The 144,179-nt window shown below is 42.5% G+C and overlaps 3 protein-coding genes across 3 annotated transcripts; 1 reads left to right on the top strand and 2 right to left on the bottom strand.

Moving 5' to 3' along the window:
• Nucleotides 1-23,865: 23,865 nt before the first annotated feature.
• On the bottom strand, nucleotides 23,866-28,861 carry LOC124124511. Its single transcript, XM_046487697.2, has 4 exons — nucleotides 27,477-28,861; nucleotides 26,368-26,533; nucleotides 25,257-25,377; nucleotides 23,866-24,743 (listed from the first exon to the last, which is right to left on the bottom strand). The coding sequence occupies exons 1-4, from the start codon at nucleotides 28,859-28,861 to the stop codon at nucleotides 23,866-23,868; spliced, it is 2,550 nt and encodes an 849-aa protein (XP_046343653.2).
• Nucleotides 28,862-51,520: 22,659 nt separating this feature from the next.
• Nucleotides 51,521-130,131, top strand: LOC124124508. Its single transcript, XM_048389683.1, has 9 exons — nucleotides 51,521-51,677; nucleotides 68,480-68,672; nucleotides 81,247-81,379; nucleotides 81,730-81,837; nucleotides 89,988-90,164; nucleotides 119,681-119,841; nucleotides 120,500-120,743; nucleotides 123,369-123,465; nucleotides 128,771-130,131. The coding sequence occupies exons 1-9, from the start codon at nucleotides 51,649-51,651 to the stop codon at nucleotides 129,681-129,683; spliced, it is 2,055 nt and encodes a 684-aa protein (XP_048245640.1). The 5' UTR covers nucleotides 51,521-51,648; the 3' UTR covers nucleotides 129,684-130,131.
• On the bottom strand, nucleotides 92,171-112,178 carry LOC124124515 (carbohydrate sulfotransferase 11-like). Its single transcript, XM_046487698.2, has 2 exons — nucleotides 111,826-112,178; nucleotides 92,171-93,310 (listed from the first exon to the last, which is right to left on the bottom strand). Exon 2 carries the CDS (start codon nucleotides 93,182-93,184, stop codon nucleotides 92,243-92,245), a length of 942 nt encoding a protein of 313 aa, XP_046343654.1. The 5' UTR covers nucleotides 93,185-93,310; nucleotides 111,826-112,178; the 3' UTR covers nucleotides 92,171-92,242.
• Nucleotides 130,132-144,179: the final 14,048 nt, after the last annotated feature.

Here is a 144,179-nt window from a genome sequence, read left to right as displayed (position 1 = left end):
ACCCCCGCCGTGATATTGCTGGAGTATTGCTAAAAGCGGCATAAACCCAAACTCACTCACTCATTCATTAATGCTTGCAGCAAAGTCGGTGAAGAACATGTTCCCTTCAAACAAACACAGGTATATTTTAATAAATGAAATATCTTCGTGTGCATAAATGGAATCCCAAATGTCTACTTCGTTTGCAGAAAACGTTCAAGATAACAATACTCTCTGTCAATGCGTTCCACATGTACATACATTTCATACATTATGTATTGACATGGTCCCAGCTGGCAAACAAGAGTTCTAAGAGCTCACTGTTTCGGCATAACTTCATCTATTCATCTGAGGGAACAACTAATTTTTGCAAACAATTGCGTCAACACTGATTTTCAGTGATCCATTATTATTTTTTACCGCTATTGTCAATGTATACGTCAAAATAAATTAGTTTTGTTGGAAAATCGAAATTGGTTATTCTCCGGCATTGATGTTACACATTTCTATGGTTGTTTACGACATGATTATTGACTGATAACAACATCTGGTGTCACATGACACGAAATAATATGTGTATGCCTGAAGTAGATAATATTTTATTCAGGAAATAATAGCTAGAATGGGTTTCCCGAACAGACTAAATGGTTATATTTCCCTTTAATATAACAGTGTTTCAACACACAAAAATGTTAAACAAACACACGTTTGTGTTTACCGTTATACTTGCCCATGTAGCCGTCGTATACATGTAAAATATATAAATGCTGTGTACAGCCATGTGTGGAATTGAATACAATACTGAAATAAGGAACGTGTTCATGAGGCGAGACATTTCAAAACAGTTTACAATCTAAAGCGTTGAAGATCATCTTTGGTTAACTACAAACTACAATTTTTACACGTCCACATACCTTAGGTACATCATAAATTATATATATTTCACATTATTTTGTTATCTTTAAATACCCACATCTAAAATCAACCAACATCCCAGCAATACAATTGTCGTAGTTAAAATTATAAATCTACTCAACAGAATACAAATGGATCCCAGAACAATGCTTGATTTCAGGAACAGAACTAGGCAATCTAGACTTGTCAAATCATTCTTTACTTGGAGTCCGTTTCAAATATATTCTCTAGGATCCAAGGACAGATAGAGTAACAGTAGGCAATGAAAACATTTCTTTAAAATATATTCGAAAGAATCTTTCCCCTTCTTCCGTTTTGGAATCAACTTAACTAGACTTGGTTACTTTGATCTAGATTTGCCTAGGATTTTAGTAAAACAGAATACCTAAAAAATATAAATTTCACAGTCATGGCGCAGGACCAAGGGACAGACTAGGTGTGAGTATCCCATGGAGAATTGACGGGATCCCGCTAGGGTCAGCCTGGGCCAGTGTAATTGGATATGTTGATAGGTCTCGAGTTTGGACTGTTGGCATACTAGAACAAGCTCTGGCACAGTGGTGCAATAAAGGGGTTAGTTTTCTTCCGGAATTGTTAATGTAGATATTAAAGCATTACCAACGCACAATTCGTCCGTTTTAAAAAGAAAATGTGTTATTGTGATTTCATATTCATAATAATGCTACGCTACACAATGGCGACACCAAATTGTACCAGCACCACATACATGAATATTACTTGCTTGTATTGGAGGTACATTGATAACGTGCAAGTTATGTCATTCGTAACTCGTGGTAGTGGCTATTAAAAGGCAAGTATAAGCCAATAATGTGTCATTCAATTGTCAACATTTTTCAAGTTCCAAAATGCCGAGACTCAGTGCTGCCAATCGGAACATCGCTAAAGGATGTATCTAAAGAGGGGAATCGCAGTCTCCACCACAGCACCATTTGCCGCCTTTTAGACCGATACACGCAGTTCAGTTCCACTGCAGACACCGATAAACGGCCGACCATGAGTTACCGCCCCTGCACAAGATCGCTACATTCGACTGTCCTACCCATGTCGTCGCAATGCCACAGCTATGGAGACTGCAGGACGCCTTCTTGGTTTGAGCAGGATATCGGACCAGACTGTCAGGAACCATCTTCGCGAGGCTGGAATCCGATCCCGAAGACCAGTTATCGTCCCTGTTTTGCAACAGATCCATCAACAGCGACGCTTGCGTTGGTGCCATGCCTTACAGCCTTGGAATGTGAGAAACTTGGGACGAGTGTGGTTAAGCGATGAATCACGATTTCTTCTTCACGGACAAGATGAAAGACGACGTGTTTATCGTCGTCGAAATGAGCGTTTGCACCACATTGTGTACATGAATTCGTCAATTTCGGTGGCGGTAGTGCCACAACTGGCCAACGCGTTACAAGCAGAATGGCGCAGAATTCCGCAGGACAGATTTCGTACGCTTAACCAGTCAGTGCCGAGGAGATGCAGAACCGTGATTGCTGCCCCGGGCGGTCACAAGGGATACTGAGTTTAGTGCAACCTTGTTGCGTTATGTCACATGACAATAAACAGTTTTCAATGGATTTGTACAACGACAGCATGTGATTCTTGAGGTCCAAAATTCATATTTGTATCTATGATATTGAATTAAATATATCGACTGTGAGACAACTTGTTGAATTGTTGCAATGTGGCTTGAAGCGATGTCCGTATCGAGTTATGTGGCGATCTGTGGAAACAGGGGAACACAGATATAGGTGAATCTTTAGATGCGGAGTACACAGGTGAAGATATGATATCATTGAAAAGTAACTACAGAGCCGTTGGTTATCAAAGAACAAAAAGAACATTTCAGCTTGATCTGGAGCTGGGTTTGAATGTAAATATCATACTATTTTTGGTTGGAAAGGCTTCCAGACATTGTACACATTTTGGAATCGAGTTATTATCCAACGAGGCAGACACGGTTGACCTAGTTTTTGTGCTATTGTTTTCCCGGTCTGTGTATGGTCAGGTACGGCTCATGGAGTGTTTGAGGTGAGGTGAGGTGAGGTGAGGTGAGGTGAGGTGAGGTGAGGTGAGGTGAGGTGAGGTGAATGGGGTTTAACGTCGCGTCCAAGATTATTGCACTTATATAGCGACGTGCATGCACGTGTGTGTGTGTGGCTGCTTGTACTAGTTCGGACTAATGCCGATTTATAGTGCTAGCCCACTGAGATACCATGCCACAGTTTATCATGAATACCCCACTCAGACACAGTATACTGACTCCGAGCCGACCAGTCCTTGTTTTAGCCCCTTAATGCCAAGCGCCAGACAGGGTAACAACAAGTACCATCTTTTAACGTCTTTTGGTATGACGCGGTCGGGGATCGAACCCCGGACCTTCCGCTCTCCGGGCGGACGCTCTACCACTAGACCACGGAGGCGGTCGTGTTTGAGCAGTATGACAATAGGTTGAAAACACCTGGTGTTTCCTCATACAACAGTAGAAGGGACGTTGCCATGTTGTTGTATTATATGCCTGTCTTATTCTGGTGTGATGGGGCTATAATACGATCACTGACTTGTCGTGTTGTCGCCCTTTGTTAAAAAAAACAACCCGAAACAAAAACAATCGTGACAACGCGAAAACTGGTCGAAATGTCGCATTTTCATGATGTCGCGTTTTGGTGAATTTTGTCATTCTTTGAGGCGACAATGACCCTTCGTGTATTCCATACTTTCTTGCGAACGCGCAATAGAAGTAGGAGATACATTGAGATTATATCAAAGTTAAAATATATGACTTGTGTCTGAATGGCTGATGCAAATTGTCAAATAGTGTGTCAAATAAAGATACTCTTCAAATGAATATTTCATATATTTCATTAGAATTTGCATAATGTTTGGCAAATTTGGTGAATACGGTGAATTTATTGGTGTTATACCCATTCTTCCGAATCCCAAATGGTTAGCCCCCAACCAATCATATATCCTAACTCCCTATCAGTTGAGTTTTTGTCGGAGGAATGTGAGTGAGTGAGTATGGTTTTACGCCGCTTTTAGCAATATTCCAGCAATATCACGGCGGGAGACACCAGAAATGGGCTTCACACATTGTACCCATGTCGGGAATCGAACCCGGGTGTTCGGCATGACGAGCGGACGCTTTAACCACTAGGCTACCCGACCGCCCCGGGAGGAATGTGAATTAATGTATATGTTTTTATATGATATTTGTTTATTTGTTGTTTTACGCCACACTTAGCAACCTGTCAAATATATAAGGGCGACCTGTAGACAAACCAGTGATTGATATCATGAGCAGCGTCAGACGCCGTCGGGGTATGTTGACACGCAATCAACCAGGTCACTGGCCTGACCACCCATTCCATCAAATCGTCTGGTAAGACCAACATATGTTGATTGGGACCTATTCTAACCCCGAATCGTCATAAAAATATTAACCACTTACCGGTCTATCTGTGGCGTTATCGTTTGCTCTGGAAATGATGGCTATATCCCCTCGGTCCAAAGAACACGTGCTGTGGAAGCCATGGTTATCCCTGCCAGGACTCCCCTTGGTTGTCTCATGTACCTGCTTTCGAGGAGATCTGGTTTTCATTGAAGATCGTTTGAAACCACAGTCATCTTCCTTGTATTTTCTGTGTTGCATTGTGCCTCGAGCACTTGATACGGCAGTTGTTGCTTGGCGTTGACAGAAGAGGCGATAGGCAACTCGACGGTAGGACGCGAAGGCAATAAGAAACAAGGGGAGCTTGATGACAAGATACACATAGTTCAGGTACGATAGGATGGTTCCAATAAGGAAGAAAAGAATGTCATTGTCAGTTTGGAAAAGATTTGCAAAGTAGCCGAACACGAACAGTGGGATAAATGTTGTTATGTACAAGATAAAAACTAGAAGGATGCCCTTTGTTTGACGAACATACATTTTGGTGAGAGATAGGGATGCGGTGGAAATGTTCTCGTTCTTGCGCAAATGGAGGCATACGCGTGTGTAGGACACGATGACCAAAGCGAGGGGCAGAATGATAACAACGAAAAGGGGAATCCATACAAACCAGGCATTCTGTTCACTAACATTCATCAGAATAATGATAGAATCACGTTTCAGAATGAAGAAGTTGTCCGCTGCAAACGCCAAACACCAGGATCCGATTGCCACGAGCCAGGATACAACCATGAATATGGTGACTGTTTTCAGGTCCTTGTAGACTTTGTAGAGAATCGGATTGCAGATGGCTATGTGGAGGGCGAAGAGTGTCATGGCCAGTGACAGTCCGGACTCACAATGCAAGATGACCACTATGACCCGCTGGACAAGGATGATTGTCTGCAGTATATCTCTGTGAGGGTTGGTGTACATGATCCCATATAGAACAAGCCAGGAGAGTCCAATTCCTCCGTCAGCCACAGCCTGGTTAATGAGTAGGCGCCCAGAAACTTCCATCTTTGTCGTGGCCTTGTAGATCAGTAGCATCAAGACAGCATTACCAAGTACGTTGACAGAATCGAAACACGTGAAAGTGATTTCTGTTATGAGCAGAATGGTTTCAAGCAACTCATTAGTTTTGTTAGCGTAATAATCATCGCATCCAACAGACATGTTAGTAACATTGCATTCTGTGACCAGTTCCAAAGTAGATGAAATGTCCGAGAGATTAAAGCCTACTACTGATACGTTGTTCATGTTGGAATACTGTCCAATCCACATTTGAAGTGGCACACACATGTGAACACACGTCTTATATGTGCATGCTTATGAGTGCTACTGATCAATGTATGGTCAGTAATCAATAACTGGCCAATGATAGGCTGGCTCGAGTAATGCTGTCAGGGTAACCCGGATGGATTCAAATATTCCCAAGGAAGCATAGAGAAGATTTAGTTCAGTCATGTCGACATGTGTTAAATGGCATTTATTGGACTGTTAATTACAACAAATCAGGATATTTTTCTGGTCGAACGGTTCACATCCAAGTATGTGTTTGTACGTTATCGATGCAAAAAATCTCACTTAACCCCTCAACTCCAATAGCAAACATATATTCAGAAATGCCAGTAAGCAAACGAATATAGGAAGGGATATAACTATCTGCTAAGGCTTTCAATGTAGCTAACAATAGCACCACTGTTTTAAGTATTTCACAGTAGCGACAATGCTTACAATCATGTTTCTCTTGGCGATTTTAGTTTGATTTCGCCCACAGATTCTATGGCTGTGAACATACTTTCGTAAACCAAGGTATAAAGCAGGGCAAGGAGTCTGTCAAGAGCGTTCATTCATTAGACACGTTAAGCTATTTAGTTATCTTTATGTTTGTTATGATCAATCAAATGTTTTGAAAAATAACTTTACTTATCTATCACCCTGTGAAGATCCGGGTTAGAATTGATCTTCAGCAACCCAGCAGTATTCAGCAGTATTCCAGCCATGTGACGACGGTTTGTAAATAACCGAGTCTGTTAACAACGAACAATATACCATCAACTCCACCTCTGGTGTCTACATTTCCCGTTCACAACGAACAATATACCATCAACTCCACCTCTGGTGTCTACATTTCCTGTTCACAAAGAACAATATACCATCAACTCCACCTCTGGTGTCTACATTTCCCGTTCACAACGAACAATATACTATCAACTCCACCTCTGGTGTCTACATTTCCTGTTCACAAAGAACAATATACCATCAACTCCACCTCTGGTGTCTACGTTTCCCGTTCACAAAGAACAATATACTATCAACTCCACCTCTGGTGTCTACATTTCCTGTTCACAAAGAACAATATACCATCAACTCCACCTCTGGTGTCTACATTTCCTGTTCACAAAGAACAATATACCATCAACTCCACCTCTGGTGTCTACATTTCCCGTTCACAACGAACAATATACTATCAACTCCACCTCTGGTGTCTACATTTCCTGTTCACAAAGAACAATATACCATCAACTCCACCTCTGGTGTCTACGTTTCCCGTTCACAAAGAACAATATACTATCAACTCCACCTCTGGTGTCTACATTTCCTGTTCACAAAGAACAATATACCATCAACTCCACCTCTGGTGTCTACGTTTCCCGTTCACGTCGAACAATATACCATCAACTCAATCTCTGGTGTCTACATTTCCTGTTCACAAAGAACAATATACCATCAACTCCACCTCTGGTGTCTACATTTCCTGTTAACAAAGAACAATATACCATCAACTCCACCTCTGGTGTCTACGTTTCCCGTTCACAAAGAACAATATACTATCAACTCCACCTCTGGTGTCTACATTTCCTGTTCACAAAGAACAATATACCATCAACTCCACCTCTGGTGTCTACGTTTCCCGTTCACGTCGAACAATATACCATCAACTCCACATCTGGTGTCTACGTTTCCCGTTCACGTCGAACAATATACCATCAACTCAATCTCTGGTGTCTACATTTACATTTTATGATATTCTGGGATATTGTCTTAGTGTCTGTTAGTGTTAGTGTGTTAGTGTGAGTGTTAGTGTATTAGTGTGTGTGTAAGTGTGTGTGGCAGTGTGTGTGTTAGTGTTAGTGTGTGTTAGTGTGTGTTAGTGTTAGTGTGTGTGTGTTTGTGTTTGTGTGCGTGCGTGCGTGCGTGCGTGTGTGTGTGAGGGAGGGGGAGTTTTTGTATCGAGATAAGATGTCCCAAGCTACAACTGCCAAAACAGATTTATTTAAAACTATAAGCCAAAATTTGGTTATAAAAACGATGGGCACCAAAGGCTGCAGTACTTCCTTGATAGTATGAAGGGTAATGGTTAATTTGGCGGGACATTTGCTTGACCCAGCAATACATCTTTCTTTGTGTGATATTTTTATGGAGCTTTGGAATCCAGGAATAGACATGTCTTCAGATTTCTGAGTCAAGTCAATTAGTGGTTGAAGTCTACCATCAGGAATTATAGAAAAACAACAGCCATGTCGGAGAATGTCGTCAAAAGAGATGCTAGCATTCGAATGTCTCTCCGTATGTGTTGAACAAAGAATTAGGAATGGATAGATACACTGAAAACGATATAGGGAAAAGCATTCCGAGATTACCAGAGGCATCGGCCCTCTTGCAATTATTGTTAAATACAGATAAAAATAATTAACGCAGCAAGGGGGGTTAGGCTCATCATCGGCTCAGACTTCTCCCAGGAACTGCTGCCAAGACGAATCCTCTCAGAACTTGAGAATGTGAAGACTCCCCAACACTGCAGCCTTCTGCGCTACCCTGATTGTCAGAAGGGCTGTATTCCTGGCAGCACACCCGGACACTCTCCCAATGTCAGATTCTGAGGCGAAAAGGACTTCTCCCAGGAATCACTGCCAAGACGAATCCTCTCAGAACTTGAGAATGTGAAGACTCCCCAACACTGCAGCCTTCTGCGCTACCCTGATTGTCAGAAGGGCTGTATTCCTGGCAGCACACCCGGACACTCTCCCAATGTCAGATTCTGAGGCGAAAAGGACTTCTCCCAGGAATCGCTGCCAAGACGAATCCTCTCAGAACTTGAGAATGTGAAGACTCCCCAACACTGCAGCCTTCTGCGCTACCCTGATTGTCAGAAGGGCTGTATTCCTGGCAGCACACCCGGACACTCTCCCAATGTCAGATTCTGAGGCGAAAAGGACTTCTCCCAGGAATCGCTGCCAAGACGAATCCTCTCAGAACTTGAGAATGTGAAGACTCCCCAACACTGCAGCCTTCTGCGCTACCCTGATTGTCAGAAGGGCTGTATTCCTGGCAGCACACCCGGACACTCTCCCAATGTCAGATTCTGAGGTACCAAACCTAAGGCACCGAGAAGATGGGGAGTCGGACAACTTGGTACTTGGGATTAAAAGAGGTTCGCATATTTGCCATGTTTTTCCTGAATTATTTTATCACATTAGTGTCAAAAGGAACAGACAATTATATGATATAAATAATTTAATTAAATTTTAGTGGCTGTAGACGTGTCTATTTCAAAGTATTTCGTATTTATCATTTTGCCATGAGCCATCTACATATTCTCGGTCTTACGATGGATGGACCTCTGTGTCAAAACCACAAGCATTGCAAAGACGGTTATAAAATGATCGAGCCACTCCATCACGTCACTTAAGATGCTGTGTTTGTGCCAAAGCTGGGCATCTACTGACAATGTGTTGGACAGTCTAATTAAATTCGTTGCATAATCAACATTTCATATTTTCAATTTGATGCAAAATCACACGTTGACGGTTTCGAGTAGGAAGTGACTGGTCCTGAGCATTAACAAAATCAACATTGACATTGAGACTTTGTCCCACATTATTGATTCGTTTAAGAAAACCGTGGAATGCCTTGTTTTCATCATGAGTCTTGGCCTGCTTCACAAGAGGGTCATCAGACAAATAAATGTGTGCAAAAAGCACCATACAATTCTAATCAAACTACTCCCTCCCATAATGCTTGGTACATATAAGCGATTGAGGGAAGAGCGAGGGTGGTGGGATCTATTGTCTGACATGATTCTTCGTGTGAGTTTGTCAATACCCTAAATTTCTTGTTTCGTCCAATCAACAACACCAAAAGAATATGAAAGGACGAGTGCAGCGTAGGTATTTTTAGCTTTAACTTTCTTGCGAGCGTTCAGCTCTGAACTCCAGATTTTCTTATTTGTATTCTGCAAGTTTGTCTTTGATATGGGCATTCTGGAGAAAGTCTCTAACCTGCATCCCTAAGTACGTATAGGCCTGATGTTCCACGAGATGGTCAATAACTTCTCCTCCAAGTAAACTGACCGATCTTGTCTCTCCTACCTTGCCACGTGTGCCGAATGATGCATTTGTCCAGCAATTAATATTATTATGATCTACAGTGACAGTAGAGCCCACACTAATTAATATCACCAATACGCCGTTCTCCTGTTGCATGCTGACTAACCCTACACTTATATCTTACAAAGGAAAATACCAGCCTGACTCGACTCTGTTGATCTCGCAGTAAACAGTAATCACAGGCAATGAGTATCGAGCCGTCGGCTCTCAACTTGGGCTGAAATATGGGAAGCTGGAGTCAGTGTGTGCAGATTGTGAAACAATTCTCATCAAATACAATGTCCAATCGTCCATTTCAGCTATCACAAGTTGCTCACACAAAGTTGGCACAGAAAGAACAATCCCCAATTTTCCCCAATTTGCCTTCCGTGTCATTGTAAATAAAGCGACAAAACCCGTTCCATATCCAGTAGAAATCTCTGCATAAAACAGAGTCGATTGTACGATTCCGACTATATCATGAACATGTTTTTATGAATCACTATCAAATAGTAATGATACCAGGTGTTCGCGAAAAGGTGGGCGTGTCCTGCCCCACCGGTGGCACCCGTCATCGTGGAGTAAATATACCCCGTTGGGGAGTCCAGGTTTGAATTGGTCCCCAGCAACGTTTGCTGGTCGTAAGAGGCGACCGAGTTGATCGGGTGGTCAGGTTCGGTGATTTGGTTGATTGCGTGTCATTGTACCCCTACGCCGTGGATCGTTGTTCACAATATTGTGTGGATTGTGTGATCCAGACACCATTATTTACATGCCGCCGTCATATACATATAGCTGGAATATTGCTGAGTGCAAAACTTTGGTCTGAGATCATTTACTGGTATTGCTTATTGATTATTTGGTATCTAACTGTATTCTTCATTATGCCTTATAGAAAACACCACTCGTACAAAATTATTTTTTCACTGAAAAGGAAAGAAAGATTTTAAAGAAAAAGTTTTTTTAGTTTTTTAAAAAATAATTATATATTTTTATTATTTTTTTTTTATTATTTTTTTTTTTGGGGGTGGGGTGGGGGGTGGAGGGGGTGGGGAAGGAGGGGGGCAATGTTCTAAATTTTAGCCCTGGGATATCTACTGTCGGGTTGAGACGGTTATGATTGAGACTCAAGTATAATAAGTATAATATAATTTTCTTGATTAGTGTTTACTGACACATGATGGTGTACGGTGGTCCAGTGGTTAGAGGCACCGCGATCTGTTGTGCAGAGTCGCGGTCCTTTGGCTTGCAAGAAACCTATCACTCACTCACTCACTCACTCACTCACTCACTCACTCACTCACGCGATAGTTCGTCTCATCATACACTACAATGAGAGAGAGAGAGAGAGAGTGAGAGAGAGAGATAGATAGATAGATAGAGAGAGAGAGAGAGAGAGAGAGAGAGAGAGAGAGAGAGAGAGAGAGATAGATAGAGAGAGAGAGAGAGAGAGAGAGAGAGAGAGTCTGTTTGGGCTTGTCACATATGTGCTCTTACATGGACGCATCCTGGCACAATAGTTTGCCTCCGCGGTGGGAAGGATGAATTGCCAGTCTACTTCTGCATTAGTGATGATGCAAGGGAGGATGAGCTCACCAATATACGTCACATCAATCTGTCATTGCAAGGTCACTCTTCAAGTGGAACGTTATCGTTCACCTACTGAATTTTTCTAGACACCCCCTGTTATCAAAACATATGTTAGCCCTTTAAGGATGCTGCAGTTTGCTCTGGTGAGACTTGCTGTGTTGTTCTAAAAGTCGAAAGGTCGCTATCGTGAGACGTCCCCGAAACTACACGTGTTAATTAAGAAATAAACGATAAGTGGGATTACGTCCATTAAAAAAGTGGGGTAGGGGTGGCAGGAGGGTGGGGAGGGGGATGGGGGTTAAGTGTTTGGGTGTTGGTGGAGTAGCCTAGTGGTTTAAACGTTCGCTCGTCACGACGAAGACCCGGGTTCGACTCCGACATGAGTACAACGTGTGAAGCCCATTTCTGGTGTTCCAAACCGTGATGTTGCTGGAATATTGCTAAAAGCGGCTTAAAACCGCGGCGTAAAACCGTATCCACTCACTCACACACTCCATTACAGTGAAGTGTTCTTTATTTTCAAAACACACAATATGGTCCCTATAATGAGAACTTAGTTTGTACAGGATTGTACAGGCGAGCCTAAACACTAAAACATCACAGGTGTAACATGAAAGTGTTTACATCTATAGACTAGTATTATATCTACCTACATTCCACTGAATAATGTCAATGTATTGAGAAAATGTGAAGCACTTTTATTGTATTTTCTCAAGAACATCTGTCACAAGTGTTTGGTCCAACTTGGCTTGAACAAAACCAGCTTAAACGTCATAAAGGTATCCGAAAATCCGTTTATATCTGTAGAATATTATTACATCTACGTAAATATTACAGTACTTTATAACACGACAGTACACCGGATTTAGAGAAAACATGTCCCTTTAGGGAAATTCTATTTCCTTTCACATTATCAACATAATCTGTAGTCTGTGTTCGGTCCGACTTGGCCCGGTCGGTTAAAAGCAACTGATACATCACATATGTATGATCAATTGTATCTATATCTACATAATAGTATAATATGCACCTAAACACCTCTTTATGTCCAAGATCGATCGTTCTATTCAAGGCAAAGTGAAGCCTCTTTTCCAATCTTCTCAACATAATCTCATTCAGCAAACGCGTTTTTGGTTTGGGACTTTTCATTAATGTCATGACGAAAGTTTATATGTATGTACGCGTTTATTTGTTGATCCAGGTGGATTGTTTAGAGACATGGCGTGATAATAGTGAGTGAGTGAGTGAGTTGGGTTTAACGCCACTTTTAACAGTATTCAAGTTATATCGCGGCATGTCAGCTTAATATGGGAGGAAAACCCGAAATGATGCAGGCTCTCAGACGTTTACCACTTCGCTGAAACCCACGAGAACGGGTATGGTGCTGACAAACCTAGAAACATAATCGGGACGAACCGGGATTCGAACCCACAACCATAGGTTTCTGGCGTGCCCAAGGGATGCAACTCTGCTGATAATAGTAATTGCCCGGGGGTGCAATGGGGTGCTAGGAAAACATTCTACCACGGGTATCGTAGCGTCTTTCCCCTTTTTTGAATAGAACACCCACGGTATTTTCATTTGAAAGGCTGAACCGTTTAGGTATGGCACCATTGATAAACTCCGTCCAGGGCTGACTCGATCTTTTTAGGATTTATGATAAATCTGTGTGGCTACATATGTTAAACCTATGTTGATGATCTAGTACCAGTGGGTCTTGATGCATTTTGGGGACAAGTTAAAATGTATATTTCCTCATGTGTACCGCGCTCTGTGAAGACAAAAGCATCAACTACATGAAAATCATAGACGAATTTGTTTGTTTGTTGTTTAACGCCGCACTCAGCAGTATCCCAGCTATATGACGGTCCTGTAGATAATCAAGTCTGGACCAGACAATCCTGTTACTGACATCATGAGTATCGATCCCCGCAATTGGGATACGATGACATGCATCAACCAAGTCAGCGAGCCTGACCACCCGATCCCGTTAGTTGACAGCATGGGTTGCTGAAGACCTATTATCCCCGGATCTTCACGGGTCGAAGTTATTGGTAATGTTGTCGGTCTTAATATGATCATGATAATTACAGGTGACTATAATATTGATTACCTTGGAAATAAGACGGTATCAGGAAAGATGACTAATGACCGTATATGAAGAGGCATACCTGATCCTGATGATTAAGTGTGTGCAGTGATGTAACCTCAGCGTCCACAGAAGCCCTCTAACTACTCGTACACCATGACACGATCACATATAATCTTATAAACGATAATTCTCATCACGGCGTAAAATGAAATCTCTGTACCTGTTCAATTATCACATCATATAGCTAACAATCTTGTCCCCGATGACAAAGACGTAGCATTTGGCGTCAAGGTCGTCAATGTAACTTCAGTACACAAGAACAATACCACATCGCCACGAACACCAACAACATTACTAAAACGTTACGAACAAAGACGTACATATTTGCACAATATGTCATATATCTCCACACGAAATTGCCCTGTTGACTTCCAAGTAAATGTTCATATGATCAAGAGAACATCATATTTAATACCAACTGGTTGAAGAGACAGCTGACTACATCACCAACTAATGTGAGTACCTTCCCACAAGCACACGTCCACCTCCCCACATGTACACGTCCACCTTCCCACAAGTACACGTCCACCTCCCACAAGCACACGTCCACCTCCCCACATGTACACGTCCACCTTCCCACAAGTACACGTCCACCTTCCCACAAGTACCATCCACCTCCCACATGTACACGTCCATCTCCCCACATGTACACGTCCAACTTCCCACATGTACATGTCCACCTCCCCACAAGTACACGTCCACCTCCAACAAGTACACGTCCACCTTCCCACAAGTACACGTCCACCTCCCCACATGTACACGTCCACCTCCCCACATGTACACGTCCACCTTCCCACATGTACACGTCCACCTTCCCACAAGTACACGTCCACCTTCCCACAAGTACATGTCCACCTCCCCACATGTACCATTCACCTCCCACATGTACACGTCCATCTCCCCACATGTACACGTCCAACTTCCCACATGTACATGTCCACCTCCCCACAAGTACACGTCCACCTCCAACAAGTACACGTCCACCTTCCCACAAGTACATGACCACCTCCCCACATGTACACGTCCACCTTCCCACAAGTACATGTCCACCTCCCCACATGTACCATCCACCTCCCACATGTTCACGTCCACCTCCCCACATGTTCACGTCCACCTCCCCACATGTACACGTCCACCTTCCCACATGTACATGTCCACCTCCCAACAAGTACACGTCCACCTCCCCACATGTACACGTCCACCTCCCCACAAGTACACGTCCACCTCCCACAAGTACATGTCCACCTCCTCACAAGTACACGTCCACCTCCCCACAAGTACACGTCCACCTCCCACAAGTACACGTCCACCTCCCCACAAGAAAACGTCCACCTCCCACAAGTACATGTCCACCTCCTCACAAGTACACGTCCACCTCCCCACAAGTACACGTCCACCTTCCCACAACTACATGTCCACCTCCCACAAGTACATGTCCACCTCCCCACAAGTACACGTCCACCTCCCCACATGTACACGTCCACCTCCACACAAGTACACGTCCACCTCCCCACATGTACACGTCCACCTCCCCACAAGTACACGTCCACCTCCCCACAAGAAAACGTCCACCTCCCACAACTACATGTCCACCTCCCACAAGTACATGTCCACCTCCCCACAAGTACACGTCCACCTCCCCACATGTACACGTCCACCTCCACACAGGTACATGTCCACCTCCCCACATGTACACGTCCACCTCCCCACAAGTACATGTCCACCTCCCCACATGTACACGTCCACCTCCCCACAAGTACATGTCCACCTCCCCACAAGTACACGTCCACCTCCACACAGGTACATGTCCACCTCCCCACATGTACACGTCCACCTCCCCACATGTACATGTCCACCTCCACACAAGTACACGTCCACCTCCCCACATGTACACGTCCACCTCCCAACAAGTACACGTCCACCTTCCCACAACTACATGTCCACCTCCCACAAGTACATGTCCACCTTCCCACAAGTACACGTCCACCTCCCACAAGTACATGTCCACCTTCCCACAAGTACACGTCCACCTTCCACAAGTACATGTCCACCTCCCCACAAGAAAACGTCCACCTCCCACAAGTACATGTCCACCTTCCCACAAGTACACGTCCACCTTCCACAAGTACATGTCCACCTCCCCACAAGTACACGTCCACCTCCCACAAGTACATGTCCACCTTCCCACAAGTACACGTCCACCTTCCACAAGTACATGTCCACCTCCCCACAAGTACATGTCCACCTCCCACAAGTACATGTCCACCTCCCCACAAGTACATGTCCACCTCCCCACAAGTACACGTCCACCTCCACACAAGTACATGTCCACCTCCCCACAAGTACACGTCCACCTCCCCACATGTACACGTCCACCTCCAAACAAGTACACGTCCACCTCCCACAAGTACATGTCCACCTCCCACAAGTACATGTCCACCTCCCCACAAGTACACGTCCACCTCCCCACAAGTACATGTCCACCTCCCCACAAGTACACGTCCACCTCCCCACAAGTACATGTCCACCTCCCACAAGTACATGTCCACCTCCCCACAAGTACATATCCACCTCCCACAAGTACATGTCCACCTCCCCACAGGTACACGTCCACCTCCCACAAGTACACGTCCACCTCCCACAAGTACATGTCCACCTCCCCACAAGTACATGTCCGCCTCCCACAAGTACACGTCCACCTCCCCACAAGTACATGTCCACCTCCCCACAAGTACATGTCCACCTCCCCACGTGTACATGTCCACCTCCCACAAGTACATGTCCACCTCCCACATGTACACGTCGACCTCCCTACAAGTACATGTCCACCTCCCCACAAGTACACGTCCACCTCCCCACAAGTACATGTCCACCTCCCACAAGTACATGTCCACCTCCCACATGTACACGTCGACCTCCCTACAAGTACATGTCCACCTCCCCACAAGTACACGTCCACCTCCCCACAAGTACACGTCCACCTCCCACATGTACACGTCGACCTCCCTACAAGTACACGTCCACCTCCCCACAAGTACACGTCCACCTCCCCACAAGTACACGTCGACCTCCCCACAAGTACATGTCCACCTCCCCACAAGTACACGTCGACCTCCCCACAAGTACATGTCCACCTCCCACAAGTACATGTCCACCTCCCACAAGTACACGTCCACCTCCCACAAGTACACGTCGACCTCCCCACAAGTACATGTCCACCTCCCCACATGTACACGTCCACCTCCAAACAAGTACACGTCCACCTCCCCACAAGTACATGTCCACCTCCCCACAAGTACATGTCCACCTCCCACAAGTACATGTCCACCTCCCCACAAGTACACGTCCACCTCCCCACAAGTACACGTCGACCTCCCCACAAGTACATGTCCACCTCCCCACAAGTACACGTCGACCTCCCCACAAGTACATGTCCACCTCCCACAAGTACATGTCCACCTCCCACAAGTACACGTCCACCTCCCCACAAGTACACGTCGACCTCCCCACAAGTACATGTCCACCTCCCCACATGTACACGTCCACCTCCAAACAAGTACACGTCCACCTCCCCACAAGTACATGTCCACCTCCCCACAAGTACATGTCCACCTCCCACATGTACACGTCCACCTCCCCACATGTACACGTCCACCTCCCCACATGTACACGTCCACCTCCCCACAGGTACACGTCCACCTACCCATAAGCACACGTCCACCTCCCCACATGTACACGTCCACCTTCCCACAAGTACACGTCCACCTCCCCACAAGTACACGTCCACCTCCCACAAGTACATGTCCACCTCCTCACAAGTACACGTCCACCTCCCCACAAGTACACGTCCACCTCCCACAAGTACATGTCCACCTCCCCACATGTACACGTCCACCTCCCCACAAGTACATGTCCACCTCCCCACAAGTACATGTCCACCTCCCACAAGTACATGTCCACCTCCTCACAAGTACACGTCCACCTCCCCACAAGTGCACGTCCACCTTCCAACAACTACATGTCCACCTCCCACAAGTACATGTCCACCTCCCCACAAGTACACGTCCACCTCCCCACATGTACACGTCCACCTCCACACAAGTACACGTCCACCTCCCCACATGTACACGTCCACCTCCCCACAAGTACACGTCCACCTCCCCACAAGAAAACGTCCACCTCCCACAACTACATGTCCACCTCCCACAAGTACATGTCCACCTCCCCACAAGTACACGTCCACCTCCCCACATGTACACGTCCACCTCCCCACAAGTACACGTCCACCTCCCCACAAGAAAACGTCCACCTCCCACAACTACATGTCCACCTCCCACATGTACACGTCCACCTCCACACAGGTACATGTCCACCTCCCCACATGTACACGTCCACCTCCCCACAAGTACATGTCCACCTCCCCACATGTACACGTCCACCTCCCCACAAGTACATGTCCACCTCCCCACAAGTACACGTCCACCTCCACACAGGTACATGTCCACCTCCCCACATGTACACGTCCACCTCCCCACATGTACATGTCCACCTCCACACAAGTACACGTCCACCTCCCCACATGTACACGTCCACCTCCCAACAAGTACACGTCCACCTTCCCACAACTACATGTCCACCTCCCACAAGTACATGTCCACCTTCCCACAAGTACACGTCCACCTCCCACAAGTACATGTCCACCTTCCCACAAGTACACGTCCACCTTCCACAAGTACATGTCCACCTCCCCACAAGAAAACGTCCACCTCCCACAAGTACATGTCCACCTTCCCACAAGTACACGTCCACCTTCCACAAGTACATGTCCACCTCCCCACAAGTACACGTCCACCTCCCACAAGTACATGTCCACCTTCCCACAAGTACACGTCCACCTTCCACAAGTACATGTCCACCTCCCCACAAGTACATGTCCACCTCCCACAAGTACATGTCCACCTCCCCACATGTACATGTCCACCTCCCCACAAGTACACGTCCACCTCCACACAAGTACATGTCCACCTCCCCACAAGTACACGTCCACCTCCCCACATGTACACGTCCACCTCCAAACAAGTACACGTCCACCTCCCACAAGTACATGTCCACCTCCCACAAGTACATGTCCACCTCCCCACAAGTACACGTCCACCTCCCCACAAGTACATGTCCACCTCCCCACAAGTACACGTCCACCTCCCCACAAGTACATGTCCACCTCCCACAAGTACATGTCCACCTCCCCACAAGTACATATCCACCTCCCACAAGTACATGTCCACCTCCCCACAGGTACACGTCCACCTCCCACAAGTACACGTCCACCTCCCACAAGTACATGTCCACCTCCCCACAAGTACATGTCCGCCTCCCACAAGTACACGTCCACCTCCCCACAAGTACATGTCCACCTCCCCACAAGTACATGTCCACCTCCCCACGTGTACATGTCCACCTCCCACAAGTACATGTCCACCTCCCACATGTACACGTCGACCTCCCTACAAACACATGTCCACCTCCCCACAAGTACACGTCCACCTCCCCACAAGTACATGTCCACCTCCCACAAGTACATGTCCACCTCCCACATGTACACGTCGACCTCCCTACAAGTACATGTCCACCTCCCCACAAGTACACGTCCACCTCCCCACAAGTACACGTCCACCTCCCACATGTACACGTCGACCTCCCTACAAGTACACGTCCACCTCCCCACAAGTACACGTCCACCTCCCCACAAGTACACGTCCACCTCCCCACAAGTACATGTCCACCTCCCCACAAGTACACGTCGACCTCCCCACAAGTACATGTCCACCTCCCACAAGTACATGTCCACCTCCCACAAGTACACGTCCACCTCCCACAAGTACACGTCGACCTCCCCACAAGTACATGTCCACCTCCCCACAAGTACACGTCCACCTCCAAACAAGTACACGTCCACCTCCCCACAAGTACATGTCCACCTCCCCACAAGTACATGTCCACCTCCCACAAGTACATGTCCACCTCCCCACAAGTACACGTCCACCTCCCCACAAGTACACGTCGACCTCCCCACAAGTACATGTCCACCTCCCCACAAGTACACGTCGACCTCCCCACAAGTACATGTCCACCTCCCACAAGTACATGTCCACCTCCCACAAGTACACGTCCATCTCCCCACAAGTACACGTCGACCTCCCCACAAGTACATGTCCACCTCCCCACATGTACACGTCGACCTCCAAACAAGTACACGTCCACCTCCCCACAAGTACATGTCCACCTTCCCACAAGTACATGTCCACCTCCCACATGTACACGTCCACCTCCCCACATGTACACGTCCACCTCCCCACATGTACACGTCCACCTCCCCACAGGTACACGTCCACCTACCCATAAGCACACGTCCACCTCCCCACATGTACACGTCCACCTTCCCACAAGTACACGTCCACCTCCCCACAAGTACATGTACACGTCCACCTTCCAAAAAGGACACATCCACCTCCCCACATGTACATGTCCACCTTCCCACATGTACATGTCCACCTCCCCACAAGTACACGTCCACCTTCCCACAAGTACACGTCCACCTCCCCACAAGTACACGTCCACCTTCCCACATGTACACGTCCACCTCCCCACATGTACATGTCCACCTTCCCACATGTACATGTCCACCTCCCCACAAGTACACGTCCACCTTCCCACATGTACACGTCCACCTCCCCACATGTACATGTCCACCTTCCCACATGTACATGTCCACCTCCCCACAAGTACACGTCCACCTCCCCACAAGTACATGTCCACCTTCCCACATGTACATGTCCACCTCCCCACAAGTACATGTCCACCTCCCCACATGTACACGTCCACCTCCCCACATGTACACGTCCATCTCCCACAAGTCCACGTCCACCTCCCCACATGTACACGTCCACCTCCCCACAAGTACATGTCCACCTCCCTACAAGTACTCGTCCACCTCCCACATGTACATGCACGCACGCACGCACGCACGAACTATTGTATAAGACCTGTTTCTATTGCCTGTCGCAATGAACCACATCTAAATGTTGCAATTATCTTTCTCGTGTGTCCGGACATTGTACACTGTAAATATTTCTTTGCCATGCTGTCTTGCTTGGAGTTCTGAGTGTATTGCCATGCGTTAAATTCCTGCCATTGCATACTTTTTGAAGCCACAACTGGCTGGCTGTCACAGAACGATGCGTTCATAAAATCAACATTCAAATCGAGTTTGGACGCAGGGGAGATAACTTTGGAAATCCAAGATATTTTTCTTCGTTTGGACCATTCTAAGACAAATGTTAAGTAGAGTTCTATTCTTTGTTGACAATGTTGAGTAAAATATAAATATTTCACCCCCTTTTTTGAGAAACTCTTCCAACCCATTTCACCTCTCAGACACTTCTAGGAAGAATCCGCAGGCTCTATTTTGTATGGCATTGATGCAGCAATCTTCCCTCAGATCAGTGTCAGTGTCAGTGAGTTTGATTTTACGCCGCTTATAGCAATATTCCAGCAATATCACGGCGGGGGCCACCACAAATGGGCTTCACACATTGTACCCATGTCGGGAATCGAACCCGGGTCTTCGGCGTGACGAGCGAACGCTTTAACCACTAGGCTACCCGACCGCCCCTCCCTAAGATCCCAGATAGCTGATCCATAGAGCAGAATAGGTTAGACAAGTGCTTCATAAAGTCTTCTGAAACTTTCCCCCTGCCTCGATACACTTTTCCTGAACTTTTGACAAGCTGCTCCGTACACATTTTCATCACGTAAAGACCAGCTCTCATGTGAGGATCGCTCATCACCCAAGACTCATTGCCTAACCCGCCACGGAAGCTGTCGCCGCTCGCTGAATGTATATTATTATCACTGACTTTTGCTATTTCCAATGTATTTTGCATTTGATCTGAGTGAGTGAGTGAGTTGAGTTTAACGCTGCTTTTAACATGCATTTGATCTGACTGCCATCATATTATTTTTTGCCATATTGTACAACCAGTCAATTGCTGTGCAGTCATTTGTATTGATGTGTTCACATTGTACTAAAAGAACAATGTCATCTGCAAATATATAGCAGCGACAGGGAAATATTATCCACAATTATACCAGAGCTGAGAGAGTTAATGTCATCTGCTAGATCATTAATGTACAAGCAGAACATAGCTGGAGAGATAGGCCATCCCTGTGTTACACCGCTGTTGATGTTGAAAGGCGAGGTCATGTACTTATTGACATTTGAACACTGGACGTCATGAGCATTGGATATATTTGGCCAGAACCAACGGCCCTTCTCACGATGTGGTTGAAAATATATATACAATATACATCTCAATTCCTTCCGACCTGGAAATCAGCTGCTGAATAAACTCCAAAGGGTCATACTACAAGTACGTAAAGCATCAACCTTCATTTGAGAAGGGGGCACGGGTGGCCCAGTCGCCTAAGGCGCCGCGATTCGCTGTGCAGAGTTGCGTCCCTTGGGCACGCCAGAAACCTATGATTCTGGGTTCGAATCCCGGTTCGCCCCGATTATGTTTCTAGGTTTGTCAGCACCATACCCGTGCTCGTGGGTTTCACCGAAGTGGTAAACGTCTGAGACCTGCATCACTTCGGGCTTTCCTCCCACATTAAGCTGACACGCCGCGATATAACTGGAATACTGTTAAAAGCGGCGTTAAACCAAACTCACTCACTCACTCACTCATTTGAGAAATATGTTTTCTCTCAAAATCAATATTTCTCCCTGTATTTAAATTCAGAACTACTAATCAGAGATGACCCGTTGAAACTGGTCGATGGCCTGAACATTCCCTGGGGAGACCGCCAGTGTCAAGTGTCAAGTAGGAGATGAGTTTCAATATTAATTTAGATGTGAAGCTTTACCCTAACAGCGATATAAACTCGTAAATGTACAATATCTTAAGTTTACAAACCTGTCCCAACGTAAGAAACGTATGACCACTAACAGTGTAAGAGATCTAAAAGGCCTATCTAAATTCCTTTTCAATGTGTATAATAAAATTGGTAAATTGTATTAATATCAACGTATCCTATTTTAATTATTCGCGTTAAATGCTGTTATTTTGTAAATATAAAATATTGTATATAATTGTATCTCATGTACCACCGTAGGTGACTGTTCTGGGAATAAATAAACTGATCCGAGTTGAAATTTGCAAACGTAGTGTAATGGAAATAGTCCTTGTATAAATAAGTCCAACTCAAAGGGCAAGTCTCATGGGTATATATACTACTTTGCAGATTTGGATAGATCGTCACATCGTTAATGCACATATCGTATTCAAAACACAGAAAAGCGGGTTTATTTGCACTTTCGTCCTGTCTATCAGTTTCAAAGGCTGAAACGGAAATACAGCGGAGGCGGAGCCTTTATATACAGAAGCTCCATATATGGTCTTGTTAAAGGACGTTACCTTATAAGGACGCGAAGTCGGCCCCTCCGTTTGCACTCTTGGTTCGTTCACGTCGGCTGCACACGTTCTCCGCACATCTGACCTATGTTTAATTGGGCTTAACGTCGCGTCAAAGATTATTGCACTAATATAGCGACGTGCACGCACCTGTGTGTGTATGATCCAGTTTAGAATAGGTCTTCAGCAACCCATTCTTGTCGTAAGAGGCGACTAACGGGATCGGGTGGTTGGTTGATGTATGTCATCGTATGCGTTGATCTATGCTGATGATGTCAATCACTGGACATACTCAATTATTGAAAGTCTGCTGTAAGTTCGGCGTTTAACAACAAACAAACAAAACAAACAAACAAAAATGTTATCTTCATGGACAGGTTATGTTTCTCAGAACAACATTGCTCGTACAGTAAAGGGTGCTTTAGGATATTGTGTGCATGTCCATATAATATTGATTGATTTACTGTTTATGAAATTATGAACAAACTACTCAAGAGTAGGTAATTTTACGCATTGAAGTGGAAATTAGTTGCTGCTACATTTATTAGGTGTGAGAAATGTAGTTGGAAATGTCCTTTTCCGTTGTATCATATCAATAGTATTAGTGATGGCTAGAAGGTTAATATTTGGTCAGTTTATCAACAGCAGTCGAAGAACATCCTATGAGTGGATGTTTAAATCTTGCAGCAAACATGAAAACTGTTGTTTCGAGTCAAGACGTCTTCATAAATGACCAAGTTCAATGGTTTGTGACCAGGTGTTAACCAAGCTCGAACGGGTATAAGGCTTGTGAATTAGATCTGTAGTCAATAAAACCATCCCCAGACATACACAGCAGCAGAAGACCTTCACAAGCCTTATCATACACCTTTCCAAACCTCAACACCTTCACCTCATGAGATAGAGAATAATGAAGTCATTGTTGTTGAAGTCCATCTACAGTCAGTCACCTCCTCCACATCCCCCTCCGCCTCCACATCCTCCTCCTCCACATCCCCCACCACCGCCGCATCCACCTCCTCCTCCACATCCCCCACCACCGCCGCATCCTCCACCACCTCCACATCCACCACCACCGCTGCATCCACCACCATCGCACGATGAGCTGCCTATATAGTCACTCCCGCCACCGTAGTCACACCCTCCTCCGCCATATTCATTTGCCCCTGAATCTCCACCATCATCATAGCTTTCACTACAGTCGACAATAAAACTATCCATCCCCATCATACAAGGTTCTTCAAAGTCGTCATCATGGCCCGCATCAAACAGATTCACGTCGACATTACTTGTTGATTCTTCACCTCCATCATGCTCCTCCTCCTCTTCTTCACCCTCTCCACTCTCGCTGTCAGCATGTTGTCTGCTTTTCTTTTGTCCATTCTTGAGCAATGCATACCTTGCCTTCCTGTCGTCTCTGTAGGAGTTCACCAAATAATGGTTAGACGGACATTCCTGAAGAACCCCAGCTGCAGATAGGAACAGGACATTCTCACAAGGAGCTGCAGAAACACCACGATCTAGCTTCCTGCCATAGTTCGGGGACAATCCAGTTTTCCATGCTTTCGATCTTGGCTGACATAGAACATGCAGGATGCTGATGGAGAAGGCCAGGGCAACACGTTCAGCAGCTTCGTGGTATTTATCCATGAACGTGACACACGTTCTTCTGCACTCCATTCCGTCAAGTTTAAAGTCGAACCCTCCGTCAAGGTACTGCGTCATACTCTTCTTTATCATGGTCTTGGTTGAGAACTTGTAAAAGTTGATATCAAGATATCCACAAAGCACCTGAGTCCCTCGCAGAGTCCTCGAATAGCCTATAGATTAAAAATAAATATCACTTGCTTTAGGAGATCAACCATGCTAATTTATTTATACTTGCTCTAAACAGGCACCCGGACACGTCACACCAAAAGACGTTAAAATATGGTACTTGTTGTTGCCCTGTCTGGCGCTCGGTATTAAGGGTCTAAAATAAATCGGCATCAGTCCGGAGTAGTACAAGCAGCCACACACACGTAGCATGCACATCGCTATATAAGTGCAATAATCTTGGACGCGGCGTTTATCACAATTTCAACTCACCTCACCTGAACGGTGACTAATAAAGTAAACATATGACTTCCTCTCACATCAAGCTGACATGCCGTTATATAACTGAAATACTCTTTAATGCGGGTTTAAACCAAACACACTTCACTTGTTTTATTATAATAACATGAAAACATTCTTTGACCCCACCTAGTATATAGGTTATCTTCATTAACTAAGGAAAAAATGAAACAATTGCAGTACAAGAACACCACATGCATATTGAAGAAGTGACATACTTGAAATTGGAACAGATCTTGTGGAGCGAACCCAGTTGCCAGTAACCAAACCCCAGTCTCCTTGATTGTTCTTTATCAACATCGCTCGTTGCCCTAACTTTGGATTTAAAGATGGCAGGTCCTGAAAATATAACACATGTGAAACGATTTATCATGAACACACTGGAATATATGTCCTTGTGGGTCGGTGTGGGTTTCACCATGTCAAAATAACTGCAATGGAAATTCGAAAATAAGCATTTCTAAAACTCCTTAATATCAAATGGCACATGTTCAGTATGTACTTTATAAATGGACATGCAATGTTTGGCAAGGAAATATTTAACAATTTATTTGTTATACTCCATAAGTGAACCCACCCTATATCAAAACTTAAATCCAACTTGTTGCCATGGAAACGTAAAAAATAAAAATTCCTAAATAGCAAAAGGCACCAGTTCAGCAGGAGTCTGAGAGACATGCAAAGTTTTGTAAGAAAGTTTTGAAGGGGTTTTGAGTTATGCTCCGGAAACGAACTCCACCCTATAGAACCCAAGTCCAACTGGTTGCCATGGAAGCGTAAAAAATAAATTTAAAATAAAATCCTAAATAGCAAAAGGCACCAGTTCAGTATGTGCCTGGTAGACATGCAAAGTTTTGTAAGAAAGTATTTAACAGTTTTTGAGTTATGCTCCGGAAACGAACACCACCCTTATAGAAGTCCCAACTTGTTACCATGGAAACGTAAAAAATATAAATTTCAAAAATCCTTAAATAGCAATAGGCACAACTTCAGTATGTGACTGATGGATTTGCCAAGTTTCGATCAAATACACTGAATTATTTTCGCGTTCTGCCCCAGAAAAGGAAATGATATATTATGGACGGATAGACGGACAGACAGACGGACAGACGGATGGACAGACAGACTGGCTGATCGCTATATCCCACCGCATTATATGCCGGGGGGATAACAAGTGATAATACCAGTTCGTGAAAAATCACACCCAGGAACATATGATATACCGCAAAATAGTGAATTGAAACAGGCTTTCGTCACTGATAAGTCAAACTTGAAAATGTTCTCAACGTTTTGAAAGCTTCACTAAGGCCTTGAGTAGTGTTAACTTACGGATGATGAATCGACTGCTTCTGGTGAAGGAAGTTGGTCAGCACCAATGAGATAAGCAAAGGAGACCAGTCTTTGCTGGTGATACACAAGAACTGCTGACATCAGCAGATCCGTGGAGTGGACGACTCTGCATACAAACTCTGCATTGCAACCAGCCGCCGTAAGTCTGGAACGAGGGAACAACTGTCTACATTCCGTATAAAGCGTGCATGTTGCTCACAAACCTAGAAACATGGAGGCAAACTGAGATTCTAACCCACGACTATACGTTTCTGGCGTGCTCAAGCGACGCAACTCTACACAGCGAAATGTGGCGTCATCCGTGGCCCCACGTGCAAGTACAAGAGGAAGCTCATAGAGTTCAAACTGTATCATTAGTAATGGTAGATACCAGTACTTATTCATATTTATTTACCAGCACAATATATTTCAATTACAGGGATCACGACTGTGTCAGTTGCCTGGGGAATCTAAGTAGCGTCCACCAAGCCTGGAGGAATCCAATGACATGGGGTTCAAATACCAGACAAACCCTGATTATGATTCTTGGTCTGTCAACAACGTAGTACTGTTCGTTCTATATCACTTCCTCCCAATTCAAGCTGACATCGACACTGTTCAAACGGTGAACCAAACACACTCCATTAATGTTTTGGATTACAACAAAAATCAACTGGAGTTTTGATGAAGCGAAACAAGTTTGGTGGTCGTCTTGTGTTCTTGTTGAGATTATACTTGTATTTAAGAGTCCCTCCAGGCACAAGAGTTGGGTCTAAATTTTCAACATTGTGTATGTTTCATTTTTCAGTTTTGGGATGGGTTCGATAACAACTCCCAGGGTTAAACGTTACTACGTGTGTCCCTCTAAATCAAACAATTTGTTGGCCAAACAATTTGGGTGTCACAATGATAGCACCTGCATGCATGCTGTAGAAGGAAAATGCTTTCAGAGAATTTATAGCCAAGGAATTCTAAAAGACAATGATCAATACTACACGATTATTTAATTACAGCAACTTATGTAGATCTCACTGTTGGTATTCTATTGGGCATTTATTGGAGCAAGTCAAATATGCAGGATTAATATTCCTTTAACAAGAATCACTTACTTGTGTATTGCCATGAAGAACTTTTCTGAAACACCTTCTACAGGACGTGGTATTGGCACAGGACCCCATACTTCCTCTCTCGACGACATTATACCCTTCATATCCGTCGTCCACGGCCCATTTTGCAATTCCAAGGTTAATTTAGGACGAACCATTTTTCCTTTACATTTCAGGATTATAGGCGATGGTTCCAGCGTTTTTTCAGTAGAAATTGCATATGTATAACTTTCAAATGTCTCAATTGACGACAGGCAGTCAAAGGTTGCTTCTCCTAATACTATCTCCTTTTTGAAGATCGCATACCCTGATTTTCCAATTAACTTGAAGCGGATGAAATCGCATTTGTTTGTCCACATCTCTCCTAGATAGAGATGAACCCTCTCCCAAGTCATAGAATCTTTATGAGTCCAGTTCTTTGAACTCAGTATTCTCTTACTTAGCACCGTTCCTTCGTCTCGTAAAACAACCACCTCTAACTTTGCTGAACGCGCCCATGTTGGAAGTCTGTCAATTCTAAGGTACGTCAGTTCTACAAGTACTCCTGTCGCACATAAAGCCTCTGTTTCTCCCTCTGTCAGCCGATACAATTGTCCCTTTTGGCTTTCACCTCTGTACATGGCACCAGGGAAGGAAAAGCTGTCATCAAATACATTTTTCCACAGAGATGATGTCAGCTTCGTGGCATTGGTAAGCTTGGAGTTTTGTGATCTGTCGTTGACACTGTCATCATGACTCAGGATCTTACCGAGGAGTCGTTCAGTATCAGATACATAGGCGACAGGATCCAACTGATGGGTATGCCATACCAGATCAATGTCAAAGGTGGGGGCAAGGAAAGAGTTTGGGTTGCCTTTCAGGAGGAACAGAAACTGTTTATATCTCCTCATGGCAGTTTGCAGGTACGTCTTGTTCCTGTAATGAGGTAGGGATACTTGATAGAAAAACTGCTTTTGCCTCGCTGAAGCTGAGACAATATCATAACTGATACTGGATACAAAGTCCTGTTCACCCGTTGATCCTTCAGTTCCTGCTTGAAAAGGTGTTTCTGGATACTCCTTATTCCAAAATATCTCGGACTCAGATAGGTACTTTTGCCTTTCGTCAGAGTCTAGCAGTTTGTGGGGAACCACCACACCGACCATGGACAAGCAGTCTTTCTGATATGACATTGGAGACAACATATGACAGTGCCAGACCCACTCAATGTCCAAAGGAGCTGTCAGAACTTCATTTGTGTGTTTGGATGCTAGGGGCAGCCAGTAATGTTCATAACGGCCTATTGCTCTCAGGAGAACGGGCCCTTCGTAAAGATGGCCGTGATTGTCCACTTGTTCCAGAAAGTTGAGATGGTTCTGGACTGTCGCTGGAGCAACATCTACATCCATGTCAGCAACGGAATCCACTGGGGAAGAAAGCAGGACCTCTTACAATCAGTTATTGATTGACAATGTGAAATTTTTGGAGGGCCGAGGATTTAAAAGAAATAATGTCTTCCAAAAGATAATGAAACAATGCATATGGATACTGAAAATGTCACCTTTGTTCAATGTCAAAAGACACAATTTCATCAAGCTGCATTTTTCATTTTCATTGTGTATATATCCAATCTCTTGAAAATCAGATCTTTTAGGCCAAATCGGTACCTTACAAACCCTGAACCAGATCTCAGGCAGTTGAACTAATTAATCGGCCATTCATCGTGGATGCCTCTTAATGCCTAATACGAGTGAGGGAGGCATTTGGAGAAACATTAGGCGGTAGGGTAGTACAGAAGCAAAGTTTCGTTTCACAGAAGGCCCAGGTTCGATTACCATATGGTAATAACATGTGAAGCCCTTGTCATAATATTGCTTGAATATTTCTAAAGTGGCTAAAAACCCTACTCACTCGTTCGGAGCATCATATCCGACTTCTTTATTTCCAAAACGAACACAAACGGCCAGCTCCAAATGGAAATCAAGTGTAACCGAGCTTTGTTGTTGATTCTTTACGCCCTGTCGTAATTATTCAACTTTGAAGTCAACGAGTGCCTTAGATTTTACATTCATTCTCAGCTAAATGGTAAATTACACAATTGTGCTGTCCCCTGCGGAAAACCTGGTTAATATCTTAGCTGAAAATATATTTTCTGTTACAAATCATATAATGCAAGCTGAACGGCTAAATGAATACACATGTTGATGTACTTCGTTCAGATTGTATCTGCACCAGTCTATAGTGTTGCTTATAAAGTCGTCCCCAGCCTTGTCCCCGTGCTCAGTGTGTGACTTTTCCACTGAATAATTAAATATTCTGCACATTTTTACTGCATTTTACTCTTTTATTTCATGCGTATTGATCATATATCATCATTACCAGCAGTTTTCAAGCAATGGTTCTGATAAAATATCTTTGGCTAGCAATATTCTACTGTCCCCGATTTTACCATCAGATACGTTGGTCACTTTTGTGTGAAGAAGTCACACACCAACTAAACAAACATTATAACACAATGTGTCAGATATGATTTGTTCAAGCATAGTCTTAACACTTTTTATCATCAATTTCTTAAAAAACTTAAAGAAAAATCATGAATCACAAAATCACAAAATTATACCAGCTGGGTACGATACTTTTCATCAGATACGTTAGTATGATTTATTGCCGCACACGCCTGATAAACTACAATATATGATGTTGTGTTTGTTACTTTCATAAAACAACGTGTCACCTATGAGAAATGTCCATCCCAAACCTTGACATGAGTATACTTTCGAAATTTCTGACCAATTCGCAAAGTTGTCATCAGATACAATTTTGTCAGATACGTTAGATAACACCAGCGACATCGGAAGATGGTCATCGAAATTCAGTAATCTCGATAAGTTGAATCTTATCAATGCACATGCGTGCCGTGCCACCTCTCTACTTCCGATTTTCAGCCAAGAACGTCCTGCAACCTGGTTTCGGTTCTCAACAATCCATCACAAATTGGTAAGTAATCTTTGCCATCTTAGTAAATGGGTCATCTGAATTGAAAGCCACCCCATAGGTGATAATTATTTGATAAAATAGATTCTGTTCATTAGGATGGAAAAAATGAATCCCTTTCTGTATATTAGCAATTCCCAAAGAGCATGTTTTCCAACCTAACGTATCTGATGCCAACCTAACGTAGTTTACGAATGTAATTTAATGATTAGATATGTTTCTGAAGTGAAGACCACAACATTCTACTGATGTTTTCTGTCGGTATGCATTTCATTGATAGGAAAAGTACTATATTTTACTCAAGCTCCTGTCTAAACACCTAAATACCAACTAACGTATGTGATGATTTTTATAACGTATCTGATGAAATTAGCATATTTCACAAAGAATAAAGTATGAACATTTTTAAAGGGTGGCTATTTCATAGTGCAAACATCTCTTTCACTTCGACGACTGTTTCAGCATGTTTTTGTCTATGCTTGATTTTAGAAAATGGCGAAAACAGACGCAGAAAACCAAAAGGTGTATCGGGAAAGAAAGAAACGAAATGACAGTCAATATCTAGCCAAAGAACGTGCTCGAGTCAAAGGGTACAGAATACCAATTGATCAAATGCAAACAAAGAAAAAAAAGGCAGTTCGTGAAAGGAATAAACTCTATAGTAAAGCATACCGGGATCGAAAGAAAACACAGAAACAAGCACAAGGTGCCAGCATAGTTGAGGTCACAGATGTGGTCGTTGATGCAGAAACTGACCAGGTCGACACAGTATCAAGCAGTACTGATGCATCTCGGCAGTCAAGGTCACGCCCAGGTCCTTTCTTGGTCAAAATGACTTTTCCAAATAAACAGAGAAAACCAAAACGCTCGTGTGCACTGAAAAGAGCAAATACAAAAGTAAAAGAGTTGACTGAACAACTCTCTAGCTACAAAAAGAAGCAACAGAAATGGAAGAAACGATATCAGAGGATGAAGGCGAAGTATGGGACATCCAAACAGACTAGCCGCAACAATACTGAAAATAGCTCGGATCAGACGACAGGCAGTCTTCAACAACAGTCTGAAGCAACACCTTAAAAAAAAACCAGACATGATCTCCGGGAAAACGGTGTGAGTCCCAGTCACTTGCCAGCTACTGTTGTTAGACAATTAACAATGGCTAATGTACTTTTTGGAGAAATTAAAGAAAGTGTCACAGCCAACAAAAAGCAAAGCAAAATGAATGTGATGACATCTCTTGTTGGAGGGAAAGTACTTAAGAAGTACAGATGTGTGTCGGGTTTGAACAAGGCTACAGGTTTGTCACGAAGAAGTTTATCTCGGACCACCTCTAAGGTAATAGAGATTCGAGGAAGAGCCCGTCTCACTCTCGTAAGAGAGCAGATTAAGAGACTAATTGTCTCATTCATGGAGAGAGATGATATCAGCGTATGTATGCCAGGCAAAGCAGATTCCAAGAGCCTAAATGGTGTCAAACATCAAACAAGAATAATGAATGATTATCTGTCTGAGGTGTATGCTAAGTTCAAGATTGAAAACCAGAATATGAAACTGTCTTTTGCATCATTCTGTAGGCTACGGCCCAGATACATCTTGCTCACATCACACATTTCAAGAAACACTTGCTTATGCAACAAACATCAGAATATGGCCATGAAACTCAAATGTCTGAGAAGTGTTGGATTACAAGTTCCAAAATCACCGGATATGGCGTATGACAGTGTATCCGTGGACGCAATGGATCAGATGCTGGAAACTATTCAGGATGACGTTGAATATGATGAGTGGAGGCGTGTGGATGTTGAGGGGAAAAAGAAAATGAAGGTGGTGAAGATAATAAAGAATGCCACTGACTTCAAGAAGTATATGCTACTTGAATTTGCTGAGTTCCGTGACCACGTTGGAAGAGTAAAGTCGCAATATGCAGCTATCCATGAGTTGAAGGATACACTCCCAGATGGCCATATCATCATACAGATGGACTTTGCTGAGAACTTTACATGTTCCAGCATGGATGAAATCCAAAGTGCATACTGGAACCCAACAAATGTCACGCTTCACCCTGTAGTGGTCTACTACAAGTTGGACAAACTGGTACACAAAAACTTTATCTATGTGTCTGACGTCAATCAGCACAACTCGACTGCGGTACTTACAATCCTAAAACGGATGTTACCAGAACTGAAAACCACTTTCCCTGATGCAACGCATGTTCACTATTGGACTGATAGCCCGTCATCACAGTACAGAAATCGGTACATGTTTGATGTCATTCTGAAGCATAAGGAGCTGTTTGGGCTTGAGGCACGTTGGAACTATTTTGAGTGTGGACACGGGAAAGGTCCATGTGATGGACTAGGAGGTGCATGTAATCGCCAGGCATCTGATGCAGTAAAACAAGGCAAAGCGACAATTCAAGATGCCCACGATTTTTATGAGTGGGCGAGACACAATCAAAAATCAATCCAATACAGATTCTACTCTACTGCTGAAGTAGAGAAGGCTGCACAGGACATAGCTACCTCTAACGCAAAGGTTGTACATGGCACAATGAAGTTGCACGCAGTCATGCAGCAGAATGGGGTTCTTTTTTCAAGAACTGTATCATGCTACTGTACAGGTTGTCTGAGCGGCAATGACTTATGTGTTGGTTGGCGCCGTCACCATGTTGACCAAACCATATCCCAGGAAACGCATGTACTGCAGCCCACACAGGCTTCTGTATCCCCTGTACCTGCTGCACCACATGTACCTGCTGTCCCAGTTGTTGGCAGATTTCTGGCTGCCATATATGATGGTAACTGGTTCATCGGGAAGGTTCTCGAAGTTGACATAGATGATGGCGATACCAAAATAACTTTCATGGAGAAAACACAAGACAAAGGCAAGACCTACAAGTGGCCATCTCGTCCTGATGAAATTTGGATAGAATTTGACGATGTGCTCTGCTTTATTGATGAACCGGTCGCTATTGGCAAAACAAGGCGCCAGTACAACGTAGCTGCACGTGACGTCGCCCGTATTGAGAAGGCATTCAAATGAACATTCACTTTGTATTTTTTACGAATTGCCAAGATTTCAACCACAATGCCTCAAAAAGCATCAGATACGTTATGTTAGAGTTTGTGCTAAGTGTCATATGGAGAAAATATAAACCTCATCTTTCATATAAATGTTTAAACTTCAGACGTTTTTAAGCCAACTTGTGTTGTTGATTCAGGTTGACATCAGATACGTCAGTTTTTGCAGTTGAAGATTATTGCTGTGTTCTCAGTAGACTAATTCTTGAAGGCCAGGGACTTGGCATGTAGTTTGTTCGATATTTGTACCAATGTTTGTTATCAAGTTATTTTTGCAAAATGAACAAACTTTCATAGCTAATACGTGTCTGTTATTATTTGCTAATATCTGTAGAAAATGTGTTTCTTGAACAGGTGTCCGCGACACTGTCCTATTTGGAGACAAATGATCCTTAGGCAATGACTTCGTTTGAAAATGATATAATATGTGGTCCTATGCAAATGACAATAGCACTTTTTGCAAGTTAATTAATGCTGTGCAATATATTTTGATTGCAATGATAACATGCAGTCTAACGTATCTGACTACAGGACATTTGACATATGTTATTTCCGTTATCATTAGAAACAACTCTGATGTCATTTGAGTCCCCCAATGATTGATTCTGAAAGCCTGAATACTGTTTTTACTGAAAATAAGTTAAGTTTTTCAATATCAAGAAATATATTTTTTAACATTTGATATGTGAAATAGACCATTTAGCTGAGAATCAGTGTTTAGCGCCGCATTGAACATTATTTCAGATATATTGTGTGGGTGATGGAGTAGTAAATTGCTGCAGGTATTAGACGTTTATGACTTTGGTGAAACCCACGATCATTGCATGGTTTGGTGAAGACAAACCTAGAAACATAATCGTGGGCTTATTGCGCAAATATGATTCGAAATCACAATCACAGGTTTCAATCCCAGTGAACTGCGGCGTCGACGACACGACGAGTTCTTTCAACTTGTGGGTGATCGTTGACTACACTTACATATTATTGAAGGCAGTGCACTAAATACTTACTTTTCAGAGATGTTCAGTGATGTTTACTATTGGTCCACTCTCGTTTCAAGAGTACTTTTGGTCTGCCTACCACAATCTGGGGATAAATCAGGTGTCCGTATGTTTCATCATCATCTACATCCTCCTCCTCCTCCTCCTCCTCCTCCTCCTCCTCCTCCTCCTCCTCCTCCTCCTCATCATCATCATCATCATTGTTTTGAATCAAGAGCTTAGCTTCTATATATGTGTTGTTTGTTTGTTGCTTGACGCCACTCTAAGTAATATTCAAATCGGCGTACGTCGGGATTACGCTGACATCAACCAAGCCACCTACCCTAAACACCCGATCCCGTTAGTCGCATCTTACGACAAAAATAGTCGCCTCTTATGGCAAGCACGGGTTGGTAGGACACTATTTTAACCGGGAATACCTACCAGTTCCCTATTCAAAGTCGCCACTTACGACAAGCAAAGAGGTGCCAGAGACACTTTCAATCTCTACAAAATCGCAATCATATAGAAATATAAAAATCAAAGTCGCCCATCTAACTCTTACTTGACAACTGTATAGGGATCTTTACCGAAACGTCGCCTTTACAGTTTTGAAGAAGTTGTTATCCATAAATAGTGTCTACTATGTTACGCCCTGATGGATATAATTTAATAAGAACAAAGTCATTTAAGACCTGGGCCAGTGCAAACAGTGGTTGATAACATGAGCATATCATCGGGCATGATGACACACCATCAATCATACGGTCCCAGATGGTGTCAGTTCGATCCTCATTACATCTCTGAAAGGGGACAATTCACAGGGAAAGGATGTTGCCAATCAATCAATCAATCAATGTTTTATTCCAACAAACCACCATAGGTGGTACAGGAACAATACAAATAAAGTTATAACATAAACAATAAATTGTAGTTATCACTTGGTAAGTTGTAGATTATAGTGTTGTACTCATCTTCTGACAGCATTATTAATAATTCTTTTAAATCTGGAGATATTTTTCACGATTAAGCAATTATTGGAGGTAAACAAAACCTTGAGCTTTGCGAGATTCGGCCATTTACAAAGATAAATTGGAATATAATGTGATCTCATGGTATCAAAAAAGCAGCATTTAAATAAATAATGAAACTCGTCGGCTATCGCCGGTGAGCTACATAGGTTACAATTTCTATTGATTCTGGGTATATTTTTCCAGCGGCCTGTTTCTACAGGTAAATAATGATTCGATGTCCGAAATGACATAATAGGTCAAGAGAAATAATCAGGTAACAGGAGGTATTTTTCAAACGACGGTAAATCTTTGAACAATTTATAGTAATTACCTTTTGAACTTTTATCTATATCATCCCTCCATTGTTGTATAAAATGATCTTTAAGTACTGTTTCTACCATAGAGAAAAGCCACTGTTTACAAACGCAACCAGGATTATCAAATACATATGTCAAGCCACAACTGTTTAAAATACTTTTTATGTGAGATATCCATACGTTACTATTACTAATATTGAGGGTGTGATCTAATTTGAACAGTTTAAGGATGCGTGATGACAACTTTAAAGGAGAAGATATGGTTTCTAAGTTATACCAAAATGAGATCATTCTTTTAGCAATTGTAATGTTCACAGGAAAACGTCCAAGTTCACCGTAAACCATAAAGTTAGGAGTTGATGATCGCAACCCAGTAGCAAACTTTAGAAATTTAAGGTGAAATTTTTCAATGTTTATAACATTTTCACAACCCCATATTTCACATCCATACAAGGCTATAGGTAGTATTAAGATATCAAACAATTGGATTACAGTATCAAGTGCTAGATTGAGGTTTCTTCATTTTTTCAGGAGTGCAAACATGGCCTTTTTAGAGCTAGACAGTAAATCGTTTATTGCGGTATTAAATCTTCTATTGCGATGAAAGTTGATACCTAGATACGTATAATTATCTACAATTTCAATTGGTTTAGAATCAAATTGAAAAGATAATTTAGATGTTTTACCCACGCCTCCTCCAAATATAATAATCTTAGTTTTGGCAATGTTAACATTGAGTTTCCACACATCGCAGTATTGTTTGAACACATCAAGAGAATTTTGGAGATCTTTCTGGGATTCACCTAAAAGTATCGCATCATCTGCGTACAACAAAATAAAGAATTTAATACACATATACACATAATCATCATGAACACAAGTGATGTCAACGCCCCTACAAACTTTGCTCTCAAGATATACATCTAAATCATTGAAAAAATCGAAAATAATAATGGAGAGAGATTTTCTCCTTGTCGAACCCCGGAATAACTATAAAAGAAGTTAGAAATTTGGTATTTTATATTACTGTAAATGTTTTTCACTAACTTGAAGAATCTCCCCTCTATATTGTATGATAACATCTTGTACCATAGGCCTACTCTCCAAATACTGTCGAACGCTTTTGTGAAATCGATAAAAGCACAAAAAAAATTTCGTTTTGATTTTTTGAAATACTGATTTAGCATATTTAAGATGAATATATTATCAAGTGTTGACATATTTTCTCGAAAGCCAGCCTGCGATGAGCTAAGGATTTTATTTGATTCTAGGTAACTATTTAATCTGGAATTCAAAAGACAAGTAAATAACTTTCCTAAACAGCTCAGAATGGTAATGGGCCTGTAAGAGATCGGGTCAAGAGAGTCACCTTTTTTCTTATATATTGGGCGAATCACTCCCGTCAACCAAGAGTCAGGGATAAAACCAGTGGATAAAATCAAATTAAAAAACGAAACGTAAAAGCCACCCAGTATATCAATTGAATCAATCAAATAATCATTTTCAATTAAGTCAAGGCCTGAGGATTTATTTACGCTTCAGTCGCGAGATAGCTGAGCGTATTTCTTCTAAAGTGATATCTCTGTTGAGAGTCGAGTTATCATATGAACAGGGGTTGAGATCTTCTTCTATAACATCATTGTCGCCGAGGTATTAGGCATTAATCGATTTGAAAAAATTATGAAATACTTCTATGTTCGGTGTTAGTGAATTATTATCATTCACCGGTGAATTAAGTGTTTTCCAGAACTCTTTGGGCGAGTGTTAAAATTTATTACGTAACATTATACTTGTTTCATATTTATGATCCCTTATATGCTTATTTAAGCATTTGTTATACAACTTGCCATGATGGCGATACATTGAATAATTTACTTGAATACGAACTTTTTTTGAAACGACGTTTCGATTTACGGTAAAGCCGTCTAATGTCCCGACATTCCTTACTGAACCAGGGCTTATTCGTCTTGACGGCATCGACCAGCACGTGCGTTATGTCCTTAGCTAACCTATTGACCTCACTATCAACATCAACATCAAAACTGTCATAACAAACAGCATCACTTCTATCTCGCAACTGCCTTATAACTTCTACATCAATGTTATTACTAGCCCTATCAATATTGTAGCGTCTAGGCCTGTTTCCGGTATTCGTTTTTTGAAGAATTTAAAGTCTCAGAGACAGATTCATCTCTCTTTTTAACCTTACTCGCCAGCGATAGGGTAACAGGGCAGTGTACATCTGATAGCACAGGTGAGAAATCAAGAACATCAAAATCATTAATCAAAGGCATACAAGCAGCAGAGACAATGACGTAATCAATTAAACTCTTATCATTACAGGTGGTTCTTCCAATATTGAGATCATTACCTATTCGGCCATTGCATATGTATAAATTAAGGCTCCTACACAAGTCAATAAGCTGTTTACCATAATTGTTAATTTTACCCATGTCCATACTATGTTTTGGCATACCAGCGTTTTCCAATACTACATCTGGATCAAGGTCATTACTAATTTCATCAGAGTCTAAACCAAATTCCTTTAAAACAAAATTATCAATAACAGTATAATCATTCATAGTTGAGGTTCTCGCATTAAAGTCACCGAGTAACATGACATAATCTGTGTGTGTCAGGGCCTGCAAAACCGACTGTTCTACCTGATAAAACACATCATCTGGAGCATATTTCGATCCTTCAGGTGGGATATAAACTACCCCAGCTTCCATATCCTGTGGGATGTTGAGCAGAGTCTTTGAGATTCTGAACCAGAGAATGTTGTCATGTTCAGCGTGTAATAACGTTATATATTGCACAACAGTATTTCTTACTGCAAGCGCAATGCCACCAGAACGTCTCTTTGCTTTAGAACGATGTTGCAAAAATATTTTATAACCATTCAACCTGAATTCATCAAATGAGTCAGTTTTTGTTTCCTGAAAACATAAAATATCATTATTTTCAATTAAATCAATAAACTCGGGGTACTCGAGTCTTTTTCGTAAACCACAACAATTCAAACTAACTAAACGTACACCTTCCTGAGATAACGTATTAAAGTCATGTTGATCATTTATTACACTCTCACTATGTGAGCTGGAGTCAGAGTCAGAGTCAGTGTGTGCGGTGTCCTGTCCACCGGCGTGTCCCTAGTGCTTGTCCTGTGTGCGGCTGTTCGTGGTCCTCGCTGCACTGCTTGCTGGGGCTCTGTATGGGGGAGGCACGGGCACGGGCTGGAGACGGTTATCAACGTAGAGCTTATCTACAACGATGTGAGCTCTCTTTTTCTCAGCTCTTGCAACTTTCATCAGGGGCATAAGAACATTTCTCCTATAATCTGAAAATTCCCCTGGGAACTGTTCTGAGATTACATATGGTGTACCGGCCAGCATTTTACCCCATCTCTTCACTGCGTCTCGTTCCTTTGTTAACAAGAATTTGGCGATAATCGGCCGAGGTTTGACTCCACCCGTGTATTGAGGGGTACGTCTCCTACCTATTCTATGAGCTCGCTGAAACTGTAAGTTCTCACTGTCAAATTTAAGCTGTTTTTCAATAAAGTCTCTCAGAACCTTCTCTGTGTCCTCAGTTTCAAAGCGTTGATCATTTTGCCCTCGTACCGGGGATGGACTTTCAGGGATATTGGAAAAGATCAGGTTATCGCGCATCGATCGGCACTGTTGATCGATAAGGGATTCTTTCAAAGAAAGATTATGTAATTTCAGATCATCTAGAGCACTGGTCTTTTGTTTAAATACAGAAATGTCACTCTTCATGTTTTCAATGTCAACCTTCCACTCGTCGAATTTATCGCTTATGTACTTTGTACTAGCTTCTAGACCCCTCACGTCATCTTGCAACTTATCCAAAGCTTGAACTTTAATTTCGAGCCTTGCAACATCTGTCTTGATGCCATCAATATTCTTTTCAATAATATCAAGTCGTGACACATACTTTTCGATATTTGACAGTTTTTCAAGTATGATGTCATGTGGAGAGGGGACGTGCGGTGCATGTGACGGTGACTGCATGTACATGTAGCCCACCTGTGGGTAGCCTCCGCCCACTCGCGTGGAGTTATCCACGTGTGTGTGGAAGACACCTTGCGTTGGCGTGGAGGTCACATTTTCTTGCACAATATTTTGTTGCATGGCGGAGGATATAACATCATGTGTTTGATCAGATGGTGTAGAAGAAACAGACCTGACAGTGTCCAGTGACTCTCTTATGAAACTACCTGTGTCTGACGACATCGGAGGTGAAGTGGATGACGCCATGTTTGTTTTTGACATGAAGGCTGAGCTGTCCAAGTCAGACGAAGTGTTTGAAGATACTTGCCGTTTCTTCTTGCTTGGTCGCTGTCTTGGCATGGTTTAAGACAAGAGGATCATGTAAATCCGCCTCTCGCCTTATTTTGAGGACCGCCTCCGTGGTCTTGTGGTAGAGCGTCCGCCCGGAGAGCGGAAGGTCCAGGGTTCGATCCCGGGCCGCGTCATACAAAAAGACGTTAAAAAATTGTACTGGTTGTTACCCTGTCTGGCGCTCGGCATTAAGGGGCTAAAACAAGGACTGGTCGTCTCGGAGTCAGTATACTGTGTCTGAGTGGGGTATTCATGTTAAACTGCGGCATGGTATCTCAGTGAGCTAGCACTATCAATCGGCATCAGTCGCCGCTTTTAGCAATATTCCAGCAATATCACGGCGGGGAACACCAGAAATGGGCTTCACACATTGTACCCATGTCGGGAATCGAACCCGGGTTTTCGGCGTGACGAGTGAACGCTTTAACCACTAGGCTACCCGACCGCCCTAATCGTACAATGAATACTGCAGTGTTTTCTTGTATGATTAATAACGACTATGAGTCGTATATTTCCATATGAAATATCGACTTAATGTACAGCCTCTTTAAGGGATAATGACCAATATTTATGCGTATTTAATAATGATGACTCACTGAATAGAATCCGACCTCGGCAATGTCCATTTTGTGGACAGGTGGGTTACGTTTGGTTTTTCCTGCATATTTTCACAATCATCACCTCGATTATCTGTGCCTTTTCTCCCAATATCTATTCACTTTGGGATGCGACCGTTTGGACACTGTGTTTATCTGTGTTGCCTGGCTACATCAATGTGGAAGAACTCACTAGACACTTCCCTCTCAAAAATGACGTCGTCTAATATACGACGTCATCAGGTTGATGGCGCATTTTCAAATCTCCTGAAATGACGTCATGATAAAACAATGTTTATTGCGAAATAAACCACGCTTCGTTATTCATTGTTCTTTGCAATAGCAAGCTTTTTGTTGTCCTCTAAAACGTTTCTATCGTATGTTCTGCATGAAATGTATTGCCACACATGCATTTTGTAGCCTATAACTTTACATATAATTATTTTAAAATGCCTACCGACAATGACTGTAAAAGGAATACTATTCTAAACATATTAGCTACCGCGGTCATGCGGCCGTCAAATCTGCTGGTCCATTCAAAAACGGTTTATTGTGATTTAATAATATAGTAATTTCCAAATTAATGATAGAATGTCGTTTAATAGGGGAACTACGCTCCATAGCTCTGATTCAGTTATTGTGTAGCGCCGCACTCCCTTATACCGGCGATCTGTAAATAATCGATACTGGACCAAACAATCCAGTGATTGCCATCATGATCAGCGATCTACGCATTTAGAATACGGAGTCTATATTAAATCTATAAATGTTGTTTAACGCCGCACTATAAAATATTTCAGCCATATGACGGCGGCCAAATAATCGAGTCTGGACCAGACAATTCTGTGATCAATACTGGGAGCACTGGAGCACCTGTCATGCCATCCGCTGGAACACGTCACCGAGCTCGACTACCCGATCAATTTGGTCGCCCTTTACAACCAGCACAGGCTGATGGGGACCTTTTGTTACCCGGAAGAAATAATTGATTTCCTGTACTGCTGCGACTCGAGCAGACAAATGAGATTAAACAAAGATGCAACAAACAACGTATCATGACTTGTTTGTTGCGAGTTGACCTTTCATGCTTCCGGTATATAGTTGACCTTTCATGCTTCAGGTATATTGAGTACAAAGTAATATTCAGCGGGCCGACAGGAAGTGCAGATAATATTGATTTGAACCAACAATAATTCAGGCAAAAACACTTTTGTCATATGAAACGTGTAAACAATAATCTAACTCCATGATGGGACAACCACGAGGGTTGCCAACAGTTGGTCGGTCGGTCCAAGGAATTAGTTCTGACAGAATGCTCGGGTGAGCTCCAAATGCTGTCGGAGAGATTTTATTACCCACGTGGTGAAGATACAGGCGGTAAGATACTAAATCCGTCACACGTGTGTCGTACTAGGTTGACCTCGTTTTATTCGTTTTGATTGGATAACCGTGACCTCTGTCACACCCGAACTACTTTTTTCATTCATAAAAAATAGCAAGACGTCATCCATTTTGCAACTACAAGGCAAAACTAAAGCTATCTCATGAGAGCCAGAGATGTTTACAAACACTTTATTAAACCAAACAAGATATTCACGCGCATCAAATTCGGTTTGCATTATATATAAGTTATGCATAGAGCTTCTACAGACATTATATAATCGAGTTATATACATTTACAATGTACGACTACCGATCAATAGATCGAGGGTCCCCATGAGCGTGACGCACCCGACCACCTTCGCAACTTCCAATTTGATTTAACGATAAGCGAGGTGAAATGAAGTCAGTTTAAACTATCTTGACAGATATCTAGACTTACTTGGGATGATCCGGTTGTGCCACCAGTGTCCCCTTCGAAGCGTATTTTGTGGCGCTGTTACGGGAGGTGTTGTTCATGAATGAACGTACACGACTGCACGACCAAGATCATTAAAAGTGAACAGTTCTGATACAAATAATTCGAAAACTACGTGGAAGTGTGCCTGACTTCTGATTTTGTGGCCCAAAACATCCCAAATGTGAACAATAACATTCCCTATTTCTAACTAAAACGCTGTGAGTAGGCCTAGATCACGGATGTCTTTTCTTATTCCGGTGGTGACCTTGCCCTTCGATCGTTCGAAGCTGTCACTGACATGCAAGCAGACTTGAGTTTGTTGATTTTCACGTCTTCAGTGCAGTTAAAATGAATGTCTTAGGCGAACACTCGGATTTCCCTCTTCCAAAATGGTACATGATATAAATTCAGCTAATAGATCATGGAAACCGAACCATTTTGATTGCACAGACGGGACACCGGCAGTGCGAGTGACCGACTGTTAATCCGATATTCATATCGCGGCGCTAATGTGACTTTTCAAATTTTCATATAGGTGTCCTTCGTACTAGCAACATGGCCCTTGAATTACCGTAGTTGAAGAATGTCTTCCAAAAGGATCTTGAGCGTCGGTGTTGTTTTGTGGCGCTGTTTCGGGAGTTGTTTGTTTATGATTATGTGGCCCAAAATATCTCAAATGTGAACAAAAACATTCCATATCCCCAGCGTAAAACGAGTAGAGCACGGGTGTCTTTTCGTTCGAAGCTGTCACTGACACGCAAGCAGAGTTGAGTTTGAGACATTTTCATGTCTTCAGTATAGGTTGGTAAGTTAACACGAATGTCTTTGACGAACACCCTGATTTCCCTCTTCAAAATGGTACGAACATGATATAAGTTCAGCTGATAGATCAAGAAAACCGAACCGTTTTGATTGCACCGCCGGGACCCCGGCGGTGCGAGTGACCGACTGATGGTCCGATATGACTTTTCAAATTTTCTTAAAGGCATCCTGCGTAGAAACAACATGGCGCTTGAATTATCACATTTTGTTTACAAACACAGATGCATGAACATGTTGTTAATGCTTATGCCTAGAAATGTCAACAATGCCCATATTTAGGCATATATCAATATTCATGCGCGCAATAGTTTGAGTTATCTCCCCAGGTTGGTTACAAACATGACAGTCTTGATCGTTCGAGACGTTTCGTTGATGGGACAGTGTCTCGAAGGCTGAATGTACCTACATAAAAGGGACAAAAGGGCGAGTCGAGGCCAAAGAGTGAGTGAGTGAGTTTGGTTTAACGCCGCTTTTAACAGTATTACAGTTTTTCACGGCGTGTCAGCTTAATGTGGGAGACAAGCCCGAAGTGATGCAGGTCTGAGACCGAGGCCAAAGCATTCAAGAACAAAGACATGCCTGTTCCACGTGCCGTGCTGACCGTTTACGTGCCATAGGCATGTTGAAGGTGTGCACACGTCAGAATATTGTTGCCCAAGTGCTGCATGTCTCTCAATCTGTGACCCGCAAACTGTGGGCCCGATACCAACAAACGCAAAACGTCGATGATCGACGCCGCTCTTGACGCCAAGGGACTCCAGCCTATGACAGTTTAGTCAGAACGATGCCAACGGGTGTAAGAGTACATGCCCAGACGGTGCGAAATCGTCTGCACAAAGGACGTCCACGTGTCATCCCACAACATACTTTGAATCAGAGGCGTCAGCGGTGTAGGGGACGTCAGCACTGGATAATCGACGTTGGGCTAATGTTTTCTGACGAATTGGGGTTCACTCTCGACTTTGGATCGAGTTTGAGGATGTCCTCATGAGCGTTTTTATGGACGTTAACGTCGTACAGCACGATCGTTTTGCGGGTTGGTCCATAATGGTATGGATGGAATACAGATGACTCGCAGAACAGCGCTCACGATCTCCATAGTGGCCCAAAGGCGCCGCGATTCGCTGTTACGTCCCTTAGCACGCCAGAAACCTATTATTGTGAGTTCGATTCCCGGTTCGCCCCGATTATGTTTCTAGGTTTGACAGCACCATACCAGTGCCCGTGGGTTTTACCGAAGTGGTAAACGTCTGAGACCTGCATCACTTCGGGCTTTCCTCCCACATTAAGCTGACACGCCGTGATATAACTGGAATAATGTTAAAAGCGGCGTTAAACCAAACTCACTCACTCACTCTTCGGCAGAGCCACAGATGAATACTCTCCGGACAGCATCATTGCATCACCCATGGTGCCATTGGTGGGCGACGTTTCATCTTCGAAGATGATGATCATGCACGTGCTAACCGTGCCAGGATTGTTTCCCTATTCCTCCCATATATCTATTTCATGCCGTGGCCAGCACCCAGTCTTGACCTACTCCCCGCTGAACACGTCTGGGACGTCATTGTCAACGTCAAAATCCATCCACAACTCTCAATGAACTCGGTGGTGCTCTCACTGATGAGTGGAACAACATGAGTCAAGCTGACATTGGTCGACTCATCAGAAGCATGCCTCGCATGTCTGGCCAAACCGATATTAGTTACGTTGGCTATATATTTCGACCTCCGACCTCTTTAACGACCTGGTGCTCCACTCCAACCTTTGTTGATGTAGTCGCCTACACCCAAGCAGATATGATTATATCATTTCCATTTGCCGATACCACATAGATCAGAGGATGTGTCTATTTGGCAGCGTATATTATTAATAATTCACACACAAACACATGCAGTAAATGCGCGACAGACACTATAGTGACTAGGTGTTTATTTACTGTGTGTATTTCATGGACCAACACTCCGGAAAAAAATAATTATTGACATCACGAAATGAATTTACTTTTCATCTTTGTGTTATCTAAACATTTGTTCATTGATGTCTAAAACCAGAATTTTTACATCAATAAATTAATTGAATTAATAATAATTTAAAAATATAATTTGTTTTGGTATCTTTAATAAAAAAAGGTCTAGATCGTAAAACGGTCTTGCCAAGCTAGAGATCTAACTCGCTGCGCATCGGTCAAAGATGCCCACGTTATGTTTTGTTTGGTATTGTTCCGGTAAACAGGCCAGCGGTCAGCGAGCTACAGTAGGGAATGAAAAATTATCAATAATTACATCTCTCATCAAAGCCACTTGAGGTATATTAAAACAATAATTTGATAGTACGAAACATTATTAACTAAAGCTAAAACCCTTTTGAAACACAAATAGAGAGGCAATGATAACAAAAAGTAATGTTTTAATCAAAAACAAAGTTATTGACTTAGTTCGACAGGTTATTGGTTTCGAATGGAAAACGGGCGATCGGGACGAAACCGGACGTGTCGAGTTCATCGTTCAAATACAGAGTCGACGCGCTGTTTACATCTAACAATATGTTGCTCAGTATTGGAATTAGAGTAAACTGTACTTTCTCTACAACTGCTGCAGGATCAAAGCAGAGGTGAGTTCTCCAGATGGATGCAGAATATTGATGCAGACATTCGGTCACATACGGGTCACACATGGATGTGGAAGAGGAGCATCGCTGCTGTTCAGTATGATAACGATTGTTCCAGCTATATGACGGCGGTCTGTAAATAATCGAGTCTGGAACAGACAATCCAGTGATTGATATCATCAGCATCGATCCGCGCAGTTGGGATCTATGACATGCATCAACCAAGTCAGCGAGCCTGACTACCCGATCCCGTTAGTCGCCTCTTACGACAAGCATAGTAGCCTTTTACAAGCATGGGTTGCTGAAGACCTATTTTACCCTGGATCTTCACGGGTCATATTTTAACTGTGAATAATAATTGCATTTAGATCAAGCGTCGAGGTTGTGATGCCAATATTGAAAGAAACAGTCATAAAATGTATGTTTGAAGATAACACTACATGATGAGTCGCAACCAATGTTTGTTTGTCCAAGAAGCAAACAAGGTTACAAAATTAGTAGATCAATTCCATTAATCAATGTATAAAACCATGTCAACGCGAGCAATTAATCCTAGTCCTAAACGTGCTAATACAGTCAAACACCGTTGTGTCAAACTTTGATGTGTCGAAATTACGTGTGTCTCGATGTAAGAGCTTGGTCCTTGCGTGTTCCTTCTGTATTCATATTTATTCGGTTGTGTCGAACCTCGGATTATTCGAAGTATTAACGTAGGTCCCTTGAACTACGACACAGCGGTGTTTGACTGTACTTGTTTTGACGCAAGTCACATCTCAAACCCGAGCTCAAGCTGTTACTACAGCTGCCAGTAAGGATCGATCATTGTATGATCGGGTATGTCTCGAAGCAGTGTCGGATAGATAGTCCACAGCTTAACACGACAACAAAACGACACGCTTAACTTATCAGCATGACACACAGGTGCATGCACGTCGCGATGTAAGTACAATAATCTTGAACGCGACGTACACCCCATTGAGGGGAAATCTAGGACACTGAGTGTATCAACGTAGTGTCCGATATCACATCATCTTTACCATTCCATACCACGGGTGGCCCAGTCGCCTAAGGCGCAGCGATTCGCTGGGCAGAGTTGTGATTGTGGGTTCGAATCCCGGTTCGCCCCGATTATGTTTCTAGGCTTGTCAGCACCATACCCGTGCTCGTGGGTTTCACCGAAGTGGTAAACGTCTGAGACCTGCATTACTTCAGACTTTCCTCCCACATTAAGCTGACACGCCGTGATATAACTGGAATAATGTTAAAAGCGCCGTTAAACCCAACGCACTCACTCATTCAATCATTGTTATTGTTCACCAAACTTTCTACATGCCATCGTCTAATCTTGAATATTTAGCTAGTAATGCGGCTTTCTAATGTCAATGAAACATGTGTTTCAACGTTGCCAAAACCCTCTGTCATATGCTATCCTCGCCATCGCACATTAATATAGTGATTGAAATGTATATCTAGTGCATTATAGACTTGAAGAAGTTTATACATGCATATTTAAACCGACAATTTTAACGTTCACGTGGAGAAAGGTTTAGTTTCATGCTGTTTATATTGGTTCTCTGGCTATGTACATTTGTACAGGGGATATAGTCGGAATCGTACACTCGACCAGCTTTATGCAGAGATTTCTATTGGAAATGGAAAGGGTTTTGTCTCTTTATTTAGCTGTCAATAACATAGATGTACCTAAGGTTAGATTTAAAAAAACTCTCTCTGTTTGTCTACCCGAATTAAAACAATAACGCAGCTTATACCTTGCCCTTCAACTCAATAGATATAATGTACTTTCCTTATCTAAGTCTTAACCATGTTCGGTTTTACTAGAACTTCAATTTACGCGTATTTACACCGAGCGTGCACGCCGGATTGTACGTTTATACGTCCATTATCGCAAAAGAAATTGCAGTCAATTCTTATAAAAAAAATAGGACAACAATAACTTCACAGATTGCTCATTTAATCATTGACACAAAAAGCTGGAGACAACCGTCCGAAATGAATGACATCGTTCAGCGCAATAATGCAGCACAAGCGACAAGACAAATGGCAATCAGTTCAATGTCAAGTTCAACCTCGCCCACCCTATTATCAGCCAATTAAAAAACAGGAAACTAGAACAAGGTCATGGTCAAGACCATGATGGTTGTTTTCCACTGATCGTTGGCGCCGGGTGCACACTTGAATACACAGTTGTTACGACTGGAATGTGAGAGAAAGCCTGATGACGTCTCCCTTGTAGATGCAACGGTGTTCAATTGACAAAGCATATGTCAAGAAGGAACCAAGACCTGGTCAACTGATGGCGCAGCGGGAGACGAAGACTGGCAGAAACCAGGGAGAATAAGACATGGCTGGTGTCTGATGTCTAGGTCGTCGAGCAATGGCGATTATAACTTCTCACGGAGCTTTCATTTTTGTGGCCAATCATGAAATGATTTGCCGCAGCTCAAAGCGAGCATCATTCATTGTCTGAATCCTTGTGCTCGGAGACAGAGTGCAGTGTACGTTTTTTTAACAACCTGCATTGCGCAAGATTTCATCCATGAATCGAATTGAAAAATTGATAGGACTTACATTGTTTGTGAGAGTATCAAGACTTGGTGTTTTCAAGATTTGGTGTTGCAGTTGCCTCTTTTTAACAGTGGTTAAACAGTGGTTTGGCAGAAGGATCTGTTTTGTTGACAATAAGGTGCAGGGACTGAAAGGGGCAAGCATTACCATCCCCTTATCAGATGCCGCTTCATCACTCAGGAGACTATAATTGTTCTTCTTCGTCCCCTGAGTCAGTGTGACATATTCGTCACCATTCTCGTCGACTCTGAAGATGAATTAGTTGTTTGTGAAGCGCTGTGCCCCAGTGATGCCAGTTCGTACCATAAGAGTTGTGGTTGAATGAAAGTATGTGGAAATGTGTTGTAAATCTGTCCGTTGAACTATATCGTTATGTTCCATTGGTCGCGAAAGCCCATTGAATTTTAGTTTCCCATCGGTAAGACCATTGGCTGGTCTAAACTATTTGTCTAACAATATCAATGATGTTTTATTTCCCGGTCTCACATTTCTTTGAGAGATGTTCTTTGGTTGAGCTTCAACGTAAAATTGTCTTAATTTCATGCACAGTTCTTCAGGCGTATTAGCTTAAGCCTGTTGATGTGGCCACTGCTACCTTTATCCGCCCAATCTGGAATTGATACAAATTAGCGTGTGAATTATGCCTTGCTAAAATTATTTTTGTGTTATTTCGTCCGTAAACAAAACTATACAAAATGAACACCAACAAACCACGATGTGCATATGTGCCTATTTGATATAGGCCATTGATCCGGTGACCTAACAAATAACTTGGAGTTATCGCCCGTGGACCACAGAACGTTTCGGTGAATGTTTTAATGTTAGGGAATGACAGCTCGGCCTGGCAGACAAGATCTTGATAATAAACTACATTTTCCTATATATATACGAGCATGTTTAGCAATTGCAAATTGGCGTTTCTTTTTATTTTAGCCACAGAAATCTGTCCCAGCGTTACAGTACCTCGGAACATTTTATCACCAGTTAGGTGTTTTTGTGGTAGCTTTAGATTGACAGACAGACAGACAGACAGACAGACAGACATGTTTATTCAGTAAAAGGCCAATGTCCAAAGATACAGACATGTGAGCATGACATTTACAGGGCACAGAATTTATCATTAATTCTTTTGTGAGCATAATATAAGAATTTACAAACTAGAAATAATGTTTGCTCATTATAATTACTAAGAATAGTTATTACATGATAATTACTGTAATGAGTAGGCATAGGAAGAAAAACAAGGTATTTTTGTCTTAGGGCAGAATATAAATTTACAATTAAAGAGTACATGGAATTCATCCTCAATGACATTAACTCCCTTACTACTACAATAGTTACAGAATCTGAGTGAACGGTCTGTTTTACTATATGTGCCAGTTTCTAAAGATTTAGATTGACGACAGTTCTCTGAATCTTTTAGATCAGTTTCAGACGGTTTTTTAAATCTTTTCCTGGGTAGGAGTTGTAGTGTTGGAGGTTCATGTTCGACTTCTGAGGCTCTGGAAAACTCGAGGGTAGCTTCTGTCGTAAATGTGCTCGACGTCTCGGCGCCCGACATTGTCTCCAGATCGAAATCTTCGTCAAGAAAATCAATATTCCCTAAACTCACAATATCATTTAAAACATCGGAATTCATGTCGAAAATAGTCTCAATTCTTCCTAGATGAAAATCGCGTCGATGTTACTTGCATCGGCCATTACTACGCTGTAGCAGAAGACAGACGCTGTAATCGTGCAAATATGTTTAGTTGTGAAAATACAACTCTTGTTGTGCGTAAATTATATTTTAAACGATCAAAATCTTAGTTTATTGCTTGTGCGTTGTTTGATGCCGCACTTTCAAACAAAACCAACAATGAACTAAGGAGCACCGTGCGACTCTTTCATTTTTGTCACTGATGCGTCATTTTTAGTAATGTCGTCCTGATGTCTACCATGTCTACCATTAAACATTATCGTCACTGATGCGTCATTTTTGGTAATGTCGTCCTGATGTCTACCATGTCTACCATTAAACATTTTTGTCACTGATGCGTCATTTTTGGTAATGTCGTCCTAATGTCTACCATGTCTACCATTAAACATTTTTGTCACTGATGCGTCATTTTTGGTGATGTCGTCCTAATGTCTACCATTAAACATTTTTGTCACTGATGCGTCATTTTTGGTGATGTCGTCCTGATGTCTACCATGTCTACCATTAAACATTTTTGTCACTGATGCGTCATTTTTGGTAATGTCGTCCTAATGTCTACCATTAAACATTTTTGTCACTGATGCGTCATTTTTGGTAATGTCGTCCTGATGTCTACCATGTCTGCCATTAAACATTTTTGTCACTGATGCGTCATTTTTGGTAATGTCGTCCTAATGTCTACCATGTCTACCATTAAACATTTTTGTCACTGATGCGTCATATTTGGTAATGTCGTCCTAATGTCTACTATGTCTACCATTAAACATTTTTGTCACTGATGCGTCATTTTTGGTAATGTCGTCCTAATGTCTACTATGTCTACCATTAAACATTTTTGTCACAGATGCGTCATATTTGGTGATGTCGTCCTAATGTCTACCATGTCTACCATTAAACATTTTTGTCACTGATGCGTCATTTTTGGTAATGTCGTCCTAATGTCTACCATGTCTACCATTAAACATTTTTGTCACTGATGCGTCATTTTTGGTAATGTCGTCCTAATGTCTACCATGTCTACCATTAAATATTTTTTGTCACTGATGCGTCCTACGAGACCGCGCAGCTAGTCATTGTTCCCTCTGATTGTGAGCATGAGATCTAGAACGCGGAAAGTAAACTACATGGCCCTGAGGTGTATCTTGCATACCTGAGTCGTATTCATATTACGCATATTCAGCAGAGCGTGTTATGTGCCGTAACCCACTAACGTCTCCCAGTGTGACACAGCACCTTTCTGTACCTGCAGTACTACCTTTGGTCATCACAACCGGTCGAGGTGCATCGTCTGCAGCATGTTGGGCGTCGCTGTCATCTCGTCCAGGTAGGTTCCGATTGACGTGCGTTACCCTTACTGTTTTACTGTAAAAACAAAGGGTAACTAGGTTAAACTTGTACAGTGATAGTGACAGTGGCCCATCGCGACAGGGCTGTTTTTAACTTGGTGCGTTCTGTAAATATATCACTGTGGGTTCATGAAGCACATACGCTATAGCCCGTCGCGGCTTATTAATAATCAACTCGTTTCTATGGTAACTCCTTCTTACTTAAGACGACATCTGACAAACCACACTTACTACATGTATGGTAGGGGCCCTAGCTCCCCTTGGTTTTGAAGGGCAAAAGAATAACCACATTTTATACATTGTGAAACCTCGCCATTGATATGGGTAGCGATTAAAATAAAAAATAACCATCTGTAACAAGCATACTATTACTTACTTCAATCCTGTTTAGTTCAACGAACAGTGACTACCCAAGTGTCCAGCAACTGGTCAAGGCATCACCATCGTGCTTGTTTATGTTGGGGGTCAGATCCAACACTGTATGGTACCGGGGGATGTTTGAAACACACGATAACGATTGGCGACACAGAAATACAGAATTGAATCATATTTCCTTCACATCTCAATTTTCTATCATTCACAGTCCAAGTATAAGTGAAACAGTATTATGACAATCAATCCTCTTCTTCGGTAGCATCAGTACTATCCTGCTTAATCTGCAGTATCCCTAATTAATTTGTACAGATTTGTTGAGTAAGTGAGTGAATATGGTTTTACGCCGCTTTTAGCAATATTCCAGCAATATCACGGCGGGGGACACCAGAAATGGGCTTCGCACATTGTGACGGGCCCTCTTAGGATTGGGAATAAACCGCAACTCAAACTGCGCATTTGCCACAGTGGAATACTGTGATACGCCGGTTGACATTGCCTAGCGCGTCAAACAACGGGAACCCGTTTTAATCCAAGTAAGAGGATTTATCGCAGTTGCGGAAGTGTACGTTCGGGGGACGACTTTGCCGGTCATTTTTCTCGTCAGTTTTACGCTATTTCTGTGTTTTAAAAAAAAATTAATCGTGGTTATTCATTTATGATTTAGTACGCCCTAAAGTATAAATCTGCAAGACAGCTATGCTGACTTTACTTGCCCTTTAAACTTTGAAGGTGTTCAGGGTACAAACCTTCAACAGTGTGGCCATGATCCCCATTCTTTTGATCGTTAGTACAGTTATACTATTAACACCTGTGGGATGTGGGATTCCGGGTGGGATTCCGGGTGGGATTCCGGGTGGGAATGAAGATGCCCAGTCCGTGTCCAGCTGTTTGTGGAACATAAGCTCCGATCACAACAAACTCGAATGCATGCTAAGAATATATTCTTTATGGTAGGAACACACACTGCCAGGAGTTTCAGAAACCAAATCAAACCTACAGGTGGTTGGGTTGCATAGTGGTTAAAGCGTTCGCTCGTCACGCCGAAGACCCGGGATTAATTCCCACATGGCCATGGGAAAACTGTATGAAGCCCATTTCGGGTGTCCCTCCGCCGTGATATTGCTGGAATATTGCTAAGAGCTGCAGAAAACCTGACTCACTCATTAATCAACCCTGCCTGGAGTTTGTCATGTCCGACAGTTTTTGGACATATAAGTTAAAAAACCCAACTGCGGCCATATTCATACACTCACCTTCGACCTGTAACGTTTTTATCGCATACTTAGACCCCTGTCAATTCAGTGATTGAGTTAGAATGGTTTTGCGTTGATTTTAAGGACATTCATGCAATATGACGTTGAGGGAGACAAGAAATGGACTTCACACATTTTGCCCATGTTGGGAAATCGAACACGACTCTTTGGCGCGACGAGCGAACGCTTTAACCGCTAGGCTACCCCACCGCCCCCTCGGTCAATGAAAATGATAACCATTAAAAAAGAAGTCGTGTCTTTGATTATGTTTAAAAAATAACCTTTGGTTTGTTTTCACCATAACATTGACAACTGTCATGCTGGGTTTATCAAGTGTGGTCTTGAAAATCTGATGAATTTTGAAATACACCTGTACTTAAATCAACGCCACACTTTGCACCATCTGACTTGGCAATCGTACAGCAAGTGTTACCACGACACTGTATGTGTATGTCGTCCTCGGCTGGGATACCACAGCCGCCCGACGGCTGTCTTGCACGGTTGAGCACATCTCTTTGTCCGCATTTCACAACAACGCTGCATGAGTCATAATCATACAGGTTTCTTGCGTGACTTCGTTCCGCCCCGTGAAGCTACACAACGGGTCTGTCATCAGATCCGTACTGAACATGGTAACATGAACACCGGATGGAAATTGTATGCATCTCTTATTTGTTTGTGTGTTTTTTAACGCCGTATCAGCAATATTTCAAGCTACATGACGGCGGTCTGTAAATAATCGAGTCTGGACGAGAATGTGTCTGAAACTCAGCAGAATAAATTGAGAAACTTTAGGGCCAGCACATGTCAAAAACTGTAGGCCCGGTGGAAACAATTGTAGTCCGAAACATAGCTGCAGCAGGGAGATATACTCTTGTAATATTAATTACAAAACGACAGTCAACTAGAAGCTTTACTGCTTTGTTGTTTGTTCGCTTTTTGTTGTCGTTACATGTACATATATATGCTCTCTGCCTCATGGCATTCATTCACCTGATGAAGGAGTAAGCATATACTCCGAAACGTTGTGTTCCTCATAATAAAGAAGTTGACATCTATATATTCTCTTCCTTATGTGAATCACTTCTAAATACCTTTGAAAGACTTCACAGATGCTGGTCATGTGGGTACCTACGTCTTTCCTAAATGCCTGAGTAAAAGGCGACTTCGTTTGTCGTAAGAGGCGACTAACGGGATCGGGTGGTCAGACTCGCTGACTTGGTTGATGCATGCCATCGATTTCAATTGCGTGGATCGATGCTCATGAGATTATTCATTGGATTGTCTGGTCCAGACTCAATTATTTACAGACCGCCTTCATATAGCTTGGATTTTGCTGAGTGCGGCGTTAAACAACAAACCAACGAACCAACCAACCTAAATGTCTGACCCGTGAACATCCGGGGTAGAATAGGTCTTCAGCAACCCATGCTTGCCGTAGAAGGCGACTGCTTGTCGTAAGAGACGACTAACGGGATCGGGTTGTCAGACTCGCTGACTTGGTTGATACATGTTATCGTATGCCAATTGCGTGGATCAATGCCCCTGGTCCACACTCGATTATTTACAGACCGCATCATGTAGCTGGAATATTGCTGAGTGCAGCATTAAACAACAAACAAACAAACGACGTTACAGAACACAGTTGCACAGTGTTACCGACGAACCTAAAATAGTCCCTCCTGCTCGTGATGTCATTACACATGAGAACAGGTCGAAGTGTAGGCCAAGGCTGTCATCTCGTACAGGAAGGCTCCGACTGATATGTCTCCACGCAGGTTCATGATGTCGTGATGAAGTAGGAGTATGTCGAAATAAACAGACAAACAGACAGACAGACTTGTACTGATATGATTATATAAACATACACTACAATAGGAACTATTGTCATTCTTCGGTTACATTACAGGGATTTTATTTTGTCACATGAAAGGGTATACCAGGACATTATCTTCCAATGATATACGTAATATTTAGGGCCTTGCGGATAACAAAGGCGGTAAAGTTACCGGCCGATTTTCACGATACGCCTTATGTGAGTGAGATTGCTGCTTTTAAAGAATGCTTGGTATTCGTTGTTTCAAACCAACTCGGTGTATGCTGATTCCCATGTTTAACAATCGGATATCATCCAATACATGTACCACCTCTCTTTATATGGGATATGTTATTGTGATTTGAAATCTCTTTTGGAGAATTGCGAGTTATGTATTCTTTCGTCATGGTAGCATATATATTTTCTATGTTGCTTTTTGAATTATCCACAAATAATGATAACTACAATTTAAACCTCTCTTTGGAGATATACAATAATATTACTGAAGGGCATATCTGAAAAATGGGACTTATCGACAAATATTTCTTTCTTAAATACTACCCGTTACAGGCATTCTGATCATTATTGTACAGTTTAAAAGTCAGATAATGGCAAATTGTGTATCTTCCTACATTTTGAATCAATTATAATTTCTGCAATAAAACCTTAGCATCAGATAGTGATATAAACGAATATGATCCATACTGTGATAAATGAATTATCAATTTCGTATTATGAATTAGATAAACAGAAATATGATACTAAAACAAATTATTTTAATCTGTTCGTGTGGGTAGGTAACGAGAGAGCTAGGCAACTCACTAACGTAGCCATTTGTGAAAAATGAAATATTAAAAGTTTTGCGGGTTGAACATGTACATTGAATGACAGGGAAGAAAGCAACGCAATAATTAAATTATGAATCAAATTATGTTATAAATATAACAGAATATATAGAAATATAAGTTTAATTTCTCAATGTTGGAAGGTGTTTAATAATAGATTTTGTTTGTTGTTTAACGCTATCTTTAAGGAGGTATATCTATATCATCCAAATGTCCATACATATATGTCCACATATATATGTATAAAGCAAGTCGTCCTGCACTCTTCCTTAATAGTAGTTTTTGTTTGATTGTTAAACGCCGCACTCAACAATATACAAGCTATATGACGGCGGTTTGTAAATAATCCAGTCTGGGCCAGACAATCCAGTTATTGACATCAAGAGCACCGATCTACACAATTGGGATACGATGACATGCATCAACCAAGTCAGCGAGACTGACCACCCGATTACGTTAGTCGCCTTAGTACAAGCATGGGTTGTTGAAGGCCTATTTTAACCCGGATCTTCACGGGTAATGTTTTTTAATAATAAGGTACAATGAAATTCTGTATATGTCCATAATAGGTGTGTATAAGTAAATGGATTATATATCCATACACGCCAATTAAATGGCTGCATATGGTTCTTTGATGAACTCTTTTACAAGACTATATTTCAAGACATGTATTTGATATTCATAATAACTCCACAATAGCTACACAATGGCGACAAAACGGTACCAGCATCACAGATATCTATATAATTACTTTAAAGTTAAATAATGTATCTAAATAGAAAATTAGAAGGATTAAAAATATACACTTCCGCCTTTTTTTTTGTTTGTTTTCGTTTGGAGAGAGAAGTAGTGACAGTAGTGACTGGTATCGGATGGGTGCAAACAGGTGTCGAGTGGCTGTCTCAGATGGCTCTAATTTCGTAGCTCTTAAGATCACGACGGCGATACAGACCCCAAATGAAACAAAGCCTAGATGTTCAACGGGTTCAGGCTGAAATTTCCGTCTCACTTGGGCTCCTTTTGGATTTAAATAAAGTTTCTCGTTTTAACCAAAATAATGTATTTTCAGAGACTAAGCGTTTGTCTAACCGTGAATACAACTATCCAAAAGATCCCATGCATGTCTATATTTCTTCAGACAGATTCTCCATGTTCCTATCTATATGTATCAAAAGACAAATGAATTAAATATTACAACACTGGTGAATAGGTTATATGCGCATGTAAGCGTCGATCTACAATATCCTTTGCGCAAAATACATATATACTGATGAATTAACGTATTAATACAACGCAAATATATGCCCAGATGTATACATAAGTTTCATCTCGTGATCTTTATTCGTGCTTTTAGCTATTTTTCTAAATTAGATTATGGGGTGTTACATCACACCAGAAAGCCAGGTCCAAATTCAAGTCATAATTTCATGGTCCGTCTTGTATGTTGGAAACCAATATCGCAACTGCAACAGGGCTGAATATTGCTAAACGTGGTATTTACCCGATTACTCACATAATTATTCCATTTTCTTCGTGCACGTTCTACAATCATCTACGATCACTATCTATATGGAGGTATATCTATATTCATCCAAATGTACATACATATATGTCCACATACATATGTATTTAGCAAGTCCCACATTCTTCCTTAAAAGATAAATGCTAAGCATTTCCCCTGTATGTATTTACATATGTAAAAATCGTTTTTATGTCAACGCTGATGCAGTGAACGTACCACAGACCTGATGCTAGAATAACATCTAATTATAATCTCTGAAATGATCATATTTTACAGAAAAAAACCCAGTTGTTAAACAATAGTTATAAAATATTGGGCTGTATTGGACATATTTGTTTTGGGGTCTGTATGACAGACACACCTAATTCTTTAAAGTATAAAGATAAGTACATGTAAGTATATATGTGGTATATATTCAAATATGTTTGTGATTAACCCGACCTTGAAAAATATTGAAGGGTGAGTGGTAACTATTTATGTTATTATTTCGAATTAAAATGATAGCACATCAGAAAAGCATGACAGTTTAATATACGTATCTTGTTAGCCCAATAGTGTTTTAAGTAAGAGCGACATGTATATCGAGAGTATAGATTTGGTGCGTGACTTACCCCACATTACTGTCAGAAAGTGTGCATGCTCTGTTTATCGGGAACAAATGACATAAGGCGATTCATGCGGGTAAATACGATTTACTTCAGAACTAGTTTAGATTATTTTAGGTTAGGAGAAAATGTATGTAATTAACAGAAATTTTGATTTCGGCAAGCTTCGTGCTCAGGGGGTTGTTTGGGCGGGTTTAAAGTATTCGGGTCCTGGCTTGGTCTTTGTGTTGGACGTGTAGGTGGCATTTCCAGGTTTGACGTATCAATGACCAACATGATGTCTAATGCAATTCTATATTTTGACTTGTACCGTGTGTTTCCGTGCCTTTTCGGCTGAACAATTGGCTTGCCTTTGCATGTGTTTGTAGCGGGTGCAACTTGTGGATCAGGATGAACTCGCCTTTTTGCGATCACCCAGTGTCATCATTTTATAAGGTGAATAATTAAACATGCATGCTCCTGGTGTTGTCGGAATGGTGCAGTTGGCGCTACTTTTGGCAAGGGTTTCTTGTGATGATGGAACGGTTTATGTCGTTTTTGTCAACTGATATAATCAACTGTGATATAATGTCAGTGTATATGGTCATGTAATTAAGAAACAAACCGCGAGTGGGAGTTTTTTATTTTACGATAAACAACGACCACGACTCGTTTATTTCTTATATGAGATATCAACATTACGTACGACCGCGGCAATGCCAGATAAATGAACAGGAGGGTTTGAATTTGGTCTTTCCCGCATATTCTCACAATTTTCTCGTCTGCACTTTTTCTCCCAATACCGATCGTCATATCGCTCTCTATTTATGTTATTATTTCGAATTAAAATGATAGCACATCAGAAAAGCATGACAGTTTAATATACGTATCTTGTTAGCCCAATAGTGTTTTAAGTAAGAGCGACATGTATATCGAGAGTATAGATTTGGTGCGTGACTTACCCCACATTACTGTCAGAAAGTGTGCATGCTCTGTTTATCGGGAACAAATGACATAAGGCGATTCATGCGGGTAAATACGATTTACTTCAGAACTAGTTTAGATTATTTTAGGTTAGGAGAAAATGTATGTAATTAACAGAAATTTTGATTTCGGCAAGCTTCGTGCTCAGGGGGTTGTTTGGGCGGGTTTAAAGTATTCGGGTCCTGGCTTGGTCTTTGTGTTGGACGTGTAGGTGGCATTTCCAGGTTTGACGTATCAATGACCAACATGATGTCTAATGCAATTCTATATTTTGACTTGTACCGTGTGTTTCCGTGCCTTTTCGGCTGAACAATTGGCTTGCCTTTGCATGTGTTTGTAGCGGGTGCAACTTGTGGATCGGGATGAACTCGCCTTTTTGCGATCACCCAGTGTCATCATTTTATAAGGTGAATAATTAAACATGCATGCTCCTGGTGTTGTCGGAATGGTGCAGTTGGCGCTACTTTTGGCAAGGGTTTCTTGTGATGATGGAACGGTTTATGTCGTTTTTGTCAACTGATATAATCAACTGTGATATAATGTCAGTGTATATGGTCATGTAATTAAGAAACAAACCGCGAGTGGGAGTTTTTTATTTTACGATAAACAACGACCACGACTCGTTTATTTCTTATATGAGATATCAACATTACGTACGACCGCGGCAATGCCAGATAAATGAACAGGAGGGTTTGAATTTGGTCTTTCCCGCATATTCTCACAATTTTCTCGTCTGCACTTTTTCTCCCAATACCGATCGTCATATCGCTCTCACTTTCGGATGCGATTGTTCCAGCATTGAATTTATCTACCTTCCCCAGCTACGTCTATTGGGAACAACACACTGGACACTTCCCTCTCACAAATAACGTCAAATCTACGACGTCCTCAAGTTGCGAGTGCATGTTCGAATCTCCATAAATGACGTCATGATAAAACAAGGTTTTATCGTGACATAAATATCGCTTCCTTCTTCTTTGTTCTTTGCGATTTATCGCGTAGCTGTGTTATATCAAATGTCAATTTCTCATTGCTTTATCATGACGTATCCATGTCATAACAAATCATGTAGCAATAGCAAACACTTAGAATAGAATAGTGTCATGATATATAATTATCCTTTGGTGTGCAATATTTCCGGTTGATAAATCTAACATATGCTTACTTTTAAGAATAGCGACTATAATTTTTTATATAACTTTATCATGTGTCTGTAACATTTGCAAAATAAAACAAATTTAATAATACAACTGAACTTAAATGTATGTTGTATAACCTTAAGTTGCTGAGAGCGGCATTAGACCATAAACAAAACATAATATCTTTAAGAATTATGTTAATAATGTCGATGCTAAAAATAATCTCTACAATATCCATACCTCTGTCTCTATGTTTAATGTGAAACATAATAACTCTTTTTAATGATCTGAAGGAATAATAATGACAATAATATCAAAATAATATCATCATCATTTATGTTACTTATCCTCAACTGAAGTAGTCCTCAACACTATACGTTCAGTGAAGAAACCCATGAACATATTATCAATGTAACATACATTAATGGAAATTAGATGAACAGTTGAAATGATATTATTCGGTCGAACATCTATCAGCCAATACTACATTATTAAATTGTGAGACTACAGTGATTTTTGCAAGGCTACTCTCATAAATGTCATGACGCATTTGAGGCCAGGGTTCTTCTATACTCGCATTAATGTGCTGACTTATTATTGCGTTAATTTCATGATTTACAGTATTCATGAAGAACATTTCACGTGGGACCAACAGAGGGAAATATAACTATCGACTATTTTTTATTATTTTTAACTAGCTCGAACGATCTTTTGGTTTGATTTATTTTTATGGTATCCACAAAATAAGTTGGATCCGTTTTTCCGTTTTTGTTGTTCTTTGTGTAACGCCGCACGTAGCAATATTCCAGTTATATGACGGTTGTCTGTAAATAATCGAGTCTGGACCAGACAATCCAGTGATTGATATCACGACCACCGATCCACGCAATGATACAATGACATGCATTAACCAAGTCAGCGAGCCTGACCACCCGATCCCTTTAGTCGCCTCTTACGACAAGCATAGTCGCCTATGACGGCAAGCATGGGTTGCTGTAAATCTATTCTTAACCGGATCTTCAAAGGTCAATCGGGATTCAACTGATATGTTAAGATGAAATAAAACTGAATTATATGTGCTGTTTACATATCAAAGTTTGCCAAATTGTTACAAAATGTTTGGCCACAGCAAGACTACGTATTCACAACTTATTGTGGTAGGCACAGTATAACTCATGAGTCCTCCTTGTGGGTCACCTGCTTGGTAATATGGGACGGGAAAACTGCAGGTGGTGAGGGCAGTGAAGTTGATGGTACAGACAGATAACAGAGATCATTTTACAAAAGTGAAACCTCATTCCACAAAGGAAGAGGCGAAAGCTGAAACTTGGTGAGATTTACAGAACAAAGGCAGTTATTTCTAGTTTCTTACTGATTCTCGAGGATACATTTAATAAAAATTCGTGTGTGCGACACGGCCACCAGTCACTAAATTTTGGTCACAATCATTCTGTCTTCTTTCATTAGTCATCTGAAATACCATCCCTTCGTGCACTTGTGCTTCCTACTCAAGTTACCAAACACATCCTGTTTACATACACGTGCAAGATATATATTACGCCGAGGAGAATTTACGATTATACGTTGATACGTCTAACTGCTGGCCTGGTACGCAATGTCATATTTCTTATCGCCAGGGATCACAGGTGTGATACCAGTCTCCCTCAAGGAGACGTCTGATTAAACTCTTCGCTTCGTCAATGCTTCGTCTAACCCAAACCGGTAACTGGTACCACTAGCAACGATACAATGGCGTACAAAGACTTACAATGAGTCAAGCATCCGTCACTCGATTTCCATTTTGATTGATTGTTTGATTGATAGATTGATAGATTGTGAGTGAGTGAGTGAGTGAGTGAGTGAGTGAGTGTTCCACTGGTATGTCCGGATCTGGGTACGGGTCACCGGCTTAGCGTCACCGATCCAGATATATCTATGCAGAAATAGGTCATCCATGCGGATAGCGTAATCTCGATTAATGTATTCAGGAACCTTTCGTGAACAACATTTATTGAAAATGAGAACGGGGGGATAGATGATGAATTTAACAACAAGTAAGGTCATCTTGAGCGGGACGGTTTTTGTATGCAATAGATGGATTAGCATTATGAACTATGATTCTCTTTAGGTAGAAAAAGATCCACGATGTTGACCTGGTAGAAGTGTGTAATCAAACCGCACAGCATTGGTCTTTGATTGATTGTGGCGTCAAAACAAACTCATTCATGTATTTGATCTGAATGTTCATCTTAATTGTTATGGATGGTCACGGAGCCGTGATCCAGGGAACAGGGTGCCATTAGATAAAAATGAAGTAATAATAGGATTACCAGAAAAACGGGGTATAACACCCAAGCCAATAACCTCCCCTCAGGAACATCAGAGTAAGTCAGTACAAGATTGAAAACTGCCCCATAAGTATGTATGACAGGCTAGTCGGGTATTGTTACTTGTATATGTGAAAACAAAGTTATTAAAATTAATAGCAAAACTGATGAAAGTCAGCAATAAACGTGTTTAAGTGTTACATCGTCACTGCCAAAATAATGAGTGTTGTCTTTAGTATTAACATTCAAATACGTGATATCTATATTAGCGATATTGTCTACGTTCCGCCGGTGAGTAAGCGTTAGGCTTACTATCTCGTAGTATAAATGTTGCAAGAAATTGTATTTCTGAAGACATCACGATACAGTTTTTTACGATGCATCACGTCTGCACCAGCGCTTGATAACAGCCTTGTGTTTGGGTATTTCAGTAGTTTAAATTGCTGTTCTTGATGTTGTTGAATAAACTTTGATACTATGAACAATATAAGGTTATATGAGAGTATGACTTTAGAATGGTAACATGCGTTAATGTATATCTGAATAGATATCACCAGTTTGGAATTTGAGACTAATCTGTTTACAGTAACAGAACACTGTTTAAGTGTCATGTACAAATGAGAAAGTGGAATCCCGTCAATTAGGCGGACGAACCTTAAAACTATTAATAAACATTAAAATAAGCAATATCGGGAAAATGTATATGCATATAAACACCAATATCACCTTCTACAAAAATAAGTTTTAAAAGCCGGTTGATATTCTTTTGCGTATTTGACGATTATATAACTTTCGAAAGTATCAATCCTTTTCCTATACTCAGACGTTCCTGAGCCTTGCGCTTTCCTAATTATTTTGACTCAAATTGTTACCGTTATCATTGTATTTGTTAATGGGAAATACGCGCCGATCAAGTACGTGACAATAATTAAAGCGACATTGTACGATTCCGAACTCATCACGAGACTGTGTTTATGAATCGCTGTTAAATAGTGGTGACATATAGTGGAAACAATACGCGAAATCGCGCATGCACAGAACGGAAAATTTGGACAAGCAATCCGCATGCGTAGAACGATTGATTTCAGTACTTCCTCTAAGCGCTTCGAGTACAGCGTCAAACTCGGGCCTGTAATCTAACACGCGAGAACTGACCAATGAAATCTGAGAAGTAGAAATACCGGTAGACTCTGTTGCTTGATTGACAATGCCGATCAAGAAAGGGAGGAGCTCGATGATATTGTTTTCTCCCAGTAAATTCCGATGTCAAATAACGACGTTATTTGGACGGAAAAACGATGGTTTGAAAGCGTCCAAATAACGTCGTTTTTCTGTCCAATGACCATATACCGAAAAAAAGGACGTTTTCGTGTTTGCAGTGATTAGACCCCTGTCAATTCAGTGATTGAGTTAGAATGGTTTTGCGTTGATTTTAAGGACATTCATGCAATATGACGTTGAGGGAGACAAGAAATGGACTTCACACATTTTGCCCATGTTGGGAAATCGAACACGACTCTTTGGCGCGACGAGCGAACGCTTTAACCGCTAGGCTACCCCACCGCCCCCTCGGCCAATGAAAATGATAACCATTAAAAAAGAAGTCGTGTCTTTGATTATGTTTAAAAAATAACCTTTGGTTTGTTTTCACCATAACATTGACAACTGTCATGCTGGGTTTATCAAGTGTGGTCTTGAAAATCTGATGAATTTTGAAATACACCTGTACTTAAATCAACGCCACACTTTGCACCATCTGACTTGGCAATCGTACAGCAAGTGTTACCACGACACTGTATGTGTATGTCGTCCTCGGCTGTGATACCACAGCCGCCCGACGGCTGTCTTGCACGGTTGAGCACATCTCTTTGTCCGCATTTCACAACAACGCTGCATGAGTCATAATCATACAGGTTTCTTGCGTGACTTCGTTCCGCCCCGTGAAGCTACATAACGGGTCTGTCATCAGATCCGTACTGAACATGGTAACATGAACACCGGATGGAAATTGTATGCATCTCTTATTTGTTTGTGTGTTTTTTAAAGGGCAAGTTCACACGGAAATGAACCTATTTTTCTTGTACTTTTTCCACATTAAAAGTGTTAACCTAGTAGTGTCATAGACAAAAAATATAAAAATTACCCAATTAATTAACATATTTTTTGTATTAAATCGATTTATATTTTTCACATTTACCAAGTGTTCTATTTCCAGAACAAAAAACACCATGGCTTATGCCCCTTGCAACATGACGTCATTGGTTCCAATTGATAAACATTATGACGTCATCATGCTTTGTTAGAGCCGCTTCACGTGGTGTAGGTACAGGTGTGTGATTCTAGCGTCTCAGATGCCAGCCAGCATAGTGTTATGCTGAGTCACCACTGCGCCGGAGTGTGTCATAGGCCATGTTGTTTTACCGCAAACCGGTACTTGATATCTTTTGCGTTAAGAATAGACAGGGACCCAGTTGAATTGGCACCAATGACGTCATATTCTAGGGGGGATAACTCAGGCCTGTTTAGCTCGAAAAACGAAGGCCTCATAACGACATAGCATTTTCACACTATTGTGAGCTTCCTACTTTCACTGTGAAAAAAATGAGTTTATATTTTCAAACACAGATACTAACTAATTCTAAAATTGCGTTTTGTTTAGAAAAAGAAAGAAAGTGATTTTTGCGTGTACACTTCCCCTTTAACGCCGTATCCAGCAATATTCCAGCTACATGACGGCGGTCTGTAAATAATCGAGTCTGGACTAGAATGTGTCTGAAACTCAGCAGAATAAATTGAGAAACTTAAGGGTCAGCACATGTCAAAAACTGTAGGCCCGGTGGAAACAATTGTAGTCCCAAACATAGCTGCAGCAAGGAGACATACTCTTGTAATATTAATTACAAAACGACAGTCAACTAGAAGCTTTACTGCTTTGTTGTTTGTTCGCTTTTTGTTGTCGTTACATGTACAGTAAACCTCGGTTATAACGAACTCAAAGGGACTTCTAATTTTAGTTCGTTATAACCGTAGTTCGTTATAAGCATATATACAGCATAACTACAGCAAATAGTCGGGACCAAAAAGTAAGTTCGTTATATCCGTCAGTTCGTTATAAGCGAGTTCGTTATAACCGTAGTTGACTGTACATATATATATGCTCTCTGCCTCATGGCATTCCTTCACCTGTTGAAGGAGTAAGCATATACTCCGAAACGTTGTGTTCCTCATAATAAAGAAGTTGACATCCATATATTCTCTTCCTTATGTGTATCACTTCTAAATGCCTTTGAAAGACTTCACAGATGCTGGTCATGTGGGTACCTACGTCTTTCCTAAATGCCTGAGTAAAAGGCGACTTCGTTTGTCGTAAGAGGCGACTAACGGGATCGGGTGGTCAGACTCGCTGACTTGGTTGATGCATGCCATCGATTTGCGTGGATCGATGCTCATGAGATTAATCATTGGATTGTCTGGTCCAGACTCAATTATTTACATACCGGCTTCATATAGCTGGGATATTGCTGAGTGCGGCGTTAACAAACCAACGAACCAACCAACCTAAATGTCTGACCCGTGAACATCCGGGGTAGAATAGGTCTTCAGCAACCCATGCTTGCCGTAAAAGGCGACGATGCTTGTCGTAAGAAGCGACTAACGGGATCGGGTGGTCAGACTCGCTGACTTGGTTGATACATGTTATCGTATGCCAATTGCGTGGATCAATGCCCCTGGTCCACACTCGATTATTTACAGACCGCATCATGTAGCTGGAATATTGCTGAGTGCAGCATTAAACAACAAACAAACAAACGACGTTACAGAACACAGTTGCACAGTGTTACCGACGAACCTAAAATAGTCCCTCCTGCTCGTGATGTCAATACACATGAGAACAGGTCGAAGTGTAGGCCAAGGCTGTCATCTCGTACAGGAAGGCTCCGACTGATATGTCTCCACACAGGTTCATGATGTCGTGATGAAGTAGGAGTATGTCGAAATAAACAGACAAACAGACAGACAGACTTGTACTGATATGATTACATAAACATACACTACAATAGGTACTATTGTCATTCTTCGGTTACATTACAGGGATTTTATCTTGTCACATGAAAGGGTATACCAGGACATTATCTTCCAATGATATACATAATATTTAGGGCCTAGCGGCTAACAAAGGTGGTAAAATTACTGGCCGATTTTCACGAGACGCGTTATGTGAGTGAGACTGCTGCTTTTAAAGAATGCTTGGTATTCGTTGTTTCAAACCATCTCGGTGTATGTTGATTCCCTTTTTTAACAGTATGATATCAGACAAAAAAACCTCTATATGTCTGTACGTTAGGCCATTGTCCTCTATATTGAATAAATTGTCTTGTCTTGTCTAAAATCACTGGACGAAAAGCCGGCCGGATTTTACACCTGTGACACAATTGCAACTACTGTAGGGAAATGCACGCAATGACCAGATTTCCGAACTATTTACAATATCAGCACTCATACTCAAACCTCTCTCTATCACGGATCTCCCCCTCTCTATCACAGATGTCTCCCTCTCTATCACAGATCTCTCCCTCTCTATCACAGATCTCTCCCTCGCTATCTCAGATCTCTCTCTCTCTATCACGGATCTCTCCCTCGCTATCTCAGATCTCTCGCTCTCTATAACAGATCTCTCCCTCTCTATCACAGATCTCTCCCTCTCTATCACGGATCTCTCCCTCTCTATAACAGATCTCTCCCTCGCTATCTCAGATCTCTCCCTCTCTATAACAGATCTCTCCCTCTCTATCACAGATCTCTCCCTCTCTATCACGGATCTCTCCCTCTCTATAACAGATCTCTCCCTCTCTATAACAGATCTCTCCCTATCTATCACAGATCTCTCCCTCTCTATCACGGATCTCTCCCTCTCTATCACAGATCTCTCCCTCTCTATCACAGATCTCTCCCTCTCTATCACGGATCTCTCCCTCTCTATAACAGATCTCTCCCTCTCTATCACAGATCTCTCCCTCTCTATCACGGATCTCTCCCTCTCTATAACAGATCTCTCCCTCTCTATAACAGATCTCTCCCTATCTATCACAGATCTCTCCCTCTCTATCACGGATCTCTCCCTCTCTATCAAAGATCTCTCCCTCTCTATCACAGATCTCTCCCTCTCTATCACGGATCTCTCCCTCTCTATAACAGATCTCTCCCTCTCTATCACAGATCTCTCCCTCTCTATCACGGATCTCTCCCTCTCTATAACAGATCTCTCCCTCTCTATAACAGATCTCTCCCTATCTATCACAGATCTCTCCCTCTCTATCACGGATCTCTCCCTCTCTATAACAGATCTCTCCCTCTGTATCACAGATCTCTCCCTCTCAATCACAGATCTCTCCCTCTCTATCCCGGATCTCTCCCTCTCTATCACGGATCTCTCCCTCTCTATAACAGATCTCTCCCTCTGAATCACAGATCTCTCCCTCTCTATCACAGATCTCTCCCTCTCTATCCCGGATCTCTCCCTCTCTATCACGGATCTCTCCCTCTCTATAACAGATCTCTCCCTCTGAATCACAGATCTCTCCCTCTCTATCACAGATCCCCCCTCTGTATCACGGATCTCTCTCTCTCTCTCTCTCTCACACAGATGTCTCTCTCTCTATCACGGATCTCTCCCTTTCTTACACTGAGCTCTGGATATCACAGCACAGATGTCTCCTTCTATATCACAGATCTCTCCCTCCCTCTCTCTCTCTCTCTCTCTGTCACAGATGTCTCTCTCTCTATAACGGATCTGTCACTCTATATCACGGACCTCTCCCTATCACCCATCATCTGCTTCGTAGACATGCGCTGTACACTCATTAAAGTTGCGCAATAGATGTCCCATGTCTGACGCACCAAGCTGTACTTGAAGTATTATGTTTCCTGTTTGCAGATGGGCACTATTCTTCGTGACGCTGCTGCACACGGGCTCAGGGTACGCTCACAACCGAGATAAAATACCCAACGGTCACAATGTCCCCAGCCCCTGCAAGCCCGGGGAGACGTGGGCAGGGGTGGGGCACAAGCTGATGGCGGGGGGCGGGGTCAGGAACACCTTCGGACAGGATTTTGCAGACAACGGCAGTGTGAGTGCAAGTTGTACAACAATAAGTATTGTTACGAGTTACAATTTGAAACAATATGTTAACCCATAAATCTGTAGGTACGAGAAATTAGTGTGAACCAACAGGTGGTATACAATCAAGTGTAGAACAAAATTCCCCAGGTTTGCAAATCAAGACAAATTTATGCACAGCAGTTACAATGACAGTAGACAATAGAATGGTAGTTCAATATTCAATGGCTATATATAATATGATGGCAGTGGTCAATATCGAGTACAAAAAACCCCAGTGGTGATAGCAAAAGTCAGTGATAATAATATGTATTCACCCAGTGGCGACAGTGGTCAAGCGTCCGGGATTGGCTAGGCAGGGAATCAAGAATGATGAGCGATCCTCACATAAAAGCTGGTTCCGAAGCGATGAAAGATACGAAAACACACTATTGTCCCCTTGTATACAACCTAAAATACTTTGACTCATCAAATAGAACATTACAGAAATTTCGGTAACATATTATCACAGTCATCAGTTTACCGGACCGGATGTTTACCCACCACAGTAGCATTTAAATATAGTAAATTCCTGAAGACTGATCACTGTCCAAATACAATGCAATGAGCGTCTATCGAATCTCAACAGAAACAAAGCAACACAGTCACAATCATTGTTAAACAATGAAATACACTGCCATATAACGGTATGAAGACCGACCACTTGAAATTGAGAGTAGGGGAGGTGGGTGGTGAACGGTGGTGTTGCCGTGGGTACGTATGTGTTTGTATGTGTTAATACGAGTGGATCCATTATATAGTTTCCATTCATAACAAGGAGAGATCACACAACAATTTAAAAAATAATTTCATTCTGGCAGTCAAATCAAACATCATATTACACACAAACAGCAAGAGCAAGTATCAATAATCACAATAAGAAAGTCTTACTTCATGCAGAAATATTTATTATATCCCAACAGAATCCAGTGAATGTTCACATATTCCATTGTACTTCATTTGTTGAACAACGTTCACATATCGCAGATAGGGCAGATCATTTCACACACAATCCTAGCCTGGGAACTGACCACTTGTATTGATGAGTGAGTGAGTGAGTGAGTTGGGTTTAACGCCGTTGTTAACAGTATTCCAGTCATATCACGTCGTGTCAGCTTAATGTGGGAGGAAAGCCCGAAGTGATGCAGGTCTCAGACGTTTACCACTTCGGTGAAACCCACGAGCACGGGCATGGTGCTGACAAACCTAGAAACATAATCGGGGCGAACCGGGATTCGAACCCACAATCATAGGTTTCTGGCTTGCCCAAGGGACGCAACTCTGCACAGCGAATCACGGCGCCTTAGACGACTGGGCCACCCGTGCCCCCTGTATTGATGAAGCTTGAAATGACAAAATAGGCAAGATACAATACTATAACATCAGACTTTCCTAGGCTGAGGGATGAATATTTCAAAGTTTCATCGCTCAAGGATCTTTTATATCAGATAAGTTCTCATTTAATTCTTGCTTTTTTAAAAGAAATTGACTTAATTCATAAATTTTGATTGATATGTTTTGTAAATAAATAAATTCATTTTATAATTGGTTGAATAAATCAATAACTGAGATTGTTAGTGGCTATATCCTCGAAGGGGGTTAAAGTAGTGTAAAATTATTGTCCGCTTGAGAGGATATGTAAGACCACGTCTATCAAAGTATATTTATTTCAGCCACTTTTTTAATCGCAGTATATATGTTCCTTTAAATGTTGGCTAAATTTGTCAGTAATCGCCAACAGCTGAGGGGATGATGTAAATCCGGCTGGGGTCCAGGCAGGTAGCAACAGTACTGTATATTGTAATGTTTTATGACTATTTAGTGATATGTTTTTATTGTTGTATGCTAGTTTAAAACATTAAATCTGTGATATTCTAGTAGTTTTACTGTCCATTGCTGACAGGTTCTTATTTGGTTTAAATATATGGATAAATACTGTATAAGTTCTCGTCACGATATGGCTGAAATATTGCCGATGTGACGTAAAGCACTCACTCACTCACTCAGTCACTCACTCAGTCACTCACTCAGTCACTCAGTCACTCACTCAGTCACTCACTCAGTCACTCACTCAGTCACTCTCTCAGTCACTCACTCAGTCACTCACTCAGTCACTCACTCACTAACTCACTCACTCACTCACTCACTCACTCACTCACTCCTTGGCTGAAAGCTCACCGGGGCTTACATACAGACACTGTGAAGGTGTGTAATATTTGGCAGAGTTAATCACTGCCACTCTTGACACAAGCAACACAATATATTAAAAGGTATGAATATACAGTTCATGAAAACTAAATTTATTTGATGAGTGAGTGAGTTGGGTTTTACGCCGTTTTTAACAGTATTCCAGTCATATCACGGCGTGTCAGCTTAATGTGGGAGGAAAGCCCGAAGTGATGCAGGTCTCAGACGTTTACCACTTCGGTGAAACCCACAAGCACGGGTATGGTGCTGACAAACCTAGAAACATAATCGGGGTGAACCGGGATTCGAAACCACAACCATAACACAATCTAAACAGCGAATTGTGGCGCCTTAGACGATTGGGCCAACCGTGCCCCCTGAATATGTTTAATATATTCTTCATGAAAAGAAAATATATCTATATAAAGAATTCTCATAAGAGTGTGATGTGTGATTTATAATAATCACCAACATGCCACAAAATCCGGTGAAATACCCCTAGTGACATACAGATTGTTTTATGTATTGGAGAAAACACGCTTACGAGGTTTTGGTAGACAGCGCGGTTTTTCCCGACCCCCAGGGCATGCCCTGTCTACCAAAACCTAGGGAAAGTGTTTTTCCATACGAATAACTTAAAACAACATTTATCAACATTTTTATGTTTCGAACATACTTTCCATGAACCTTAGGAAACGCGCGTAAAATATCTGTTGCTGGCGTACGGATCTTGAAAGGGGCATTCTAAAAACCAGTGTGGCTTATCAACACCTCTGTAGCCTCGTGGTACACTCACTCACTCACTGGGCTACAGATATGAAGGTTGCGAGTTCGATCCTCGGGAATATAAAGAAAACATTTGTCATTTGACTTTACATTTCATTACATGTTACAATCAGAACGGAAGTTACATTAACAAAATACCCAGGACATTATATAAAATCCCTGGGATGTTATAGCAAATATGACTTTAATATCCTATAAAATTCACGGGAAATTACAACGTCCCTGTTTATGAGATTTAACCCGACTGGAAAGTAAAACCTCACAATAGGTTTTAATGCCTATGGAGAGAAGACTCTTACTTAACAGCAATCCCAATGAATAGGTTTATAAGATGCAGCCATTGTCAGATGCAACCGAAAGGCCGAGGGTGAAAGATGCACTTTCTCAGCATCCTGCAATTCATCTGACATCCCACGTTAACGTTTTGTTGAAGGCGATTGTTATATTTTTGGTGTATTCAATAATTAACAGTTGTATGCAATTCACCATTGTCAGGATTGTGTAGTCGACCAGGGGTTATAGTGGGTAAAAATATATATTTAATAACGTTATGGGTGGGTTAGTATAAGGGTGAGTTGAACGGCTGACGTAGTACCTATCTTTGTAGTCCTTGAGTAATGGCTTATGCCCACGCGGGCGTAGTGGCTGGGAAGACGTGACGATGGCACGCTCCTTGCATGCTCGGCTAGGCGGAAGCCATGATTGAGAGAGCCGAGATGTAAGGAGCGTGTTCATTGGTTGTGTCCGTTTTCCTGGTCACATGGTCCGCGTGTTGGCTTTATAAGCCTACCCTGGGTAGGGAATCGTCAGTCGTCTCTCACCAGTATCTGGTAAGCACGGTCGACTCCCGCGTCCTGAATCAGGATCATTCATTATTATTTTTTAGGGCTTTCATTGAGGAGATAGATTAAGATGTATGGGTGGGGGAAAAATAGAGTAATGATTGAATAGGTTTGTTTATAGACGTTTTACTTTTGGGAGTTAAGTTAGACGGGTGGTTAATAGTACAAGTTTAGTTATACGGGGGAATAGGTTTAAGTAGGTAAGGAAGGGGGAAAATTATGTAGGGAATAGGTAAGGTTAGGATTTGGCCCCTTTTTGTTTTGTTTGTTAAATAAACTTTAAACCTAACTCCGTTCTTTGTGTTTTCTTTGTGATTAGAATTGATAAACCCTACCAGGAGCCTACTAGAATATAGAGACCTAAGACTACTGCCAGAGAGAAGAAGAAACACAACGCAAAATACGGCAGCATATAACATCTGACCTTTGGTCGAATATAGCTATATTTCTACTGTCACTGGGCGCCTTTTACAGGCTTTAGAGGGCGCCTATTACAGATTTGGTGCCGAGACCAGGATAGGGTTATATTTTTCAATTTCTAGTTATAGTCTGTTTCTGTAAAGAAAAAAACCAACAAACATTCAAGTGTTAATATGACTGAAGGTTTAGGGTTAGATTGGTCAGTTCTGTCTGAGCCCGATGATGATCGTTTTCTTGATAGTGCCGGTGTTAATGCACAGGAACCACTTATCGATTTGACAAGTGAGTTACCACCCCCTCAACACAATACGTATCCTACCTCTACACCGTACACACTTCTACCGTTAGTAAGAGGTGGTGTCGATTTAAGGAGTGGCAGGGATACCTTTTTGGGGTCAAGCTATAACGCACCTACACCTCGGAACGCTGATTATCCGTTGTTGGGTCACTCTTTTCCAGACGGCATCATGACGGGTGGCCGTTCTGTTCATTTCAGTACACCAGGAATGTCACAGGATAGGTCAAGGGTTGATTTTCCGAGACCCAGAGGTTATGATAGTGCAAGGTCATTAAATACAGCGGGCACTGTTTTGTCAGAATTTGAGAAGACTAGAGTTTCTCATCGGGAAGTTAGACCTGACAAATTTGACGGGACGTCATGTGATTGGCAAGATTATATTGTTCATTTTGAACAAGTTGCTTCATGGAATGGGTGGACCGAGTATGAAAAGGCGCAACAACTTAGTATGTGTTTGAGAGGCGCAGCACAAAAACTTTTGAGTAATCTTACGTTAGGACAACTCAATAGTTATCAGGCGGTCAAAAATGCATTGAGTCAGCGTTTCAACCCAGTAGAACGTAATGTAGCCTATAGAAGTGAATTCCGAAATCGTCGACAAGGTCATGACGAAACAGTTTCGGATTATGGGTATCAGCTCCGGAGATTAGCAAATTTAGCTTACCCTACCAGCACTTATTCATCACTAGAGGTACATTTAATTGATCAGTTCTTAACTGGCCTGCATAGCTTTGACATGAGGAAACATGTCACTTTTGCACATCCCCAAACACTTGAAAATGCTATTTCATACGCCATGGAGTTTGAAGCTGTCGATGGTAGCAGGAGAAAGAAACCTGAAACATTAGACAGAGTAGCAGGAGTCAATCAAACTGTTCAACCAGTTGGTAGTACTGGGGTGACCCTTGAGGCAGTTGCCAAGTTGATCGATGATCGTCTGGAAAGTTTTCAACGTAGCTTACGTAGGGTTAGGCCCAATACCTGCTATGTCTGCAATCAACCAGGTCATTTTCGTGATAGGTGTCCTTACTTATCAAAGCTGGGTTTACCGGATCAGTCTGTTACCAATAAACCTGAATCGGGAAACTAGATGCGGCTGCGATCGAGGCCGGGATTTCAGCCAATGTTGGACAAATGGGTAGGCCACGTGAAGATAAAATTCCGGTGAAGTTATCTTCACCTGATGTGAAAGACAAAACTATTTTAACTGTTGATATTGAAGTGCAAGTAGATTTACCTAAATTGGAAGGGAATAGTGTAGATCCCTTGGTGAAGCAATCTTCTTCACTACATGGTGTTGAGTTGGGGGAGAGGTTATCTTTGTCAGCATCAGGCGTAGGGAAACCGATGAAGTCATCTTCGTCAACACGGACTGGTATGTCTAGTCCACGGGAGAAAATTGTTTTGCGTTCTTTGAAGCCTCAGAAATGTTTGTATATAGATGTTCTGATGAAAGGGGTTACCTCCAGACTGTTGTTGGATACTGGGTCTCCAGTCTCGATTATCTCACAAGGTGATGTCCTTAAACTGGGTTTACAGGATGATAAGCTAAGGGAAGTCCATAAAGATTTCTTTACGGCCAACGGTACACCTATAGTTGTTCATGGTTCTGCTTGTTTTGAGTTTTGTGTTGGAAACGTGCAGTTTCAACAAGAGTTTGTGGTTGCAGATTTGGGTACTATGGGTAGTATTCTTGGCATGGATTTCCTGGAGGATTATGATGGTGAGGTATATGTGAGACGAAAGACACTGTCTACATCTAGAGGTACGCTCAAGTTGTACAAATTGAACACAAGCAATTGTGCACGGGTCAGAATTATTGATAAGGTTACTGTTCCTGAGAATTCGGAGAAATTAATCAAATGTACTGTTGACGGTTCATTTGGTGCTGATTTGGGTTTGGTTGAGCCAAACAATTATTGGAGAAACAAAGGAGTTTTTGTGGCTAGGAGTCTAGTCCAACCTGACAAGGATGTAGTAGTAATTTCAGTGCTGAATATGAATAGCAAGAAGGTAACCATAGATAGTTCATCCGTAATGGGGACAGTTGGCATGGTAGAGCAATTGGTTGCGTGTGAGAATGTTGTTACAGCTAATGCTGAAGATCAGGACATACCTAGTCACTTGCAATCACTGGTTGATCGCTGTTCCACTGATCTTTCAGAAAGCCAAAAACAGTCTGTTGCTGATTTAGTGGGAGAATTTCAGGATGTTTTCGTCAGTGAAGATGGTTTGTTGGGGCACACAGATGAGATAACGCATACCATCAATACTGGTGGGGCAACCCCTATCAAATTACCTGCTAGGAGGGTTCCTTTAACTAAGAAACAGTTGGTAGAGGAGGAAATTGACAAGATGTTGCAACAGAACATTATAGAGCTTAGTAGTAGTCCTTGGTCTGCTCCTGTTTGTCTAGTAACCAAAAAAGATGGATCCTGCAGGTTCTGTATTGATTTTAGAAAATTGAATGATGTCACTCTACGGGATGCCTATCCTCTTCCCCGAATAGATGAAACACTTGAAACGTTAGGTGGTTGTCATTGGTTTAGTACCCTGGACTTAGCTAGCGGATATTGGCAAGTCAAAATGGATCCGAAAGATAAGCATAAAACTGCTTTCGCTACTCATGTCGGACTCCATCAGTTCAATGTCATGCCGTTTGGACTCACTAACGCTCCAGCTACTTTCGAGAGGTTGATGGACAGGGTACTGGGAAAATTAAAGTGGAAAAAGTGTCTGTGTTACCTGGACGATGTCATCGTTTTTGGGTCAGATTTTCAGTCCGCTTTAAACAATCTTAGGTTAGTTTTCATTCAGTTTAGGCAAGCTAATTTGAAACTCAAACCTAAAAAGTGTACGCTATTTCAACCTGAAGTTGCTTTTCTAGGACACATAGTCTCAGCCAATGGTCTTAGATGTAGTCCAGAAAAGGTAGAAGCTGTCAAAAGTTGGCCTAGACCAGAGACCCGGTCAGATATTCGCAGTTTCCTAGGTCTTGTAGGTTACTACAGGCAGTTTGTACCTAACTTCTCGGATATCGCTTCTCCTATGGTGCAGCTCACTCGAAAAGGTATACCATTTCAATGGACTAAGGATTGTGAGAACGCGTTTGATCAGTTGAAGCAATGTCTCATAACTGCTCCAGTACTTGCTTTTCCTCAAGACGAAGGACTTTATGTGCTTGATACAGATGCTAGCGGGTTCGGGATAGGTGCAGTATTGTCTCAGGTGCAGGAAGGAGAGGAAAAAGTTCTTTCATATGCAAGTCATACTCTGGGACAGTCACAGCGCAACTATTGCACAACCAAACGTGAGCTTCTAGCAGTGGTAACATTCCTTAAGCACTTTAGACATTTTCTCTATGGCAGAAAGTTTGTTTTACGTACGGATCATGCTCCTTTGATTTGGCTGCAAAACTTCAAGGATCCAGAAGGAATATTAGCAAGGTGGCTTAGTGTTGTAGAAACTTATGATTTTGAGATCAAGTATAGGCCTGGTAGGAAGCATCAGAATGCAGATGCGTTGTCACGTAGGTCACAGCGAAGGTGTACATTTGAGAAGTGTCTTGATTGTCATTCTTCCGATTTGTCTTGTAGTCAGCAGGATAGTCAGTTGGTCGCATCCGTAGAGCCTATTGATGATCTGCAAGTTGCAGAAAGCCGTGTTCAGTCACCTGAACCTGTCAGTCCGGTTGAAGTAGAGGAGAGGAATGTTATACCTACTGGTTCGGGGGAAGATGGGAATTCTACGGAGGACGGCTCTGATAGTTCTGGAGTAGGCGGTAGACTATTCAGTGACACTGCAGCTCATAGTGGCATGGCTAATTGGTTACCAGTGTGGACTCGGGATGAGCTGCTCGATTGGCAATTAACTGACCTAGGCATAGGTCCAGTATTGAAGTTGTTATCAGTGGATGGTGGTCAACCTGAGAAATCAGAAATCATAGATTGGAGTTCAGATGCAAAGATGCTATGGGGACAATGGCAAGATCTTAGGCTGGAGAATAGACTGTTGTACCGTCAGGTAGAATCAGATATTTTTGGCTCTCGTTTACAGTTGGTAGCACCAACAGCTGTACGTACATCCATTTTTGAACATTTGCATACTTCACGTACAGCTGGGCACTTCGGTCGAGATAAAACTATGACATCTATCAAAACCAGATTTTATTGGCCAGGAATGTCTGAAGACATTAAAAGATGGTTAAAGTCTTGTGACTTGTGTGCACGCTGTAAACAAGGTCCAGGACGAGGCAGGTCTCCATTACAACAGTTTACTGTACGGGCTCCTATGGAATGTCTGGCCATAGATATTGTTGGTCCTTTACCTATAAGTAGAAATGGCAATGAGTACATTATGGTAGTTGGAGATTATTACACCAAATGGAAGGAAGCGTTTGCCTTGCGAAATCACACAGCGTTATCTGTCGCTGACAAGTTAGTGTCTGAGGTAATCTGTAGATTTGGATGTCCTGAGCAGATTCACACCGATCAGGGGAGAGAGTTCGAGTCTCATTTATTCAAAGAAGTGTGCCATTTGTTAGGGATTAATAAAACTAGAACCACCCCTTATAGACCGCAATCAGACGGGTTAGTTGAACGCTTCAATAGGACCTTAAAGCAGATGCTCAGCATTTACTCTAATCAAGAACCCTTAGATTGGGACGACCATCTACCATACCTACTTATGGCGTATAGAGCCTCCGAACACAAAAGCACTCACTGCTCACCAAATCTGATGATGTTGGGTCGAGAAGTAAGTCTACCTATAGATCTCATGGTGGGTACCCCACCTGCAACTGATTATGACCGTTGCCCTAGTGAATATGTGAAATGGTTGAGGGAGACCACGCAAGGCATATTTCAGTTTGCAAATGACCAGCTAGGTAGAGCCGCTCAATTACAAAAGAGAAACTACGACCACAAGTTAAAGGTTAGAACTTATGAAGGAGGCTCCTTTGTTTGGCGATGGTATCCCCCTAAGGCCAATCAGAAGTTAGGGTTAGGATGGGATGGGCCCTATTTGGTAGTAGGTCAGCTGTCCCCTACAACATATCGAATCCAGAGGAGTCCGGAGAAGCCAGTTATCAGCGTACATGTTGATCAGTTAAAACCATTTGAGGGTTCTCCATGTCCGAAAAATTGGTTGAATCAACCAGAGGAAGACCCCGCTGCTGCGGAGGTCCAAGACCTCACATTTGCGGACACAGACGGATCCTTTTCAGAGGGGGGAATAGGATCACCAGAAGCCGTGAGAACTCGTGTGGGGAGGACTATCAAACCACGAATAAGGTTTAGTCCCAGTTAGATGGGAGGGGGTTGGTATTCAATGGGATGTAGATAATTCCAATGTAGTTTGATTGTGTTGTCTGTCGTTGTTTTGGGTTGTTTTGGGGTTTGTTTGTTTTTAGGGGGTTCCGGATGAGCAAACTTGGTCGCTATATTTTTTCTTTTTCGCTGGGAATAGATCTGCTTTTCAAGTTCTGCTTTCAGATGGAGCTCCAAATTAAAGTCACTGAGGCAGAAATGTCGGAGTTCACAGAAAAAGAAAGGCCTATCTGGCCAGAGGAAGGAATGGCATGTGCCGTAGAGGGATGCAAGAGTAAACATTTCTCTAAATACCGGCAGATGGTGGACCATTGGGTCCAGGCACACCGGCCTCACCATAATTTGAGGGAGTGTTCCATCTGCCGGAGGATCTTCCAACGAAAACCTGAGGCCTTGAAACATGCTCAGACCCATTCCCTTCCAGGGATAGTCTCCATTGTACAAAGAAGGAACCGCCAGTTCCAAGATCCGGGGGACTGTCTGTTACCAAGGAGAGACCCTGTTTCAGGGGCTAGAAGAGCGCAGCGTGAAGAGGCTGCTCAAGTCCGGTCGGCTCAGCCAAAACGACGCCTGAGCCGAGAGGCACAAGAAATTGAAGACCAGGAAGTACTGGCAAGATTCTCCAGTGATTAAGAAGAAAAGAAATCGCATTTCATCGCATTTTTGTGCATAAATCCGACTCTTTATTTTTTTATATAAATCCACAGTTTTTTTCTATATATTTAAACTTGTTGATTTATCTAGAATTGTTTTGTTTTTGGTATTTTTTAAAGGGGGCAAAAAGGGGAACTTTTTGACTTAAGGGGGGGGGAATGTAGTCGACCAGGGGTTATAGTGGGTAAAAATATATATTTAATAACGTTATGGGTGGGTTAGTATAAGGGTGAGTTGAACGGCTGACGTAGTACCTATCTTTGTAGTCCTTGAGTAATGGCTTATGCCCACGCGGGCGTAGTGGCTGGGAAGACGTGACGATGGCACGCTCCTTGCATGCTCGGCTAGGCGGAAGCCATGATTGAGAGAGCCGAGATGTAAGGAGCGTGTTCATTGGTTGTGTCCGTTTTCCTGGTCACATGGTCCGCGTGTTGGCTTTATAAGCCTACCCTGGGTAGGGAATCGTCAGTCGTCTCTCACCAGTATCTGGTAAGCACGGTCGACTCCCGCGTCCTGAATCAGGATCATTCATTATTATTTTTTAGGGCTTTCATTGAGGAGATAGATTAAGATGTATGGGTGGGGGAAAAATAGAGTAATGATTGAATAGGTTTGTTTATAGACGTTTTACTTTTGGGAGTTAAGTTAGACGGGTGGTTAATAGTACAAGTTTAGTTATACGGGGGAATAGGTTTAAGTAGGTAAGGAAGGGGGAAAATTATGTAGGGAATAGGTAAGGTTAGGATTTGGCCCCTTTTTGTTTTGTTTGTTAAATAAACTTTAAACCTAACTCCGTTCTTTGTGTTTTCTTTGTGATTAGAATTGATAAACCCTACCAGGAGCCTACTAGAATATAGAGACCTAAGACTACTGCCAGAGAGAAGAAGAAACACAACGCAAAATACGGCAGCATATAACATCTGACCTTTGGTCGAATATAGCTATATTTCTACTGTCACTGGGCGCCTTTTACAGGCTTTAGAGGGCGCCTATTACAATTGTAAGGGAGGTTTCAACTCTACTTGACAAGATGATCCAGTGTTTGATATCACCGTTCTATTACGATATATACTGTTACGTGTGGATCCACTAAACCGTTTCCATACATAACAAGGAGAGATCACACAACAATTTAAAAATAATTTAATACTGGCAGTCTAATCAAGATTCATATTATTTACAAACAGCAAAAGCAAGTATCAATCACAATAAAAACAGTCTTACTTTATGATGAAAAATCACATAATTTCCAAACAAGATCCAGTGAATGTTTCGTGTAATCCATAATACACCATAGTTCACAAATTGCCGACTTGGCATACACAATAAAAGTTTAAAATCTTGCCGACATGGCATGTCAGTTAACACCTCAAACCCGACCTGGGAACTGACCACTTTGTCTACCTGTTGAGCAATAGCCAAGCCACAATTGCATAACATCAGCCTTAACTTGGCTGTGAGCTTACCAGGGCTTACATATAGACAATGTGAAGTGAAGTGTGTAATTGGAGGGGGGGGGGGGGGGGGGGGGGGGGTGTTGATACATACAGCGTTGTCGTGAAATGCGGACAAAGACGGACAACATTTCGGCCCCGATAATACATGAGTCGATTCTGCGATACTATTAATAAAGCGACAAAACCCATTCCATATCCAATAGAAATCTCTGCATAAAGCAGAGCCGATTGTACGATTCCGACAATATCATGAGCATGCGTTTATGAATCGCTATCAAAAAGTATTGATACCAGGTTTTCGCGAAATAGGTTTTAGGAATAAAAATGAGTGAGTGAGTCGATGCCCTATCCACTACACCACAGAGGCGGAGGGTCGAACCACTGATCGTTCGCACTCTGGCAGACACTCAAGCCACGAGACCACGGAGCTAGTATATGCTCCCTCCGATTATGAGTTACATCACATGCACGGGTATGGTGCTGACTAAGTATTGTTACTATATTGGGGAAATTTGAAGTGAGGGGTTCGTAACAAAGCAATAAAACACCCAGTAAAAACTTTTTTTTACCACAGGAATGGACAAGAGCGTTGTGTGAGAAAGATTCGGACAGTGACGGATTGACCAATGGTCAGGAACTGGGCGACCCCAACTGTACCTGGTCTCAGGGAATGACAAACCCCACCGGTTCAACGCTATCCCACCCAGGTGAGTGTGATAGTTATAAGACTTAATCAAAGTGAAACTCGGCTCAGGTAAATTGGCAGCCCCACCGTTTCGCCTTCCAGGTGAGACCAATTGGGGTCACATGACATAGTTAAGCGGGTGCAAGGCCCCACCTCCGATGAATTCCGAATACTATCTATTTTTTTAACTCTGAGTCTCATTGCTCAGCCCTGAATCCCGAATACAACTTAACAACAAATATCAAAACCATTTACGAAAATTGTGTGACTTGGAATTGAATTACCCTCAAAATACCGAAAACGAAAATGTTATGAAAGAAAATTTAAGGTACACCATTAATTTGTTTCATATATTGAATCTCCGTACCCCAGGTGTGTGTGACCCCTGGAACGACCCCAAGTGTCTGGCCAAAGACGAGAGTTGGGTACTGACGGCCTGTCAGTCTTCGGACTTCACCTGCAACGGCATCAATGACGTCAGTACGTATCCTTCCCACTGTATGGCGGGGAATCAAGTTTGTTTTGTGTGCTGGTGTTTAGCATCTCCCGACAGTCTTCCATTCCCCTTCTTACCAAAATGCATTTTGTGTCCACCCTATCTTCCGCATAATAATGGGGGGCTCAGGTTGCCCAGTCGTCTAAGGCGCCGCGATTCGCTGTGCTGAGTTGCGCCCCTTGGGCTCGCCAGAAACCTATGAATCTTGGTTCGAATCCCGTTCGCCCTGATTTTATTTCTAGGTTTGTCAGCACCATACCCGTGCTTGTGGGTTTGACCGTGGTCAACGTCTGAGGCCTGCATCATTTCGGGCTTTCCCCCCACATTAAGCTGACAAGCCTAGACACTGGTATACTGTTAAAAGCAGCGTTAAACCCAACTCACTCACTCACTCCCCATGATGGTGTATCACCTCACCCTGGAAAACATAAGACTGTGATATCCGCGCTATCCATTTTTTAATAAGAAAGTGTTCAAGACGAAACGGAGATGTGTATTGGCCAATATAACACGCTCTAAAACTAGTGCGGCATTTTTCAAGAAAGCTGCTTCCGACGAGGCTAATGTCGACTTCCGGTTAATCATTTCTTTGGTCCGTCAAAGATCTTTCTGACGTGACCTGTGATGGGATGTCCTCAGCGGTAGCGAGAACTTGTATCCGATTTTTATGAGATTGGTGTAATCTAAGCATCTGATTAATCCTGTTTTTGTATTTTAAAAGCATTCTTGTTTACTGTCAAGCAAGTTTATCTCTGCATCTGTTGTAATATGCAGCTACTCACCGACTCGTCTTGCCTGTGTACTAGCGGGCAGATGACCACGGAGTACGCTGATCACTGTGTCGGATTAACGAGACTGATTAATGAGTGATATCGGTAATTCGTTGCAAATTAGGTGTGTCGGAGTCGGAGTGCGAGACTGTCGGAAGACGGGTCTAAATAGCACTAATTTAATCGGTTATCTCCCATTAGTTACATGTCCTATTTGTCACACCCCTCCATATTCCCACTTGTCACACATTTTTAAATAATGTTCAGTGAGGCCGTCTTATCAACAGTCATTTCTGAGACATAAATGCAAAGTATAACTACCGTATTCAACGTAATAAGCGCCGCGCTCTAATAAACGCACACGGCGATAATTGCTAATATATTAGCTAGTGAACAATCCCAATTAGCACCCCTTCCGATTGATTAATGTAAACAAGACTTATTTATTCGCGTATAATACGCACTCGTGGGTTATATGCACACTGAATTATGGGCAATTAAATTCGGGAAAAATATATCTGTCGTACATAAACATTTAAGGCTGTCAGCATAAACCACGAAATTTATCTTTCAACTCTACATTTTTTTCACCAAAATAATGTTCTAATTTAGAGAGCGCCCTGGGGGCTTATTACGTCGAATATGGTAATTATTTTGCATTTATAATTAACTTTAACGTTAATTTCAAGATTTACAGTACATACTATTCCAAAGGAGTTAAAGAACACCCGATTCCTTCATATGACTATGGTAAGTCATTAGAAGAAGTGATAGAGCGATAAAGTGATAGAGCGAGAAAGCGAGAAAGCGACAGAGCGAGAAAGCGATAAAGCGATAGAGCGAGAAAGCGACAGAGCGAGAAAGCGATAAAGCGATAGAGCAAGAAAGCGATAGAGCGAGAAAGCGATAAAGCGATAGAGCGAGAAAGCGATAGAGCGAGAAAGCGATAGAGCGAGAAAGCGATAGAGCGAGAAAGCGATAAAGCGATAGAGCGAGAAAGCGATATTTCCCATGATGCCGTACATTAAAACGTTTTTGCTGACATTAAATGATCCATTCCTGTAATTCTCACCGCTATTTTGCCTCTTATGATTCGATTTTTTAAACATCTTGTAGTAGATAAACATGTTACAAAATACACACGTAATCTTTTCTCGTTTAGCTTGTATATTTTTTTGTAGTGTAAGAAATAGGCAAGATTCACAGAATACAGATAGTCACTGTTCATATTTTCATTTTGTTCATAGTATCACCCCTCATTCCTCCATCAGTCTTAAAACTGATAAGAAGGAGATCATATATTGACAAATAAATGTCAGTTTTATTAGCCAGTTTGCATTGTTTATAACGTCCAAAGAATTATTGTTTTCGGTCATTAGATTTGGAATTGAAGCCGAATATGTGCTCGTCCGCCGATTTCGGGATCACAATTGTGTTCATTAAGTTGCATGCACATTATGCATACAAAAGTTGTACATGTACACAGTTATGTTCCCCTTACAAAATACAGATGAATTAGATATATGTCTCTACCTCTACCATTCCTTGGACAACAGAAATGAAATGCGTCGTAAATATTGTTTAAAAACAACTCGTTTCTTATAATGACTTTCGATCAAACTGTCTTCGGGAATAGTTTTTAATGCTAAAGTGCTTGTAAAATATAGTTTAACTTGAATAGGCAGGAATATACATATTTATGTAGCAATTCTCTATCCATGTAAACTGTATGGTTAACAATTGTGCGTTCTGATGTGAGTTATGTAGTTATCTACTACCTTTTTACACAGACAATGAGTCGGACACACACACAAACACACACACACACACACACACACACACACACACACACACACACACACACACACACACACACACACATATTCATAATTTTGACAAAACTATACTTAAGATATACATAACATATTATAATGATAGCTGATTTAATATATGTTATAGATATTCATAGTAATGCATTTCATTGTTATCAACCTTAAATAAATCAATTACATTTCACGCCAAAATGGGTGGATTGTTTTAAAATCACCTACGTCTGTACAGTTAAATTATGTTTTAAGTAAATAGTGAGAAAAGTTCAACATTACCTCCCAATTACAGCAGATATCACATGCGGCCCCTACAGTGGTCAAGTGGGGATATTGCTTAACCGCGAGAAAGCGATAGAGCGAGAAAGCGAGAAAGCGAGAAAGCGAGAAAGCGATGTCCCCTCTCGGCTAGCATAGTTTTTATGTTGCTCTTAAATGTCTTTGTGTTACTAAAAATGTTATCGGTGTTACCACAATTCAGCAGTATTAACTTCCAAAAAACGAAAATGTCTGATGCCATTGCAAATATGCAACATCAGCGTTAAAATATGACAACATTTTGTTTCTTTGGGTTGGCCTAATTTACCCAACTATTTGTTAAGTTAAGATGTTTCTTGTTAAATCGCTAAAAGTTGTAATTTTCAAGATTTATTTTTGTTTATTTAACAGGACTGAAAGGGGTACAGATTTTAATAATGACCCACATAAAGTACAGGATTACTTTTCTTGGATCACTCCATTCTAATACTTAGGTATTATATATATAGGTATACTTAGGTGTTTTAAGGTGTGTGACAAATGGGACGGGAAACTAATGGGAGGATACCGACTACACTGGCCCAGTCTGACCCAAGGGGAATTCTCTCTACTGGTCAGTTCGCCATACGATACTCACAGCATTGTGTGTCTCCCAGATCCCAGAGAATAAATATGACAAGGACTCCAACTCAAGTCAAGAATGATTTGGAAGTCAAGATTGCCTCAGTTTTGGCCCTGAAATCAAGATTACAGAAAGAAGTAAACATTTCTCCAAGTCTGACCTGTGTTGTTTTAAGGTGTATGACAAATGGGACGTGTAAATAATGGGAGGATACCTTTTAATCGGTTCCCATCATTAGTGTCAGATAAAGCCGACTGTCGATTGTCGGATTAACGAGTGTCGGATTAACGAGTGTCGGATTAACGAGTGTCGGATTAACGAGTGTCGGATTAACGAGTGTCGGATTAACGAGAGTCGGATTAACGAGAGTCGGATTAACGAGTGTCGGGTTAATGAGTGTCGGATTAACGAGTGTCGGATTAACGAGAGTCGGATTAACGAGAGTCGGATTAACGAGTGTCGGGTTAACGAGTGTCGGGTTAACGAGAGTCGGATAAACGAGAGTCGGATGAACGAGACTTGACTGTTCTCCAGTGTTGAATGTTTTGCCAAGAACCGATACACCGATATATCGCGATATTTGACCCACGATATGATATACGATAAACGTGGGCCTATATATCGATACGCCACGATACGGAACGCAAATCTCAAGTACAGCATTTCCTCACTATTGTGCCTTTCCATAAACCGCTAACTTGGTTATAGTGCGCGGTAACACATGGCTCACCAAAACGTACTTACATTTTTAATAAACTCAGGTTTTAACACTGACAGATGTTTTTCCCCATCTCAAAAAACATTATCAGCTAATCACCGCAAGCACATACCACCGGAAATACCAGTCAGCAAATCCGAACTGACGTACGCAATTCAATACCATTATTATACCATCTTGTTATTAAAACGTGTTCATTGTGTATCTGGATATGTGTTGTAATATATTTTAATAATTTTATTCAAAATTTCATTTAATATTGTTTTCATTAAGTTAGGTGAAATCGTGTGTGAAGAGATACAGCAACACGGTCAGAGTACCGCTTGTGACACATTGAAACGAATTTTAGTTGCTAGAGAATGGATACATATATTAGAAATGCCATACTTTGACTCGTTAAAAGTCATATTTGTGGCAATTTGGCCAATATGTGTCAACATAACATTTTCGCAATCGCAATACATGTCGCGCAGGAAGTCCCAACGGTGGTCAAATTGTTCCATACGTAAAAATATCCTGCAACAGCAATCACCAGTACCAAAATTATACGCTTGTGGTTTTTATTATTTTAAAACATATATAGTAAAAGCTGCAACTAAAGTAACACGATATTGGAATATATTATTCCTGATAAAACAATAATTTCAGATACAGTTTTTTCGACCATTGCATAAACATTCTTTGACGTTGTATCACTGGTGGAGCACATTAATTACTTTCTGGTGTTTGAACTTTGAAACGTTTTGAAGGAAAGTTAGAGAAAGTTCCACTTTGAAGCTTAACTACTTCAGTAGTCTTGTTATTATAAAATAATTTTGACCGTTCCAAAATCATGAAAGGTTCAATCTTGATATGGTTTAAGTCTTGTTTCTGTATCATTACGTATCGAGATACGTATCGTATCGTGACCAGAATATTGATATGCGTATCAAATCGTAACCTTCCTGTATCGTTGCAGCCCTATATATTGTTATGTCCGTTAGTCGTACCAAGATCTGGGTTTTTGTGGATTCGAAAATGAATTCCCATCCACTAGTATCCGTGGTCAGTCAGTGTCAAAATAAAACAGAGACAGGCTTTGGGTGAATAGTATATAATTGAAGTTATATAAAAAGCATATTCTAAATGATAGTCCACGAGCAGGCTCTTCCGCAAACTGTACAAGAGTTAAATGCCCCATCTGAAGTTGGGGATCCGTGATGATCCTGGGTAGAATAGATCCTCAGCAACCCATGCTTGTCTCCCCGTGATGATCCTGGGTAGAATAGGGCTTCAGTAACCCATGCTTGTCTCCCCGTGATGATCCTGGGTAGAATAGGTCTTCAGCAACCCATGCTTGTCTCCCCGTGATGATCCTGGGTAGAATAGGGCTTCAGCAACCCATGCTTGTCTCCCCGTGATGATCCTGGGTAGAATAGGGCTTCAGCAACCCATGCTTGTCTCCCCGTGATGATCCTGGGTAGAATAGGGCTTCAGTAACCCATGCTTGTCTCCCCGTGATGATCCTGGGTAGAATAGGTCTTCAGTAACCCATGCTTGTCTCCCCGTGATGATCCTGGGTAGAATAGGTCTTCAGTAACCCATGCTTGTCTCCCCGTGATGATCCTGGGTAGAATAGGGCTTCAGCAACCCATGCTTGTCTCCCCGTGATGATCCTGGGTAGAATAGGGCTTCAGCAACCCATGCTTGTCTCCCCGTGATGATCCTGGGTAGAATAGGGCTTCAGCAACCCATGCTTGTCTCCCCGTGATGATCCTGGGTAGAATAGGGCTTCAGCAACCAATGCTTGTCTCCCCGTGATGATCCTGGGTAGAATAGGTCTTCAGCAACCCATGCTTGTCTCCCCGTGATGATCCTGGGTAGAATAGGGCTTCAGCAACCCATGCTTGTCTCCCCGTGATGATCCTGGGTAGAATAGGTCTTCAGCAACCCATGCTTGTCTCCCCGTGATGATCCTGGGTAGAATAGGGCTTCAGCAACTCATGCTTGTCTCCCCGTGATGATCCTGGGTAGAATAGGTCTTCAGCAACCCATGCTTGTCTCCCCGTGAAGATCCTGGGTAGAATAGGTCTTCAGTAACCCATGCTTGTCTCCCCGTGATGATCCTGGGTAGAATAGGGCTTCAGTAACCCATGCTTGTCTCCCCGTGATGATCCTGGGTAGAATAGGGCTTCAGTAACCCATGCTTGTCTCCCCGTGTTGATCCTGGGTAGAATAGGTCTTCAGCAACCCATGCTTGTCTCCCCGTGAAGATCCTGGGTAGAATAGGTCTTCAGTAACCCATGCTTGTCTCCCCGTGATGATCCTGGGTAGAATAGGGCTTCAGTAACCCATGCTTGTCTCCCCGTGATGATCCTGGGTAGAATAGATCCTCAGCAACCCATGCTTGTCTCCCCGTGAAGATCCTGGCTAGAATAGGTCTTCAGCAACCCCTGCTTGTCTCCCCGTGATGATCCTGGGTAGAATAGGGCTTCAGTAACCCATGCTTGTCTCCCCGTGATGATCCTGGGTAGAATAGGGCTTCAGCAACCCATGCTTGTCTCCCCGTGATGATCCTGGGTAGAATAGGGCTTCAGCAACCCATGCTTGTCTCCCCGTGATGATCCTGGGTAGAATAGGGCTTCAGCAACCCATACTTGCCGTAAGAGGCGACTAACGGGATCGGGGGGTCAGGCTCGCTGACTTAGTTGATGCATGTCATCGTATCCCAATTACGTGGATCGATGCTCATGATGTCAATCACTGGATTGTCTGGTCCATACTCGATTATGTACAGACCGCCGCCATATAGCTGGAATATTGCTGAGTGCGGCGTTAAACAACATAAGAACAAACAATAAAAAGGCAGTCAGTGTCATACACGTGCTCGTGGGTTTCACAAAGGATGTATATCGTCATTCTATTGCAGTAATAGTGAGTGAGTGAGGTTTTACGCCGCTTTTAGCAATATTCCAGCAATATCACGACGGGGGACACCACAAATGGGCTTCACACATTGTACCTATGTCGGGAATCGAACCCGGGTCTTCGGCATGACGAACGACCGCTTTAACCACTAGGCTACCCGACCGCCCCTATTTTAGTAATAAGGCTTCGGGCCACCATACAATTGCCCAAAAATACTTTGATTTCCCTTTGGCTCTCAGCGCATGCGTCAAGTTGAACACAAGAGCAAACACAGTCTCCTCACACTACAATCCTTATAAAATAATTGGCTTATTCTGTAACTGAAACAATTGATCAATGATTCCAAAACAATATTACTACGTAGGTTTTGGGGAACAATAGCTTTAGCTTTCCAACTGTTTTAGAGGACCAACAAACCTTTTCGGACTAATTGCATCTAAACCCAAATCACTGTTAGACTGTACACACCATCACAGATATCTCTCCCAGCTGACGGTAAGATCTGCCTCACCCGCTTCCGGGTAAGAATATAGGTCCCTCGGAACCGATGCTTGGCGTATGAGGCGACTAAATGGATCGGGTGGTCAAGCTGGCTAACGTGGGTCAGTGAAGAATATCGTTTCCAAATTGCATAGATCGATGCTCACGATGTCAATCACTGGATTGTCTGGTCCAGACTCGTTAAATTACAGACTGCCATCATACAGCTGGAATAGTGCTAACTGCGACGTTAAACAAAAAACAAAACGATATACAGTAAAGTACGGTTACAACGAACTCGAAGGGACTACAAATTTTAGTTCGTTTTAACCGTAGTTCGTTATAAGCATATATACAGCATAACTACAGCAAATAGTCGGGACCAAAAAAGTAGTTCGTTATATCCGTCAGTTCGTTATAAGCGTGTTCGTTATAACCGTAGTTTACTGTAACTAAATTCTGTTCAATACGGCGTTATAACCCATTTAATGGATTATAGATAGTTCGATATTACGAAACATATTGAGTAACATTGCCAACAATTTACATCTAGACGTGCGAAACATGGATCTGAAGATACCACGGACATCTGTACCACCAGTGGAAACAACCTACATGTGTCAGATCTTCTCCATCCCCAACGACACCGACTACCACATCATTGCCAGCACGCCCATCATCGACAACGTCAACATCATGCACCACGCCGTCATCTTCGGCTGCACTGAAGGTAACAATAAACTCCACTTAGTTAATTCCGGGTTAGCATATAGATCCCTATGCTTGTCGTAAGAGGCGGCTAATTTGTTAGGGTGGTCAGACAAGGTGACGTGGTTCATGCATGTCCCCGTATCTCTTTCTTTCTTTGTTCTTTAACGCCACACTCAGCAATATTCCAGCTGTAGGGCGGTTGTCTGTAAATAATCGAGTCTAGACCAGACAATCCAATGATTGACACTATGAGCATCGATCCACGCAATGGGGATACGATGACATGCATCAGTCAAGTCAGCGAGACAATGGATACTGGAGAGGGATTTGTCGCTTTATGTAAGAGAAGCAAACCGGTGGGCAACATGGTTGAGCAGACTCGCCCGTGAAGAACTCTTCAGCAGCCCATGCTTGTCACCCCGTGAAGATCCGGGATGGAATAGGTCTTCAGCAACCCATGCTTGTCTCCCTGTGAAGATCTGGGGTAAAATAGGTCTTCAGCAACCCATGCTTGCCTTAAAAGGTGACTATGCTTGTCGAGGCGACTAACGGGATCGGATGGTCAGGCTCGCTGACTTGATTGATGAATGTCATCGTATCCCCATCGCGTGGATCGATGCTCATGATGCCAATCACTGGATTGTCTGGTCCAGATTGGATTATTTACAGACCGCCGTCATAAAGCTGGACTATTGCTGAGTGCGGCGTTAAACAACAAACAAACAAACAAAACATACTTAAATAAAATTGCTGCTGAACTTAAAACATTTTTTGTGTGGTCATGACACGTATTACAGTCATGTATTTGATGGATATTGAAGTTCTTCTTTATGTGTTCGGTAGACTTGGAGAAGAGTTAGGAAATGTTATGGATGACAAAGTCCCGCGACATTACGTCATTGACGACGAGATATTGACGTAACTAGTGTAGATGAAACTACCCCGGGAAGAGTACACAGTTACACTTCCAGCGTCAAACAGGCTTCATGTTGGTTAGTGCTGCATGTATCGCTAAATGTTGAGTGAGTGAGTGAGTCCGGTGTTTTACTCCGTTACGACGCATTATAAATGCTGGAGTCTGGGCCAGGCCAACCGGTGGCTCATCGCATGAACAACGGGTATTCTGGATCGGATGCCACACATCCCTCCATCCCGGAAACTGCGACTTAAGCTACCTTAGGATTGAATATGGATTACGTAACTCTGTCAAGGTCGGTATTTCATCTTAGAGTTATTTTCGCGTATTTTCCTCCAGCTGTCATCTTAATATTTATCATGCTAATATCTGAGGCAGATGGTTATTTGAGCACAGCCTCCAGTTGCATGTCTAGTTGAATATATTAAATTCTATGCAAACATTGTATAATTTATTCATTTACATGTAAAATGTAAAACCACATGTAAATATTTTGCAAAGAAAATAACCAGTTTAGATTATCCGCCGAAAATGATCCCATTTGCTTATCTCTCATTGGACGATGTATATCAGTCGAGCAGTTAATGGTTGTCATAACAACGCACTGCTACTGTATGCCTCACAACTCTACTTACAAGAGTGAGTATGGTTTTGCGCCGCTTTTAGCAATATTCTAGCAATATCAAGGCGGGGGACACCAGAAATGGGCTTCACACATTGTACCCATGGCTGGAATCGAACCGATGTCTTCGGCATGACGAGCGAACGCTTTAACCACAAGGCTACCCGACCGCCCCCTAATTACAAGAAGTGGATTATGATGTGAGATGAGGTGAAATGGGGTTTAACGTCGCGTCCAAGATTTTTGCACTAATATAGCGACGTGTGTGTGTGTGTGTGTGTGTGTGTGTGTGTGCGTGTGTGCGTGCGTGTGTGCGTGCGTGTGTGCGTGTGTGCGTGTGTGTGCTTGTACTGGTCTGAACTGATGCGGATTTATAGTGCTACCACACTGAGATACCATGTCGCAGTTTAACATAAATACCCAACTCAGACACAGTTTTCTGACTCCGAGCCGACCATGGAGGCGGTCGAAGAATATGAGAACAAGATCAAGAAGAATAGTTTTTAATAACAATAACACAAATACATTTTCGCTATCATGGCAGTTTATATAGTCATTATCACATATGTAGAAGAGTGTCTACAGAGCTGTCGTAGTCGAAGTATAAGAAGTCATTTCTGAATAGTTGGACCACTCTGTCAAGTATACCCCGTGGTACTGAGGCGTAGGCCTGTCTAAGGAAGGATCGCCTCTGTGAGGAAGACTCCTGTTTTGTCAAAATGGAATCCCGATAGGAACGGAACATAAGCTGCTTCAGTTTGTCTTTTGTCAGATTCTCTGAAGACTCAGCTTCTAAAAGTTCTTCCGAGCCAGGAGTTAGGTAGCCATTGATCTGAAACGTTCTCCACAACCTTCCTGCTAACTGCTTCCGGGTCAGGCACATGTCATGAGGACGATAGTTCCAGTCGGTTAGTATTGTCAACTCGTCCAGCACGTGATCTATGCGAGAATGGTTCTGTAATAGATGTCCAAGTCCGAATCTCTCCAGTATGAAGCGTGAATCTCGCGAGAACGTCTCCTGTGTGGCCACTATGTCTGGTTTGAATGCGCATGGGTTACAGGCGTGCTCTATCGGACGCCAGTGTCCGTTCAGAGAGACCGCATTACGTTCACCGACATCCACAACATGCCCAAGGAATTCAGTGAAAGAAACATCGTGTCCACAACTCAGACTACGAGAAGATGCATTCTCTCGGCGGGAGACGATGGTCTTCCCGGCGCTGGACCAGTAGTCAGGAAGATACAGCTTGTCGATGTAAGCCGTGAACAATCGCGTAAATGGGTTTCTCGCAACCATGAAACGTGTTGTTGCCATGACAACACGCTTGTCCTCCTCTTTCTGAAGTCTGTACATCTTGATCTTCCTGGGACCACCATGGGCTTCATACCTCGTCATCTTGAATGGGTTGTCAAGGTTGCGCCCCCTGGTATCGTTGTGGAGGAACCGGAACACGCGGATCCAAAACGTGCAGCCTGCCTTAGGTACCACACCGTAGGACATGTTGCGGTAGACGAGGATGTTTTCCGTCCGGCCCGTTCCCTTATTGCCCTCACAAACTTGTTGCAGACGACGTCGCCGCGCTGCATAAACGGATGCGCCGCTATCAACCACGTTGCCGTGCAGTATCTAAACAAAATATTGCATTGAGTATTTTCTATTGCTCAAAACGGTAACTTTGAACCGCTGAGGATTGTATTTTCTACTTGATGACGATACATGACATATTACTAACACCAGTTTCTAAAGCACTGTCTGAAAAGCAAGAAAAACTGCTTTATTGCTTCAAATTAAAAACACGAATAATACTTTCCCTAATCATTTTGCGAAAAACATGGATAATGAGATCTTTTATGACCCGAATCCTCATCATTCTGCCCCATATATTATTATTCTGCCCCAGTATCCCAACCTGGAGACAGTCATGGGATACACACCTGTGCATGATCACCCTGGGACACAGGTACACATCTGTGCATGATCACCCTGGGACACTGGTACACATCTGTGCATGATCACCCTGGGACACAGGTACACATCTGTGCATGATCACCCTGGGACACTGGTACACATCTGTGCATGATCACCCTGGGACACAGGTACACATCTGTGCATGATCACCCTGGGACACTGGTACACATCTGTGCATGATCACCCTGGGACACTGGTACACACCTGTGCATGATCACCTTGGGACACATGAACACACCTGTGCATGATCACCCTGGGACACTGGTACACATCTGTGCATGATCACCCTGGGACACTGGTACACATCTGTGCATGATCACCCTGGGACACATGTACACACCTGTGCATGATCACCCTGGGACACATGTACATACCTGTGCATGATCACCCTGGGACACTGGTACACATCTGTGCATGATCAACCTGGGACACATGTACACACCTGTGCATGATCACATTGGGACACCGGTACACATCTGTGCATGATCAACCTGGGACACATGTACACATCACTGCATGATCACCTTGGGACACAGGTACACATCTGTGCATGATCACATTGGGATACTGGTACATATCTGTGCATGATCACCCTGGGACACATGTACTCACCTGTGTATGATCACCTTGGGACACATGTACACATCAGTGCATGATCACCCTGGGACACTGGTACACATCTGTGCATGATGACCTTGGGACACTGGTACACATCTGTGCATGATCAACCTGGGACACATGTACACACCTGTGCACGATCACCTTGGGACACATGTATACATCTGTGCATGATCACATTAGGACACATGAACACACCTGTGCATGATCACATTGGGACATATGCACACATCTATGCATGGTCACCTTGGGAAACATGTATACACCTGTGCATGATCACCTTGGGATACATGAACACATCTTTGCATGATCACCTTATGACAGATTAACACATCTGTGCATGATCACCTTGGGACACATGAACACATCTGTGCATGATCACCTTATGACAGATTAACACATCTTTGCATGATCACCTTATGACAGATTAACACATCTGTGCACGATCACCTTGGGACACATGAACACATCTGTGCACAATCACCTTGGGACACATGAACATATTTTTGCATGATCAACTTGGGACGCATGTACACATCTGTGCATGATCACCTTGGGACACATGAACACATCTGTTCATGGTCACCTTGGGACAGATTAACACACCTGTACATGATCACCTTGGGAAACATGTATACATCTGTTCATAATCAGCTTGGGACACATGTATACATCTGTGCATGATCACCTTGGGACACATGAACACATCTGTGCATGATCACCTTGGGAAACATGTATACATCTGTTCATAATCAGCTTGGGACACATGTATACATCTGTGCATGATCACCTTGGGACACATGAACACATCTGTGCATGATCACCTTGGGAAACATGTATACATCTGTTCACGATCAGCTTGGGACACATGAACACATCTGTGCATGATCACCTTGGGACATATTAACACATCTGTGCATGATAACATTGGGACACATGAACACATCTGTGCATGATCACCTTGGGACACATGAACACATCTGTGCATGATCACCTTGGGACACATAAATAAACCTGTGCACAATCACCTTGGGACACATGAACACATCTGTGCATGATCACCCTGGGACACATGAACACATCTGTGCATGATCACCCTGGGACACATGTACACATCTGTGCATGATCACCTTGGGACACATATATACATCTGTGCATGATCACCCTGGGACACATGAACACATCTGTGCATGATCACCTTGGGACACATGTACACATCGGTGCATGATCACCTTGGGACACATGTACACATCTGTGCATGATCACCCTGGGACACATGAACACATCTGTGCATGATCACCTTGGGACACATGAACACATCTGTTCATGATCACCCTGGGACACATATACACATCTGTGCATGATCACCTTCGGACACATGTATACATCTGTGCATGATCACCGTCTGACACATGTACACATCTGTGCATGATCACCCTGGGACACATGTACACATCTGTGCATGATCACCTTGGGACGCATGTAAACATCTGTGCATGATAACCTTGGGACACATGAACACATCTGTGCATGATCACCTTGGGACACAAGTACACACCTGTGCATGATCAACTTGGAACACATGTATTCATCTGTGCATGATCACCTTGGGACACATGTATACATCTGTGCATGATCACCTTGGGACACATGAACACATCTGTGCATGATCACCTTGGGACACATGTACACATCTGTGCATGATCACCTTGGGACACATGTACACATCTGTGCATGATCACCCTGGGACACATGAACACATCTGTGCATGATCACCTTGGGACACATGAACAAATCTGTGCATGATCACCTTGGGACACATGAACACATCTGTGCACAATCACCTTGGGACACATGAACATATCTGTGCATGATCAACTTGGGACACATGTTTACATCTGTGCATGATCACCTTGGGACACATGTACACATCTGTGCACAGTCACCTTGGGACACATGAACACATCTGTTCATGATCACCTTGGGACACATGAACACATCTGTGCATGATCACCTTGGGACACATGTATTCATCTGTGCATGATCACCTTGGGACACATGTATACATCTGTGCATGATCACCTTGGGACACATGTACACACCTGTGCATGATCACCTTGGGACACATGAACACATCTGTGCATGATCACCTTGTGACACATGTATTCATCTGTGCAGGATCACCTTGGGACACATGTATACATCTGTGCATGATCACCTTGGGACACATGAACACATCTGTGCATGATCACCTTGGGACACATGTACACATCTGTGCATGATCACCCTGGGACACATGAACAAATATGTGCATCATCACCTTGGGACACATGAACAAATATGTGCACAATCACCTTGGGACACATGAACAAATCTGTGCATGATCACCTTGGGACACATGAACACATCTGTGCACAATCACCTTGGGACACATGAAGATATCTGTGCATGATCAACTTGGGACACATGTTTACATCTGTGCATGATCACCTAGGGACACATGTACACACCTGTGCATGATCACCTTGGGACACATGAACACATCTGTGCATGATCACCTTGGGACACATGAACACATCTTTGCATGATCACCTTGGGACACATGTATACATCTGTTCATGATCACATTGGGACACATGAACAGATCTGTGCATGATCACCTTGGGACAGATTAACACATCTGTGCATGATCACCTTGGGACACATGAACACATATGTGTTCAATCACCTTGGGACACATGAACATATCTGTGCATGATCAACTTGGGACACATGTAGACATCTGTGCACAGTCACCTTGGGACACATGAACACATCTGTTCATGATCACCTTGGGACACATGAACACACCTGTGCATGATCACCTTGGGACACATATATACATATGTGCATGATCACCTTGGGACACATGAATAAATCTGTGTACAATCACCTTGGGACACATGTACACATCTTTGCATGATCACCTTGGGACACATGAACACATCTGTGCATGATAACCTTGGGACAGATTAACACATCTGTGCATGATCACCCTGGGACACTGGTACACATCTGTGCATGATCACCCTGGGACACCGGTACACATCTGTGCATGATCACTTTGGGACAGATTAACACATCTGTGCATGATCACCTTGGGACACATGTATACATCTGTGCATGATCACATTGGGACACATGAACACATCTGTGCATGATCACCTTGGGACACATGTACACATCTGTGCATGATCACTTTGGGACACATGTATACATCTGTGCATGATCACCTTGGGACACATGTACACATCTGTGCATGATCACCCTGGGACACTGGTACACATCTGTTCATGATCACCTTGGGACACATGAACACATCTGTTCATGACCACCTTGGGACACATGTACACACCTGTGCATGATCACCTTGGGACACATGAACACATCTGTGCATGATCACCTTGGGACACATGAACACATCTTTGCATGATCACCTTGGGACACATGTATACATCTGTTCATGATCACATTGGGACACATGAACACATCTGTGCATGATCACCTTGGGACAGATTAACACATCTGTGCATGATCACCTTGGGACACATGAACACATATGTGTTCAATCACCTCGGGACACATGAACATATCTGTGCATGATCAACTTGGGACACATGTACACATCTGTGCACAGTCACCTTGGGACACATGAACACATCTGTCCATGATCACCTTGGGACACATGTACACACCTGTGCATGATCACCTTGGGACACATATATACATATGTGCATGATCACCTTGGGACACATGAATAAATCTGTGCACAATCACCTTGGGACACATGAACACATCTGTGCATGATGACCTTGGGACACATGAACACATCTTTGCATGATCACCTTGGGACACATGTATACATCTGTTCTTGATCACATTGGGACACATGAACAGATCTGTGCATGATCACCTTGGGACAGATTAACACATCTGTGCATGATCACCTTGGGACACATGAACTCATATGTGTTCAATCACCTTGGGACACATGAACATATCTGTGCATGATCAACTTGGGACACATGTACACATCTGTGCACAGTCACCTTGGGACACATGAACACATCTGTTCATGATCACCTTGGGACACATGTACACACCTGTGCATGATCACCTTGGGACACATATATACATATGTGCATGATCACCTTCGGACACATGAATAAATCTGTGCACAATCACCTTGGAACACATGTACACATCTTTGCATGATCACCTTGGGACACATGAACACATCTGTGCATGATCACATTGGGACACATGTACACACCTGTGCATGATCACCTTCGGACACATATATACATATGTGCATGATCACCTTGGGACACATGAATAAATCTGTGTACAATCACCTTGGGACACATGTACACATCTTTGCATGATCACCTTGGGACACATGAACACATCTGTGCATGATCACCTTGGGACAGATTAACACATCTGTGCATGATCACCCTGGGACACATGTACACATCTGTGAATGATCACCCTGGGACACCGGTACACATCTGTGCATGATCACCTTGGGACACATGAACACATCTGTGCATGATCACTTTGGGACAGATTAACACATCTGTGCATGATCACCTTGGGACACATGTATACATCTGTGCATGACCACATTGGGACACATGAACACATCTGTGCATGATCACCTTGGGACACATGTACACATCTGTGCATGATCACTTTGGGACACATGTATACATCTGTGCATGATCACCTTGGGACACATGTACACATCTGTGCATGATCACCCTGGGACACTGGTACACATCTGTTCATGATCACCTTGGGACACATGAACACATCTGTTCATGACCACCTTGGGACACATGTACACACCTGTGCATGATCACCTTGGGACACATGAACACATCTGTGCATGATCACCTTGGGACACATGAACACATCTTTGCATGATCACCTTGGGACACATGTATAGATCTGTTCATGATCACATTGGATCACATGAACACATCTGTGCATGATCACCTTGGGACAGCTTAACACATCTGTGCATGATCACCTTGGGACACATGAACACATATGTGTTCAATCACCTCGGGACACATGAACATATCTGTGCATGATCAACTTGGGACACATGTACACATCTGTGCACAGTCACCTTGGGACACATGAACACATCTGTCCATGATCACCTTGGGACACATGTACACACCTGTGCATGATCACCTTGGGACACATATATACATATGTGCATGATCACCTTGGGACACATGAATAAATCTGTGCACAATCACCTTGGGACACATGTACACATCTTTGCATGATCACCTTGGGACACATGAACACATCTGTGCATGATCACCTTGGGACAGATTAACACATCTGTGCATGATTACCTTGGTACACATGTACACACCTGTGCATGATCACATTGGGACACCGGTACACATCTGTGCATGATCAACCTGGGACACATGTACACATCACTGCATGATCACCTTGGGACACAGGTACACATCTGTGCATGATCACCTTGGGACACTGGTACACATCTGTGCATGATCACCCAGGGACACATGTACTCACCTGTGCATGATCACCTTGGGACACATGTACACATCAGTGCATGATCACCCTGAAACACTGGTACACATCTGTGCATGATCACCTTGGGACACATGTATACATCTGTGCATGATCACCTTGGGACACATGTTTACATGTGTGCATGATCACCTTGGGACACATGAACACATCTGTGCATGATCACCTTGGGACACATGTATACATCTGTGCATGATCACATTGGGACACATGAACACATCTGTTCATGATCACCTTTGGACACATTTATACATGTGTGTATGATCACCTTGGGACACATGAACACATCTGTGCACGATCACCTTGGGACAGATTAACACATCTGTGCATGATCACCTTGGGACACATGTATACATCTGTGCATGATCACATTGGGACACATGAACACATCTGTGCATCATCACCTTGGGACACAGGTATACATCTGTGCATGATCACCTTGGGACATATGAACACATCTGTGCATGATCACCTTGGGACACATGTATACATCTTTGCATGATCACATTGGGACACATGAACACATCTGTGCATGATCACCTTGGGATACATGTATACATGTGTGCATGATCACCTTGGGACACATGAACACATCTGTGCATGATCACCTTGGGACAGATTAACACATCTGTGCATGATCACCTTGGGACACATGAACACACCTGTGCATGATCACCTTGGGACAGATTAACACATCTGTGCATGATCAACTTGGGACACATGTACACATCAGTGCATGATCACCCTGAAACACTGGTACACATATGTGCATGATCACCTTTGGACACATGTACACACCTGTGCATGATAACCTTGGGACACATATATACATATGTGCATGATCACCTTGGGACACATGAATAAATCTGTGCACAATCACCTTGGGACACATGTACACATCTTTGCATATTCACCTTGGGACACATGAACACATCTGTGCATGATCACCTCGGGACAGATTAACACATCTGTGCATGATCACCCCGGGACACCGGTACACATCTGTGCATGATCAACCTGGGACACATGTACACATCACTGCATGATCACCTTGGGACACAGGTACACATCTGTGCATGATCACCCCGGGACACCGGTACACATCTGTGCATGATCAACCTGGGACACATGTACACATCACTGCATGATCAGCTTGGGACACATGAACACATCTGTGCATGATCACCTTGGGACATATTAACACATCTGTGCATGATAACATTGGGACACATGAACACATCTGTGCATGATCACCTTGGGACACATGAACACATCTGTGCATGATCACCTTGGGACACATAAATAAACCTGTGCACAATCACCTTGGGACACATGAACACATCTGTGCATGATCACCCTGGGACACATGAACACATCTGTGCATGATCACCCTGGGACACATGTACACATCTGTGCATGATCACCTTGGGACACATATATACATCTGTGCATGATCACCCTGGGACACATGAACACATCTGTGCATGATCACCTTGGGACACATGTACACATCGGTGCATGATCACCTTGGGACACATGTACACATCTGTGCATGATCACCCTGGGACACATGAACACATCTGTGCATGATCACCTTGGGACACATGAACACATCTGTTCATGATCACCCTGGGACACATATACACATCTGTGCATGATCACCTTCGGACACATGTATACATCTGTGCATGATCACCGTCTGACACATGTACACATCTGTGCATGATCACCCTGGGACACATGTACACATCTGTGCATGATCACCTTGGGACGCATGTAAACATCTGTGCATGATAACCTTGGGACACATGAACACATCTGTGCATGATCACCTTGGGACACAAGTACACACCTGTGCATGATCAACTTGGAACACATGTATTCATCTGTGCATGATCACCTTGGGACACATGTATACATCTGTGCATGATCACCTTGGGACACATGAACACATCTGTGCATGATCACCTTGGGACACATGTACACATCTGTGCATGATCACCTTGGGACACATGTACACATCTGTGCATGATCACCCTGGGACACATGAACACATCTGTGCATGATCACCTTGGGACACATGAACAAATCTGTGCATGATCACCTTGGGACACATGAACACATCTGTGCACAATCACCTTGGGACACATGAACATATCTGTGCATGATCAACTTGGGACACATGTTTACATCTGTGCATGATCACCTTGGGACACATGTACACATCTGTGCACAGTCACCTTGGGACACATGAACACATCTGTTCATGATCACCTTGGGACACATGAACACATCTGTGCATGATCACCTTGGGACACATGTATTCATCTGTGCATGATCACCTTGGGACACATGTATACATCTGTGCATGATCACCTTGGGACACATGTACACACCTGTGCATGATCACCTTGGGACACATGAACACATCTGTGCATGATCACCTTGTGACACATGTATTCATCTGTGCAGGATCACCTTGGGACACATGTATACATCTGTGCATGATCACCTTGGGACACATGAACACATCTGTGCATGATCACCTTGGGACACATGTACACATCTGTGCATGATCACCCTGGGACACATGAACAAATATGTGCATCATCACCTTGGGACACATGAACAAATATGTGCACAATCACCTTGGGACACATGAACAAATCTGTGCATGATCACCTTGGGACACATGAACACATCTGTGCACAATCACCTTGGGACACATGAAGATATCTGTGCATGATCAACTTGGGACACATGTTTACATCTGTGCATGATCACCTAGGGACACATGTACACACCTGTGCATGATCACCTTGGGACACATGAACACATCTGTGCATGATCACCTTGGGACACATGAACACATCTTTGCATGATCACCTTGGGACACATGTATACATCTGTTCATGATCACATTGGGACACATGAACAGATCTGTGCATGATCACCTTGGGACAGATTAACACATCTGTGCATGATCACCTTGGGACACATGAACACATATGTGTTCAATCACCTTGGGACACATGAACATATCTGTGCATGATCAACTTGGGACACATGTAGACATCTGTGCACAGTCACCTTGGGACACATGAACACATCTGTTCATGATCACCTTGGGACACATGAACACACCTGTGCATGATCACCTTGGGACACATATATACATATGTGCATGATCACCTTGGGACACATGAATAAATCTGTGTACAATCACCTTGGGACACATGTACACATCTTTGCATGATCACCTTGGGACACATGAACACATCTGTGCATGATAACCTTGGGACAGATTAACACATCTGTGCATGATCACCCTGGGACACTGGTACACATCTGTGCATGATCACCCTGGGACACCGGTACACATCTGTGCATGATCACTTTGGGACAGATTAACACATCTGTGCATGATCACCTTGGGACACATGTATACATCTGTGCATGATCACATTGGGACACATGAACACATCTGTGCATGATCACCTTGGGACACATGTACACATCTGTGCATGATCACTTTGGGACACATGTATACATCTGTGCATGATCACCTTGGGACACATGTACACATCTGTGCATGATCACCCTGGGACACTGGTACACATCTGTTCATGATCACCTTGGGACACATGAACACATCTGTTCATGACCACCTTGGGACACATGTACACACCTGTGCATGATCACCTTGGGACACATGAACACATCTGTGCATGATCACCTTGGGACACATGAACACATCTTTGCATGATCACCTTGGGACACATGTATACATCTGTTCATGATCACATTGGGACACATGAACACATCTGTGCATGATCACCTTGGGACAGATTAACACATCTGTGCATGATCACCTTGGGACACATGAACACATATGTGTTCAATCACCTCGGGACACATGAACATATCTGTGCATGATCAACTTGGGACACATGTACACATCTGTGCACAGTCACCTTGGGACACATGAACACATCTGTCCATGATCACCTTGGGACACATGTACACACCTGTGCATGATCACCTTGGGACACATATATACATATGTGCATGATCACCTTGGGACACATGAATAAATCTGTGCACAATCACCTTGGGACACATGAACACATCTGTGCATGATGACCTTGGGACACATGAACACATCTTTGCATGATCACCTTGGGACACATGTATACATCTGTTCTTGATCACATTGGGACACATGAACAGATCTGTGCATGATCACCTTGGGACAGATTAACACATCTGTGCATGATCACCTTGGGACACATGAACTCATATGTGTTCAATCACCTTGGGACACATGAACATATCTGTGCATGATCAACTTGGGACACATGTACACATCTGTGCACAGTCACCTTGGGACACATGAACACATCTGTTCATGATCACCTTGGGACACATGTACACACCTGTGCATGATCACCTTGGGACACATATATACATATGTGCATGATCACCTTCGGACACATGAATAAATCTGTGCACAATCACCTTGGAACACATGTACACATCTTTGCATGATCACCTTGGGACACATGAACACATCTGTGCATGATCACATTGGGACACATGTACACACCTGTGCATGATCACCTTCGGACACATATATACATATGTGCATGATCACCTTGGGACACATGAATAAATCTGTGTACAATCACCTTGGGACACATGTACACATCTTTGCATGATCACCTTGGGACACATGAACACATCTGTGCATGATCACCTTGGGACAGATTAACACATCTGTGCATGATCACCCTGGGACACATGTACACATCTGTGAATGATCACCCTGGGACACCGGTACACATCTGTGCATGATCACCTTGGGACACATGAACACATCTGTGCATGATCACTTTGGGACAGATTAACACATCTGTGCATGATCACCTTGGGACACATGTATACATCTGTGCATGACCACATTGGGACACATGAACACATCTGTGCATGATCACCTTGGGACACATGTACACATCTGTGCATGATCACTTTGGGACACATGTATACATCTGTGCATGATCACCTTGGGACACATGTACACATCTGTGCATGATCACCCTGGGACACTGGTACACATCTGTTCATGATCACCTTGGGACACATGAACACATCTGTTCATGACCACCTTGGGACACATGTACACACCTGTGCATGATCACCTTGGGACACATGAACACATCTGTGCATGATCACCTTGGGACACATGAACACATCTTTGCATGATCACCTTGGGACACATGTATAGATCTGTTCATGATCACATTGGATCACATGAACACATCTGTGCATGATCACCTTGGGACAGCTTAACACATCTGTGCATGATCACCTTGGGACACATGAACACATATGTGTTCAATCACCTCGGGACACATGAACATATCTGTGCATGATCAACTTGGGACACATGTACACATCTGTGCACAGTCACCTTGGGACACATGAACACATCTGTCCATGATCACCTTGGGACACATGTACACACCTGTGCATGATCACCTTGGGACACATATATACATATGTGCATGATCACCTTGGGACACATGAATAAATCTGTGCACAATCACCTTGGGACACATGTACACATCTTTGCATGATCACCTTGGGACACATGAACACATCTGTGCATGATCACCTTGGGACAGATTAACACATCTGTGCATGATTACCTTGGGACACATGTACACACCTGTGCATGATCACATTGGGACACCGGTACACATCTGTGCATGATCAACCTGGGACACATGTACACATCACTGCATGATCACCTTGGGACACAGGTACACATCTGTGCATGATCACCTTGGGACACTGGTACACATCTGTGCATGATCACCCAGGGACACATGTACTCACCTGTGCATGATCACCTTGGGACACATGTACACATCAGTGCATGATCACCCTGAAACACTGGTACACATCTGTGCATGATCACCTTGGGACACATGTATACATCTGTGCATGATCACCTTGGGACACATGTTTACATGTGTGCATGATCACCTTGGGACACATGAACACATCTGTGCATGATCACCTTGGGACACATGTATACATCTGTGCATGATCACATTGGGACACATGAACACATCTGTTCATGATCACCTTTGGACACATTTATACATGTGTGTATGATCACCTTGGGACACATGAACACATCTGTGCACGATCACCTTGGGACAGATTAACACATCTGTGCATGATCACCTTGGGACACATGTATACATCTGTGCATGATCACATTGGGACACATGAACACATCTGTGCATCATCACCTTGGGACACAGGTATACATCTGTGCATGATCACCTTGGGACATATGAACACATCTGTGCATGATCACCTTGGGACACATGTATACATCTTTGCATGATCACATTGGGACACATGAACACATCTGTGCATGATCACCTTGGGATACATGTATACATGTGTGCATGATCACCTTGGGACACATGAACACATCTGTGCATGATCACCTTGGGACAGATTAACACATCTGTGCATGATCACCTTGGGACACATGAACACACCTGTGCATGATCACCTTGGGACAGATTAACACATCTGTGCATGATCAACTTGGGACACATGTACACATCAGTGCATGATCACCCTGAAACACTGGTACACATATGTGCATGATCACCTTTGGACACATGTACACACCTGTGCATGATAACCTTGGGACACATATATACATATGTGCATGATCACCTTGGGACACATGAATAAATCTGTGCACAATCACCTTGGGACACATGTACACATCTTTGCATATTCACCTTGGGACACATGAACACATCTGTGCATGATCACCTCGGGACAGATTAACACATCTGTGCATGATCACCCCGGGACACCGGTACACATCTGTGCATGATCAACCTGGGACACATGTACACATCACTGCATGATCACCTTGGGACACAGGTACACATCTGTGCATGATCACCCTGGGACACAGGTACACATCTGTGCATGATCACCCTGGGACACATGTACTCACCTGTGCATAATCACCTTGGGACACATGTACACATCAGTGCATGATCACCCTGAAACACTGGTACACATCTGTGCATGATCACCTTGGGACATATGTATACATCTGTGCATGATCACCTTGGGACACATGAACACATCTGTGCATGAGCACCTTGGGACAGATTAACACATCCGTGCATGATCACCTTGGGACACATGTATACATCTGTGCATGATCACCTTGGGACACAGGTATACATGTGTGCATGATCACCTTGGGACACATGAACAAATCTGTGCATGATCACCTTGGGACACATGTATACATCTGTGCATGATCACATTGGGACACATGAACACATCTGTGCATGATCACCTTTGGACACATGTATACATGTGTGCATGATCACCTTGGGACACATGAACACATCTGTGCACGATCACCTTGGGACAGATTAACACATCTGTGCATGATCACCTTGGGACACATGTATACATCTGTGCATGATCACATTGGGACACATGAACACATCTGTGCATGATCACCTTGGGACACATGTATACATGTGTGCATGATCACCTTGGAACACATGAACACATCTGTGCATGATCACCTTGGGACAGATTAACACATCTGTGCATGATCACCTTGGGACACATGAACACACCTGTGCATGATCACCTTGGGACAGATTAACACATCTGTGCATGATCACCTTGGGACATATGTACACATCAGTGCATGATCACCCTGAAACACTGGTACACATCTGTGCATGATCAACTTGGGACACATGAACACATCTGTGCATGATCACCTTGGGACAGATTACCACATCTGTGCATGATCACCTTGGGACACATGTATACATCCGTGCGTGATCACATTGGGACACATGAACACATCTGTGCATGATCACCTTGGGACAGATTAACACATCTGTGCATGATCACCTTGGGACAGATTAACACATCTGTGCATGATCACCTTGGGACACATGTATACATCTGTGCATGATCACATTGGGACACATGAACACATCTGTGCATGATGACTTTGGGACACATGTATACATCTGTGCATGATCACCTTGGGACACATGACCACATCTGTGCATGATCACCTTGGGACAGATTAACACATCTGTGCATGATCACCTTGGGACACATGAACACACCTGTGCATGATAAGCTTGGGACAGATTAACACATCTGTGCATGATCACCTTGGGACACATGTACACATCAGTGCATGATCACCCTGAAAAACTGGTACACACCTGTGCATGATCACCTTGGGACACATGTATACATCTGTGCATGATCACCTTGGGACACATGAACACATATGTGCATGATCACCTTGGGACAGATTAACACATCTGTGCATGATCACCTTGGGACACATGAACACATATGTGTTCAATCACCTTGGGACACATGAACATATCTGTGCATGATCACCTTGGGACACATGTACACATCTGTGCACAGTCACCTTGGGACACATGAACACATCTGTCCATGATCACCTTGCGACACATGTACACACCTGTGCATGATCACCTTGGGACACATATATACATATGTGCATGATCACCTTGGGACAGATTAACACATCTGTGCATGATCACCCTGGGACACTGGTACACATCTGTGCATGATCACCCTGGGACACCGGTACACATCTGTGCATGATCACCTTGGGGCACTGGTACACATCTGTGCATGATCACCCTGGGACACTGGTACACACCTGTGCATGATCACATTGGGACACCGGTACACATCTGTGCATGATCAACCTGGGACACATGTACACATCACTGCATGATCACCTTGGGACACAGGTACACATCTGTGCATGATCACCCTTGGACACTGGTACACATATGTGCATGATCACCCTGGGACACATGTACACACCTGTGCATGATCACCTTGGGACACATGTACACATCAGTGCATGATCACCCTGAAACACTGGTACACATCTGTGCATGATCACCTTGGGACACATGTATACATCTGTGCATGATCACCTTGGGACACATGAACACGTCTGTGCATGATCACCTTGGGACAGATTAACACATCTGTGCATGATCACCTTGGGACACATGTATACATCTATGCATGATCACATTGGGACACATGAACACATCTGTGCATCATCACCTTGGGACACATGTATACATCTGTTCATGATCACCTTGGGACACATGAACACATCTGTGCATGATCACCTTGGGACAGATTGACACATCTGTGCATGATCACCTTGGGACACATGAACACACCTGTGCATGATAAGCTTGGGACAGATTAACACATCTGTGCATGATCACCTTGGGACACATGTACACATCAGTGCATGATCACCCTGAAACACTGGTACACATCTGTGCATGATCACCTTGGGACACATGTATACATCTGTGCATGATCACCTGGGGACACTGGTACACATCTGTGCATGATCACCTTGGGACACTGGTACACATCTGTGCATGATCACCTTGGGACAGATTAACACATCTGTGCATGATCACCTTGGGACACATGTATACATCTGTGCATGATCACATTGGGACACATGAACACATCTGTGCATGATCACCTTGGGACACATGTATACATCTGTGCATGATCACCTTGGGACAAATGAACAGATCTGTGCATGATCACCTTGGGACAGATTAACACATCTGTGCACAATCACCTTGGGACACATGTATACATCTGTGCATGATCACCTTGGGACACATGTATACATCTGTTCATGATCACCTTGGGACACATGAACACACCTGTGCATGATCACCTTGGGACAGATTAACACATCTGTGCATGATCACCTTGGGACACATGAACACACCTGTGCATGATCACCTTGGGACAGATTAACACATCTGTGCATGATCACCTTGGGACACATGAACACACCTGTGCATGATCACCTTGGGACACATGAACACACCTGTGCCTGATCACCTTGGGAGACATGAACACATCTGTGCACAATCACCTTGGGACACATGAACAAATCTGTGCACAATCACCTTGGGACACATGTACACACCTGTGCATGATCACCCTGGGACACATGAACACATCTGTGCATGATCACCTTGGGACACATGAAGAAATCTGTGCATGATCACCTTGGGACACATGAACACATCTGTGCACAATCACCTTGGGACACATTAACAAATATGTGCATCATCACCTTGGGACACATGAACACATCTGTGCACAATCACCTTGGGACACCGGTACACATCTGTGCATGATCACCTTGGGACACATGTACACATCTGTGCATGATCACCTTGGGACACATGAACACATCTGTGCATGATCACCCTGGGACACCGGTACACATCTGTGCATGATCACCTTGGGACACATGTACACATCTGTGCATGATCACCTTGGGACACATGAACACATCTGTGCACAATCACCTTGGGACACCGGTACACATCTGTGCATGATCACCTTGGGACACATGTACACATCTGTGCATGATCACCTTTGGACACATGAACACATCTGTGCACAATCACCTTGGGACACCGGTACACATCTGTGCATGATCACCTTGGGACACATGTACACATCTGTGCATGATCACCTTGGGACACATGTACACACCTGTGCATGATCACCCTGGGACACATGAACACATCTGTGCACAATCACCTTGGGACACATGTACACACCTGTGCATGATCACCCTGGGACACATGAACACATCTGTGCATGATCACCTTGGGACACATGAAGAAATCTGTGCACAATCACCTTGGGACACATGTACACACCTGTGCATGATCACCCTGGGACACATGAACACATCTGTGCATGATCACCTTGGGACACATGAAGAAATCTGTGCACAATCACCTTGGGACACATGTACACACCTGTGCATGATCACCCTGGGACACATGAACACATCTGTGCATGATCACCTTGGGACACATGAAGAAATCTGTGCACAATCACCTTGGGACACATGTACACACCTGTGCATGATCACCCTGGGACACATGAACACATCTGTGCACAATCACCTTGGGACACATGTACACACCTGTGCATGATCACCCTGGGACACATGAACACATCTGTGCATGATCACCTTGGGACACATGAAGAAATCTGTGCACAATCACCTTGGGACACATGTACACACCTGTGCATGATCACCCTGGGACACATGAACACATCTGTTCATGATCACCTTGGGACACATGAAGAAATCTGTGCATGATCACCTTGGGACACATGAACACATCTGTGCCTGATCACCTTGGGAGACATGAACAAATCTGTGCACAATCACCTTGGGACACATGTACACACCTGTGCATGATCACCCTGGGACACATGAACACATCTGTGCATGATCACCTTGGGACACATGAAGAAATCTGTGCATGATCACCTTGGGACACATGAACACATCTGTGCACAATCACCTTGGGACACATGAACAAATATGTGCATGATCACCTTGGGACACATGTACACATCTGTGCATGATCATATTGGGACACATGAACACATCTGTGCATGATCACCTTGAGACACATGTACACGTATGTGCATGAATACCTTGGGAAACATGTACACATCTGAGCGTGATCACCCTTGAAGACATGTACACATCTGAGCACGATCGCCTTTGAAGACATCTACACATTTTAGCATGATCACCGGGGGACTTATGTACACACTACTTAAAAATGCGCTGGTCATAGTTTATTTCGATGGCCGAATAATTTCGAATTGTCTGATATTTGTAACGCCTGGGATTTCAAATTACAAAACATCGATTACTCACTGACCAAGGAATGTCTGAAACCCGTAACATTTATCGAGCTGATTACCTGTGATGTTCTGGCCGCATGATCACCAGTTGACTTCCGACGGACTTTGTTGCCTGGTAGATGATGAAATGAAAAATATATAAGACATTATTGTCCGTTATTTCTACCAGAATACTCACTCACTCACACACTCACAGTGTAAGTCTGGATAAACATATATGAAAGATAGTCGTCTGTGTACAGCTATTATACGCTTGTTAAAATATCTTAGTGCTACAGATATGATAAACCGGCGTTACAGTTTCCATAGGATGCATGTATAATTATCCTTTATCACACATCCAGATCAGAATGATGATTAGTTGGATGGGTGACCACGTCAAGGAGCTTGACTCCTGAGCGTTTCTGGGCCTAGGGCTTAGGACCTGCCCCACACTGAAGCACATATACCACATGTGGTGTCTCCTTAGGCAAGTGACTTTGTTCGAAATGTGCCTCTGTTCACCCAGCAGTGAGTGGGTACCCGGTAGGATGAGATGGTAATGTGGCTGTTAACCTTCTAGCGCCTCACAGGCAGCTTGGGTTGTATACTCCCCAGGGAGCTGAGAATTAAAATCGAGTGCACACTGATCCATTGACCGGGGAAATAATAGTGTAGCGCTATGAGCATCTACTTGCACTTATCATAATTATTATTACTTAAACACAGACTTAAATTACTACAGACGTAGCGTTACGTTCGGTTTGTGAAAGTTTACTATAAACGTATATCCTCGGGAACCTCGGGTTGGACGTGTGTCCGTGTTTTCTTTCACAAGAAAAAATAATTCGATAGTATCATTTTTCATTTCATAAAAGCCCCAGATCAATTACTCAGGTTAACTATGATTATTCGATTCTTTTCATACCGGTTCATGTATCAAAACCCGGATCAGTTTCCTACATGGCTGAACATTTCCTCCGTGACGCTGTAATGAACGCCCAGTTTGCAGTAACATATTTTAATATGTTTAAAATTGTGTCGGTGACGGTATTGGCAATATGTCAGAGGGTGTAACCAAGCAAGTATAACGTGGCCATTCTACTGTATCCCAAGCTCACAATTTGTCATCGTGAATATATATCTTTCACCATGTTGTCACAGCTGGGGGACGAGGCTGATGATGAGGATGATTTTTAGGAATGATGAACAAATATTAACGCGATGCACTACAGCACTTACGCTTGTCCGCCAGTCAGACTGACGTCCCTTGTTACACTGATAACTGCCTATTGTTACACACAGATAACACACAGATAACACACAGATAACACACAGATAACCATACTTGCCTGTTGTACAACAGAATACTGTTAGTGTTATCATCCCCACCGCCGTCATTGCCACCAGGGGGCGGGGCACCCTGCGCGTGCAGAGGAACAGGCAACGAACAGCTGTCATTGTGTCGCGTTACGTTTCAGCAGGATTCGTGTTGATCAGCCTTGGAAAGCTTTGAACAATCTTGATATAAACCGGGCTTTCGTTTAAAGTCTTGACATAAATAGGCTTTGGGTTGAGAAGTCGATTTAAACAGGGTTTGAGCTGACCAAATTGCATTGGGTAGTCTTAATTCACAAGAACACAGAATTGACATTGCCCAGTCTTAATTTACATGAACACAGAATTGACATTGCCCAGTCTTAATTTACATGAACATAGAATTGACATTGCCCAGTCTTATTTTACATGAACATAGAATTGACGTTGACTAACTTGCATTGGGTAGTCTTAATTTACATGAGCACAGAATTGACGTTGCAAAGTCTTAATTTACACGAACATAGAATTGACGTTGACCGACTTGCAAAGGGTAGTCATCATTTACAGATTTAAAAGGGTTGCTTTGAGCATTCGTGAATCCCAGGTGATTTGCGTTGTTCCGTCTTGGATTACACAGTACTTCCTGTGATCAGTCTTGATCAATGTTGAAACTTTTGCCAGGCTGCGATGGTCATCCAGTTCTATTTCCGCTCCGCGACGGTAGGGTCCCCCTCCCGTGTATCAGGCTGACTGACAACCTGCGCCGACGACATGACTATATTAACCGACTGAAGTACTTGTCTCGAAGTTACCTGTACATATATATCCATGCTACTCGCTATATCTGAAATGATACCCCTGTCTCGAAGTTACCTGTTTATATTATCTATCCATGCTACTCGCTATATCTAAAATGATATCCCTATCTCGAAGTTACCTGTTTATATTATCTATCCATGCTACTCGCTGTATCTCAAATGATATCCCTGTCTCGAAGTTACCTGTTTATATTATCTATCCACGCTACTCGCTGTATCTGAAATGATACCCCTGTCTTGAAGGTACCTGTTTATATTATCTATCCATGCTACTCGCTATATCTAAAATGATATCCCTATCTCGAAGTTACCTGTTTATATTATCTATCCATGCTACTCGCTGTATCTCAAATGATATCCCTGTCTCGAAGTTACCTGTTTATATTATCTATCCATGCTACTCGCTATATCTGAAATGATACCCCTGTCTCGAAGGTACCTGTTTATATTATCTATCCATGCTACTCGCTATATCTAAAATGATACCCCTGTCTCGAAGTTACCTGTTTATATTATCTATCCATGCTACTCGCTATATCTGAAATGATACCCCTGTCTCGAAGGTACCTGTTTATATTATCTATCCATGCTACTCGCTATATCTGAAATGATACCCCCGTCTCGAAGTTACCTGTTTATATTATCTATCCATGCTACTCGCTGTATCTCAAATGATATCCCTGTCTCGAAGTTACCTGTTTATATTATCTATCCATGCTACTCGCTATATCTGAAATGATACCCCTGTCTCGAAGTTACCTGTTTATATTATCTATCCATGCTACTCGCTATATCTGAAATGATATCCCTGTCTCGAAGTTACCTGTTTATATTATCTATCCATGCTACTCGCTATATCTGAAATGATACCCCTGTCTCGAAGTTACCTGTTTATATTATCTATCCATGCTACTCGCTATATCTGAAATGATACCCCTGTCTCGAAGTTACCTGTTTATATTATCTATCCATGCTACTCGCTATATCTGAAATGATATCCCTGTCTCGAAGTTACCTGTTTATATTATCTATCCATGCTACTCGCTATATCTGAAATGATACCCCTGTCTCGAAGGTACCTGTTTATATTATCTATCCATGCTACTCGCTATATCTAAAATGATACCCCTGTCTCGAAGTTACCTGTTTATATTATCTATCCATGCTACTCGCTATATCTGAAATGATATCCCTGTCTCGAAGTTACCTGTTTATATTTTGTATCTATGCTACTTGCTATATCTGCAATGATATCCCTGTCTCGAGGTTACCTGTACCTGTACATGTTGAATGTCAATGCTGCTCATATATATGTGTATTTCTTTTTACCCTTTGTCGTTCCTTGATCAACTTTCTGTTTATAATCAAATAACAATTTCCAACTTGGTTGTTCATGAAAATCAGATTAGATTGTCCCATTCACAAACACGTGAACACGATTAACAATTAATTGGTTAAATATGTTTATTCTGAACCTGGCGACAACAGCGGTAGTGACTGTATATAAATATTTGATCAATCCGAACTGACACTAACGATATCCCTGTTTATCTGCATCATTAATATATAAAGGTAGATAATTTGAAACTGGGTTTATTACAATGCCCTCATTCATCTGATGAATGGGTAAGAAGTAACTCTGAAACGTTGTTACTGCATCCATGAACGCAAAACACATATTGTAGACAATTCTTATGACTAAATAAGTAAACAATAATAACTTAGACTGCTTATTTAACCTTAACACGAAAAACGAAGACAACGATATGTGATCAGTGATATTGTTCAGCGCAGTAATGTAACGCAAACCCCGCCCACTCTGTTATCAGCCAATCAGCAAAGAGTAGTCTTATGTTTATAAACGCGAACATACTTGGTCAGCCAATCAAACGACATGGAGTCATATATTGCCTACGACTCCTTAATTAGGATTCCCAACTCTAGCCTGAACATAAAGTTGGACGTAAATTTGAACAGAGGCTCTTGAATTAGGTGAGGTGAAATTGGATTTAACGTCACGTCTAAGATTATTGCACTTATACAGCGACGTGCATGCACGTGTATGTGGCTGCTTGAACTAGTCCGGACTGATGCCGATTTATAGTGCTAGCCCACTGAGATACCATGCCGCAGTTTAACATGAATACCCCACTCAGACACAGTATACTGACTCCGAGCCGACCAGTCCTTGTTTTAGCCCCTTAATGCCGAGCGCCAGACAGGGTAACAACAAGTACCATCTTTAAACGTCTTTTGGTATGACGCGGCCCGGGATCGAATCACGGACATTCCGCTCTCCGGGCGGACGCTCTACCACTAGACCACGGAGGCGGTCTCTAGAATTGAATTAAATAGGAGGCCAAGTTCAACTGTCTGCCAAATCGGCCATTGCTTATGACGTCATGGATTAGATTTGCTTCCGGGAGACAGTTATCAATCAGTTCCAATGCAATTCAGTTTGCTTTAAATCATAAAACATAGGGGGGCACGGGTGGCCCAGTCGTCTAAGGCGCCGCGATTCGCTGTGCAGAGTTGCGTCCCTTGGGCACGCCAGAAACCTATGATTGTGGGTTCGAATCCCGGTTCGCCCCGATTATGTTTCTAGGTTTGTCAGCACCATACCCGTGCTCGTGGGTTTCACCGAAGTGGTAAACGTCTGAGACCTGCATCACTTCGGGCTTTCCTCCCACATTAAGCTGACACGCCGCGATATAACTGGAATACTGTTAAAAGCGGCGTTAAAACCCAACTCACTCACTCACTCACCATAAAACATAGGCTGGGTTCTCGACTGGTCATTATCGAGATCAAACGTCACTTGATGCTATAAAGATGGCTGCTTTTAGTAAAGGTGATAGATATTGACGGATTTAAACCATTTTCATTGATAGATAACTAATTCATTTCTCACACACCTGTGGATGAGAAACCCAATTGAGCTAACTGGTTTCAAACATATGTGTGAGATTCGAGGCAGTATGGTTGTAGGGACCGACCATTTGATATTCTGGGTGGGGACAGGGAGTTTGCATCGAGATAAGATATTTTTTCAGCTTCAGCTGCAAAACCAGATTTTTTTATTTAAATCTATGAGCCGGAATTTCGAAAAACACCTTGCAACAATGTAATTTGGGTGGAAGGCGATTATTATTCTTAGGAATTTTCAGTGACAAATTACTTTTTTGATAAAATCCCAGCGGCCCCCTATGCATATTAAATGGTCGGTCGGAGAGATAGGCAATTGTTCTTTGATTATTATCATTGCCTTGATAATCGACAGATATGGCTGACACATTGCGTGTGAGTGGTAGGTATTCAACCGGAACACGTGACTGATCCGTTGTACATTAATATTGTCTATTCATGTGCCGCTGCAATCGCGACAACAGGCAACTTATGCGCGCAAATTCGATGTTAAAATAGTTCGATATTGGAGTATGTAAAAACCGAAAACTGCATTCGTGCTCGTCATATACCATCGAGCACCTTCGCATTCCAACGTTAGTCACATTTTGAAGTGTCGAACAGCTGCTGTAAAATAAATGGTCTATGACAACCAATCGTTCAGTCATCTCTTTTTGCCAACAGGACCAAATATCACACGATACATCTCGCCTACCACGGACCCCCGGGTCTGAAAATGTAACGATGTTCAACTTAACAGTTTTCGTTCAAAAACAGGTCAAATAGTCAATTCCCTTCCCCTGATCTACCCACCCGAACCAAGCGTAAAAGAGACAAGCAAAATCGCCTCATCTGTGTTATATTTAGATCTATGTTTACAGATTCAGAGTGATAACAACTTCTCTACAAGACTGCATGCCAATAGGGATGACTTCAACTGTCCAACCGTCAACTTTCCCTTCATGTCGAGATACCGGGGTAGAATAGGTCTTCAGCAACCCATGCTTGTCGTAAAAGACGACTAACGGGATCGGGTGGTCAGGCTCGCTGACTTGGTTGATACATGTCATCGATCCCAATTGCGTGGATCGATGCTCATGATATCAGTCACTGGATTGTCTGGTCCAGACTTGATTATTTACCAACCGCCGTCATATAGCTGAAATATTGCTGAGTGCGGCGTAAAACAACCAACCAACCTTGCCTTCATGTCAAGCAAGAGTCCAGCAGCTCCAGGCTGTTGTGTCCACGTTTCACACCTTTTGAAGTTAATCGGGCATACACTTTCCACAATGTCAAGGGGAGTCAGCGACCGTTGTTTAGAAGTTGTTACAGGGATATTCAGGGTTACAAGAGTCAAGGAGGCGGTCGGGCAGCCTAGTGGTTAAAGCGTTCGCTCGTCACGCCGAAGACCCGGGTTCGAATCCCGACATGGGTACAATGTGTGAAGCCCATTTCTGGTGTCCCCCGCCGTGATATTGCTGGAATGTTGCTAAAAGCGGCGTAAAACCATACTCAGTCAGTCAGTGATCCGACCGATGTCCGACTGGACGCACCAAGAAGTACAAAATCTTGCGTCCAACGACTTTCTCCTCTTCTGAACACTCCTTCTGTTTGACTTCGCACGCCGAGGGATCCCCGGTGTTGCGAGGCTCAGGTTTCAAACGGCGAGAAAATATAAACTTGGAGGTATCATGAAAAACAAGGCCCATCATGCGAACTTGTCCGTTGACAGACGTATGTCTTACCAACCATAGTGCGCGTTATATCATGCGTCAAACACTCAGCGACAACATCGCACCTGCACGTTGTGGGAGTGCCAGGACACAAGAAATTAGCCAGATCCTCGTGTCACGCGCCATGCCTGTGGCATCCTCGGCACGTACATGCGCACTTCCGTCCTTGACCTGGACCTAAGTCACGTGCAAACAACACTCTGAGTCAAGCACAGTTGGAATGAAAACTATTTCTAAGTTGTTGGCACTGTGTCTTCTGGTCCGATCCATGGTGTTGTTTTTTAAAATTAGCATTGATTCGGGTGACGCTCATTTTCGCAATGACCTCACAACGTGTTCGGCCCAAGTCAAACGTTGACATAGTTCACGTATGAGCGATTCGGCTTCGGATGAAAAACAGGCATAAATAGCAATGTCGTTGAAACACTGTTTCTTGAATGTTGCTGTTGTTATCTTGTCTTGTCCCTGTTTGTGCTTATTCAAACATGTCGGCTCCACGATGACCCGCTCGTTTCATATCGACTGAATTGTGTCGATTGAATTTCAAAGTGTTAAAATCCTAGAAGTATTTTAAAAATATGTTTAAGTATATAAACTTATACATATGAAAATTAAATGTTGAGAAAACAGTAATTGTACTCCTAAACGTTAAGTCGTTATTTCAAAACCTTAATCCATGGTATTTTTTTTCTGCGTGCAAGGATTTTCTTAAATGTGTTATACGGTCGACATTTGCTTTACCGAACACTTGTATTACTACGAATATATCTTCTTATACAGAGAACGCAATCTGATGTTTGTAGGGCGTTATCAAAACTTTGAAAGCGATGGATAATAAATTATGGTCCCACATGGAATCAGTTTTCTTTGTCCCCTGCTTAAGCTCGGGAGAGGCAAAATCATTCCACGATGTATATAAAGGGCTATATCTATATATATATATATATATATAACGCCATTCATATATCATAGTCATTTACGCTGAAGAGCTGTCATGAGACAGTGAAAGTACTATGTCTGAAACTGATATACAGATATATCTTTTGGTATGACGCGACCAGGGGATCAAACCACCGACCTGTCTCCGGACACCCTGTCCACTAGACCACGGAGGTGGTTCTGGATGAAGGAGGTTTCACCGTCTACTCCTCTTTCAGATGAAGATGAATCCCTTGCCCCCTTTGTTTGCGGCATGCTTCCTGGTGGGAGCTGTCGGGCCCTCGTGAGCCTCTGGACATTGGGTAACGCTGGTGATTGCATCCACGAGTCGGTGGGATTCCGGATGGGGGTACACGGCTTCAAGAAGTTAGCTGTTCAGGTAAGTTGCAGACACTGTCATCTGTCAAAGGGATGACCTTCTGATATCTATATACCTTAATTGAGTCAGTGCGTAAGCTGGAATGACGCCGCTTTGAACAAAAGATTTATCGCGGCGTGTTAGTTCTACGTGGGAGTTAAGCCGGAAGTGATGCGGGTGTAAGACGTTTACAACCGGAAGTGATGCGGGTGTAAGACGTTTAGAACCATGATGAAACCCGCTACAATCACTTCAGTTTCAACGTTTTCCAATAATAATTGATCACATGTCTTCGCAGAAGTAATACATATACAATGTACCCAAACAATTTCATGCCAGATACAAAAAGTATACAAATATTTTGACCCAAGCGCTTTTGGACATATCCGGTATAGATGCCCATGCGTAAGGTCCTTACTTACGAAATTGAGTTTGATTTTGCCGATAAAATACAACAAACTGATTTGCTTATGTTAATTTTGGCAAGAGCAATTTTACCTCACGAATAAGCTTCACTTAGTCCGCTATTTGTTTACATTCGACACCGAGAACCAATGAATGCTATGTTCAGTGTCATCCAATCGCAGCCTACATGGAATCGGCCATTGCCTGCCCTTGTGTAGGTAGCACGGAGCCGTGTCAATGGTAATCCTTTCTAACCTATTCACTCTTATCACAGTTGCACTGGAACAATCCCGAAAAGAGAAGTGACTATTTCGACCAATCAGGAATGACGATCTACTTCACCCCGGTCCTGCGAGCTTATGATGCAGGTATCCTGACAACTGGTCAAGAGAGCCTGCTGATCCCACCTGGAGAGCCTAGTGTGAAGACCATGGCCAGAACCCCCGGCGCATGTACCACCCGTTCCTTCACAGGGACAATCTATGTAACAGAAGCTGCTAACCACATGCATTACCTAGGTATGTGCAGTATTCAACATTTGCTTTTATAAAAATGACAATAAGGCCCTTCACATTTTCTTAGTCTGTCTCACAGACCCTGACACAAATATATCAAATACAGCCCATGCAAATCTATAATGTTTGAAGAGAATCTCTGGGCGCCTTGTTATTTAATTCTTATTAAGATAATTTTACAACTGTTTTTATCTGTACGATATGTTCATGTCAGTCAGCAGAGTCACGGGGTGAGGGTGGGGATATCGGTGAGAATATTCAGTAATGTAGTGTTAGGGGGGTGAGGGTGGGGAAATCGGTGAGAATATTCAGCCATGTAGTGTTAGGGGGGTGAGGGTGGGGATATCGGTGAGAATATTCAGCAATGTAGTGTTAGGGGCTGAGGGTGGAATATCGGTGAGAATATTCAGCAATGTAGTGTTAGGGGCTGAGGGTGGGAATATCGGTGAGGGTGGGAATATCGGTGAGACTATTCAGCAATGTAGTGTTAGGGGTTGAGGGTTTGAATATCGGTGAGAATATTCAGCAATGTAGTGTTAGGGGACGAGAGTGGGAATATTCAGCAATGTAGTGTTATGGGACGAGGGTGGGAATATCGGTTAGAATATTCAGGAATGTAGTGTTAGGGGGTTGAGGGTGGGAATATCGGTTAGAATATTCAGCAATGTAGTGTTAGGGGATGAGGGTGGGAATATCGGTGAGAATATTCAGCAATGTAGTATTAGGGGTTGAGGTAGGGAATATCGGTTAGAATATTCAGCAATGTAGTGTTAGGGGTTGAGGGTGGGAATATCGGTGAGAATATTCAGCAATGTAGTGTTAGGGGTTGAGGGTGGGAATATCGGTGAGAATATTCAGCAATGTAGTATTAGGGGTTGAGGGTGGGAATATCGGTTAGAATATTCAGCAATGTAGTGTTAGGGGTTGAGGGTGGGAATATCGGTGAGAATATTCAGTAATGTAGTGTTAGGGGTTGAGGGTGGGAATATCGGTGAGAATATTCAGCAATGTAGTATTAGGGGTTGAGGGTGGGAATATCGGTGAGAATATTCAGCAATGTAGTGTTAGGGGCTGAGGGTGGAATATCGGTGAGAATATTCAGCAATGTAGTGTTAGGGGATGAGGGTGGGAATATCGGTGAGGGTGGGAATATCGGTGAGACTATTCAGCAATGTAGTGTTAGGGGTTGAGGGTTTGAATATCGGTGAGAATATTCAGCAATGTAGTGTTAGGGGACGAGAGTGGGAATATTCAGCAATGTAGTGTTATGGGACGAGGGTGGGAATATCGGTTAGAATATTCAGGAATGTAGTGTTAGGGGGTTGAGGGTGGGAATATCGGTTAGAATATTCAGCAATGTAGTGTTAGGGGATGAGGGTGGGAATATCGGTGAGAATATTCAGCAATGTAGTATTAGGGGTTGAGGTAGGGAATATCGGTTAGAATATTCAGCAATGTAGTGTTAGGGGATGAGGGTGGGAATATCGGTGAGAATATTCAGCAATGTAGTATTAGGGGTTGAGGGAGGGAATATCGGTTAGAATATTCAGCAATGTAGTGTTAGGGGTTGAGGGTGGGAATATCGGTGAGAATATTCAGTAATGTAGTGTTAGGGGTTGAGGGTGGGAATATCGGTGAGAATATTCAGCAATGTAGTATTAGGGGTTGAGGGTGGGAATATCGGTGAGAATATTCAGCAATGTAGTGTTACGGGTTGAGGGTGGGAATATCGGTGAGAATATTCAGCAATGTAGTATTAGGGGTTGAGGGTTGGAATATCGGTTAGAATATTCAGCAATGTAGTATTAGGGGTTGAGGGTGGGAATATCGGTGAGAATATTCAGTGATGTAGTGTTAGGGGTTGAGGGTGGGAATATTGGTGAGAATATTCAGCAATGTAGTGTTAGGGGTTGAGGGTGGGAATATCGGTGAGAATATTCAGTAATGTAGTGTTAGGGGTTGAGGGTGGGAATATCGGTGAGAATATTCAGTAATGTAGTGTTAGGGGTTGAGGGTGGGAATATCGATGAGAATATTCAGCAATGTAGTATTAGGGGTTGAGGGTGGGAATATCGGTGAGAATATTCAGTAATGTAGTGTTAGGGGTTGAGGGTGGGAATATCGGTGAGAATATTCAGCAATGTAGTATTAGGGGTTGAGGGTGGGAATATCGGTGAGAATATTCAGTAATGTAGTGTTAGGGGTTGAGGGTGGGAATATCGGTGAGAATATTCAGCAATGTAGTGTTAGGGGTTGAGGGTGGGAATATCGGTGAGAATATTCAGCAATGTAGTGTTAGGGGATGAGGGTGGGAATATCAGTGAGAATATTCAGCAATGTAGTGTTAGGGGTTGAGGGTGGGAATATCGGTGAGAATATTCAGTAATGTAGTGTTAGGGGATGAGGGTGGGATACAGATAACGTTAAGAACAATAACGTTGCATCTACAATATTTCAGCAATGTTGTCCATATTGGTTTGATCAAAGTGGTAAACGTCTTATGACCTGCATCACTTCTGGCTGTCCTCCAGCATCAAGCTGACATATCATGGAAGCTGTGATAAATAAAATATACTGTTTAAAGCCCCGTAAACATACTCACTCATGTGATAATTTGTCACTCGACAGGTGTCTCCCAATCTCTGGAGCTCTACAGGAATGGCGTCAAAGTCCGAGATCTTGCACGTGACCGTAAATATAACTATGACAACCCCCTGACCCACAAGTAAGTGATCACACGTGTGAATAGTAATTTAACTCTTTTAGAAAATCTTCATAATAAGTTAACACTGTTAAACTTGTACAGTGTCCAGTGAATTCGTTCGGTTTGAGAAATATCCGGACTAACGAAACATTGTCTTAGAGGAATATCATTTGTATTTCTATGTTGAAATTCTTAACAAACGCGTCCAGAACTAGAGGTATGAGAACGTCCTGAACATCGTTGTATGTTATGTGCGTGCGTGCGTGTGTGCGTGCGCGCGTGTTTATGTGGCTGCGTGTACAAGTTAAGATGTATACCAATATATCTATATATATAGCATGCATAGAGGTTATCACTCGAGTGTGTTTTGGAATGGTAAATATCCTGTATTAGGAATAAACATTGTATTTAGCCAAAACACAGAAACGTCATAACCTCTTAATCATATAATTTCATTGTTAAATTCTGTCCTCGATAAACCTGTTTTATCTCTCGCAAACAATACCTAAACATTGCAAGGTTTCCTGGATTGTGCGCATTAATATATCTTACGTCAGCAGGTCAGTGATTCGTCAGACGGACAGTGACTATATTCAATATAGTGCCAACTATCATCTGTTTCTATGTGGCGTAACTACATATAGAATAATAATTGCTTACACATAGAGATTCTACTTGCCTTTCGCGGAGCTCCATCGGTTCGCCCGCCAGTGTCAGTGCCCTGCCCTTCCCACACAAGCTCTTACGCTGTTCAACGTCTCTTCAGGTGTTTTGAAAACTTCCACTTACCATGCAGTCCAAACGATATCCCCTGTGGGGGTCAGTTTTGGATGATAAACATATATATATAAAATACAAAAAATACAAAAGTCCATAGATTATATATATATATATATATATATATATATATATATATATATATATATATATATATATATATATATATATATATATATATATATGTCATCTTTTTTATATATATGGCGATAATTGAGAAAGAAGGGAATTAAAGTTTCAGGAATGGGATTTCCATGAATCTATAAACTACGTTAAAAGGATGCAAAATGCAAAGCTTATTCACCCAAAACCCCAGGTAGTTTGATTTTCATGACATTTATAATTTGTGAAGACATAAGCAAAATTGTATTTACTGTTTAACGTTTAAAACCCTAAAATCAGTGATACAAATTGTGACTTAATAGTCTAGAACAGGCAAAGTCAAACTGTATTAATATTACTAACCAGCTGAACAAAGCGTGACGTCATAATGACAGTGCCTTCATGCAACATCGATAATTCGCTAGGAGTTCTTGAGTTCTCTAATATTCTTTGGATTTTACATCAGCAGGGTAATCAGAATTCGTGTTTAATACATCCATCACTAAAGCGTAATATGCATGTCTCCATAGGTCATATTATTTTATCTTCACATGTGTCAGTATAATCATATTTCAAATTTGTTCTCTTTTCTGAAAGTAATTAATTGACAAGTAAAATTTACTGCAGGTGGATAAAGTATAGTGTTTTAAATGTAACAAACGAACTGCATGTACGTTTTCAGTAAATATATACATTTAACTAGTTTACATTGTAACGAAACTATTTGTAAACCATTAGATGCCAAATGTATAATTTTAAAAGTAAATTTAACAACGAAACTAATGTCCCTACAGTTATACGTACCTTCTGATTTAAAGTTAAGTTCCAATTACAGTTAATATCTGAGTGAAAATATATACATTTTGATTATTATATGAAATAATTTACCACAGCACATTTTGAAATTTACCCAGTTCTTAACACATCTTTTAAGAACGGTTCCGCGTAATAAGTAATTTTGTTAATTTGAGTCTGTATATCTTCATATTGTAACTCAAATTATGATGTAAAACGTTTTGTACTTTAGGTCACGTGGCCTTTAATGAAAATAAACCTGTCTGTCTGTTTGTCTGTTATCTGAAGTTAAGTTCCTACTCTGGTAAATATCTGAATCAAAATATATACGTTTTGCTTAATATGACGCAATATACCTTTTATACAAGATACATTTGAAACTTTACAACAACGAATGAAACATCAAGTGATATTTTAGAATAATTTTGTCCATAATGTTACATTAATGTGTCCCCACTGTTACACCCACTAAGTTTCAAAAGATAGTCACTACAGTGAACACTGATGTCAAATAATGTGACTGCTGGATATGATATAAAAGTGTGAGTGAGTTAGTTAGTTGGGTTTAACGCCGCTTTTAACATTATTCCAGTTATATCGCGGCGTGTCAGCTTAATGTGGGAGGAAAACCCGAAGTGATGCAGGTCTCAAACGTTAACCACTTCGGTGAAACCCACGAGCACGGGTATGGTGCTGACAAACCTAGAAACATAATCGGGGCGAACCGGAATTCGAACCCACAATCATAGGTTTCTGGCGTGCCCAAGGGACGCAACTCTGCCCAGCGAATCGCGGCGCCTTAGACGACTGGGCCACCCGTGCCCCCCCTGATATAAAAGACTATTCCTTTGAGTTGTTGGTTTTTAAAGGTTCAAATTTCAAGATAAACAAATATCAAATTTTGAAAGTAATATAACCTCATCATCCACGTTTGTCCCTACTGTTACACTGCAATTAAATAAAAGAACCTTTCAACAATGAGAAAATGGATTCACCATCTATCTATCCATCAATATATTAATGTAGTGAGTGAGTGAGTATGGTTTTACGCCGCTTTGAGCAATATTCCAGCAATATCACGGCGGGGGACACCAGAAATGGGCTTCACACATTGTACCCATGTCGGGAATCGAACCCGGGTCTTCGGCGTGACGAGCGAACCCTTTAACCACTAGGCTACCCGACCGCCCCTATATTAATGTACATTACAAACATCCTCAATTAAACATGAAAACACAAACACTGTTACTGTTGTCCATACAGTTGCATAATGTCTCCCGACTGTTGTCCCACATATACTCACTGTTATGCAACAGTAGAGACATAACAGTTAAGACCAAATATACCAATTAATTTTTGCTCCCCAATGGCTGTTTATTTCAAATTCCCTTTTAGTTAACCTTCTTTTTCATGCATTTTATGAGTGAGAATATATATAAATATGTTTTTGTTTTGATTTTTGACAATGTAACTGTAGGGACAATTATTATTATAAAGACTAAAGCTTGGACACGGGATGACTGTATTTCTGTGTTTTTCACTCTCTGTGTGGTTGGCTAGTCTTGGTTTGACCATGTAGCAGCTAGGACAATTACTTTTATACTTGCTCATAATTGCTTGGGGTTGGACACGTCATGGCCGTCTCTATTTTTCACTCTCTGTGTTTGGGGTTTTTCCCAAAGAGGCAGTAACCCCAGGACAGCCTTACGGAGACATTTTTGTTTTCTAATTAAAAAAAAACAGTTGGCAGTAAGAAGTAGGGACATCCGGGTTTGTGTCAAGACTGTTTGGGTTAGAAAATATGTTTTAAAAAAACAATTTTGATGCAAGATCTTGTTTTGAAATCTAAAGGATATTTCTACCATTAAGATTACATAATATTTAGAGAAAATATAATAAATAATCAAAATTTGGATTGAAAGTTTGAAGGTCAGGCTTGTGACAGACCAAAGCTGGTCTTCATGTGTCAAAAAATCTCTTTTAGTTTGGAATAATTCACCTCTATTTCCTAGTACATCTTAACATAGGTCGGAATGTAACATTTAAATGGAAAAAAATATTCACAGTAGATTTATATAAAGAATATTACTGTGTAACAAGAATTGTTACAATTTTCTAAAATGACTCAGCTACAGGCATCCGCTCTATCCACAATACGAATGAGGTTGTCTTTTATGTTTGTGCAAAATAAACCTACATATGTATACTGTGCAACCGCCCATTTAACTGCTGTTGATCTCAGAGCCGTAGTTAAAAGATGTCTGTTTCGGGCTTTCGTAGCATTATCTTGAACTTTACCTTCAACAAACATACTTTGGGTTAGCAAAAACGGCTTGAAACAAATGCTATCTTAAGTAAACGTCATTTTAGTTTCAAATTTAATGAAACATTCCACGTGTTTGTTGAAATGTGACACCAATGGATGTCACTGATAAGGTTGCCCCACGACACTATTTTCAAGTAATGTTTCAATGTTCATGTCCAGTGTTTTATCTTTCTTAACGGCTTTGATATTAAATTTGGAAGTCTAATAATAAAACCAAACAAATTCAAGCAGAGTATTCATTTCTGCATATTTGAGCTTCATCGCCTATTTTACAAATATCCAGCTGTCGTGCTCTGCTGCATTCAGCAGCATCAAACAAACACTGTGGATTGGTGTCCCATACTCTGTAGGTGTGCCGTCCAATGATCTAAGGAGCTGCAACTATATGCACAAAGTTGTTTCCCTTGGCTGTGTCAGGATTCGCAAGGGTTTCACTTATATGGTTAAAGTTCACTGCATGTTTGACTGTCCTACGGTGAGCTCACAAGCCGTGGTATAACTGAATACCGCTGAACCAAACTCATGCCTGTTCCCAATGCCTGTACGGTACAAGGCGATTTTATGCTAACATTCTTAAACAATTGTTGAAAAACAAAATAAGGAAAAGCAATCCTCTCTAAAACACAGGTCTAAAATGATGTTGTTCCGATAACCCGACCGACCCTAAAATAAGGTGTCGATCCTATGTGGTCACTTAGTCACTGTTGAAAGTTATAACTAGTATTGTTGATTCTCCATTTGATTCTCTCTTTACAAATTTTCATTTGGCTTAGAAAGCTATATCAAGGTAGTAAATGTTTCAAAATTCAGAGCTGCTCTTGCTCAGTTGAGATGCTCCTCCCATCGGCTGCGAATTGAGACCGGTCGATATATTAAGGAAATTATAGAACAGAGACTGTGTTTGATGTGTAACCAGAATTTTATTGAGGACGAATATCATTTTGTGCTTGTATGCAATGCTTATAATAATTTAAGAGCTGAATACATTCCTCCTAAATATTTTACAACCCCTTCTAAAATAAATTTAATGCTCTTATGTCATCCACTAACTCTAAAATCATACGAAATCTAGCAGTCTACGTTTACAAAGCTTTTCGACTTCGTTCATTACATACAGTCTAAATATTTATTTGTGTATATGCATGTATATGAATGTGTATGGATATGGATGTATATGTAAACTAGTGGTAATTCTTTTTTCTCCCTCTCTCTGTAAATACTTCTGTGTAATAGGCCTACGGCCTAACACTTTTTGTGAATAAACAATAAACAAGTCACTGTTGAAAGTTATAACTAGTATTGTTGATTGTCCATGTTTATGCACAGATTCAGGGAGCCCATTGAGATCCGACCTGGTGACGAGCTGAGGACGCATTGTGAGTTCGCATCCTCCAAGAAGTCTACGACAACGATGTTCGGTGATGCGACGTCCGACGAGATGTGCTACAGTTTCATCACCTACTACCCTCAACAGAACTCCACCAGACCATTCCTCACCAACTTCAAGAGTATTCCTAAATGCATGCTTGACATTGAGGACACGTACGAAGGTTGTGCTTGGAAGACGATTTTAACCGACCCCGAATTATTGCAACTTCAAGTCCTTGTGAACACCACTTGCAACTTGTTTGAGAAGTGTTCGCCGGCATGTTACAACGCCATTCAGACAACAAAGCAGCACAAATGTTTCCAGGGCGATATATGGAAATATAACATCTATACACTGTTAAGGATGAAGATCACGGTCACGTTTCTCATGAAGTTACGGTCGTGTGAGTGTGAAGACGTTGCACCCTCCTCAGCACCCCCTACAGCCCCCGACGCAGTCTCCAAGCCTGACAACAGCACCTGTGACTGGGCAGGCTTATATGTTCCATCGGTTGGAAACCCACTCGACACCATCTTCATCAACGTCACTGGCAGTTGTGCTGCTACGGGCGACTGTCTCCAGGAGTGCGTGCCTGCTGTCAGGGCTGCGAGGGAACATCCGTGCTTCCAGGGAGCGGAGTGGGAACACGGACGGCGCTACCTCTATGAAAGATCAAACTACAAGACTCTGGAGTTTCTCTTGGACTTTGAATCCTGTAATTGCGAGTTGGGGATCGCTGCTACACCTCCTACTACACCTGCTACTGAATCTGACACTGAACCTACAACAGGTGCAGTTTCATTTCAGTATAGTTATCATCACCTTGTTCTTATAACAATCATTTCCGTCTTCAGTGTTCTTGCTTCGTAAAGAGATACGCTTAACCAACCTGATAAACCTGTACCGAGAACCGGCGACTAAGCAAATGAGGTCATCTATCAAAAACTCTTTTCATAAGCTCTATACATCGATGGCATGCCTACTGGCTTGAAAATACTATTTCATGACGTTCCCCAATTTTTTTAAAGGTTGGTAGTTTTTGTAAACAAGCGTGGCTTCACATAACTTGGCACTATATATATACATGCATGTTATTCCTTTGTTGTTTCTTAGTTGTCTTTGTGAATGAATTTTCACATCGTGTTTTATATATAACTGTAACGTTGTAACTACCCACTTGTCAACAGCTACTGTAACTGCAGTTTGTACTCCTACTTCTACTGTTACTGTAACTGATTCCATTCCTCCTCCTACAACTATAACTACTATTGCTACACCTACCACCACCACCACTACTACTACTACTACTACTACTACATACTACAACTACTACTACTACTGCTGCTACTACTACTACCACACCTACTACTACAACGACTACTACTACTACAACTACTACTACTACATACTACTACTACCACCACTACTACTACTAGTAGTACTACTACTACCACTACTACTACTACTACTACAACTACTACTACCACCACCACTACTACTACTACTACTACAACGACTAACACTACTACTACTACTACCACTACTACTACTACTACTACTACACAGCCATCTAACCGATTCAGCCACCGAGGCATCCACGCTGACTTTGTGGGTTCGCGATTAGGTGCCTCACTCTGGCGGTGTAGGTTCGAATCCCGAACGGGACTCAACCCCAAAAATTACGAGCATCTGTACTTTACTAAGAAAGTGTTATCCCAAATATTACACTTGCTACATCTGACCACTTTCTGAATGGCATTGTGTGTTCATGCTACTCCTTCTACTATTATAGTTTTAATAAAAATAAAAACGCACATGCATGGTGTTTTCGTAATTACTATGACGTTTCCACTACCCACTTGCCACAGTGGTGATTTGAGATTAGCCACACACTCCATCTGCTGGTCCTGGGAGGGCCAAGGGACGTAACTCCGTATAGTATTCATGTTGACAGTTATGATACTTGACCGAACTAAGGGAGGTGCCACCATGACTCTGGTTATATAGCTGGAATATTGCTGAGTACAGTGTTAAAAACAAACAAACAAACAAACAAACAGACTGAAGAGGGCCAAGGGACGTAACTCCGTATAGTATTCATGTTGACAGTTATGATACTTGACCGAACTAAGGGAGGTGCCACCATGACTCTGGTTATATAGCTGGAATATTGCTGAGCACAGTGTTAAAAACAAACAAACAGACTGAAGATACAGATATGTTACGTGCGTCTGATTGTCTACCTATATTTATAGTCTACCCATACAGGATCACAATCGGATCCTATAGTATATGCTGTTATGTGCTACCAAGGCATATATTTCATGTGTTTGGTCACTAATAAAACACACCCAAAGGCAAGTCAATTATTCACCTTAAAACACGGGAGAGTTTTAGATTTACAAACAACATCAGGTGAGTATGATCCAGATATGTATATATTGTTCGACCTGGTCACATAGCTGGGATATTTCTGAGTGCGGCGTTGGGCGACAAAACAAATCCGGATTCAGGTCCTTTGACAAACGGCGAAGGTGGTTCCTCGTCTGTTCAGGATTGGCCTTTCTTTTCCTTTAGATATTTGTCGTCGCATTCGCAGTCGTACCCGATGCTGACTGAAATCATCGGAGTTGACCAAAAGATGAAGCAAAATGTATCTTGTCATGTCTAGACTAAAATATGTATGATGAAACAGACTATAACCTACGGAAGCCTATTGGGACCATGTCATTTTTTGTTTAATCTTGCAAAATCTGTAAATTCGAGATGACAATCTTGGCAATTCATGTTCTTCTCTTGACAATTCAAGATGTTAAGTTAAAAGTTCAAACTTATTAAGTTATTAAAAAAACTATCTTATATTATCTTGAAATTCAAGATGCGATCTTGAAAAAATATGATACAAACTTGAAAATACAAGAGAAACTGAATCCGACAAATGAACTTCCAAAGGTTTCACTTTCTTCTTTGAAATGACACTGTTGCCTTGAATGTTCAAGATAAAAAAGGTAGAATTTAAGGTAAAATAAAATGTTCACATGAGTAATATTGCTAAGAGTCGGCATGATGAATTTAGACGTAGAGCAGATTTGCTCATGTGTGAATGTACTTTTACATCATACCGAACCAGGGGCAGATGTACACCTGAAGTAATATTACGTGAGCAAATGTGTTCGCATGACACATACATTCTATTTACGTGAGTATATTTACACATATGAGTAAAATTGTTCCATCGTTCAGCGTATTATATGTCATGTCGTAAATATCCACTCGGCGAATGACAACTGTGCAGGTATCTCGGCCAGCAGTAGGAGGAATCCATTTGGAACATGAGTCTCTAGTTTCACTCGTTCACGTGACTATGACACAAGCTGTCGACAGTCATGTCCCATTTGTTAATGTTGTTCGATGTCAAATTGGTCACTATTAGCCACAAAAAAGAAACGTTTGTATCCAAATCGCTAATCAGGTTGTATGAACTATTGTGAAGGGATAGATCGTTGAAAGATTCATCCAGTGAAACCACGTAACATCTGCACTGCACTAGGTAATATATACACACATATATAAACAAATTGCGAGAAACGTATCGTAGTTTGGTCGAAGCCCAGATCCACCCTGATATATACATGTATGTTTCTAGGTTTGTCAGCACAATACCCGTGCCCGAGATTCACCAGACTGGTACACGTCTAATATACCCGTTCTCATGCACGACATTTGCTCATGTAAGTAATCGTGCACGTGCGTGTATATGTAAAGTGAGTATGCGTTCACGTGAAAATTAACTTAGGTGTGTAAATACGGTATTATATGGCGTAACACACACATGTTCATCAGTCTGTTCACGATTTTCAACATCAAAAGGTTGTTTTCTAATCAAAGTCGAATGAGAAAATGAGTTACCTTACAGAAATCTTCGCATGAGGCAAAATGTGTTTGATTTAATCTGTATTAACGTTTTTACGCCTTGAAACCCAATATGAATATCGTCCGCCCAGCTCTGGATGTCAGCATAAAAGCTGGTAGTGCTGTATACTGAATCTGTTCGGGCTTTCCTCCCACATCAAGCTGACACACCGTCAAATAATTCAAGTACTGTTAAACCAAACTCACTCGCTCACTCACTCACTCACTCACTCACTCACTCACTCACTCACTCACCCACTCACTCACTAAATCACTCACCCACCCACCCACCCACCCACTCACTCACTCACTCACTCACTCACTCACTCACTCACTCACTCACTCACTCACTCACTCACTCACTCACTCACTCACTCACTCACTCGTTATGTAGGCAAGGCCACAATGGCACACCAGTGTCATAAAGCTATCGATTACACTCACCGTAGCAAACCTGAGTAAAGACCCTGGCACGATGACTTGGATGTATTTCTTCAGTATGTTACATGTCTGTCGACCCATTAAGACCCGGGGTGGAATAGTTCTTAAAAAATCCATGCTTGTCGTAAAATGCGACTAACGGGATCCGGTGGTCAGGCTCGCTGACTTGGTTGATGCACGTCATCGTATACCAATTGCGTCGATCGATGCCCATGATATCAATCACTGGATTGTCTATTCCAGACTCGATTGTTAACAGGCCGCCGTCATATAGCTGGAATATTGCGGCGTTAAACAACAAACAAACAGAGAAAAAATATATAAAAGTAAACTCGATGCACTGAATTACTTCACCACATTTGACCTAGCCACCCCACCCCCCTTGGGCTCTTCATACGAAAAGTCGGAACTCGAGCTGAGAAAGTCGTTTTTCACACTACTTCCACATAAAGAAACATTTAGGTGTGGGGCTATTTTAGAATATTTTTTTAGCTACCCTGTAAAGGAGAGGGGACAGGTGCTGAGGTTGTGTTTGTAACAAATATAAGCTGTTCCCGAAACTAGATGTTCCAAATAATGATGGATTTGGGGTCCCAAACATTTATTTGGGTCTGCTATAAGACCGAAAAAAGTATTGTTCCGCTGATTACAGAATATATTTTATAAAAGAATCACTCTCTTTCACTGATTTTCAGTGAACCATTCATATTATTTTCACTGCTGTTACCTCGTGCGCCCCCAATGGAATCTGTTCCGTCAGATTCTCGATAATGGTTATTGTCTGGCGTTTGGTATTTACATACCTGTGGGTGAGAAACCCGTTTGAGATAACTGGTATCAAACATGTGTGAGATCGAATACCAGCTACTCCATGGGGATGACCTGAGGTCAGATGATGACGGACTACCCTCCATAACATTCGTCACCACTCGACCCTTTCCGTCACCTGCAAGAAGACTCGTCCCCATATCGATGAATGTTATGTGCGAAAATACGACAAACCAATCAGAATGCGCGTATAATTCAAGTTCTTCGTCAAAGAATCCCTCAGAAATAATTTTTGATTTTACATATGTCTTGCATCTAAAAATATACCAAAGACACAGTTAAATGTGTTCAATCATACTGTATTATTCCGCACGTCCCGAAGAGCTTTAAATTGCATCTGAAATATATATAATATATGGGGAAAATGTGTGAACCATTACACAACGAGTCGACAATTGTTTTAGGTATGCCTGTTTGCGCTAAGACGGAACCCGGTCGCAAAAATGGCCACGAGAGGGGCACGAGTCGCTATTCGGCTTGTCCCGGAATAACACGAGTTGGTCACGAATGCCTTCCATAATTGAGCAATCGAGAGAAACTGTTGATTCCGGAAGTAGAACCCCGAAGTGATGAGTTGATTCTACTTCCGGAATCCACACACTCCAGCGATTTCTCCTCGTTAAACCATGTTTCTTTATAATGTCGCATAATGACCTATAGTTGCGTCAGCTTTTACTTGTTTCCGTGGCGGTGGGGTAGCCTTGTGGTAAAAGCGTTTTCTCGTCACGCCGAAGACCCCGGTTCGATTCCCCAGATGGGTACAAGGTGTGAAACCCGTTTCTGGTATCCCCCGTCGTGATATAGCTGGAATATTGCTAACTGCGGCGTAAAACCATACTCACTCACTCACTTGTTTCCAGGTTCAGAATGAACAGTGAATGCCAGAATCACCTGCAAGAACATTAGCGTTTCTTCATCCTGATGGTTTATCGTTTGAACTCATTGACACGCTACTCGAGCTTAGGACCAATTCATCTACGTCTGTGTTGGAAATCTATGTCTTTAAAATGTTTAATAAATGTTCTTTCATCGTATCTAGTTTGTATTATCATCATCGCCTTGACAAAGCCTTTATATTCTTTTGACACCTTTTGGATAGTTTGCAAAAAGCCGGATGAGTGAGTGAGTTTGGTTTTACGCCGCTTTTAGAAATATTCCAGCAATATCACGGCGAGGGACACCAGAAATGGGCTTCACACATTGAACCCATGTCGGGATTCGAACCCGGGTCTTCGGCGTGACGGGCGACCGCTTTAACCACTAGGCTACCCGACCGCCCCAAAAATCCTGATGACATCCATCATGACTGTTCAGTTATGTGTTAATGCACTGATGCGATCATGAGCATAGAGCAACTATGCGTAGATTCGATGCTAAAATAGTGCGATTTTTACACTGTACGAAGCAAATTCCTGCATTTGCACCTGTCTAAAATCATGTATCTTACAACATGGTCGACCCTACCCTACACCAACTATGTCAATCGGAGTTTATGCACCAGGAACAGGTGGTTTCGTGTCTATATGTGTGATGCATACGTAAAAAAAACATTGGTATGGCAGAATGCCTGGGTGTCTTCACTTGCACAGCCCAATGCATCATGCAGAGGTGTCTGTTCTGTCTGGACACATACATCCCTGAGTCCCAAAGAAGGATGTGCAGTCAACACATTATTCTTATCAATGTGTGACGTGTACAAGATTAATGGGCTCACATACGTGTTCTGAACTGGCCTGTTGTTTCTGCATATAACGTTGTTTGTTTGTTGCTCAACGCCGAACTCGGCAATATTCCAGCTATATGACGGCGGTCTGAAAGTAATCGAGTCTGGACCAGACAACATGATTGACATCATGAGCATCAATCCATGCAATTGGGATACATTGGTCAAGTGTCGCAATCTCGCGTTCTCGCGTTTTTTGAAAATAGCTGCATATACCTGTATAGGCAATAAAATAGGACATAAAAGCACGAGAACGCGAGATTGCGACTTGACCAATGTCGCGATCTCGCATTCTCGCGTTTTTTTGCCAATAACCTATACAGTCACCTTGTGGCTCAATCGTCGGACGCGTCGCTATTGGCTGTGTAGAGTTGCGTGCCTTTGGCGTGCCAGAAACCTATGTTGGTGACAGACCGCCGTCATATAGCTGGAATATTGCTGAGTGCGGCGTTAAACAACAAACCAACCAACCAACCAACCAAACCAACATGCGCGCGATGGGATCAGAGTGTGCCTCCCCACATATATATAAGAAGCACTATAAGCCATGTCAGCACATACTGGTAGTGGTGGTGGTGGTGCCCCGGAGCACCTTGCCTAAGGCCTCAGTCACACATTCAGGATTTTCACTGCCTTCCTTGATAGGATCGTTCCCGATTAAAATGTCTCAAAAATCTGATCAGGATCCTGTGATTCGTGGCGGAAAGTTCACAAATAATCAGATATTGTTCAGTAAGCGTCCCGATTCAGCCGTTTTCGTCCCGATTCTCCCGTTCTCACTCAGAATCGGATCCGATTTGTATCTTCCGCATGCTAAAAAACGACCGAATCTGTCCCGACAGCGGCCCGATTCTTCCGAATGCGATCCGACAGAGAACCGACAGTGACCGGACAGTGAGGCATTCGGCAAGATCTGGACGCAATCCGGACTCAGTCGACAAGAAACGGCAATGACGATTTCATGCCCGTTCATCACGACAGCGTCCCGATCCACGGGACACCGTCGGGGCAACACAGGACATTGTTACGGTTTTGATCCGATACAGCAGAATCTGTCACGACATAGTCACGATTGTAATCCGACTAGACAAAATCGGCTCCCATACTGCTGGGAGTGCTTGGCCGACCTCTCTGGACCTTTCCCGATCCGTAGGACTCTGTTACGAACGTATACGTCTGCGTTCAGACAATGATAGGACATTCCAGATCAGTGAGGATAGTAATCCGATTTTTTCACTTTACATGTCGTAGCGCTGTCTGATCTCAAACGGGAGCCATACTCGGCACTGTGTGAACCTGGCCTAACCCAAGCTTGTCTAAGACAGAGACCACCTCACTTCGTGTTGTTGTTTTATGTGTATGGGAGGTCACCTTCTGCCTCAGCAATTCCGGCTGATCTGTCCTTCTTTGGAATTCGGTACACACACTATCTTTTTGGATTTAGAATTGACTTGAAATTTGTGTAGCCGTCTGCCGAGATTATTGGCGTATCGTGATGGTATGCACTTTATTTGGTGTGTTTAGACACCAAATTCCGTTTAGCATTCAAACACGATTGATGAGCGGTACTCCTATACCCAGTGTCAGTGAACCGTGTCAGAGCCCTTCCTAGTCCCGGGAACGCCACGGGGAGTTTTCTCCCTAAATATAAATTTGTCGCTCCGGGCCGACACTAGGCTGACTGACAGTAAAGTACACTACACTGGTGATGAGGAATAACAATGGAGATTAACGTCTTACAAATAAAAGCATTTACGTGTTTCAATAAAAACAAAACTTTTATAAAGTACTTTGATGACGAAGCTTCAGGACTACGTCTTGTCCTTCCAACTTCCATCATTCATGTTCTTCAGACTTCCAAATGCCAATCAAAGTGATTCTAGACATTACTCAACATGGTAATTTGCCTTTGGTAAACAGTTTATGAGGTAAGCTCCAGAAACGATCGTCCCTACCCTCATATACCTGGAAACCTCCCCTAATAGCCAAAGGTACCAGTCCAGTGCACGTCTAATGTGTATAAAGTTTAACGAAGAAATATTGAATGGTGTATAGGGTAAATACCTGAAAACAATGATGGGCGTACATTGTCCGTTTCTATATCACCTACAGGAATCAGTTTGGGTGGCGGATTATTAAACACTCTCCAGACTTGGAGAAATGTTTACTTCTTTCTGTAATCTTGATTTCAGGGCCAAAACTTGACTTCCAAATCATTCTTGACTTGAGTTTGAGTCCTTGTCATATTTATTCTCTTGGATCTGGGAGACACACAATTCTGTGAGTATCCCATGGAGAACTCACCAGTAGAGAGAATCCCCCTTGGGTCAGACTGGGCCAGTGTAGTCGGTATCCTCCCATTAGTTTCCCGTCCATTTGTCACACACCTTAACGCAACACAGGTCATGGTGGAAGGCACTGACTGGTCTACCCCATGTTATCTAAGTATTAGAATGGAATGATCAAAGAAAAGTAGAAAAATAATCTTGCACTTATGTATACAAAACTGTAGAAAAGTAAACTTGTACTTTATTTATTTGTAGTATATACACAAACTGACATTAACATGTAACAGTTATAATAAAATATTTTTTATTTGCACTGGTAGCAGCAGTGATTAATTAATGAATTGATTGTCTCTGAATAGTCTTTGTGTACTCCAACCCTGTATTAATGCCTGCAGGGCGGTCGGATAGCCTAGTGGTTAAAGCGTTCGCTCGTCACGCTGAAGATCCGGGTTCGATTCCCGACATGGGTACAATGTGTTAAGCCCATTTCTGGTGACCCCCGCCGTGATATTGCTGGAGTATTGCTAAAAGCGGCATAAACCCAAACTCACTCACTCATTCATTAATGCTTGCAGCAAAGTCGGTGAAGAACATGTTCCCTTCAAACAAACACAGGTATATTTTAATAAATGAAATATCTTCGTGTGCATAAATGGAATCCCAAATGTCTACTTCGTTTGCAGAAAACGTTCAAGATAACAATACTCTCTGTCAATGCGTTCCACATGTACATACATTTCATACATGATATATTGACATGGTCCCAGCTGGCAAACAAGAGTTCTAAGAGCTCACTGTTTCGGCATAACTTCATCTATTCATCTGAGGGAACAACTAATTTTTGCAAACAATTGCGTCAACACTGATTTTCAGTGATCCATTATTATTTTTTACCGCTATTGTCAATGTATACGTCAAAATAAATTAGTTTTGTTGGAAAATCGAAATTGGTTATTCTCCGGCATTGATGTTACACATTTCTATGGTTGTTTACGACATGAGTATTGACTGATAACAACATCTGGTGTCACATGACACGAAATAATATGTGTATGCCTGAAGTAGATAATATTTTATTCAGGAAATAATAGCTAGAATGGGTTTCCCGAACAGACTAAATGGTTATATTTCCCTTTAATATAACAGTGTTTCAACACACAAAAATGTTAAACAAACACACGTTTGTGTTTACCGTTATACTTGCCCATGTAGCCGTCGTATACATGTAAAATATATAAATGCTGTGTACAGCCATGTGTGGAATTGAATACAATACTGAAATAAGGAACGTGTTCATGAGGCGAGACATGTCAAAACAGTTTACAATCTAAAGCGTTGAAGATCATCTTTGGTTAACTACAAACTACCTTAGGTACATCATAAATTATATATATTTCACATTATTTTGTTATCTTTAAATACCCACATCTAAAATCAACCAACATCCCAGCAATACAATTGTCGTAGTTAAAATTATAAATCTACTCAACAGAATACAAATGGATCCCAGAACAATGCTTGATTTCAGGAACAGAACTAGGCAATCTAGACTTGTCAAATCATTCTTTACTTGGAGTCCGTTTCAAATATATTCTCTAGGATCCAAGGACAGATAGAGTAACAGTAGGCAATGAAAACATTTCTTTAAAATATATTCGAAAGAATCTTTCCCCTTCTTCCGTTTTGGAATCAACTTAACTAGACTTGGTTACTTTGATCTAGATTTGCCTAGGATTTTAGTAAAACAGAATACCTAAAAAATATAAATTTCACAGTCATGGCGCAGGACCAAGGGACAGACTAGGTGTGAGTATCCCATGGAGAATTGACGGGATCCCGCAAGGGTCAGCCTGGGCCAGTGTAATTGGATATGTTGATAGGTCTCGAGTTTGGACTGTTGGCATACTAGAACAAGCTCTGGCACAGTGGTGCAATAAAGGGGTTAGTTTTCTTCCGGAATTGTTAATGTAGATATTAAAGCATTACCAACGCACAATTCGTCCGTTTTAAAAAGAAAATGTGTTATTGTGATTTCATATTCATAATAATGCTACGCTACACAATGGCGACACCAAATTGTACCAGCACCACATACATGAATATTACTTGCTTGTATTGGAGGTACATTGATAACGTGCAAGTTATGTCATTCGTAACTCGTGGTAGTGGCTATTAAAAGGCAAGTATAAGCCAATAGTTTGTCATTCAATTGTCAACATTTTTCAAGTTCCAAAATGCCGAGACTCAGTGCTGCCAATCGGAACATCGCTAAAGGATGTATCTAAAGAGGGGAATCGCAGTCTCCACCACAGCACCATTTGCCGCCTTTTAGACCGATACACGCAGTTCAGTTCCACTGCAGACACCGATAAACGGCCGACCATGAGTTACCGCCCCTGCACAAGATCGCTACATTCGACTGTCCTACCCATGTCGTCGCAATGCCACAGCTATGGAGACTGCAGGACGCCTTCTTGGTTTGAGCAGGATATCGGACCAGACTGTCAGGAACCATCTTCGCGAGGCTGGAATCCGATCCCGAAGACCAGTTATCGTCCCTGTTTTGCAACAGATCCATCAACAGCGACGCTTGCGTTGGTGCCATGCCTTACAGCCTTGGAATTCGAGAAACTTGGGACGAGTGTGGTTAAGCGATGAATCACGATTTCATCTTCACCGACAAGATGAAAGACGACGTGTTTATCGTCGTCGAAATGAGCGTTTGCACCACAATGTGTACATGAATTCGTCAATTTCGGTGGCGGTAGTGCCACAACTGGCCAACGCGTTTCAAGCAGAACGGCGCAGAATTCCGCAGGACAGATTTCGTACGCTTAACCAGTCAGTGCCGAGGAGATGCAGAACCGTGATTGCTGCCCCGGGCGGTCACAAGGGATACTGAGTTTAGTGCAACCTTGTTGCGTTATGTCACATGACAATAAACAGTTTTCAATGGATTTGTACAACGACAGCATGTGATTATTGAGGTCCAAAATTCATATTTGTGTCTATGATATTGAATTAAATATATCGACTGTGAGACAACTTGTTGAATTGTTGCAATGTGGCTTGAAGCGACGTCCGTATCGAGTTATGTGGCGATCTGTGGAAACAGGGGAACACAGATGTAGGTGAATCTTTAGATGCGGAGTACACAGGTGAAGATATGATATCATTGAAAAGTAACTACAGAGCCGTTGGTTATCAAAGAACAAAAAGAACATTTCAGCTTGATCTGGAGCTGGGTTTGAATGTAAATATCATACTATTTTTGGTTGGAAAGGCTTTCAGACATTGTACACATTTTGGAATCGAGTCATTATCCAACGAGGCAGACACGGTTGACCTAGTTTTTGTGCTATTGTTTTCCCGGTCTGTGTATGGTCAGGTACGGTTCATGGAGTGTTTGAGGTGAGGTGAGGTGAGGTGAGGTGAAGTGAGGTGAGGTGAGGTGAGGTGAATGGGGTTTAACGTCGCGTCCAAGATTATTGCACTTATATAGCGACGTGCATGCACGTGTGTGTGTGTGTGTGTGTGTGGCTGCTTGTACTAGTTCGGACTGATGCCGATTTATAGTGCTAGCCCACTGAGATACCATGCCACAGTTTATCATGAATACCCCACTCAGACACAGTATACTGACTCCGAGCCGACCAGTCCTTGTTTTAGCCCCTTAATGCCAAGCGCCAGACAGGGTAACAACAAGTACCATCTTTTAACGTCTTTTGGTATGTCGCGGTCGGGGATCGAACCCCGGACCTTCCGCTCTCCGGGCGGACGTTCTACCACTAGACCACGGAGGCGGTCGTGTTTGAGCAGTATGACAATAGGTTGAAAACACCTGGTGTTTCCTCATACAACAGTAGAAGGGACGTTGCCATGTTGTTGTATTATATGCCTGTCTTATTCTGGTGTGATGGGGCTATAAAACGATCACTGACTTGTCGTGTTGTCGCCCTTTGTTAAAAAAACCCAACCCGAAACAAAAACAATCGTGACAACGCGAAAACTGGTCGAAATGTCGCATTTTCATGATGTCGCGTTTTGGTGAATTTTGTCATTCTTTGAGGCGACAATGACCCTTCGTGTATTCCATACTTTCTTGCGAACGCGCAATAGAAGTAGGAGATACATTGAGATTATATCAAAGTTAAAATATATGACTTGTGTCTGAATGGCTGATGCAAATTGTCAAATAGTGTGTCAAATAAAGATACTCTTCAAATGAATATTTCATATATTTCATTAGAATTTGCATAATGTTTGGCAAATTTGGTGAATACGGTGAATTTATTGGTGTTATACCCCTTCTTCCGAATCCCAAATGGTTAGTCCCCAACCAATCATATATCCTAACTCCCTATCAGTTGAGTTTTTGTCGGACGAATGTGAGTGAGTGAGTATGGTTTTACGCCGCTTTTAGCAATATTCCAGCAATATCACGGCGGGAGACACCAGAAATGGGCTTCACACATTGTACCCATGTCGGGAATCGAACCCGGGTGTTCGGCATGACGAGCGGACGCTTTAACCACTAGGCTACCCGACCGCCCCGGGAGGAATGTGAATTAATGTATATGTTTTTATATGATATTTGTTTATTTGTTGTTTTACGCCACACTTAGCATCCTGTCAAATATATAAGGGCGACCTGTAGACAAACCAGTGATTGATATCATGAGCAGCGTCAGACGCCGTCGGGGTATGTTGACACGCAATCAACCAGGTCACTGGCCTGACCACCCATTCCATCAAATCGTCTGGTAAGACCAACATATGTTGATTGGGACCTATTCTAACCCCGAATCGTCATAAAAATATTAACCACTTACCGGTCTATCTGTGGCGTTATCGTTTGCTCTGGAAATGATGGCTATATCCCCTCGGTCCAAAGAACACGTGCTGTGGAAGCCATGGTTATCCCTGCCAGGACTCCCCTTGGTTGTCTCATCTACCTGCTTTCGAGGAGATCTGGTTTTCATTGAAGATAGTTGGAAACCACAGTCATCTTCCTTGTATTTTCTGTGTTGCATTGTGCCTCGAGCACTTGATTCGGCCGTTGTTGCTTGGCGTTGACAGAAGAGGCGATAGGCAACTCCACGGTAGGACACGAAGGCAATAAGAAACAAGGGGAGCTTGGTGACAAGATACACATAGTTCAGGTACGATAGGATGGTTCCAATAAGGAAGAAAAGAATGTCATTGTCAGTTTGGAAAAGATTTGCAAAGTAGCCGAACACGAACAGTGGGATAAATGTTGTTATGTACAAGATAAAAACTAGAAGGATGCCCTTTGTTTGAAGAACATACATTTTGATGAGAGATAGGGATGCGGTGGAAATGTCTCGTTCTTGCGCAAATGGAGGCATACGCGTGTGTAGGACACGATGACCAAAGCGAGGGGCAGAATGATAACAACGAAAAGGGGAATCCATACAAACCAGGCATTCTGTTCACTAACATTCATCAGAATAATGATAGAATCACGTTTCAGAATGAAGAAGTTGTCCGCTGCAAACGCCAAACACCAGGATCCGATTGCCACGAGCCAGGATACAACCATGAATATGGTGACTGTTTTCAGGTCCTTGTAGACTTTGTAGAGAATCGGATTGCAGATGGCTATGTGGAGGGCGAAGAGTGTCATGGCCAGTGACAGTCCGGACTCACAATGCAAGATGACCACTATGACCCGCTGGACAAGGATGATTGTCTGCTGTATATCTCTGTGAGGGTTGGTGTACATGATCCCATATAGAACAAGCCAGGAGAGTCCAATTCCTCCGTCAGCCACAGCCTGGTTAATGAGTAGGCGCCCAGAAACTTCCATCTTTGTCGTGGCCTTGTAGATCAGTAGCATCAAGACAGCATTACCAAGTACGTTGACAGAATCGAAACACGTGAAAGTGATTTCTGTTATGAGCAGAATGGTTTCAAGCAACTCATTAGTTTTGTTAGCGTAATAATCATCGCATCCAACAGACATGTTAGTAACATTGCATTCTGTGACCAGTTCCAAAGTAGATGAAATGTCCGAGAGATTAAAGCCTACTACTGATACGTTGTTCATGTTGGAATACTGTCCACTCCACATTTGAAGTGGCACACACATGTGAACACACGTCTTATATGTGCATGCTTATGAGTGCTACTGATCAATGTATGGTCAGTAAT

This window comes from Haliotis rufescens, unplaced genomic scaffold (genome assembly GCF_023055435.1).
Source record: "Haliotis rufescens isolate VD_foot unplaced genomic scaffold, xgHalRufe1.0.p SCAF_8, whole genome shotgun sequence".
Lineage (NCBI taxonomy): Eukaryota > Metazoa > Mollusca > Gastropoda > Lepetellida > Haliotidae > Haliotis > Haliotis rufescens.
The sequence above is the reverse complement of the archived record's forward strand: the minus strand, read 5'-3'. Positions and strand labels throughout refer to the sequence as shown.

Excerpts from the sequence above, each read along its gene's own strand:
- LOC124124511 (XM_046487697.2), bottom strand. The coding sequence starts at position 28,861 with ATGGATGTAGATGTTGCTCCAGCGACAGTCCAGAACCATCTCAACTTT. Across the intron at positions 26,534-27,476 it reads TTCTTCATGGCAATACACAA|ACTTACGGCGGCTGGTTGCA; the intron begins GTAAGTGATTCT and ends CCCTCGTTCCAG. Across the intron at positions 24,744-25,256 it reads AAGATCTGTTCCAATTTCAA|GCTATTCGAGGACTCTGCGA; the intron begins GTATGTCACTTC and ends TTTAATCTATAG.
- LOC124124508 (XM_048389683.1), top strand. The coding sequence starts at position 51,649 with ATGTTGGGCGTCGCTGTCATCTCGTCCAG. Across the intron at positions 51,678-68,479 it reads GTCGCTGTCATCTCGTCCAG|ATGGGCACTATTCTTCGTGA; the intron begins GTAGGTTCCGAT and ends TCCTGTTTGCAG. Across the intron at positions 81,380-81,729 it reads TTCAACGCTATCCCACCCAG|GTGTGTGTGACCCCTGGAAC; the intron begins GTGAGTGTGATA and ends TCCGTACCCCAG.
- LOC124124515 (XM_046487698.2), bottom strand. The coding sequence starts at position 93,184 with ATGTCCTACGGTGTGGTACCTAAGGCAGGCTGCACGTTTTGGATCCGC.